General features: G+C 40.2%; 1 pseudogene; it reads left to right on the forward strand.

The window, feature by feature from the left end:
* Positions 1–37,667: 37,667 nt before the first annotated feature.
* LOC146638317 (uncharacterized) lies at positions 37,668–84,761 on the forward strand (annotated as a pseudogene).
* The last annotated feature ends 59,418 nt before the right edge of the window (positions 84,762–144,179 follow it).

A 144,179-nucleotide genomic window follows, 5' to 3' on the forward strand; every position in this document is an offset into this window, starting at 1 on the left:
ATTTTCATCTCACACACATGGCCATTTGATGAAAATACCGTATTGAACTCAAGCGAAGCGAACGTGCACATTTTAAAACAACAACACAAAAAACCCCCCAAAACACAAACTTTGATATGAACGTAAGAGCCGCATGAAACCAGGCAAAGAGCCGCATGCGGCTCGAGAGCCGCGGGTTGGCCACCCCTGGTTTAAGGGGATCATCGTCATCATCAGTAGGTGGAGCGTCTGCCCCGCCCGGGGTTGACCCTGAACAATCCCCCCTGCACTTTTCATGTAGCTAGGCTGTTAAAGTTTATCTACTGATGGGTTTACTGCAACTGACGACTCGTTAAATTAAGGTGAATATGAAATGAAATGAAAAAAGACACACAGCTTATCATTTTATAGTTCTACAACATCTAAAATCCTTCTGTTGTTATTTTTTTTTCTTTGCTTGATTAGCTGTTAGCATATGCACTGTGTTAGAGGCTTGTTGCTAGCTAGTTGATCATGCTAGACACCTGTTACTTTAATATTCTGTATATTTAAATGATTCGGCATTACTTCGTTTTTGTTATCCATTTTAGACCGAGATGAGATCAGCTGCACACCCCATAGAGGCCCAGAGTGACTGTTAATATCAAAAATATAATGCTGTCCTTTGAGATTTTAACATAAGACTGAGGATGATATAAAACTGAATATTTAAACAGTTTTAGAACCATTACACTCACAGAGCACTCCACAGCCTGCTAACATGGAAACTTTAAATAAAAACATCAGCAGCAGGTTTCACAGAAGTGTAATTTGTTATTTTCATTTAATATTAGAGTCCACATTATTATTAACAGCTACATCCACCCTGGGGAGAAACTATAGTGAGTGAGACCATCAGGGCCAAGCTGAGTTTCCTGGGTCCAGAGGTTTGGAGAAACTTTCTCCCTTTCTTTTACCGCAGCTGTCCTGGGCCAGATGTTCTGCTGACCCACAGAGAGAGGCATCATTTCAGAAACATCAGGAAGACCGGAGCTCATTGCAGGGATCGAGGATGACTCATGATCTTCACCACCAGGGAAATCTTCAGAACTCCACTGTTATATATTTAAGTATATATTATCCTCTCTGGCTACTCTGGTATGAATGACTTTATGCGTTGTATATTACTTGATATAAACAACACACTATTGGCAAAAAACAGTGTGAAAGTATTCCAGATTATTCCAAGTTTTTAGTTTGACATACAAGTGACAACCTTTGACCTTCATCAGGTTCTATTGTCCAATCACACACTCTGCCCCACCTTCTTATATCTGCAACCCATGAACCATGCAATCATCTTTATTGGTCACATATAATTTATATTTATCTGTCAGTCACATCTAGTTAGTTCTGGCTAATGTAGTAGCAGCCTAAACAATAAGTGTTTAGAAGAACACGTGTTTCTAGGCAACCAGACTGACTTTGCATTGATTTCTATGACGCCAAAATGACATAATTGGCAGTTTTAGGTAAAAGTGATCACATTTTTTTTTCATTTAAGCCCAGACATCTCAGAATTCATTATATGATGAATAAATCCTTTTAAGAACGGGACTGCATTATTAGATGATAGTTTTTTATTTTATTTTGTGTACCTGAGGTGATCACAAGGATGCAAGGATTCATTTTGAATGCATGGGGACAAAAAGAAGAAAAAAAACTCCTATCCTAGGTGTTATGGACTGAAAGACTGATTATGCCATACCAAGTATAGTCTTTCTCTTTATTTGGTGTCAGGTAATTAACAGTGTTGAAAGAGCATGAAAAGGCATTAAAATCTGTTGATGTGAGACACCAAATGTCACTGAATATGGCAATTAAAAAGTCAGTTGTGTTCCTAATTATTGTCCTTACAGAGGTGATAGACAAAAAAAACAGAAGCTTCTGGTCGGAACAAGGGAGCAGTCATTTGAACTCATGGGACATTAAAGTTGTTGAGATAATAGAAAGTAACAGTGTGCTCAACTGCTGCACCAAGTGCTCAGTTTGACAAATTTGAAAACAAAAACAATGTAATGTAAACACATCTGAGCTATGAGCAGTACGCTGCATAATAATAAATGTACAATATTAAAAATTCCTGCACTCCTTGAGCAGGTTGAAGAACCAGGGGATCTGGGTTTGGGAGGCTTGGTCAGTCTCGTCTGTCTCAAACGCTGCATCCTAATACAAAGGTTTACTGTGATTGGTTCTTCATGTCCATCCAAGGTCAAATCAAATCAAATCACTTTTATTGTCACATCACATGTGCAGTTACACTGGTACAGTACATGTGAGTGAAATTCTTGTGTGCGAGCTTCACAAGCAACAGAGTTGTGCAAAAATACAATAACGTAAAACAAGCAAAATACAAGAATGGCTAAATCTGAGACTAATAAATATATGTACAATATATAATAGTATATTCATTACTGGATGTGTATACTAAATATGTTTTTCTACGTGTGTGTGTGTGTGTGTGTGTGTGTTTATACACATATTTTACAAATTAAATAGAGTAAACAATAAAATAAAAAATATAAAAAATATACAGAGTTGGTTGAGACGTGCAAAACAGTGGCATTAATGTACAGTATGTAGTGCATAATGTTGAAGTTCCAGTAGTGAAGCTGAGGTGTCTATGACGTGTTCAGCAGTCTGATGGCCTGGTGGAAGAAGCTGTCTCTCAGTCTGCTGGTTCGGGACCGGATGCTGCAGAACCTCCTTCCTGATGCAAGTAGTCTGAACAGTTTATGGCTGGGGTGACTGGAGTCCTTGATGATCTTCCCCGCTTTCCTCAGGCACCGCTTCCTGTAGATGTCCTGGAGGGAGGGAAGCTCACCTCCAAGGGAAAAGGTGTCCAGTGAAGGCAGTGCCCCATGTCTCATTCCGCAGGAAGGCTAATGCACATCTGCCAGAGGTGGCAAAATTGAAGAATGCAGCACGCTGCAGAGCAAAAGGCTGCTCAGGGAGAACTCGAGTACAGTGTGTTACATGCAAGGTGTTCCTCTGCTTACAGGCAGATGGCAACTGTTACACAGCCTTTCACACATAGGTGTAAACATGGGGAAAAAATTTGAAGTAGCAGTTTTGAAGTGTTAGGTTTCCTGCTACATCCAATGTTCAGAATTCTATTACTTTTTGTACTTTGTTACAGACATCTGTCTTCCTGTAACTTCAAATGAGCCATATTGCACAAAGGGGAACAACTGTTGTTTCTAATTTTCTTTTTGTACTCAGGAAAATTGCTGCTGTGTTCAGACAAAAAATAAAGAGTTTTGCACATCATTACTTACTTGTGACTTTATAGTGGTCTATCGAAATTTAAAACGAATGTCCTAATATGTGGCCATCATTTTTCTACATCAGGTAAAAAGATCATTCTTTGTTTTTGCATTCATCAGGCCCCAATCAGCCCAAATAGCAAAAAGAAATTAAAAAAGCATGTCATGAAAGAGTTCGGGTCTTAGGAGGATAATTATTGTAGTTGTGTTTGTTCCTTGATTGTTGTGCATGCATAATGTGTTTTTGTGGATTCAGTTTACGTTTAGCAAATAATTCAATTATACGTGCACTGTGTAATTTTTACAATAATGGTAACCTCAAGGTACTTTATATTGTAATGTAAAGACCCTACAAAATTAGAAAGAAACTGCTGGGGTTTCACACACTCCCTATGAGTGTAAACGGAGCGGAAAGGCCGACTTTATTTCCAAGATGTTTTGTGTTTTTAAAAGGAAGGAAACCTTCCTAAAAACGGGCAGAGCAGTGGAGCCGCCAAGGGAAGCACACAATTTAAACTGTAAGATTAAAAATATAATTTATTATATTTAAATAGTTAAAAATGTAAAATGAATTAAAATAACCTTGGCCAAGGGATAACACAATAAAAATCAACTCATAAAAATAAACCAGTGTACAATATTAAAATATTAAAAAGGTAAAACACAGCAAAACATGCATAGTAGAAAAACTTAGATAACTTGTCCCTTTCCACCCTGTGACATCCCCCCACACTGAAAGATTAGCAGTCCCTGCTAAAAACCCAGCTTCCAGTCATGAAGCTTTCTTGGAGTCCGGTTCACGTCTTCTACCCCCAAGCAAAAATATAACAAAGTGCACCATTCAGTCCAAGGCCACAACGAGCAATCACTCTCACGTCCTCGTAGCATAGCTACCTGGAAGCCATAAGGTCCTACACTGCACCCGGCTGCTACCGTGGGGATACTTCCAGGCCTAACCTGGATCTCGTGCTTAATCCCAAGCACTGCTGCCCCACCTCCCGCAAGCCTGCAGCTGACCTCCCATGACAACCTCGGTTGGACGTTCTTCATTCATTCTTGGTGTGGCTAACACTTATACTTGTGCACACTGTCCATACTCATTTGCTCAGGGGACATACGACCTAAAACACACATTATTGGGGCACTAATATACACATACATCATATATTTGCATTTCCCCTGACTAACCCAACTGCTCTGGCTCCGTATCCTGTCGACAACGCCAATTATGTAACGGAGCGGAAAGGCTGATTTTATTTCCAAGATGTTTTGTGTTTTTAAAAGGAAGGAAACCTTCCTCAAAACGGGCAGAGCAGTGGAGCCGCCAAGGGAAAGCACACAATTTAAACTGTAAGATTAAAAATATAATTTATTATATTTAAATAGTTAAAAATGTAAAATGAATTAAAATAACCTTGGCCAAGGGATAACACAATAAAAATCAACTCATAAAAATAAACCAGTGTACAATATTAAAATATTAAAAAGGTAAAACACAGCAAAACATGCATAGTAGAAAAACTTAGATAACTTGTCCCTTTCCACCCTGTGACATGAGCAGTGTGTGAATGGGTGGATGACTGGATATGTAAAGCGCTTTGGGGTCCGTAGGGACTAGTAAAGCGCTATATAAATACAGGCCATTTACCATTTATCACTTGGCAACAGTAGGAGAAAAATGTTCAAGTTAGGGTTGAGGGGGAGAAGAAGAGAGCAGAGAGAGGCAGGACAAAAACAGCATCTGTGGAAGAATCAGTTTTTAATAATTACTATTAATTAAATACAGTAGTTAGTAAGTAATAGATAGTAGCATAACTAAAGGATGGTCCAAGGTCACCAACAATAATTATAAAGCTAAATCAATGAATTGTCTGTCTCTGATATCCAAAATGGGAGCAGGTTCTATAGTAGAAAGACCTGCAAGCTGAAGGCTCTGCCATCCATTCCCAAAATCCTGCACCTCACATCCAAAATGTTGAATAATCAGTGCCTATTTAATAATCAGTGTCATATTTTAAATTCCGTTTTGGATTTAACAGGGTGCCAGAGAAGCTAATATGTATGAAAAAAGAGCTCTCTTTCTAGTCTCTGTCAGTGTTCTCGCTGAAGCATAACTGAAGGCTTTTCAAGGAACTACACTAAAAAAAAGACCATGTTGGATTTACTTAATTCAATAGTGGACATTGGTTGCGCACAATTGTTTTGCTTTGGCAGAAACTTAAACAACTTAGTTAGATCAACACAACTTATTCATATTCAATAAACCTGTGCATTTTGTGTTGATTAAACATGATTGAAACATGTTTAGATGAAGTAAGTTGAACTCCTGGAATATTTTAATCATTCAGTAGGAAAGTTATGATAAACCACGATAATTAGCAATAGCATACACGTGGTGTGTGTAGTTCTCTTCCTCTCCAGTGATTTTCCCGAAGTTTGAAATCTCATGTGATCTTGTGAATTTAATGAGTCCAGCAACTAACCACTCTTACTAGATTGTATCATGTCATCTCAACAAGAATAAATTAAGTTGTTGAATTTCATACAAATCCTACATGATTTAATTATGTTCACCATAGAAACATGAAATTATTTTGTTCAAATTACAAGTTAGACTTTTTTAATGTAACAACCACCCAATTTCTGTTGCTTGACTTGACTGAGATGGATGCCTTCCTCAAACCACGATCCAAAGCCGTCGAGATGAAATCACATGCAGCGTTGCAAGATTTAACATTGCTATATTATTGACTTACTTCACAACATGATATGAACAATTTAATATACCCTCTGCATATCATGTAGTTTCTACACTATATAGTTACACTTCACTTTAAAGCATGAGACAATTGTGTTGAATACACGCAATATGCTCACATAAATCCAAGAGATGGCCAATCCCTTTTTTTCAGTGTAATAATAATAATATAATAAATAATTACTTCAACAGTTCAGCCTTAAAATAGTAAATGTATGAGCTAGCTCTTCAACACCACTCTGAGACAGGATGTTTCTAATTTTAGTGATATTACACAAATTAATAAAGTTCTACAGATTTGTTTAATGTGCATTCTAAAGGACATATACTAAAACTGGGTGCAAGTGAAAATTCAAGCATTGTGAGTGGGTGTGGCAAAAGTCTAACCACTGCACATTGTGGTGGATGTGAAATAAATGAATATATTATAAATGAGAAGAATATATTATGGAGCTGGGTCAGACTTCAGGAACGGGGGAAATCAGCACCTTTCGTGCTTATTTAATGGTATAATGAGGTACAGACTCCGGTCCAGTCTTCTCCAGAAGTCTCACAGTTGCAATTCCTAATAAACAAACCAATATGAATACACATGCAACCTTTCCAAGGAACCTTTTTTCTCTTTCCACCCACTGCATGCTGGTAAAGAAATTACATTAGGAACCACACTTTTAATTTGCTGTTTATTTTCCAGTCAGTGTTAATCCACTACTGTGAATATTAAGTGTGCAAATCATTGTGTGGCAGTTCAATTTAACTACACATCGATTTGAAATTAAATGTGCCGTATTGCCTGTTCACACTGTCATTTTTGAACGAGTGCAGAGTATTGTGGTGGGTTCCAAAGATTGTGGCAGATATTTTTTCTAATGAGAAATGAATGAAAACCATGACATCAGAAACTATACAGACTCTTTAAACTCATTCGTTCACTCATAAATGATCAGTCACATGTTAAGCATAAAAACATAATTTGCATTTCATCTGCTAATAGTTAAACAAACTCTACAAAAGCCAAAAAATGACTAGGGGAGGGGGCAAAGCTGGAATCACTTGCTTGGTGCTTCCATTCTTGACCTCAAGCTAGAGGTGTTTGCTCTAGAGTTATAATGAGCTTACTACTGAGTTCAACAAAGGGACAGACAGAAACGCTTTTCAAATTCTTGCTCTTAAAACGTCAATCTTGTCATTTCACTTTTCCCCGTTTAATTTTTACTTTACACCAGTTGCTGTGGTTTTAAATTTATCAAACATCATTCAAAAAGATATGATCAAATCCACCACTTTGCACATGAGCTAAATCATCACTGTTACACAATGAAAAGCAGAATGAATGATAACATCAATTTAGTAGTAATAATATATTAGAAAACAAGATATGTCACAAAGAAATAGCTCAAACACCACTGTCAAGCTTGTGTTTCGTGTATTTCATTTGTTTTTGGAAGGAAACTATCAAACTACACTAAAAACATCTTTATATCCAAAATGCTGAGTTTAAGTAATTTGATTCTGTGTATATTTTCATGTCAATTTGTTACATACGAACAGAGTAAACTGCTATATTGAATGGAAACTTAAAATAAAGTACACAATTTAATAGAATCTCGGTCAAATTTACTTGACTGGTGTAAATCTAGTTTATACCAAGCATATCTTCCCTAATTATCAATTGTTTCAATAAATAAGGCTTTGGTTTCAGTTACATTAACTGAAAGTTATTGCTGCATGGTTATGATTGCAAATAATCATTTTTTTAGAAGTAGAAGTAATAAAGAGGATCCCTCAGTACACACTCAGAGATCAATTGTAGTTAACTGTATTTGCCCTGAAAATGAAAAGCAATATCCAGTACCTTTATTATGAACAGTTGGGATATGTGTTTGATATGAGCTTGCACAGTTTTTTAGGGCTTTCTGTGAAAAGTAGGGCAGCTGGAATGAGCTGACTTCCACAACTAATTCAAAGTTCCATTGTCGTCTGTAGCTTGCTGGTCCAAAACCACAGCCAGCTGATTAATGCAATGTTTTCTTTTTCAATCTCCTGCCCCACTTTCTTGCTTTATTTTATTTCTCTGTGTTCCCCATAGGCAATCAGCATTTCATCTTCTGCCAGATGCCACGTTACTTTCTAGAAATATATTTAGAAAAAAAAAGAAAAGAAAACAGTTCTGGCCTAAAGCTACTATTTACTCTCAATAACCAAAATGCATCATCACCTTCACTGTACGCACCCCATAAGAGCAGTGTCTCATCTATATGACACATAAAGACTGTAATAATCTATGACTACCTAATGACAGCCAATGACTACCATCTTACACATCACAGTGTTTGACGTTTTTAAAACCTTCACTGTGTGTAAATATATATGTATGCTATAGTGATAAGAAACTGTGTATCCATTCTGAAAAAACAAACAAAAATGGACCCATGGTATTTTGGTTGTTGTCATCTGTATTTGTTGTTTGTTAAATCGAGCATGGTTCAAGAAATAGGCAATACTCAGACTTTATGTTGCTTTAATCATTTGATTTTTCCATTACTCTTCCACTTTTTTAGCAATCCCCTGCCCCAATTATTCTCTGTGGCAAGTTTTTTTTTCATGCTATCAAATTCAGCAGGGAAGAAAAGACACAATTCAGCCTTTATTGGTTAAGATTTATTTTCTCTGAGACAACAGGTCTCCTTAAAATAGAGTTTTCTGTTGGTTGTCTTACTTTTCTAGTTCATGCCCAAGAAGTGAAAACCAGTAGCTTTTATTATATATTATTAAATATATATATATATATAAATATATATATATATATATATATATATATATATTATTGTTATAAAAAAATCTTGAAAATGATTGCACTGTCTGAGAAAGATTAAAACTGTGTTTCAGCAATTTAAGCCAGATGTAACATGACTTATTTTATATTACCAAAGACAAAGCTCCCACTCATCTCTGCAGCTCAGAGCAGAAGGTTTTAGTATATTGTAATCTCTTATTGTAGCTACATTACCTGCTCCCGAAGTGCTTACATCCAATTTTACGAGCTCATTTTGTGCAGTACCCAGGTATTCTTAGCCAAAACAGCTTCTCATAAATCCACTGTTTGTTGTACAATGCAGAATGACACTGCCAGTGATTAGCTGGTGGAAATAGTGGGAGCAATATTTTCAAGTCAATTAAATTAATTTTATTTATATAGCACCAAATCACAACACTCGCCTCAAGGCACTTTGTTTCAGTAAGGTAAATGCACTAGAATAATTCAGAGAAAACCCCAACAATCGGGTGACCTCTGTGTGGGCCCCGTATCGGAAAGTGGGAATGAAAAACTCCCATTTAATAGGAAGATTTAATAGGAACTCCAGCAGAACCAGACTCAGCCATCTGCCACCGCTGATTAGTGGTGAGGGAAGGGTGACAGGACAAAAGACTGTGGAAGAGAGCCAAAGCTTAAAAATAATTAAATGCAGAGTGTTGTATAAACACATGAAATGAAACATGAATGAATAGAGGAGAGTGATAAAGAAACCCTCAGTGCATCATGGGAGGCCTCCAACAGTCTTGGCCTATTGTTGCATAACTAATAGGGGATTCAGGGTAAAGTAATCCAGCCCTAACTTTGAGCTTTATCAAAAGGGAAAACAGTCTGAGAACAAAGTGCTCTAACTGTCACGGTCGGATGGTCTTCCCGGACGACCTGCTTGTTTGTTTGTGTGTGTGTGTATGCCCTCCTCTCTTTCTCTCTCCCTCCCTACTCTGCGGGTCTGGCTGCCGAGGAACGGCGTCTCCGAGAGAGTGAGAAAGGCCGATCTCTGACCCGGAAGTGTAATCTTCGGCTCCAGCTGCCGCTAATCTTTCCTCACTAGACAGAGGTATTTAACGATGTGTCCAGACGGCAGTCGACGCTGGATTGTACTCGGAGCTCGGTAGCTAAGTGTGCGCGTGATCTTGTCACCCGCGTGGCCAGGCAAGCCTTCTCATCCATTGTTGTGTTTGCTCGACTTTCAGATTGGAGAAGTACGGGACGGAGGAGTGGAGTAAAGGATTCACTGGTGTCACACGGAAGGAGCGCACACAGACCTCACGGGAAAACTCACCTTCACCACTTCTGGGAACTGAAAAAGAAAGGACAATTATTGGATATATTGATGTTTAAGGACTATCTTTCACGCACTTTAAATAAACGCACTGTCTGCTTCAACCCAGAGCTCCGCGCTTGAGTCCATACCTTCCATCAGCCGTGACAGAACAATCCAGCCAGCAATGGACTCAGCGGACTCTACCCCCCTCCAGCGCGAAATCGCGCTTCAGGCTGAACGATTGGAGCGACACGAGACAATGCTGCAGCATGTCGCCAAAGAGCAGTCCGCATTACTACAGGTGGTATCGGAGCTAAAAGGTATGCTACTCGCTACACCCAGGGCACCCGTTCAGCCACAAGGGGGCCCTGCGCAACCACAACCACCTATAGCCTTGCTTGACGAAGCGGCGGCGTCTCCCCTTCCGCCGTCTCCACCCCCGCCACGACGTGAACACGCGTTGCCGGTGCCTGAGAAATTCGGCGGGGACCTGGATAAATGTCGGGGGTTTTTGATTCAATGCTCCTTGATGTTTAGGCAGCAGACTCAAGCGTATGCTTCTGACATTACCAAAATCACCTTTATGGTCGAGCTACTGACGGGAAGGGCTCTGCAGTGGGCTCAAGCGGTGCTGAGCGCTCAGCCCTCTATCTCATACAGTAACTTCTTAAGCAAGTTTCGATGTGTATTTGATAAGGGGTCTAACCCAGACAGTGCTGCTCATCGTTTGTTTGCATTGAAACAGGGTCGGCGGACCGTGGCTGACTTCTCCGTGGATTTTTGGATCCTGTCCGAAGAAGCCGGCTGGGAGGAGAAGGCACTCCGAGGGGCCTTCTTGAACGGCTTGAATGAGAACATCAAACGTGAGTTGGCATCCAAAGAGCTACCTAAATCATTGAGTGCCTTGGTGAATTTGTGTATCAGTCTGGATGACCATATGCGAGAGTTTGGGAGGCGATCTGGAGATGGGCGGAGGTCAGCAGGGGGCGTGGGAATTCCCTCGCTGGAATGGAGGGAGGAGGAACCCGACTCTCCAGCTGATGAGGAGCAACCCATGCAATTGGGGCGGACTAGATTCAACCGGAGAAGAAGACGACTGGTGGGTGAGTGCTTTGAGTGCGGGAAGAGGGGGCATTTCGCGGATGCCTGCCCCTCTCGGTCAAAAGAGTCTGCCCGTCAGTAAAGGTGGGGATACTGACGGGTGCACCTGCAAGTTCGGTTCTCCACCTTAGCTGTCCCGCGAAATTACAGTTTCTTTCCTGCATTCACCCATGTAACGTTCTGATCGACTCTGGGGCCGAGCAGAGTTTTGTGGATGAGGCTCTGGCCTTCAAGATAGGTTTGCCAGTCGTCCCTCTCCCTGAAACGCTCGAGGTTTCGGCGCTTAATGGCAGCACACTAGCTTCTGTCTCTCACCGCACCCAAGAAATTACTCTCACCCTGTCCGGCAATCATACAGAGAGGATTCGCCTGTTTCTCCTCAAGGCGCCCCACACCCCCTTAGTTTTGGGTTTTCCCTGGCTTCAGCAGCATAACCCACATATAGACTGGGCTAGGGGGTGTATTACTGGGTGGAGCACGTATTGCCACGAGCAGTGTTTACGCTCTGCAGTGCCTGTCTGCGTGACTACTGATCCGGCCGGGCTGCCCACTCCACCCGATTTGTCTTCTGTACCGGCGGATTACCACGACCTGAGTCAGGTGTTTAGCAAGGACAGAGCCCAATCGCTGCCGCCCCATCGCCCGTATGACTGCGGAATAGACCTGCTCCCTGGTGTTCCCTTGCCCTCAAGCCGTCTCTATAACATCGCTAAGCCCGAGCGTGAGTCTATGGAGCGCTACATAACTGACTCCTTGGCTGTGGGCATCATTCGCCCATCCACTTCTCCACTGGGCGCTGGGTTTTTCTTTGTTGAAAAGAAGGACAAGACCCTACGCCCTTGCATAGATTTCCGGGGCCTGAATAAGATCACGGTCAAGAACAAATACCCTCTTCCTCTTCTGGTGTCAGCTTTTGAGCTCCTCCAGGGAGCCACCGTTTTCACCAAACTCGACCTCCGCAATGCCTATCATCTGGTTCGTATCCGTGAGGGGGACGAGTGGAAGACTGCTTTCAAAACCCACCTGGGCCACTTTGAGTATCTGGTGATGCCTTTTGGGCTTACAAACGCTCCCGCTGTGTTCCAGGCGTTGGTGAATGATGTTTTGCGAGATTTTCTTAACCGCTTTGTGTTTGTCTATCTTGATGACATCTTGATTTTCTCCAGGACCCAAACAGAGCATGTCAAGCACGTCAGGCTGGTGTTGCGGCGTCTGCTGGAGAATCGCCTGTTTTGCAAAGCTGAGAAGTGTGAGTTCCACGTTTCCTCTGTCTCTTTTCTGGGCTTTATCGTTGAACAGGGCCGATTGCGAGCAGATCCCGCGAAGATCAAGGCCGTTCTGGAGTGGCCAGTGCCCACGACCCGGAAGAAGTTGCAGAGTTTTCTTGGTTTCGCCAACTTTTACCGGCGCTTCATCCGGGACTTCAGTAAGGTAGCCTTGCCTCTCACTCAACTCACCTCACCCAAACAGTTTTTTCTGTGGTCTCCAGCAGCTCAGCAGGCCTTCGACCGTCTCAAACGCCTGTTCGCGTCGGCTCCCATTCTCGCCCAAGCTGATCTCGCCTTACCGTTCGTGGTGGAAGTGGATGCTTCGGATTCAGGGGTTGGGGCCATCCTCTCACAGCGCTTCGACGGTAAACTGCACCCCTGTGCCTTTTTCTCCCGTCGTCTCACCCAGGCGGAAAGGAACTATGACGTGGGCGACCGGGAGCTGTTGGCCATCAAGCTGGCGCTGGAGGAATGGCGGCATTGGCTGGAAGGGAGCGAGCATCCAGTAGTGGTTTGGACCGACCACAAGAATCTCGCCTACCTCCAAGCGGCAAAGCGTCTGAACGCCCGACAGGCCAGGTGGGCGTTGTTTTTCACTCGGTTCACCCTGACCATTACCTACAGACCCGGGTCCAAGAACACGAAACCGGACGCCTTGTCACGCCAGTTCGCACCTGACGTCGACCCGGGGGAGAAAGAGAGGCCCATCCTGCCCGCCTCCTGCTTTGTGGGGGTTCTTACCTGGGAGATCGAAAGGGTGATCCGGGACGCCCAGCGACAGGAACCCGACCCCGGGACTGGTCCGGACGGCAGACTGTATGTTCCCTCGGCGGCCAGGTGTAAAGTTATCCAGTGGGGCCACGCCGCGAGGTTCGCCTGCCATCCGGGTAAGAACCGCACTGTCACTTTTTTGCAACGGTTGTTCTGGTGGCCATCTCTTTCTCAGGACGTCCGCGACTATGTGGCGGCATGCCCAGTGTGTGCTCGAAATAAGTCATCGAACTCCCCTCCATTGGGACTCCTCAGACCGCTGCCCGTCCCCGGCCGGCCATGGTCGCACATCGCTCTGGACTTCGTCACCGGCCTTCCGCCATCCTCTGGTAACACCGTAATACTCACGATCATTGACCGTTTCTCTAAGGCTGCCCATTTTGTTGCCCTTGCCAAACTCCCCACCGCACTGGAAACCGCCCGGCTCCTTACCCAGCACGTTTTTCGCCTTCACGGCATTCCGCAGGACATTGTCTCGGACCGTGGGCCCCAGTTCACCGCTCGGGTGTGGAGGCTGTTTTGTGCGGAGCTGGGAGCCCAGGTCAGTCTGTCTTCTGGTTTTCATCCGCAGACTAATGGACAGGCGGAGCGAGCTAACCAGGAGCTGGAGGCCTTGCTGCGCTGTGTCGTCTCCTCCAGCCAGTCCTCCTGGAGTGACCAGTTGGCATGGGTTGAATATGCCCATAACTCCAGCACGTCGGCTGCTACGGGGTTCTCTCCTTTCGAAGCCTCCTTGGGGTATCAGCCCCCGCTTCTCTCCATCTCCGAGGGTGAGGTGGCTGTGCCTTCCGTCCAACAACACATGAGGCGCTGTCGACGGATCTGGAGGGCGACCAAGGCAGCTCTTCTGCGGACGTGCGGACGTAATAAGGAGCTCGCTGACCGTCGTCGCGTTCCTGCACCGGCCTATCGGGTGGGCCAGCAGGTATGGCTTTCCTCTAGGACTATTCCCCTGCGGACCGAGTCCAAGAAGCTGAGTCCCCGGTTTCTGGGCCCGTTTTCGGTGCAAGCTGTCCTGAACCCGGTTACGGTCCGGCTGGCCCTCCCGCGCAACATGAAGGTGCATAATGTGTTTCATGTTTCTCAACTTAGGCCGGTCCGGACCAGCCCGTTGTGCCCGCCTCCTGAGCCCCCGCCGCCCGCCCGGATGGTCGCTGGCGCCCCGGCTTATGACATTACTCGCATTATGGATGCCAGGCGGCGCGGTAGGGGTTTTCAGTTTCTGGTGGATTGGGCTGGGTACGGTCCGGAAGAGCGTTCTTGGGTGCCGCGGTCTGCGATCCTCGACCATGGTATGGTGAGGGAATTCCGCCGCCGGCACCCGGATAAGTTTCGTGGGTCGCCCGGGGGCTCCCGTTAGAGGGGGGGTACTGTCACGGTCGGATGGTCTTCCCGGACGACCTGCTTGTTTGTTTGTGTGTGTGTGTATGCCCTCCTCTCTTTCTCTCTCCCTCCCTACTCTGCGGGTCTGGCTGCCGAGGAACGGCGTCTCCGAGAGAGTGAGAAAGGCCGATCTCTGACCCGGAAGTGTAATCTTCGGCTCCAGCTGCCGCTAATCTTTCCTCACTAGACGGAGGTATTTAACGATGTGTCCAGACGGCAGTCGACGCTGGATTGTACTCGGAGCTCGGTAGCTAAGTGTGCGCGTGATCTTGTCACCCGCGTGGCCAGGCAAGCCTTCTCATCCATTGTTGTGTTTGCTCGACTTTCAGATTGGAGAAGTACGGGACGGAGGAGTGGAGTAAAGGATTCACTGGTGTCACACGGAAGGAGCGCACACAGACCTCACGGGAAAACTCACCTTCACCACTTCTGGGAACTGAAAAAGAAAGGACAATTATTGGATATATTGATGTTTAAGGACTATCTTTCACGCACTTTAAATAAACGCACTGTCTGCTTCAACCCAGAGCTCCGCGCTTGAGTCCATACCTTCCATCAGCCGTGACACTAACGGGGTATTATTGTGTTATAAGTTTAATAAGAAGCTGTTCATCTCAGGAACTGGTGGAGACCAGAATATAACTTTAGAGGAGAATTATTATTAGCTTCATACGAGGTGGTCAGATCTGTGTTTCAGGCTGAATGTTAATGTTGCTCAAGGTATTTGTTACTGTGTGAAAAGGCAGAATAAATACACAGTTGGTGGATGTTCGCAACTAAAGAATGTGGTATTAGCACTTTCTCTCTTCAAGTAAAAGTGAAAGAGTGCCTTAAAGTGTGCTTACTATGTACAGTATGCTGTTCCGGAAATCAAGGGACAACTTTTTGACTTTGCTAAAGTCTTTGGCTTGTGACAAAGACTAATACACACATACAATGAACTTAAATAAATTGCTTTGAGGCAAATATGGGCAAATAGCACAATGTAGTGCTATTTGTCTAACTAGCGAAGCACATCAGTCACATGTTTGCTTATGCACATTTGAGTTATTTGTTACTAAAACGAAGCAAAAGAGATCAAATCTGTCTGAATGTCTTGTTCAGTTTTTACATATTGCTTACAGCGCTCTCCTCCTCTCCTCTGTCTCCTCTCATGCTCTCTCTTTCGTCTTCATTCTTTCCTGTGGGACAGCTCCCCTTTCTCTCTCTAACTTTGACACCAGTTCTTTCCCTCATGTATACTCTTATGAAATTTGACTCCACTGCTTTTCACAGAATTAACATTAGATTTATAGATATAACTGACAGCTCAGGTGGTGAGCAGGATTCATTCAGAGGAGGACTACTTTATTAAGTATTCCACTATGTAAACCAGTGTGCTGTGTTACAGCTTTTATATGCATGTGTGTGTGTGTGTGTGTGTGTGTGTGTGTGTGTGTGTGTGTGTGTGTGTGTGTAAAATGTAATGCTAGGTATTTATTAAAGGCAGTATTATATACTGTAATTCATACATTAATCTAAGAGACTGATGAGTCCAATTAGGCATGTTTTATTTTGTTTGTGGGATCTTTAATAGTTGGGGATGATGGAGGAAATTCTGTCAGAACAGCTGTATGAAGCTGTGAGTGCGGGGTTAAAACTTTGGTTCTGCCATGTAACTCTCATTCTGCGTGTATAGAGGTGAGTTTCTTTCTGCTGTTCAATAATAGTACTGATATTTCTAACAATATTCACATTTCTATATGGAGATCGGTGCATAATTAATAAATGTCTACATGTGTTTTTTCAGCAGTGTGCATACAGAGATTTTAATATAGTTTCTTTTTTTAAAACCTCCTTCAGTCAAACCCATACATGCCATACTGAAATGACTGTCATAATGCAGCAGTCAGTGTGACTGTATTACTGTTGTGTCAGGTTAATGTCTGAATCTTAAAATATGTATTATGTAGACTCTAAAAGCAGAAACACAAAACTAACCAGAAAATACAGAACTTTCTGAAGTGAATCTCAGGGACTAACTGTGTGTGTATTAGCATTGCAGTAGTAAGATCAATACATCTAATTCTCATTGTGCTGAAAAATACAAAGTCTAAGTTTAAGCCACTTTTTAAAAAACAGAATGATATCAACATTTACATCTCATTTGCTCCAACTGAATGTCTGTCTTTTACACATTTATCAGAAAGAAGAACATGCTAGAAAGTGGGTACATTGTATAATCATCCACAGACAGAAGATTTAACCAGAACAAATTGCTCTCAGAACTGTACTGGAATAATCTGCATTAGCACTCTGGCAGGGACTCTCAAAGGGTTGCTTGGTCTTTCAAAACAGAATTCTTAGATTTTTTTTTTTGAGTAATTCCAATAATACTGATATAATATAAATGCTACAGAGCAGGAAGGCTGCTCTATAACTGAAATTGAGGTCTGGTCTCCTGATTGGATAAGAACAGCATAATTCATCTTGACCTTAGGTATCCAGAAAGAGGAATAATAAATCATCCTACAGTGCCATTCCAAAGTCTGTATATACTCATTCAAATACAGTTACATTTTTGAAACAAAGGCCAGGTGTAATCAATCGTCTACTAAACTTTTAAAGAAAATTCATGTGATGTTTGCCCTGATCACAATTGAAGTTTAAGATAATAACAGAAAACAGGCCATTGGGTAAATCCAAGTCTTTAAAGAATGCTATTTACCTTTACATTTTAATCAGATTTAGACACACAGGGACATCTTTTCAAAGGCTATGGTTGACACATCAGATTAACATGGAAAATATCCACGGTGCTTGGTGATTCATTACTCAGTATGCAATTGCAGGTCAGTGAGTAGGTCATAGCAATATGATAAATTTTACAGCACTTTTCTGCCTTGACATACAAAGTGGTTTACAGTTTATTTTCATTCTCCAATTCAAACTCGTGTTGGAGAAAGATGTGTTTTCAAAGCTCACACTTGAGCTGAATTGTTCCTTTAAAGGATCGATCAAAGCAAAGTCAGGAAACTCTTAAACCAGGATCTTGGAATCAAACCACCAACCTTCAGATTAGTAGGTGACCTGCTCTACCACAGCCACCCAAACTGAGAGCTTAACCTTTTGAACATATTATAATATTAAATCGGTGCTCAAAATATATTGAATGGTGGCTGCCACATGTGTCAGCAATGAGAGAATTGGAGAGCCATTTCAGATAAGCACAGAGTGAAGTTAAATTTACTTTGATAAATATAAACATGAATCTTCCTTAGTGAACAGAAAACATTAAACAGAAGCAGAAAAATGTCTGAAAATTATGACACTTATAAAGATAACGTCACAGTTTTGCTTATCTCACCTTGTGAATGAGCTGATTTGCAATTTGAGCATACAAAGTTGACAAAGATATCTTTAAGTGTGCACACTAAGTGAAGGTGACATATCTGATGTGGTTATGGCACTGGAAACAGTTCAAACATATAAACTGAAAAGACCCAAATCAGAATCCAGAAATCAGGGCTAACAAGATTATTTTTATTTATTTATTTTTACTTGTCAAACTGGTCGTAGCTCAGCAGCAGCTTGTTGGGTACATATAATGAATTAAAATTTGTGATGGCAAAATATAGAGTTTGTCAGTAATTGAACAGTATATACATAGACTGGCTTGGCTCACCCACTCTCCGTGACCCTAAAATGGTACAAGTAAGAAATAGCCAGTACACAGTGACAGTACTCTTACATGGATATCTTTGGAGTAGCAAGAAAAACACCCTACAAGAAGCACACTAGGCTCGGGCAGAGTTCCATGAAAACCTTGAACTTTAGAGGCTATAAACCCAAATAGTATGACGTTGGTGAAGCTGCCCACTACACTGCTAACTTTGTACACAGAAATACTGAAATCTTAAATACAAGAGAAACATTCATAGTCTTACTCTGGAAGCTAGTAAAGACTTTATATTTATCTTGTTAACATATAACTGAGGTGCATTCACTGTTGATACAATTGCTCTAACCTCTAAAAACCTTTTATTTGCCCTGCAAAATGTTTTCATTTAGGTGTGTTCAGAAGAACTACTGGTTCTGCTGGAGACTAATAATGGGGATAACCACAACATCACTGGTTTTCAAAAATGTCATGAGCATTTAGATTAAGGCTTTACTGTCAGACTAACTCTCCATCTGTTCATAACAGATTTTGTCCTTCACTAGCTGGGCCCAGGTCCTCATTTTAGGTTTGACAGCGTTTTTTTAGTAGATAAAGGCAGATGGCTCAAATATGAATTGAGATGCGGTTTGGGGGAGGTCTCAGAGGGGACTCAGAGTGGCTCCTGGGCCAAGCAGATCCCCAAGTACTAATGAGAAGTGAAAGAATTGAAAAAGAGGAGGGAGGGCGGGGCATGAAAAAGAGAGCGAACACCTTGGGGATGTCATAAATAGATAAGAACCAGAAGTGACATGTTTGGAGGTGTGGTCACGCTGCTGAATTTCATTTATCTCCAAGAAGTCAAGTCTCTTCATTTGAAGGAAGAAAGAAGTCTGATGAAGTCAGCTGAAACAAGCTGAAATACATAATAAAAGACTGGACTGCTGAGGGCAATGGTATGGTATATGTTACGGTTTTGAGGTACAGTTCAGATGTGCTGAAGGACTCATTATCAGTGTCAACTCCAACCCAGTCTCTAACAGTAATATTAACTCTAAACCTTTATTTCAGAGAAAGCTAAATGTTTTTTGTTTTTTCATGAAACAAAAAAAAAAACAATTAGGGGCATGACCAGTTCGATTTCAATTCAACTTTATTTGTACAGCGCCAAATCACAACGACAGTCGCCTCAAGGTGCTTTAGATTGTAAGGTAGACCCTACAATAATAAATCCAGACAAAAACCCAACAATCATATGACCTCCTATGAGCAAGCACTTTGGAAGGAAAAACTCCCTTTTAACAGGAGGAAACCTCAGGGCCTGAAAACTGAAGGCTCTCCCTCTCTTTCTATTTTTAAATACTCTAGGAACCACAAGTAAGCCTGCAGTGTGAGAGTGAAGTCACCCCATATCACCCCAGATCACTTCGCTTTGGGGTGATATGGGGTTATGGTACTATAAGTTCATTAAGAAAAGATGGGGCCTGATTATTTAAGACCTTTTATATGAGGAGCAGGATTTTGAATTCAACTCTGGATTTAACAAGGAGCCAATGAAGGGAAGCCAGGAGAAATATGCTCTCTCCTTCTAACGTACAGGAGGTTATTTAATGGCATGGCTGCTTTGATTGGCTAATTTGCTGACACAGGCATCTGCAGCTAGGCCCCTACCCTGCTAATTTCAGTCACCAAACTGGACCTTCCAACTGGGTTTGCACTTTTAGTGCCTTTTACAGCAGTCCTCCCTTATGGCGTGTCCTCATTTGCAGTTTTTTCCTCATATAAGATTTGTAGATTTGTTTTCCTTGTGTCTGTTACTGCATTATTTTACATTACATTTAAGTTCAGCAATAAAGCTGCTTTTATTTCTCACATCCTGAGTCCTGTGTCTGGGCCCGACTATCCGTCACGCAGCCACCTTGACAGTTACAAACTAAAAAGCTTTCATAATAACATTTAATGTATTTTTCAATTAGATTTAATTAATTTTGTTAATTACTTTTGGTAATTTGCCATAAAGGAGCTCCTCAGGGGACTGTGTACTCCTCATCTACGGCACAGTGAGCACGAGTGGGGTAAACGGAGTCCTAATGGATGACTTCATCAAGTAGTCTGGGAGGAATAATCTACTTCTGAATTTGAATAAGACCAGAGAGGTGGTTACTGATTTCAGAAGGAACATGGTGACTATATGACTTGTGTCTATCCTGAGGCAGGATGTGAATGTGGTGGAAGAGTATAGCTACTGAAACTGATGTGAGCAGCCAAATTTACAACAAGCTGAACTGAAAGAGCCACAGAGGCTGTATAAAAAAGGGGGATGAACAGGTTTCTATTTCCTATTTCTCCAAAATATAATTATATTTTTATTGCAATTGATTTCTTATTTGAAAAAGTAAATAACTGTGTACTTGCATTCCAAAGCTTGTCACCATAAAAAGTAATCTGAGTACTCTGCAGCCAACAGTGGTCTTGATTATAAGTTTTACTGGTTTTACTCAGATTCCTGAGTAATCTGTGGAAATGATTTTCTCCTCTCTGTGACATTTTCACATACAAAAAGCAAAGGCAGTCGTGCTCATTCATACTGGCTTCACACATTTCACACCCTCGCCTCGTCATACTGCAAGAACTCAACCTCTGCGCCCACTGACACACACACACACACACACACACACACACACACACACACACACACACACACACACACACACACACAAATCATCCACAAGGACTCGCAGAGTTTGATATATTCGCCTAAGTGGCTTGTATAAAGACAGTTCTGCCTGGCTTTCCGACATGACTCACAGTTACTAGGGGCTACAATGAGGCCAGACCAAAGCCAACTGTGTTGCAAGTGTGTGTTTACATATGTGTATATGCAAGCAGCTCCTTTGAAGCAACTTAAAGAAGTCCAGACGCTTTTCTTTGCAAGCTCCTTTGAAATAAACTTTCAACAATGAAGACAAGCTCTCTTGCCATCTTGCAAGATGCTGTCTCTGTCCAATAGGTTTTTTGAGTGCAACAGTTTTGATTTTTTTTCCTTCTTTTACCCGTTAGTTAAAAATTATTTCAGTTACTTACACTTTAATTGTCACATGTATTGGCTCACCCTACAAATCAATGAACTCAGTCCACAAAGCAAGATCAGGGTTCAGTTCCTTCACACCACACACCCTCATCCGTGTCCTTGTGGACCCTGTGTTGTGCATTGATTTGGTGGTGTGAGCCAGTATTTTGGACAAAGTGTATATAAAGGCAGACGTGTGGGGCTTGATATTATATTCCTTACAATTCAGTTTATTTATATGGTGCCAACAAAATGAATGCCAAGGCACTTCACACTGTAGGTTTAGGACCCTACAAAATATAACTAAGAAAACCCAACACTTGAGCATATGTTGTCTGCCATGATATGGATATGACATAATATCATTATTGTTTGTACAACCATCTGAGAAAATAATGGATTACATGGTTTAGTAAAAACAAGTGCTTCCTCAATGAAAATATGTTTTCAGTTCTTTTCAGTTTTTGATTTTGGAAATGTGTATTTCAGCAGGGAAAAATCAGAACTGAAATAAAGTGGTGTCAAGCACATGAATTATATTTTGTGTGTGTGTGTCTATCTATCCATCCATCCATGCATCCATCTAGCCATCCAACTTTTTTGGAACCCTCCAGTCTCTTACAGTATGTTACTGTTAACTGAAATTACGGTCAATTACGACCTGTTAAACAGTAAATGACCGCCTGTTGGGACACGGTATCCTCTAGCAGAGATGAATATTTTTGGTACTGATGATGCGTGATAACGGTAAGTTACTGGTTAATATATTGCAGTATACCAATTTCTTAATCACAGTATGATGTTACTTTGTTGACGTAATTTACGATATAACGACATAACGGTATCTTACTGGCGTCATTGTCGCCAGTGAGATACCGTAAAAAAGGCTACGGTGCGTTACCATAATTTGTCCAAGAGTATTATACCATACCAGCAAAAACGGTATCATCCTGCAGAACAGTAAGCTACCGTAACACGGCGTCACAGTATGACGCTGGCAACAGTGTTACCGTAAAGTGGCGATGAAAAGTCTAACAGTGTAGCCTTTTCTTCAAGTTCCAGTGCACAGCTGGGATTACCTCTTGCCGGAATAACATACGAATACATCTCTAGATGACATACATGGGTTTAATAGTGCTATATCTCATATATATGCAGTAATGAGATGAAACACATATTACTTCTACAGTCTAATTATTCATGTCAATTGATTGTTTTAAAACAAATGTAAGCAGTACCACAGCCTGGCATACAACCAGGCTAACACACAAAATTATGACTCATTCAATAAATGCATTAGTAAAGACATAAGCGATCTATCAATATACTCTGCACCAAAACTCAACAGTTGATCAGTTCAACTGTTGCTTTTGGTGGTTTCATGTGTCTCAAATATGCCTTCAGAGAATAGTCATGCAATATAAATACATAGTACATGTACTATAAGTACAAATGTATAAATAAAAACCCCTCAACAGGGATTTCAACAGGGACCTACTGTCTATTAAACGTGAACTCTAACTGTACAAGACATTTCAAGGCTCCGCTGTATTTGTAGCAAATGCGTCAAGTCCACAGATGCTTGAATATACTCAACAGATGCAAAACTCCTAGAAAAGACAAAACATGTTCATGTATTCAAAGAGTAGTCATTTTACTTCTCTGTGCAACAAGCAATCTGTCCATATTTGCTATCTAGAATGCCCAATGGGCAAAACTATATAAATGACTGACTGAATTCAAGTTGAAGAAGCGAGTGCCTATTTAAAATCAGTATTTAGTTATTATCTTAGATTCTTTTTGCCTTGCTAGATGTTTGCTTAATCCTTAGCCTACAGTCACATGAATCCTCTCAGAGTTTTCAAGGACTGTAAACACAGATTGTGCCCTAGCTGGGTAAGTGATATGCTAAATATTAAGGTTGAAAGTTAGCTTTTTAATGATAACACTGGGTTTTTACATCTCTGTCCACCTGGGCAATTGCTTAAACACACAAGACCTTAAAGGCAAATAGCTGCTTTATCAGTTTTAGTTGACTTTTGGTATTTTTAAAAGGCCAGTACATACAGACCACCTGGATGACCTGACTGGCGTGTAACTGACAAGCATGTCAGAATTATATTAAGGTGCCAGACTGCTTAGGGCTTTGTAAACAAGAAGACGGTTTCTGCAATTAATTCTAAAGTTCACTGGAAGTCAGTTTGCAGGATATAAACGTATTTTACTGTGCATTTTACAGTTTTGTTACAGTTTTGTTCTGTTCTTCTAGAATATCATTAAAGTTACGTAAATAGACTGTGATTTCACATTTCAAATGTAAATTAACATTAAATCACTGTAATGCAATAAAACGTAATTTTCATGATTATTAAATGTATCTGTCTGTACATATGCATATGTAGATTGTTAAAATACATTCACAAATGTATCATGATTTCACAAATATCTGTCCGTTATTTGAAAGATTGAACTGTTGAATTCAAATGTAATGCTATGGATTTGATTTGATTTGATATACCTTTATTAGTCCCACAAGAGGAAATTTCATAAGGCTGCCGACCTATTGCACGCAATGGCGGCGCCATCTTACCCTCCGACCATATATACATTACACAAAACATCACATGGGGAAGACAGGTCAGAGAGGTATAACAATGGAAAAATGAGGAATAAGGAATCCCATATATAATTAGCACAACAAACTCAATTTTCATTACTGAAAATAGCTGTATTTTCATGAGACAGTTATTTTCTGTTATTTTACGGTAGTATTTTGGCGCCCCAGCTGCCGGAATCTTACTGTTTTTTTAGAATGTTTTTTTTTCTATTTATATATAATTTCATTGTTTAATCACATTAACATGTTCCTAATTTAATGTTTAAAATCACTTGAAAAGGCAAGATCCCATGTAAAATTAGTGCAACAAACTGTATTGTCATTACTGGAAATAACCGTATTTTTATGAGGAAGTTATTTTCTGTTATTTTACAGTAGTATTTTGGCGCCCCAGCTGCCAGAATCTTACCATTTTTTTAAGATGGAGAGCAGATTGGTATCTTTAAGGTTTGGAATTTCAATCTTAATTATGAAACTAAAAAAAGAAGAAATACAAGAACTTGACTGATGATACACATCTAGGGATGGGGCAGTCAAGACCTTTGTGATGTCCCACAAAAATCACAAAAAAACCCCAACAAAATAAAACAGTTAATCATTCTCTGATGAGGAATGTTTGGTGGGCTCTGTCGTGTTAATATGCTCTAAGAAAAAAAATTATCATTTGAGAATGTGACCCACTATCTAACAAGATGTTTTGAGAATATTATTATGAAATATTATTGGGAATTTGGATCTTCAGTTAAAAACAAAGTGGAATAATGACTTTTTCTCCTTGGCTCTGGATGAGAGCTATAATGGCTGCCACACAGTCCAGCTACTCATTTTTTTACATGTACAAAAGAGTTTAAGATTATAGAGGAGCTGGCAATAATGTGTTTAATGAAAGGGACTACATTAAGGTGCGTTTACAGAGCTACCTGAGTATGGAACTTGAGAGCAGAAATTTCACTGTTTTGTGAGAGGAAAGGCAAGGATATTCCAAAGGTAGTGATGTGCAGATCGATCCTGAAATATCGATTCCTCCGATACCAGTCATTTATGTTCTAGAATCGATTCTCACATTAAAATATAGATATTTTTAGTAATTTAGGGTTAATTTGTAGTTTATCATTAACAGCAACACAGTGGAAAGAAACTATAACATTCGGATTGTCTACATTCAAAGGAACTACTTCCTCTTCCGCCTTTCATAGTCATGTGCAAAATATGGCTGTATAAATGGCTCGCAGCCCCTTGGCGCGCGCACTCACAACAATGGCTGAGCCTAATTGTGCGGACATATTTTACCTCCACAAACAGCTGAGACATGGTTTGCAATACATGTAGCAAAAAAGTGCTCCAAGAGTGAGGTGTTGTGGCTATACTTTCCCAACCTTGAGACCTCAGAATTAGGGAGACAATCAAAAGGGCACATTTTACAGGGTTTATTTATCGGATAAAATACGTTAAATGTCACCGAAACAGCGGGGGTGTCCAAATTCAGAGGCTGCTTCCACCTGAGGACCCGCCCTTCGCGGTCTAAAGAAAGCCGGTAGTACTACTAGTAAAGTAGTACGTCATGAGTTCCCTCGGTGGAGTGAAACTCAGCCGTCTGCTCCTTGCTATCTAAAATATAACCGGGCGCTGGCGTAAACTCTCGACCGTCTCACACTTTCTTTAATTAGTTTTCTGTTTGAACCCACCCGAGGGATTAATAAAGTTAAATTTAATTTAATCTAATCTAATAACTTTAATCTCAGCCAAACCAATTTACTCACGAACAAACAAAACACTGAAAAAGCCAAACAATAACATTTTTAAGTTATCAAAGTGACTTATATATCATGTTTAACCCGAGTAGTGAAAGCCTGCGGGGGTTTGAAGACGATGTGTCGATCGGCTCAGATAATTGAAGTTTACACAGCTACATTCTCACCTGAAAACATGTTAAAAGTTGGGGGTTTTTTGGACCCAGAAAGAGAAATAAGAGTAATATTAAAACTAAGTAGCTGCCGCCATTGTTGGAAACTGGAATTGGCTCGGCCGCGCTATGAATTCTGCAATATGGTTTTTCAATTTTGTTGTCCAGGTGGAAATTCGGGAGAATGGTGGCTCCGGGATTCTCCCAGAAAAATCGGGAGGGTTGGCATGTTTGGTTGTGGCAACATCACTAACCTTGTCAAACACCTCAGAGTAAATCATATCACAGAATATGAGGCGCGTATGTTGAGATGAACTGAAGAGGAGGAGAGGGACAGGTGAAATGACACACTGATGTTGGTAGCATTATGTAAATGCTTCATGTTAAAACTGATGCCACCAATTGATTTTTAACTTTAAACACAAGTATGTTGTTTTGAATTTAATTAACAACATAATATTTCAATACAACAAAATGCAGTAAATTAAATCCAACGTAAAAAGTTCATTTAAAATGAAGAGCACTTTAATTTAAAGAGGATTGTCCTAATAGGCTCTCCGTACTTCTGAGTTTGCACATGTGCAGTGTGGAAGTTTGATCATCCGCCATTTTCAACTGAGACTTGTGTAACACTTCTGGAGTCGTTACAGTATACTAGGACCAGTTAGGTTCGACTACTAGAGCAGTAATGAGCGTAGCATGTAATAAAGACCACAGACCAGTAAATACGTTTAAATTGCCGGCTTATTATTTTGTGAAGACAGAGAATAGACAGTTATAGACACATTACATAAAACATTCAACATCACACATTTAAGGAAAACAAGATGTTTTCTTTCCCCTTCTTAGTTCAGTATGTTCTGTTAGTTCATCCTATTTATCTCAAAACCTTTTATTTGGCTTTAGAAGGATGTTATTCTCAACCTAGGTTATTGTTTTATTTATTTCAAGTTCTAAGTTCAAGTTTATCCTTTGATCTATTTGCATTAACACTGTGTTATTTTAAATCAAGTTCAGTTCTTTAGGCCCAAGATTTAATTTAATCTTGGTCTAGGTTCACCTTTAAATTCTCAACCAGTTCTTATTTTGTTTTAACCCAACAAAATTATTTACATTTCCATTAACACCATTACAGCATTAAAATGTAAGGTTGACCAAAATAAATTACAAAAATAAATAAATAAATGTAAAACTGAAAACAATTCAGCAAAAGGCTGAATAAATCCCTTAAACAAACAAAAGAAAGTTTTCTTTGTGTCCTTTAACTATTAATCCTGGAATTGCTCCGAATGATTATCCAGTGCTTTGAAAAGTCCGCTGTTCTTTTGCAGAGGTGTATGGATTAATCCTACCAGTTTTATCAGCGAAAGAGCTCAACGTCCAGCAGGGGGCGTTTTCCTTTTTCCTGCTCGGTACAGTTCAATGGGTCCGTGGGTGGCTCGCCATCTTGTTTCTCGCTCAGCGGATCAAACTCCGATTCTAGCTCAGCATTTCCCGATCCAAACCTTAATGGCCTACCATAACAACAAAATAAAGTGCATAAACATTCGAAAATAACACACGGGTAGCCCTCAAATAACAGTAAAAGTCCGTTTTTTCCAGCTTATTTAGCCGTAAATGAGGTGACGCCAATATGGCGCGCTGAAACACCGTCAAAGGCCTTTGAACTGCAGCCTGTGTGTCGTTTAAGCACGAATCCACCGTTTTTAACATAAAACAACATAAATCTGCTACCTTGGCTCTCCATTTGCATGAAATGAGCAATATAATACAACAAAAATTTCTTGCATGAAATAAAAGACAATTTCTGAACTCACCAAGTCCCGTTCGGTTATGTTCACAACGTCACCAAGGCAAGGACAGGTCGGAAAACAAAAATACATTCTCCAGAGTACAAAAATGGCTTTAAGTAGATTTTTGGCTTATTTTTACTATTTTTTCACTCATTTAAGCAGCAGCTCTGCAAGGACTGTCTGCATTTCTCCCTCTCGAGCATCAAAAAGAAGGAACAACCCGATTGGGTGTGGCTAATCACAGGAGTCACGCTGCAGCGTGCCCTTTCACAATAAGAGTCTCAACACATATTTTAGCCATTTTACCTGAATTAACATAAAACACCATGAATTAGCAAGTTCTGTACCATTTTAACATGTTTTTAAACACAAATGAAATCCTATACCATGAATTATATCATTGCTGATGTTTTTAATGAATTTTCTAACCATTATGATCTATTTATTGACTATTTATCACCTGTAATATATTTCTTATGACTGTTTTTACTAACAGGCTTTTATTTGTTGTTAGCTATGTTAACCAGGGTTACACCCTCCCCTCTTAAATGTATGCAAGTCCCTTTGCATAATGCATACTCAGACTACCTGGATATCATGGATTTCAATAGAGCCTGTGACAGCTTCACTTAAGCTTTGGAACAAAGACTGAACTATGCCAACAAGAGGGTTGCCTAATTGAGGGTATGTTAAGTGCTTGGGCTTTGTTCTCTCTCGGGATGATCTTCTGACTGATTGCTCTGCTTCGGGGTCATTTCTTTCAGTTTCATTGTTTACAGGTTCAGTTTCATTCACGTGAGTTTGAGTTGCTTCCTCATCATTAGTTTTCGTTGAATCCGATGCATTGTCCTTTTCATTTGGTGGAGTTATTTGAGCTCCTTCCTTTGCAGGTTCAGGCAAGTTTTCCATTTCAGGTGGTTTCTCCATTTCAGGTATTTTGTCATTTTCAGGTAAGTTTTCCATATCCGGTAGGTTTCCACAATCAGGTAAATTTACAGTTTCCGTCATGTCCATGTGCTCTTGAGCAATATCAGGCACTGTCACATCTTCTGAGACTTGAGAATTGTCTGATTTGGGTTGCTCATTAGCATGGTTTGACTTAGCCTTGGGAGGAAAAACTACCTCGTATTCCTCAATCGACCTTGAGATCTCCTTGGGAGGAAGTGGAGGGTAATACAGAGGGTAGTTATCCTCCTCAGAGTGGTATTCAAGTTCAGGTTCATCAGGATCAGTTGTTGGGTGTTGACGTGTTCTTGGCCGATGAGGCTTTACTTGGACTGCTGGAGGATTTTCAGGGGCAGTTGGCAAAAACCCACAAGGTAACAAAAGGTCTCTGTGGAGAGTTCTAGTGGAACCTTGGTGATGCTCGGGTTTGACTGTGTATACTGGGAGGTTGTCTTTTTGGCTTACAACCACGTGGACGACGGACTCCCACTTATCAGCCAATTTGTTTTTTCCCCTAATCCGAACATTCCTTACAAGCACGCGATCTCCGACACCTAAGACAGATTCGGTTACATGTTTGTCATATCTAGTTTTGTTACGTTCAGCAACTTTGCTTACATTTTTGGTAGCCAGTTGGTAGCTCTCCTGAAGGTGAGATTTGAGGGCTTTAACATACTGTGAGTGAGATTGCTGCTGGCGATGGTTCAGGGGGACATTGAAGGCAAGATCAATGGGTAACCTAGGCTGTCTGCCAAACATTAACTCGTACGGCGTAAACCCTGTACTTTCATGTTTGGTGCAGTTATACGCGTGAACGAGTGGCTTAACAAAGTCACGCCAATGTTTCTTGTCTTCGTCTTTGAGTGTACCCAACATGTTTAGCAGGGTTCTATTAAACCTCTCCACAGGGTTTCCCCTGGGATGGTAGGGTGAAGTTCTGACCTTCTGAATCCCAGCTAGGTCGCATAACTCTTTGATAGTTTTTGACTCAAAGTCTGCTCCCTGATCGCTATGCAACTTCTCGGGAAAACCGTAGTGGATTATAAAGTTTTCCCACAGGGCCTTGGCTACAGTTTTAGCCTTTTGGTTGGGAGTTGTCATTGCTACAGCATACTTCGTAAAGAAATCTGTAATAACTAAGACATCTTTAGTGTTGCTGCGATCTGGTTCAATTGTCAAGAAATCAATACACACCAACTCTAGAGGTCTGGTGACTTGAATGTTTACTAGGGGCGCCGCCCTCTCTGGCAGGGTCTTTCTGCAAACACACCTGCTACAGCTTTTGATCTTTTGCTCTATGTCTGAGGCCATTTTTGGCCAGAAAAATCTGGTTCTGGTTAAATCAAGGGTCCGGTCAAGACCAAAATGACCCATGTCATCGTGAAGGCTTTTGAAAACCATAGATCTTAGACTTTCAGGAAGAACCAGCTGGTACTGTGTCTCTTCACCTACTTGTCTTTTTCTGTACAAAATCCCGTTCTGCAACTCAAGTTTGTTTAACTCACGCAGAAGGATGCTAAGTTGTGGGATCTCGTTGCGTACAGTAGGAGGAGATGTTTCACCTGTTTCAAGCTGGTGTATGATTTCACTGATAGCAGGATCGTTTGTTTGACTTTGTCTTATCTCTTCTTCTGACAAGCTTGGAATGACAGGAAAAGCATCACACTGGTCGAAACTGTCGGGAACAGCATCAACGGACGTAGACAGTGAAGTTACGAGTGGGCAGGCGAGAGCATGGTCTGTGTCAAGAGACTGGACTAGATGTTTCTCACATATTGCACTGACAGCTTGAGTGGGAACGTGAGTGAAAGGATCGGTGCCAGGCAAGTGGTGTTGCACAAACTGACGGATCCGCTCCTGTTCCTTCAGGGAGACAAGGTCATTTAATGGCTCGAGATGCGGACGACGAGATAGGCCATCTGCGTCCATGTTTTGTTTGCCTGCTCTGTACCTAAGCTGGAACTCGAAAGAGGACAGGGCGGACAACCAGCGATAGCTCGTCGCGTCTAACTTAGCGGTGGTCAAAATGTAAGTTAGGGGGTTGCTGTCAGTTATTACTGTGAAAGGACTGCCATACAAGTAATCACAAAACTTTTCCGTTACAGCCCATTTGAGGGCAAGAAACTCAAGCTTATGAGCAGGATAACGGCTTTCGCTTTTTGATAGTCCTCTGCTTGCGTATGCAATTACTCGCAACTCTCCCTCCTGCTCTTGATAAAGAGCTGCCCCTAACCCGATTGTGCTTGCATCTGTGTGCAATACGTAAGGCAACTTGGGATCGGCAAAGCCTAAAATTGGGGCAGAAGTCAGTTTGTCTATAATAGTCTCAAACGCTTTCTGACAACTCTCTGTCCATCTCTCCCCGAAAGGAGCTTTTGGCTGAAAGTATTGGACGTAGTTGGACTTAGAGCTATTGTTTTTTCGCAGTGGGGGGTATCCAGCAGTTAGGTTGGTAAGGGGTTTTACGATCTTAGAAAAGTCCTTAATAAACCGCCTATAATACCCTGCAAACCCTAAGAAGGAGCGGAGTTCTTTCAAGTTCTTGGGACTTGGCCATGTTTTTAACGCTGCTACTTTCTCGGGGTCTGTTTCTACACCGTTTTGGGAGACAATGTGCCCCAAGTACCGAACTGACGTCTGAAAAAACATACATTTTTCAGGCGATAGCTTCAGACCGTATTCTTTGAGACGATTAAGCACATGGAGAAGGCGGGTCTCGTGTTGTTCGAGGGTTTCGGAGTAAACTATAAGGTCGTCTAGATAGACCAGGACTTCCTTAAGGTTGATGTCGCCCATACATTTCTCCATCAGCCTTTGAAATGTGCTGGGAGCGTTTGTTATGCCTTGAGGCATCCGGTTGAACTCAAAGAACCCCATCGGACATACGAAGGCTGTTTTGTGCTTATCTGCCTCATCGACCTCAATCTGGTAGTACCCACTTTTGAGGTCAAGGACCGAGAACCACTTCGATCCTGTCAAGGCGGAGAACGCTTCTTCCAAGTTAGGAAGCGCGTAGGCGTCTTTGATGGTGTTCAGATTCAACTTACGGTAATCTACACAGAGTCTTACGTCTCCATTCTTCTTCCTTACCACCACTATCGGTGAGGAAAATGGCGACTCGGATTCGCGAATGACACCTGCATCGCTTAGCTCCTGTAAATGCCTCCGTACGGCGTCAAGATCTTGTGGTCGTACGGGACGGGGTCTGTGCTTAAAAGGGGTTTCATCGCTCAGTTTGATTTGGTGTTTTACTTTGTTAGTGCAACCAAAGTCTGTATCGTGTAGTGCAAAAACCTCCGACATAGCACTTAACTTTTGTGTGATTCGTTCTTTCCATTCAGCAGGGACTGGAGAATCAGCAAAGTTAAGATTAAGCTCAGCAGGGTTTGAGCTGGGAGTCTGTTTGGACTGCTCTGTGATCTGACTGTTTGGTATGATCTCTTGAATAGCATGCATTTCAGCAATGACACTTTTCGCAGGGATAACTATGTCATGCTTACTTTCATTTCGCAGGACCACTGGAAGCTTTTGTGAGGGTTTCTCAGCAAGGGTAAGTAGACAGTTGGTGACCAAGACTCCACCTGGCAAGGAGGATGTAGAGGGGGTCTCGACTACTACCCACCCGCCTGAGTGTTCAGTTTTTGCGTGGACTAAACCCTCTAAGACTCGACTTTGGCCTGCAGGAATGACTTCAGGCTCTTTCCCTGACAAAGTGACAAGACCAAGGCTGTCGTCCTCTTTTTGCTTGTGTCTTTGTTGTAACACGCTCAGCACTACTCTATAACCATAAGGCAGGATACTGAGGTCTGTATTAGCCAAGGAGAGGCTTTCAAAGACAAGGTCAAGAGTGTTAGTGCCAATTAAGAGAGAAGACTGAACACTAGAGCGTGTGTCTGGAACAATTAATGCAAGAGAAGACACAGTAAGTTCAGTACCAAAACAGTTCTTTGGAAAGGTAATGTCGACACAAATATAGCCTGAATATGGAACATTCTGACCATTTGCAGCTTCGACTTCTAGCAGGTCCTGTATTGGATGGATTTCAAGGTCTGCAAGATTGTTTTCATAGAACGATCGGGACACTGTGGTCACTTGCGATCCGGTATCAAGAAGGCAGTTGCAAGCTTGATCATTGATTTTCACTTGAGCAGTGTACTTAGCTCCAATTAGACCCTTGGGTAGTTTCACAGTGGCTGATTTATTGTTTGAGAATCGTTTTTTGGGTTTATGTGAAGGTTCGGTGGGACTAGTTTTGTCCGTAGCACCCATTTGTCCCGCAATGAGGGCTCCCTTTAGTTTAAAGGCTGTGTTTGCTTGTTTTGTCTATCCCACAGCAACTGTTTTTCTTTCAACTGTTTCCTTTTGTCAGTGACTAAAGACGGGTTTGGGTCATTTGGGCACACAGAGGCAATATGGCCGTCTTCGCCACACTGGTAGCAGTAACCAGGCCTGGGCCTATTCTTCGCAGCTTGGGATGTCAAAAGGGTTCGTTCGGGTACTTGAGAGTTGGTCTTAGCAGTAGCTTTTGGAGGGTTAGACTTTTTCCTAGGAGGGTTCGGGGTTAATGTTGCGAGATGGCTTTGAAGCTGACTGATTTGTGCCTTTAATTCTGTGACCAAATCCTTTTGAGCATCTACTGGTGGGTCTACTTTCTGGGGTTTCAATCTTGTCAGTTCACTCTGCAGCGCAGTTATTTGTGTTCGCATTTCAGTGAGATCGTCTTGCATGGTGAGCGCAGGAAAGTCAGCATTTGCAGCAATAGAGTGAGAGGCTACTTTTGGCCTGGTGGCAGCAAAATGTTTTTTCATTCGGCTTTCTTTTGCAGTATGCTTGTCCTCTTCCACTCTCAACTGTAGCAGCAGCTCGGTGAATGAGGGGGGTTTATCTTTTTTCTTTTCGAGCTGAAGATCTGTTAACAAGGCATTATCCCAACACCCCCGACAGAATTGACGCAGAAGGTGTCGGTCTGCTTCACTAGCTACGACACCGCCTCTTTTCAGAGCTTTTGAGAGAGCTGTTTGCAAGCGATGGAGGTAGTGTGAAGGCTTTTCACCTGCATCTTGTAATGTGTTGAGGAATTTGGCGAAAAGCTCGTCGCCATCCTCCACAGTGCCAAAAGCTGAATGGAGTAGTTCAAGATAAGCTGAGGGCAAGGCTTCAGGGCCCAGAGGTTTCACCACGTTGGCAGCAGGCGGTACAAGACTGTGTACGATTTTCCGTGAGCGTTGCAAGTCAGACAGATTGGGATCTTGAAGTATGAGCTCTACACTGTGGCGCCATGTATCAAAGTCCACCTCATGACTAGGACAGGGCAGTTTGCCTGAAAAATTTCTGAGGCGGAAGGAGGCGCTCACTGGTGAGACAAGAGCTTCACTTCGCACTATGTGCTCTACTACAACCTTTTGCACATCAGGGTGTGTTATAAAGCTCTGTGGAATGGTAGTTTGTAGATCTGGCTGTGTCTGGTTGTCTGACTCAGAATCGCTGATGCATATGTTAGCTTTGATCAGTTCTGCAGTTTCACTTTGGATAGGTTGGTCATTTGCTTGTACTTGGGTTGTTAGTTCACTATGTGCATCTGGGGTAGGAGCTTCTGTGCTGTGTGTGACTGACTGAGCACATTGGGAAAGGTGTTCATGCAGAACAGCTTCAAAAGATTTGCCACTAAGTCTAGCAATGTTTTGCAGTTCATTGAAAAAACTGTTGGTGGCGACGTTGGTAACAGCTGCGATGTACTCAGGTGACAGGGCTCGTATCTGATAAGTGACTTCATTCGGACATTCAAGTGTGTAGGGTAGTAAGGGTTCAAGTGTCGACAGAGCAGATCCACTCTCATACTCTACAATAGCATTTTTGTGGTAAGAAGACTTAGGGTCATCTATCTTAAGGGTTCTTGCTGTTCGACCATATCTGCTTAAAAAGTCTTTTAAAGCTTCATCAGCGTCTGTGCCTGTAATCCCACTAACAATAACTGAGTTTGGGATTTTAACATTTTCTCTGTCAACTATTTCCATTTTGCCGGACTTGGCCTATTTTTGAGGCCTGGGTCAGAAAAAAAACTTGAGGGATCAATTACTGCTCCTGGCTGGCTCGCCACTTCTGTAACACTTCTGGAGTCGTTACAGTATACTAGGACCAGTTAGGTTCGACTACTAGAGCAGTAATGAGCGTAGCATGTAATAAAGACCACAGACCAGTAAATACGTTTAAATTGCCGGCTTATTATTTTGTGAAGACAGAGAATAGACAGTTATAGACACATTACATAAAACATTCAACATCACACATTTAAGGAAAACAAGATGTTTTCTTTCCCCTTCTTAGTTCAGTATGTTCTGTTAGTTCATCCTATTTATCTCAAAACCTTTTATTTGGCTTTAGAAGGATGTTATTCTCAACCTAGGTTATTGTTTTATTTATTTCAAGTTCTAAGTTCAAGTTTATCCTTTGATCTATTTGCATTAACACTGTGTTATTTTAAATCAAGTTCAGTTCTTTAGGCCCAAGATTTAATTTAATCTTGGTCTAGGTTCACCTTTAAATTCTCAACCAGTTCTTATTTTGTTTTAACCCAACAAAATTATTTACATTTCCATTAACACCATTACAGCATTAAAATGTAAGGTTGACCAAAATAAATTACAAAAATAAATAAATAAATGTAAAACTGAAAACAATTCAGCAAAAGGCTGAATAAATCCCTTAAACAAACAAAAGAAAGTTTTCTTTGTGTCCTTTAACTATTAATCCTGGAATTGCTCCGAATGATTATCCAGTGCTTTGAAAAGTCCGCTGTTCTTTTGCAGAGGTGTATGGATTAATCCTACCAGTTTTATCAGCGAAAGAGCTCAACGTCCAGCAGGGGGCGTTTTCCTTTTTCCTGCTCGGTACAGTTCAATGGGTCCGTGGGTGGCTCGCCATCTTGTTTCTCGCTCAGCGGATCAAACTCCGATTCTAGCTCAGCATTTCCCGATCCAAACCTTAATGGCCTACCATAACAACAAAATAAAGTGCATAAACATTCGAAAATAACACACGGGTAGCCCTCAAATAACAGTAAAAGTCCGTTTTTTCCAGCTTATTTAGCCGTAAATGAGGTGACGCCAATATGGCGCGCTGAAACACCGTCAAAGGCCTTTGAACTGCAGCCTGTGTGTCGTTTAAGCACGAATCCACCGTTTTTAACATAAAACAACATAAATCTGCTACCTTGGCTCTCCATTTGCATGAAATGAGCAATATAATACAACAAAAATTTCTTGCATGAAATAAAAGACAATTTCTGAACTCACCAAGTCCCGTTCGGTTATGTTCACAACGTCACCAAGGCAAGGACAGGTCGGAAAACAAAAATACATTCTCCAGAGTACAAAAATGGCTTTAAGTAGATTTTTGGCTTATTTTTACTATTTTTTCACTCATTTAAGCAGCAGCTCTGCAAGGACTGTCTGCATTTCTCCCTCTCGAGCATCAAAAAGAAGGAACAACCCGATTGGGTGTGGCTAATCACAGGAGTCACGCTGCAGCGTGCCCTTTCACAATAAGAGTCTCAACACATATTTTAGCCATTTTACCTGAATTAACATAAAACACCATGAATTAGCAAGTTCTGTACCATTTTAACATGTTTTTAAACACAAATGAAATCCTATACCATGAATTATATCATTGCTGATGTTTTTAATGAATTTTCTAACCATTATGATCTATTTATTGACTATTTATCACCTGTAATATATTTCTTATGACTGTTTTTACTAACAGGCTTTTATTTGTTGTTAGCTATGTTAACCAGGGTTACACTTGCATATGCTTAGCATCCTGGATAGAATCCATCGCCATCTGAGGATTATTTGGTAAGTACAACAATTTAAGGATGACAAATTTGATTAATGTATACTAACTGATACACATCTGACACTTTCGGGAATACTTTTGCATTTTCTTTAAACAAATGATGCCTGGCAAATTTTTTAACACTCTAGCTTGTATACCTCTCTCACATGTTAGAAGTATGAAAACATTTAACAAATATTGTTGAACCTGCTTCGGTGTAATTTTCCAAAATCTTTTGCGATTCTTGTTAAGATGAGACTTGCCTACTAAGACCGACAGTTTTAAAATTACTCCCAACATCTACCGCATCTGCTCCCTGACATCAGTAATGACCACTGGGAGCGCCAGCGATCCTGTAGTTTGAAGAATGAAATGAATGTATAGTGTATTTTAGAAATGTGCATCAATTAAGTTGCTACATTGTTTGAAAGAATTCGACTCCATGTTGATTTCTGGTTTAGTGTCAGAAATCTTCACTGAAGAAGCTTCACTTTTCTTTCCAAGCTCCTTAGACTACGATGACCTGGATGACTGTGAACCTTCACAGACTTATTGTTATCCACAAAATGTCATGATAGGATTTTAAGTCCATATTGCCCAGTTCTAATCTTCTATTTAATTTTAATATTTTTAGGGGCACAATTATTAAATATATTGTTGAACAATCTACAATTGATTAAAGCAAAAATGAAAGCTTTCACGTAATGTCAAAATTGAAAAGCTTCGATTTTTGGGTTCATATATTTGTTAATCTGACACAGAGGAGTCAGTGCCTTACCAATCATGAACCTCACTGCACATCACTGATGTGAGTTATGAAACATTGCTTAATCACATATCTGCTATGTGTTAATATTTTTGACTTTGTTTTGTAAAGAGGTTGAAAGGAACCAAAATAGGAAACTTCTCTCATATTGAGTTCTTATCTCCACCAGAATCCCAGCGTTGATGTTCGACGGGAATGCATTCTGAAAGCTGTCTGTGTCTACTTAAATGAAAAGCCAGATGACCTGTTCAAGGAATTCTTGGTAAGTTAAAAAAGGAAAACGATCAGTTATTTTCCTTTTTTAAATTTGGGATTGGAAATGGAAGGTGGACTTACTTGTCCATATGTATATGTACGCAATTAACTTATCTTTTTTTAATTTTTATTTAAAGGATGTGGATCTTGGTGCAAGCAGAGAAACGGAGCAGCTGACTTTGGGAGTCTATGTTGTCAGACATGAGAGCAAACTCTGCAGATACACCTGAGGACATTGGTGTCATCATAGAAGGATGCACTGTGCTGCAAGCTCTTAGTGATGTGGCAAAGGGTTGTGCCCTCCTGCTTGGACTAATCTATAGTCTAAATCTGAGCTACCCAAAGCACCTGAAATACACATTTGAATTTCTTCAGAAGGTGCTGATGGAGTTGGATGGGAACAACCTATCCATGAAGGTGCAGGTTCTGAAAAACAAACTGCTTGAGTGAAACAGCCTGCAGTGAACTATAGAGGACACTGAACTTTAAGGTTCTCGAACCCTTCTCCTTGCACTTCATAAACTGTTCAGTTTGAATTGCCACAAGAACTTCTGCAAGGCCTTTCACTTTTCTGCGTTCTTTGTTCTTGAACCTTTACCAACATCCAACTACACTGAAAAAGACTGCTCCTAACTTTGGACTTCAGTTTAAGTTTTGAAGCAAAGGTTATTTTTCTAAATATGGACAAAAATGACACAAAAGTAATTTCTACCTGCTGTTTGCAGGGCTGTATTGTAGGCTTTTCATTGTAGCCCAATCAAGTTTAAATTCCATCCATCCATCCATCTTCATCCGCTTTGTCCGGGGCCGGGTCGCGGGGGCAGCAGCCTAAGCAAAGAGGCCCAGACCTCCCTCTCCCCAGCCACCTCCTCCAGCTTGTCCGGGGGAATACCAAGGCGTTCCCAGGCCAGCCGAGAGATATAATCTCTCCAGCGTGTCCTGGGTCTGCCCCGGGGCCTCCTCCTGGTGGGACATGCCTGGAACACCTCACCCAGGAGGCGCCCAGGGGGCATCCTTGTCAGATGCCCGAACCACCTCAACTGGCTCCTTTCGATGTGGAGCAGCAGCTGCTCTACTCTGAGCCCCTCCTGGATGGCCGAACTTCTCACCCTATCTCTAAGGGAGAGGCCAGCCACCCTTCGGAGGAAGCTCATTTCTGCCGCTTGTATCCGCGATCTCGTTCTTTCGGTCACTACCCACAGCTCGTGGCCATAGGTGAGGGTAGGGACGTAGATCGACCGGTAAATTGAGAGCTTCGCTTTTACACTCAGCTCCCTCTTCACCACGACGGACCGGTGCAGCGTCCGCATTACTGCAGCTGCAGCCCCAATCCGTCTGTCGATCTCCGGCTCCCTTCTCCCATCACTCGCGAACAAGACCCCGAGATACTTGAACTCCTCCACTTGGGGCAGGAACTCATCCTCGACCCGGAGTGGGCACTCCACCCTTTTCCGGCTGAGAACCATGGCCTCAGATTTGGAGGTGCTGATCCTCATTCCCGCTGCTTCACACTCGGCTGCGAACCGTTCCAGTGCGAGCTGGAGGCCTTCACTCGATGAAGCCAACAGAACCACATCATCTGCAAAAATGCGGGAGGATGGGCCCATGTCTCCTCTTCGGGCTGTGCCCGGCCGGACCCCATGGACTAAGGCCCGGCCACCAGACGCTCGCCCTCGGGCACCCTCCCCAGGCCTGGCTCCAGGGCGGGGCCCCGGTAACCCTATCCCGGGCAGGGTAAACTGTTCCCTCGGTGTCCTTTTCATAAGGGTCTTATGAATTGCTCTTTGTCTGGTCCCTCAAGTTTAAATTAAGTCATGTTAATGTTAAAAATGTTGGAATCACAACACTTTCCAGTTTTAATCATTTCAGTTTAACATGACATTCTGTATCTTGTCTTCCTGCACCTAAAATGCACTTGAATATATGTAAAGATTGTTTGGGGAAAAAGATCTAGAAGCATTTGAATTGCTCAAAGTGTGCTTCAACAAGTTTTACACAAAGTGTTATTAAAGTTAGGTTAACTGAATAAACTTGTGTTCGATTTATTTAATTTACAAACTTAAATAGAGTAAGTTGCAATTCTGTTAAAGTGATTTAATCCTATAGTTTCAGTAGCGCGTGTTTTGGGTGAGTAGATTTATCAGATTTACTTAAAATTTGTTGTTCAAATTAAATATATCATACATTTTATATTTCACTAACCCAGTTGTGTGGAACCGGTTGACATAACTGGGTGGAGTAAATACAACATGTTATTTCTCAAAGTAAGTACAGCTTGTTTTGGTTGAGTAGGTTTTATTTAGTCTTCTCAATTTAAATCAACAAGGTTAGTTATATAAACATTATGATATTCAGCTAATACAACATGATTCTTTTGATTTGCATTTAATTATCCAAATCTTATCAGATGTACTTAAAATTTATCATACATTTTATATTTCACTAACCCAGTTGTGTGGAACCGGTTGACATAACTGGGTGAAGTAAATACAACATTTTATTTCTTAGAGTGCGAGACACACGTCTCTCACAGAGTCCTTTAGTGCTACAGGCAGGCAACGTGTTCAAATAGCACAACTTCAGTTTTTTTAAATTTCCATATGATGAACTCTGCATTATTAAGTGATAAGAACAAGTAATCTGATGTCCTGTAATCATTATGACGCTATAATTTGAAATACAATAAATAAAATACGTTTTTTTGTATAAAGTATCGGTATCGGATCAGTATCGTCGATACCACCCTGAAAAGTACTTAGTATCGGATCGGAAACGAAATCAGTGGTATCGCACATCACTGTGACTGAGTGAACTAATGCTATAACTGATGCCAAACTGCAAGGCCTGGTTCCATGAGAAGGTTGCACTTTCTTTTATTAAGAAAAGCAAATCAGCCATAATAAAGGCTCACTTTTTGTTTAAATCTCAGTTTATCTCTCCTGTGTCTGTAAATGAGTGTGCTCCATAAAAACACCGGCTACTCTGCCGTGACAGTTAGTGTTGTATCATTTAAAAAGAAAACCTGCCTTGTTTGGGTTTTTACAAAATCATTTACCACATCACAAATAATTTGAGGATAGATAAACTGTAGACATGATTTACTGAGGACCATAAGTACAACTAAGTTTGAGTTAGCTTGTTCAAGAATGCACAATCACTTAGAGACACTTAAATAAACACATAAATAAATAGGAATTGTTGCAACATACCGAAGGCCGTTATACTTGTAGAATTTATAGAAAAACAATTCCTGCAAACAGACTTTAGTGCAGTGTGTTAGAGCAACAACCTTTCCAAATAAGCAGTTTCTTTATCACTTAATGGATTGATTTTGGGGCAGTAAGCAGCAACATTTTAATTGTCCTATTTGAATTCCTCTTATTACTTTGGACTTTTTTTTTCTTCTTACAGTTTTCACACTGAGGCACAACAAAAGCACAATGCCAGTAGTCTAATTAGTCTTTACTTCACTTCTTTTTCAACTGTTGTTTTTGACATTTTGAAATAGTTTAGGGACCATGTTGGCTAGTGCGGCGAGAATGAAATGGCTTGCCATATCTACAGGGGCCCTCTATTCAATCACATGAGACAGGAATACATTATGGCTGATGACGTGGAGAGGGTCAGATTACCTTGATTAAATTTCGATTTTAGCTGTTGCTACCTGGAGCTACTGGGATTTTTTTTTCTCTTTTCCCTCAGCACAGAGGGAATGAAACCAGGTATTATTACTGAAGGCTTCTGAAGCCAAACGTTCAGGTAGAACGCTTTAATGTGGTGTCAGGAACCTTGGGGAATAAACATGGAAGTTATCAAGAATGACATATCGTTAGCTTCATAGCATAATTGCCTAAGTCATTTGACTAAGTCAATGACTTAGGCACTTATGCTATGAAGCTAACGATATGTATCATGTCCATACTGTATCAGTCAGAAGCTAGGTTATCAGCTATCACCTCTGGTGCTGTTGACAACATGTTGCTGGTGAAAACTCTACTACTGTTGACCAAAAAAAAAAAAAAAATAGGGAAGAGGAGGAGGAAAGACATGTTTAGAGACAAGGCAGCATTGGATGATAGTTAGTAGGGTGGTTTTGGAAATCAAAAAGTGGTTTGTAGCAAAGTTAGAGAGGCGAGGCTGCAATTGTTTGAACATGTGCAGAGTGTGGGTATATTGGACAAAGGTTGTTCTCTATGCTGGTGCCATACAGGTGGAAAAGAGAAAGACCAAAGAGAATTCACTGCAGAGACAAGGTTCAAATATTGTTCATGTTTAAACCTGTACAGTATTAATGTCACAATCTACCCCTGATATTGCATAAATAATCTACATGAAAATGTATAATAAAATAATTGCCATATCAGTTTGATATAATACAATACAGAAAGCAAATTACACTTGATTCCATAATTCATTGCATTATTACACAGTTAAATTGCTCGGGAAGTAATTTTCAGTATCGATTAATCAGAAGAACTGGTGATGCATAACATTGGTGCAGATGTCAGTCTTATCCTCAAAATTTTTCTTTTTTATTGCTCAGGGCTTTTAGAACCACACTCCCCAGTCGTTGAATAGCTAGGGCACCTTGTAGCGCTGGTGGGTCATGCTTTTAGCACATTGTAGTGGTCTATTTGAGTCACACGTTCTGTGCATGAGAGTTGTTGTTCTTGTTAACGTACAATTACACAATAAATATGCTTCACTTGATGCTCAGATTTTTTTTAATATTATTGCTGATTATTTCTATATGATGTTTCTGGACTTTTGTTATAAGTGTGCTTATTAAGTGAAGTGGCACTGCACTTCTCCCTCCCAGGATGGAGAAGTGTAGATGTCAGTGCAGCAGTGTTGAAAGGGGTGCTGGTGTTGGAAAAACAGGAGAGAAAAAGGTCACAATAATAACAGACAGCAACTACTGCACACAGGCACTCAAAGAAGATCTCACCATTTGTGAGCCACTATTTGGCTTTTAGCTCCTTCAAATCAATTTTCCTTCCAAAGATTTGTGAAAGAAAATTGCTGAGATGTGACTAAGCATGAAGCTGAAAGTTCTACAAGTCCTACAACAGAGAGCCAATGTCAAGGAAGGGGCCACTGGGACAGAAATGACAAAGTGGATTGTTTTGTACAACAAAGAAAGACAGTCTTTTTCAGGATTGAGAAGTAAGATGAGATACCCAAAGGAAGTCGGTGATACCTCCAAGAAGAATGGAAGGCATATGGTCTATACAATAGAGAATAAGGAGGATAGTGAGTTTATGACTTCACAATAAAAAGCACTATTCCTTGGGTATGTATAGATGTGGCTGAACTCATAGGATCAAGGGGAAAAAATGGGAAAAGTACCTCCTAGTGCTTATGGCTTCCATGTTGGGCTTTGTAGTCACCAAGCCGGTCAGGAGAGCTAATGGCAGGAGAGATTTGAAAGAGGAGTGAAAGAAGCCATCTATGTCCACCACAATCTTTGAACAGAGGCGATGGCTTACAAAATCAACTGCCTGCCATTTATAATCTAGTTTTGAGATCCCTTCCCATTTGACCTCAATGAATCACATGATAGGGTGGGGCTAGGTTTCACAGTGTTTTCGAAACCTTGGCTGATTGTGACCCACACCCATTTTCACACCTTGGCTCCTTGGCTTCAAAGTTTGTCCATATGATAAATTTTAAGAACTGTTGGTTTTGCCACAACACTGGAATGACTGCAAGTGTCAGTAATTTCGATTGCGGTACTTCAGTCCTCATGTTTTTAAATCCAATTTTGGGTCTGTTTATGTGACATTATGTTTTTTTCATATTGTGAAACATGCTGCAAATCAAACTGAAATAGACTGAGTGTTATTTAAAGGCCGCATGAAAATCCTCTGCAGGTTAGTGCAGGATGAACAGGGTAGCTTGCTGTACCGAGATGGATTAAAAGCGTGTGTGACTGGTGCACAGTGGCTGTGGTGTTCGTGGTCAGAGTTAGGTTAGATCAGGTGTAGCAGATATTCATATGACTTTTAGCTGACGATGCTTAGATTCATTGACTAAATTCTACCTTCATACCACCTTTATACCATCGAGAAAAGAGACAGCATTGACAGTGTACTGTCACTGTAAAAGATGGAAATCAGCCAGGTGAACTCAAGAAATCTCTGTTGAAATCTTGTTGAATTCAGTTGTGTAAATCCACAAACAGAAAGGTGGGTCATTGCTTTCTGACCTCTGACTTCTCAACTTGGACCCCTTTTAACTTCTTAATGACTTCCTGGTAATGTGCATTTGGTGTGCTGCGTTCACAGAATCCTTTTTCTCTTATGTAAGCTGAACAACAGCACTGTTTTTCATTTGTAGATGCTAGCTGTTTCACATAAGAAGATGCTTTCAGTCCTACTATTGGGGTTTGAAAAAATTATTTGCTGTTAGAAAATTGCATGACAATGAATTGAATATTACATTGTATTATGTTTACAGTCTAGCATCTTGGTTGTCCATTACATATCAATTTCTCAATTAGTTACTATATTTTAGTTTTCTAGTTTATTTATCATAGTTTTTTATAGTATAGTTAATTATTATACTTGATCTACCTGAAGCCAGTAAGTCATATTCTTGTTTGCACTACTTGACATTTGTCTCAGTAACAGACTTGAAGGTGCCCAATGCTAGCACCAGTTCTAGTCATCAAACAAAGTGGAGCTAACGAGTAGGTTGCTTAAAGATTATTGACAACGTCATATTATATTTGCATATACTGCACTGTCACTGACATGAACGGCTAGTCAAACTCTCAGTCTAACATATCAATAAAACTGTTGTGAAGAAAAGAGTCACAGCAATTGCTAATCAGATTAGCACAGAAACCAGGAGAGAAGACTTTCTGATTTTCATTTTAAGGTCAGCAATTTCCCCATAGTGGATCCAAAGTTAAAAAATCACAGTAAACCGTGCAATGTAGGGCCGCATCTAAGAACTGCTACCACTTTAATTAACTGGCAGTCAAGGACATGTCCATTATTCAGTTTGTCACTGTTGTGCTTGCGTGCAAATCAGCCAACAGTGTGCAGCAATCAAACTCGCCCAAACAGTATGCATTCTTTGGTAATACTATTTACAGTTAGAGTCACAACTTTGTCTTCTATTCTTACATGTAAATATCCTATTTTCACTAAATCCATATATATCTTTAGATTTAGATTTTTTAATAATTTATACTGTACAATCCAATGGCAAGGAGAGTGGAAATCTGGTTCTGATGTGCACTAACTGGTGTATGTTCTGAATGACAATAAAGTGGCTAGTGTATTCTAATCTAAAAATATAAATTGACCTTTCCAGATGTAAAACTGGAAATTATTAGATTCCCCAGGGGAATAGCCCAATTATATAAGAGCTGATTCTCCAACAAAGAGACTAAATTGAAAATGCTGGGATACAAAGTCAAATCAAACAGCCCAAAGTTTCTGAAGCATCATTACTTTGCTGGAGATGGTTTGAACACAGTAAAAACCAGAACATACCAAATAGATAATGAATAAATAGGTGCTGTTAGAGTATATTCCCATTTATTAGACCAAGACAATAATCTGTTGATGACTGACTTCTGCCCTCTTTTCCCTGAGTAGGAATAGTTGTAGGAATTGTTATGAGAGTCCCGGAAAATAGGTTGCTGCTCTGAATCTTTGTTTTGAATCTCTGAATGCTCTGAATCTGTTTTTCCATGGAACAAAAACTTTTTTGTTTTGTTTTTTCATTTCATTTTAAGTTTTTTTTTAGATGGAAAAGCAGTGTGCACTGTTAGCCTTTGCAGTAATTTCCATAGCTTAGTACTGCAAAATCAACAGTAAATGTTGTGGCTTCAGTGCCACAAAATTTAGAACGGAAATTTATATTGTTCAGCTTGCATGTTAAAAACCACAAACATGTAGCTAACTATAGGCTTTCTTGTGGAACTGAGAACTGCCCTGCCACTTTCAGAACATTTTCTGCCTTCATTCACATATGCCAAGGAATCACAGAACAAGAAGGGAGACCACCGAGGAGGAGTTTTATAAGTTCACTGGTGACCTCAGCTGTCAAGTTCCTGGATGTGGGTATGCTCTACAAAACTTCACAGCTCTTTGTGCCCCTATCAGATTTCATATCAAAGATGGGGGGGGGGTCCATTTGAAGGTTGCTCTAAATACTTCAGTGTCCGAACATCATTTTCCAGCCATATTTCTCAAAAACATAAGTAGACAGTTCAGCAGTCAAGGCAACAAGAAATTGGGGGATTTGCCATAATACAAGGACAGGACACAGTTAATCTATTAGAAGAGAGTTGACTTTGTGTCATTTAAAAATGCAGGCTAAAATGCTCTTGCCAGCCAGCACTATACAGAGCATCATAGAGGAATTTCAGGATCTTTGCAGCTGTGCAATGCACGAAGCAAAAGTAGACACTGAATCTAACACCATTAACCTTTCATTGGTAATGGTAGGACTAAGGGTGGAAATTATGACAAACTGTAAAATATACTGTATTTTACTATGTATTTTTCAACTTTTCAATGCAAGACCTTGAGTTTGTAGTTCTTTTGCAGTCCTGGGATTGATTTTCAGCTTCAGACAAGGTCCCCAAAACTGCCTTTCTGTTAGTACTCAATCCTAATCGCAGTGTTCATCTTTTAGTGAGGACATATTTGTTGAAATAGCCATATGAAGTTGCTTTTCCATTGATCTCTCTCTCTCTCTCTCTCTCTCTCTCTCTCTTTTTTTAGATGGCAGACCAAAGAATTTGAATGACGCCATTACTCTGGAGCTTGTGAAAGATTTCCACTCCAACTGTCGCATGCAATCACAAGAGGAGACAGAGGTCATCCAGAGGAAAGGAGAAGTATGGTTAGAATTGTTGTGGAGGCCATGCAAGTTAACTGCAGAAACCCTAAACGTGCGTCCAGTGAAGAGGTTGCTAAGATCATTGTAAACAGATACCCTCAAACATTTGCAGATTTTACTGAAAAGGGAGAAAGACTGGGTTGTGGACATTATTCACTACTAAGAAGCATCAAATCTAGAGTTGAACATGTTAATCAAGATAATACAACACATAGACTTCGTCAAACAAAGAGAACCAGGAATGAGGAAGACTGTAATCCCAGCAGTAATGCAACCTCACCTAAAAAAGTTAGATGCCTTGTTGATAGCTATGGTTGTATAAATTGGCAGCCAGTTGAACTTCCTTAGGGGGAAACACAAGCTTCTTTGGAGGAAAAGAAACACATCCTGTTAACAATATTTAATTTAGAAGGACCTGGAGCTGTGGAGAGACCTGATGTGGATGACTTCATGTGCCTCACATATATTTCTCAGCGGCAGCTTATCAACAGTTGTCTCTCACTTTCAGTAGCTGAAATTCAGGAGCAGTGGCCATTCTTGTTTACTTGGAAAGGTCTTTCGAACCACTTTTACAAACTCACAGGCATCGATATCAGTGAGCGCTTAGGTCAGGCCCTCATAACCAAAGGCAGAAGGATTATTAACTATTTCTCTAGCCAGAAGCTCAAATGGAACCTTGGTATAAGGACACTCATCCAGTAGATAGAAAGTGAGGGAGTTTTGACCAACAACAAGGTTGGCACAGCAGCCATACTTCTCATGATGAAGTATTACAAGGAAGACGAAGACTCCCTCTTTGTCTTAGCAGATGTAAGCTTTTTTCATACAGCTCTATGTTTAATGCTGTTGCTTGCTGTCCTGTTTTGTTTTTTGTATTTTTTGTTACATAAAATGTCTTGGTCCTCTTTCTGGCAGGAAACATCTACCAGGATGTCCCTTGAAGCAGAGATCAACCTGCCAAGCACCCCAAGGCTGATTATGCTTGGTAAGAAGTCATTCGTGAAATAGAGCTGATTAGACCATATTAAAATTTCTGTTTGGCACAGGAGCTTTTTGTGGACACGGGTATCCAGTCTCTGTTTTGTTAGCTCAAATTTCTGTAATTTCCTTTATAAACCAAGGTTGTTGGACATGTGTCTCAGTGAATCCAGCAAAGTAAAAATATCAAATTTCACATTACATATTACTGATCAAAATGGTAGTCTAGCAACACCAACAGCAAAAATACTGAAGTCAATACTGTAAAGTTTAACAGCAGCACAAACTATAAACTCCAAAATAACCATACAGTTGATTCATCTCCGGTAATTTAATTGGGCTGATTCTTTGTTAGGTGTGTTTAATGTGCACAATAATTCCCAATTATGTACAATTATAATATGTTAAAACGGACTTATTTACATAAGGCCATTAATATGTCTTGATGCATTCTCAATCATCCAGGAAAATAAATCTCCAAAAGTTGATTCTGTTCATCTGGACGTAGCGTTTTCTGGGAGAAACGTTTCGTCACTCATCCAAGTGACTTCTTCAGTCTCAGCTGACTGCAGGTTTCCCCAATCTTATAAACAGTACATTTGCATAATGAATGAAACCAGCCCACTGAAGGAACAATGGGCTGTGAGGTCAGTTCCTTAATCATAATTATGCAAATTCTCATGACCATTGATCAACAACCACTGACCAAAACCCACTGATCAAAGACCACTGATCAATGGCCATGAGTACCATTCACAGAAAGTTGGGGAATGGCTGCAATCACAGCATTGTAAGATGGCGAAAGATGTACCCTTAGGCCCCCTCCTCGATTCAGAGATGGTCTTTCCCTTTTCACGTAAATGGCCTTCTTGACTCCACGCTCAAACCAGCGTTCTTCCCTGTCCAGGATGTGTACTTTCTCATCCTTGAAAGAGTGTCCACTAGCCTGTAGGTGTAAATAGACTGCAGAGTCCTGGCCTGACGAGGTAGCTCTTCTGGTAGTTTGGTTTCCCCGATGTATAAATCCTGGCAATCCTCCTGGCACTTAACAGTGTACACTATGTTACTCTGTTTGTGTCGGGGGACCCGATCCTTGGGGTGGACCAATTTTTGGCGCAGCGTGTTTTGGGGTTTAAAAGCCACAGAGACCCAGTGTTTAGAAAAAATCTGTCTCAACTGTTCCGATACTCCTGAAACATTGGAACTAATTCAGAGGTATGTTTGAACAGTTAGCTAATAGTGATAGATGATGAATAAATTATCCCTAAGTAACTCATTATTTCAAATCACAACTCAATGTTACTGTATGTTACTATTTATTATGGCATGTTTTAAGGTTTTCTTTAAGGATAAACCCTGAAGAGGGAACAAAATGTACCTCCAAGGTTGGGACAAGCAGAAAGACTGGGACCACTGTCAGTGTTGGGGAGTAACGGAATACATGTACCGCCATTACGTATTTAAAATACAAAATATGAGTAACTGTATTCCGTTACAGTTACCGTTTAAAAAGGTGGTATTCAGAATACAGTTACTTTGTTGAAATAAATGGATTACACTGCGGTACTTTCCTGTTTCGTTTTGTCGCGGGTCAGGACTGTGTTGCAGGGAGAATGGACGTTATGGGTCTGTGAGCGCGAGGAGGGAGAAAAGGGGGAGTGGAAAGGTACAAGTTGTCATCGAGCAAAAACGGGAGCTGGAAGCATGTAAATATAATAATAACCACTTCAGCCAAGAAGAGTGCCTGACGAGCCCAGTTGTAAGTAAGCTATTAGGACTCGACTGTACACCGTGTTCGTGTTTTCCTCCGAAAACAATAGTTCCGTTGGAGCAGTCTTTCAACGCCTCTCTCTGTCTCTCGCAAGAAAAGTTGACCCACACAACAAGCCGACAGGGACCCCGCCGTATTAGCCAGAGGTCCCTTTACTACAGTTCGGAGTCGCGGACCTTCAGTAATAGTAATAATAATATATTAAGTAATCCAAAGTATTCAGAATACGTTACTGTCATTGAGTAACGTAACGGAATACGTTACAGAATACATTTTGGGGCATGTATTCTGTTTTCTGTAATGGAATACATTTTAAAAGTAACCTTCCCAACACTGGCCACTGTGAAGCGAAAGGTTGTTCACATTAACCCTCATGTCACAACTTTCCTCCAGCGGCTTACTGAATTTGAGTGGAGAACTTCAAATTAGGTAACTGTTTTTGCCATTTTTAGTGAATTTAAGTGACCAATGTGTTGTTACTTGTGTCTCCACAGATGATCCATGGCCCATGCTTTCTGGACATTTACAGAAGACGAACAACAATGAAGACAAGCTCTCTTGCCATCTTTTTTGAGTGCAACAGTTTTGATTTTTTTTTTTTTTTTTTTTTTTTTTTTTTAGCCTGTCCCGTTTGGCTCTTTTGCCATCAGAATTGTTGTCTAAAGGCAAAGAAAGATGCCCAACGGATTTACTTTACCAAATTGACCATCTCATTGATTTTTTTTCCTTCTTTTACCCGTTTGTTAAAAATTATTTCAGCTACTTACACTTTAATTGTCACATGTATTGGCTCACCCTACAAATCAATGAACTCAGTCCACAAAGCAAGATCAGGGTTCAGTGCAGGACAGTCAAGTTACTTCACACCACACACCCTCATCCATGTCCTTGTGGACCCTGTTTTGTGCATTGATTTGGTGGTGTGAGCCAGTATTTTGGACAAAGTGTATATAAAGGCAGACGTGTGGGGCTTGATATTATATTCATTACAAATCAGTTAATTTGTATGGTGCCAACAAAATGAATGCCAAGACACTTCACATTGTAGGTTTAAGACCCTACAAAATATGAATAAGAAAACCCAACACCTTGAGCATATGTTGTCTGCCATGATATGGATATGACATAATATCGTTATTGTTTGTACAACCATCAGAGAAAATAATGGATTACATGGTTTAGTAAAAACAAGTGCTTCCTCGATGAAAATATGTTTTCAGTTCTTTTCAGTTTTTGATTTTGGAAATGTGTATTTCAGCAGGGAAAAATCAGAACTGAAATAAAGTGGTGTCAACCACATGAATTATATTTTGTGTGTGTCTATCTAGCTATCCATCCAATTTTTTTTGGAACCCTCGAGTATCTTACAGTATGTTACTGTTAACTGAAATTACGGTCAATTACGACCTGTTAAACAGTAAATGACCGCCTGTTGGGACACGGTGTCCTCTAGCAGAGATGAATATTTTTGGTACTGATGATGCGTGATAATGGTAAGTTACTGGTTAATATATTGCAGTTTATTATCTTGCAGCGGGCTTACAGTGACATACCGTGAATAAACGGTAGTATACCAATTTCTTAATCACAGTATGATGTTACTTTGTTGACGTAATTTACGACATAACGACATAACGGTATCTCACTGGCGTCACTGTCGCCAGTGAGATACCATAAAAAAGGCCACGGTACATTACCATAATTTGTCCAAGAGTATTATACCACACCAGCAAAACACGGTATCATCCTGCAGAACGGTAAGCTACCGTAACACGGCGTCACGGTATGACGCTGGCAACAGTGACGCCAGTATGTTACCACAAAGTGGCGATGAAAAGTCTAACAGTGTGGGTTGCAGGTAGACAACAGAGTGGACAGGTTGGCAGTAAAAGGTCTAACAGAGGGAGACAGAAAACCACACACTCTGTATTGTAAACTGGGTATAGGTGTCGATATCAAATAACATGAGAAGTCTTTTTGTTGTGGGTGAAAGCTCACACAGAACTGCCAAATGTCCAGGGGGTTTAAACCAGACATCTCCTTGCTGTGAGGCAGTAGTCCTAACCACTGTGCCACCGTGCAAATCATTCTTGACAGGCCATGATGTTTTGCCTCATTAGTGTATAATATCGAGCATCTCATGCTTAATAGTGCAGTCCAGCGGTTCCCAAACTTTTTTCGCTAGGCCCCCTTTGTTTTACAAGAAAAATGTTCGTTAACGTCTCTGCTTTAAGATTTTTTTTCTCTTGTCACTGTAAGCGCATTGGGTATTCCAACACAATCTCACGGCAGCTATTGAAATAGTCATAACTTCTAATCAGTTAAATTTGTGTTCAGTCCTGAAAATCTCTACTTCTGATTCATGTTTGTGTAAACAGAATTGATGTTTTCCTTTTTTAAAAACAAGTCGTCACACCAGAGACTTGGTTAAGTTTAGGGATAACAGCTTGGTTAGGGGTCCTTTATACCTTGTATAACTCTGGTAAAACAATCTAGATGATATAAAATATGATGTGGAATGTTTTGGGTATCACTCGCAGATAGTTGTTACTGCAACACTTTTCTGTTGCCATTAATGTCTGTAATTGTGATCTCTTTATTGTGTTGACTGACACTCACCACAGGCACACATGGAACACACACTTTCTTAGCACTAGATACTTGCAGCAGACACAAAATATAGTAAAATCCATTGTATTTTACTGTCATAAAAACATGACAATTTATGTCCATGAAAGCACAAAAATAGAACTTGAATTTACATTTTGACACTTTGCTGGCAATTCTCTTGCACTTTTGAGAGTTGGACAAACTCCATGGAATAGGGTTAGCGGGGCCGTGTACGCATACAAAAAGGCACATTCAGGTTTCTGCTGTTTTTCTTCTCATGCCACAGGATAATACACCAAAACTCTGTGGCGATAATCTGATCTTGAGAGAAAAACTGAATTTTAAAAAACTCCCAGCCTGCTTTACCATCTTTGAACTTAAACTAAACTTGACTCTTAAACTAAAAACTACAGATCCTCCACACAAAATTCAACTTTGGAAAAGTTGGTGCTTACTTTCCTGCATAACTTTGAATCTATGATGAAATCAAAATAGGACTTCCAAGTAATAATCAAAAAACAGTAGCTGTGCTGAAAGGGGTTAACCGATCGATAGGATGACTTTGACAAGTTAAGCTTTATTCTAGTATGGATTTACAGTAAGTCTCGAAAGTTTTTCATGGCACTTCATATCAAGGAAGGCAGTAAGCCTTTACAAACACATAATGGATATATCTTGGCTTTGAGTTACACTTGTAGAATCCTTCTGCCAAACAACAGAGCTGAAAGGTAGAATAAAAACCCTGTTCTGAAGTTTCCAAAAATCAATCTTTCCTTTCAACAGACATACATTATGAGGTTGGCACACTTCCATTGCAGCAGTATATCCCAGCTACACATTCGACACAGGCTCTGATGGAATAAAACCACTTGAGCAGGTTCCTCTCACTTCACTCTCAGCATTCAAGATCAATTTCTCAAATTCTTTCTTCTTCCCAGTTGGATTAATCATATCAGCAAGAAAACTACTACAACCATAAATGTTAAAACGTTAACAAGCTGTGCAGAACACAGGAGACTGATGTGTTATTCTCTTATTGTCTGCCATACTCAGGAGGTGGCCTCCAGGTGAATCCTGAGAGAGCAGGTGGTGGGTGATTAAAGGGAAGGACAAATACAGATGGAGTGTATTTTTGCTAGTGTATTTCATGTAGATATCATGTGGAGAAAAAATTTAACTGAGTCTCTCCCTGTAAAGCTAGCACTTCCTTTGCCAAAAACCATTATTCCAACAAGTAATTGTTAAGTTCAGCCAGATCACATGCTGAGAAGAATAGGAAAGCATACAACATTATTTCCCCTGTATTGGCTTCTCTTCATTGGCTTCTCACATACAATCCCGCTCCTCACATAAAAGGTCTTAAATAATCAGGCCCCATCTTATCTTAATGACCTTGTAGTACCATATCACCCTATTAGAGCACTTCACTCTTGCACTGCAGGCTTACTTGTTGTTCCTAGAGTATTTAAAAGTAGAATGGGAGGCAGAGCCTTCAGTTTTCAGGCGCCTCTTCTGTGGAACCAGCTTCCAGTTTGGATTCGGGAGACAGACACTATCTCTACTTTTAAGATTAAGCTTCAAACTTTCCTTTTTGCTAAAGCATATAGTTAGGGCTGGACCAGGTGACCCTGAATCCTCCCTTAGTTATGCTGCAGTAGGTGTAGGCTGCCAGGGGATTCCCATGATGCATTGAGTATTTCTTCTTCAGTCACCTTTCTCAGTCACTATGTGTTAATAGAACTCTCTCCATTGAATCATACTTGTTATGAATTTCTCTTCCACAGCATGTCTTTATCCTGTCTTCCTTGTCTCTCCCCATCCGGTCACGACAGATGGGGGGAGACAAGAGACCCTGAGCCTGGTTCTGCTGGAGGTTTCTTCCTGTTAAAAGGGAATTTGTCCTTCCCACTGTTGCCAAAGTGCTTGTTCATAGGGGGTCAGATGATGGTTGGGGTTTTCTCTGTATGTATTATTATAGAGTCTGCTTTACAATAAAAAGCGCTTTGAGGCGGCTGTGGTTGTGATTTGGCGCTATATAAATACTGTAAAACTGAATTGAACTGAACTGAATATTTGATATGACTGTTTGGCCCATACTGTATATTGGTTACGTACAGGTTGAGCACTTCAGAAACTAACTATTTTTCATTCAAATACTGACTGTTTTATTTGATTTTGATTTTATTGATTAGCATTCAAATATCTCAGTGAAGACAGAACAAAGATCTACCACAAAGCAAGAAAGCATGAGACAAGGCTAATCAAAAAGTATTGGCTGAAGCATTTGCTTATTACGCCAACCCAAGAGATTTATATACTGCTATTAAAGGGACAGCTGCCGTAACACTATCGGCACAGCTCCTTTGATCGGCTCCATCACCTAGCGGGGGTGGGGGTCATGGTTTGGTCCCGCCTTCGCCATTGTGGTTGATGTGGAGGTTGGGACAGGCTTAGGGAGAGAAGCATACACTTTGTGTGTGTGTAGTTGTCTGCCTCTTATAACTCTAGTGATTTTCTCCAAAAGTTGATTCTGTTCATCTGGACGTAGCGTTTTGTGGGAGAAACGTTTCGTCACTCATCCCACAAAATGCTACGCCCAGATGAACAGAATCAACTTTTGGAGATTTACTTTCCTGGATGACTGAGAATGCATCAAGACGTTCTAGTGATTTTCCTGCAGTTTGAAATTTCATGTGATCTTGTTAATTTCATGAGTCCAGCAACTAACCACTCTTACTAGATTGTATCAGGTCATCTCAACAAGAACAAATTAAGTTGTTGAATTTCGTACAGATCCTACATGATTACGTTCAAGATAGAAACATGAAAATGTTGTGTTCAAATTACAAGGTAGACTTTTTTAACCCTTTAAGACCTACCATAGAACCAAGTCCGCCAGAGCTTATATTATATTTTTACATGCTGTGGAGCCATTTTTGGGAGCATTTCAAGTTGCTATACATCAATACAACCATTATAGCCCAGATTTTAATAATATGTATTCATTAAGTGCATAGTAATTACATAAATTGCAAAAAAGTGCAATAAACTACAAAAAAATTGAAAATCGTTTTTGCTTTTTTAACATATATTTGTAATTAGAGAAATTTAAGAGGCTTATCCCTCAAACCTGTAAATACAAAAAAGTTGCACAAAATAGTTTCCCACCACAGGAAATTTATTTTGAGTGTCTTCATAGTTTTATTTTTGAAATACACCAATTTTTATACACTGCAGGAAAAACGAAAATAAATATTATACTGCAAATTTGCAAAAAAGCAGCATATGCATCAAAATGAACTATTTCCAGCAGTGCAATATGGCTACGTTCACACTGCAGGTCTTAATGCTCAATTCCGATTTTTTGATCAAATCCGATTTTTTTGTCTGCTCGTTCACACTACAAATAAAATGCGACAGCAAACGCGCTCTAGTGTGAACGCTCAAAGCGGCCCGCATGCGCAAAAGAAGCTGTCACACACAACGCGCTCTGTTTAGACCCAGAGCAACAGTATTGTTTGACTGATGGCCCTTAATATGCAGACTTCGGACTTCGTTTCCCAATTTTTGCTTTAAGTTATTTTGTTATTTACATAATAATGTAAATAACCTAATAATGATCCTTATTGCTGTTTAAGAGAGGAGCGGTGCTTCAAATGATAGCTGCAGATTTCTGTCAGAATCTGCAGATTATACAGTACAAATAAAATGTTCACATTGTCTTCCCAACAGTTTCACTAACATCTACACTGGATGGCCAGGAAGCGTTCGCGATGTCTTCTCGGGCGCTTCTCTGGCGCTGATAATTGGCTTCAGTCTTGTGTCGGTGACGTAAAAGGCGGATTTAATGCGACTTGACCGTTCAAACAGCAGTCGCTTTCTAAAACATCGGATATGTATCGGATTCAGTACCACATACGAAAGTGACCCAGATCGGATTTGAAAATATCGGATTTGCGCCGTTCACACTGTCATAGCATGATCGGATATGGGTCGCATAGGGTCAAAAAAATCGGATTTGATGCGCTTTCGCCTGCAGTGTGAACGTAGCCTATGAGTCCTAAGCATCCCAGAAACGACACAGAAAGTCATAAAGTCAAAGATAACTTTTAAAAAGACCGGTACAGGCCCTGAGGCCCTCATGGTAAAAAAGACTACATTTCCGCGAAAATGACATCACTTCCGGTTTCAGGCAGGTAATGGCGGAAATGCAAAAGTTCGCGCTGATGTCTATTCCAACGTAGGAAGTGTTATGAACAGCTGATTGGATCGGCAAAGCGTGTTTCTGGAATATTATGTTTTTGTTCCTGCAAGCGCTTTTTATGCAGTTTTTGCAAAGCTTTATGTGGAAGGAAACCGTGACCTAGGACAAGCTGATGGCATAAGATGTAAGTACAACTCCTCTGGTTTCATATGCAAAAAAATTTTTTGCGCTAGCTTACGTGGTTGCAGTGCTACCGGGATTTAAAAATAGTTACGCAAAACAGAGCGTGTCCGCTCCGATCGGCTCTAAAGGGTTAATGTAACAACCACCCAATTTACTTCTTTCAGTTTACCAAAAAAAGCAGAGGTGGCTGTTTGACTTGACTGAAATGGATGCCTTCCTCAAACCACGATCCAAAGCGTGTAAGACTGAAATCCCGTGCAGTGTCACAAGATTTAACATTGCTATATTATTGACTTACTTCACTCGAACATGATATGAACAATTTAATCTACCCACTCTGCATATTATGCGGTTTCTACACTATATAGTTACACTTAACTTTAAACCATGAGGCAATTGTGTTAAATACACACAAGATGCTTACATAAATCCAAGAGCTGGCCAATCCCTTTTTTTCAGTGTGTGTGCTTAGACTTGAGCCAGAAAGTGCAGCCAGAGCAAGATTCATTATGTTCACATTTTGTAACCTTGAGAAATCCTAAAAGTGATTTTACAGAGGAAAATGTTTCAATTCAATTCAATTTCATTTATATAGCGCCAAATCACTACAACAGTCACCTCAAGGTGCTTTATATTGTAAGGTAGACCCTACAAATCAAATTCAAATTTGAATTATAATACAATAATATAGGAATCTGGTCTATACTTTTATAAAGATTGTTTTCCTTTTAGTTCATGCAAATGTCTTCTGATTACACAGCATTTGGGGGTCTTAACAGAACCTCAGTGCATTATTTTATAACATGTCAATCCCAATAAGGTGTTCATTGTGCAGTCAAACTACAACATTTCAGTGCACAAAGTGTGCTGCTTGCCTTCATTAGACAAATAGAAAAAATACATTAGCATACTTGACACCTTGCAGAAATGCAGACAGTGGAGGAACATGTGGCTGTGGAGTGCTTATTAACCCCATGCTGTTTAACAGGCCTGGAAGCTCTGCTGCTACTGCTGAAGTAGCAACCTTCAGTTACCTTGTGGTTTGGATTTGGGCTGTTACCTACATTACAAAGGCACACATACAAAAAAAAAAACAAAAAAAAAACAACAACAATCTGTCAAGTGCTTGAGGCTCAGCTTACACTTATGTATTATTGATGAGAAATTTAAATTTCAGTGATCTGTTTTTGTGCATGAGAACCAAGTTCTCTGTGCCTTTTGCATAATGTCCCTTTTTTATTTAAAAAAAAAAAGGCATTAAATCAGAAATAGAACTAGTGACCAGATTTATTTTAAATGGCAATCAGATAGCTATTTAGGAACAGCTCTGGATAAAAAAAAATTATGGGGTGTAACATTTTCCAGCATCACGAGCATAAACTCTTTTCCCAGATTTCAGAAATATCTAAATTAGACCCTCTGAGGTCATTACTGTTGGCAATCAGGGTTAGTGTTAGGAGTAATGTTTTAGGTCCTCTTTATGCAAAAAAATAGAAATATCTCAAAGATTCACAAACTATGATGAGCCAATGTATTTGACTCCCAGCTTTTACAATGCAACCATTTTAAATGTGATGAATTTTAAATATATTTATTCAAATGCTGTCACACATCACATTAGTCAGTGTATTGCAGAAATTACTAAAAAGAACATTTTAACCTATTTTGGCTGGAAAAACCCCACTGCAGCAGCTTCACACTAGGAGATGAGGTAAAATCAAACCTCTTTCTCTGATTCTCTCTTAACCCAAAACAGACACACACACATTCGCTCCCTCGCCCTCACATTGGCAAACCTATTAATTTTAATATGATTGGGAATTTCCCCTAAAAAACTCCAGGGACCTTTGCAGCCAGACCAGGCTAAGAACAAGATATGAAACTTCAACTAGTTTCAACACTCCAGGCACTTCAACATCAACACTGCTGTCATTGCTCATAAGGCTTGACGTATCTAACTAAAGCACCACCCCATCTTTTTCCAAATCAGGATCAAAAGCAATCAAGTCGTCCTCCTCCCCAACCCCCATCAAACCCTCCCTTTTTAAATTGTATTTCAAGTGAGTTAAATTACTGTCAAAATAAGAGGGAAACACTGATGAAACATTAGGTAAGACCTGGCAGAATATGTAAGAGACATGATTATTTTTCAGCCTCACCAGACACTTTGAAAAAGCCTCCAAATGAGAAACATTACAGTACTTTTCATTAATTTTAATGCAAAATAAGGTGAACAGTGGACTGACAACTAAATAAAGCACTTGAAATCCCAAACAGAAAGAGATATCCTGCACTGAGAAACCTAACACGGGTATAAAAATTCACTCGCTAACAAATGAGACAAAGCTGGGCACCCGTGTAAAAGAATTAGGAGAGTTGTTAGTTTCAGCCTCTTTCCTTCACCCTTTGATGGCCTACAAATGTGAGCTTGTGAGTGCAACTTTTATACGCTTCTCATTGCAATAAGTATATTTTCACAAGTCTTTAAGTTACAAAAATCTCTCCTACTAAAGTATATTTACAGATATTTATGTTTAGGACAGGAAACAATAGTATTTAGGTTGGTTCTCATTGTGAGACACAACTATCTTCCTGCAGTGCTACTACAGTTGATGTCACACATGAATCATTTTATGTCACTCTTTAAAAAACAGCTAGTCCCACCAGGAATTGACGGTCTGAAAATCCCGAGATCAAAATGGGAGACGCCCCCTGAGCTAAGATCCTGTGGGACTTCCAGACACAGACTGGTGATGGGTAACAACTGGACATAGTGGACAAGCAGAGGGAAACAGCTGTAGTGATAGACGTAGTGGTACCGAATGACAGCAACATGAGGAAGAAGGAACACAAGAAGTTGGAGTAGTACCAAGGGCTCAGAGAAGAGCTCGAGAAGATGTGGATGGGTGAAGGTAACAGTGACCCCAGTGGTAATCGGAACACTCAGTGCAGTGACCCCCAAGCTAGGTGAGTGACTCCAGCAGATTCAGGAACAACATCCGAGATCTCTCTCTCTCGAAGATCTCAGTCCTAGGAACAGCAAAGATACTGCGCAGGACCCGCATGCTCTCTTTGAAAGAAACTAATTTCTGCCACTCGTATCTGGTGTTATTCAGTCATTCACTAGCCCCAGCATATGGCCCTATAGGTTAGAATGGGAATATTGATTACATTAAATCCACATTTTCACCTTTATGGTTATCCGTTCTGCTCACTTAAAACCAAATTTGTTTTCACAGTTCTTCTGCTCAAAATAAGCAAAGACATTTAATTTATATGTTATTTATGAAAACCTGTTGAGTTATACATTAGTAATGAAGCATTTCCATTGATTCTAATATCGAGAAGCCCGAGGGCCTCCTGAACGACTAAGGCTAGAACTAGAGCTGGGCGATATGAGATTTTTTCATATCACGATATGTTTTTTTTCATTTCAGGCGATAACGATATCTATCACGATATAAGCCAAATAACTATATTTGTAAGATTTAAATGTGCCGTTGCTCACAAGTAAAATGTGAAATAATCAGCAGCTTGTTTTTATTTAAATATTTATTTCCCATAATAAGTTCAACAGGGTAGATGTACTTAAGGAACATGAGACTTTTTCAGATAAATAAAGGCAAATATTGCAAACTACACAAAAGGCAGCCGCTAAAGCATTTAAGTTTCAAAATAGAACAAACGAAACAGACTAAATTGTCAATTCCACTTAGAAACAAAATATTAATTCTAAAAATAAATCTTAGTTTGTTTTACAGAAGAACAGACAAAACTGACTAACTTTTGTCAATATCAAATAAACTGAGAACTAAAAGGAAATTCTCAATCTCTCCTTGTTGTATAGCTGAGCTTTTCAAACAGTTTTAACAGTTACTTTAGTCTGACAAAAGCCGAATGACGAATTAGCGCTTCCAGTCAGAGACTGAGGCTACGTCCACACGTACACGGGTATTTTTGAAAACTGAGATTTTCCGTTTTCGTTTTAAAAAATAATCCCGTCCACACATAAAGGCAGAAATGAAGGAAAACGCTGCTATGAACATGCCAAAGCAGCAGGTGGCGCTAGATTCCTAACCGTGCAGAAATGTTGGCCAATCAGAAGTCTAGAAGCCTCGGTGGGAAAAAGTAAACAAAGCTGGGGCATAGAAGCAGAACCGAGTCGTATGTGTGGACGGACAGTAACTGTGTGTATGTGTAAGCATTTAAACACTGCAGAGAGTAGAATTAACAGTAACAGTATTGTAGAAATTCATTTCACCGAAACAATAACGTGGCGCACAGTGTGACGCATGCACCAGTTTATTGTATTTCCAGACTTGCTTTCGGCACAATTTACAGTGCACGCTACTCTGTTTTTTGTCAGACTTGAAATAGCCGAAATACCGTCACACTACGGAACTTCTATGGCTCTTCCGTTTGACAATCTCTCCGGCATTGGAACCATCATCTGTTTTCTCTTCGGTCACGCTCGGTTGATTTTTCTAGTCGGCACACTCATTTCCTCCATTACGAGCTGGCTCCATTACCCGCTGGCTGCTTCCCAAACAAACACACGTGCGGCTTGGCACTTGTGCTGTACGTAACAAGTCACGCGACGTGACGCTGCGGCTGTGATTGGTTCGGCTCTGCGCTACTTAATTTGGATTGGCTGACCTTTTTTTTTTTTTTTTTTGAGGACAAGAGCTGCGAGGTCTATCGCGATAGCTTAATTTCTCTATCGAGTAAAAGTTATATCGCGATACATATCGTTATCGTTCTATCGCCCAGCTCTAGCTAGAACATAGATGAGATTGCTTCTCTCTCTCTGAACACGAGCCCAATACATAGTCAGTGTCTACAGGACTGCAGACAGTATGCCAATCACCCTATTAATCTCACACTTCACTGTACCCTCACTCATGAACAAGACCCTAACATACTTGAACTCCTCCACTTCACAGACACTTATTGGCATTCACACCTTTTTTTTTTTTTAACTGAGAATCATCAACATTTATCCTAAAAGATTTGCATATGACTGTTCTTGCTGCCATCAGTTTCAGATGTCACTGAAAAGAATGGGGAGGGGGGGGGCATTTTTTTCATTTGTTTTAAAGTCACTGCACATGGACATTTCAGAAAGCCACAGTGTGCTCTGTGTACAGAGTTGCCTCTAAATGCACCAGGCTTATGAAAGATTTTCCTGCAGAAAATCCAATATTAGTTTTGTAATAGACTGCATGCATGTTCACACTTAGGCACCCCTGAGAGAAAGTGGAAATACTTGAACAGAAAAAGCTACATGTCATGCTTGCAAAGTATGTGATGGCAGACATGGATCAATTATCAATGCATCTATCCTAAAATCCCTGATATCCCTGGTGTGTACCTGCCCATGCCATAGCAAACTGATACTTTAGTAACATTGTAAACCACACAACTTGAAAAACAATTTAAGAAATTTTTGAGGTGCTAAAGATATATTTGGACTAGGTGGGCCTAAGGCAAAAACTGCAGTTTTGTATTGCACAGTATACCAGAAACATAAGGGTGTGCTTTGCAGCTTGGGTTAGCTTCAACACTATACTGCAACTGCACAGACTTCCATCTGATTTCATATGGTGACTTGTCTGTCTACAGCATATAGAACTGGTATAGTTTTTGAAGGTTTGGTGATAAAACCAAAGAATCTGATTATTTATATCACATTTCAATCTCTCCAACAACACTGTCAGCATTGTTATTCAATGTCATCCTTTAGTGCTACGGAAGGCCAGGGTCAAATTCAGTTCATTTTCAGGATTCATCATCTGAAACCTTTGTCTGCTGTAAAGTTTGTGCAAATCAAGAATAGAAGAGTCACTATTCAAAATATACTTCTGTTTAAAGTATACTTCTGTAGAAGGAACAAGTATTATTACTATTGTTACTAGTATTATATAAGGTTAAAAGCAGTGATGGGAATAACAGTGTTACAAGTAACGGCGTTACTAACGGCGTTACTTTTTTCAGTAACGAGTAATCTAACTAATTACTATTCCTATCGTTACAACGCCGTTACAGTTACTAACAACAAAATGCAGTGTTGTCGCGTTACTATTTTTCAACAAACAGACGGTTGAAGCTGTGTTTAGCTTATCACACCTTATATCAGTTGCACGGAAGTAGCTGTCTATGTAAGTAATCTGCTCGCTACAGCTTTAAGCAGCTGCGCGCGCTCCCGCGGACGGCAATCACTTTCTGGCAGACAACCACTTTATGGCACAACAATCACATGAATGCTGCTGTTTGACTGAAGAAGAATAAAGTAGTCACAGTAAGCCTATCACATGACCACTTCAAGATTACAAAGCAACAAGGTGATATATACCAGTTTTTAAATTGTGTTGATAGGCCACTTAAAACCAGAGTCATGATAAACAATATATATGAGGTGTTTTTTCCTCAATAGTTTCATCACGTTTAACGACTAAGGACAGCGCTAGCAAGCACTCTCTGCTTATGACCAAAAAATAAAAAACAAAAACAAAAAACAGCCTTTCGTGTTGGTGGAAAACTGTACCATGTCGACCAATCAAAAAATGATATGGCAACATGACATTTGGTTGTTTAGGAAGAGGGGGGAGTTTTAGGAGTGACGGCGAGATAGAGAGAGAGCGAGTCTTGAGATGTGAGAGATTTGTGATGTTTAGCGTGTTTGGAGTGTGTAGTTAATGTGTTGTCTTGTGTAGTTAGTGTGTGGTGTTGTGGATAGTTTTGTGTTGTGTGTAGGGATGGGTATTGATAAGATTTTCACAATTCCGATTCCATTTTCGATTCTGTTTAACGATTCGATTCTTTATCGATTCTCATATTTATTCTTTTTAAAAAAGGAGAACACTTAGGTCAAATAGCTTAGAACTTTGTTTTATATCTTCTCTTTGAACAAGGTAGAAATTTAGGAGTAACATGGCCTTACAAACCCAACAGTGAGATCTTAAGAGATCCACAGCCTACGGCTCTTCAATGGGGTGTCACAGGGTCCCCAGGAAAAAAAATTGTAAATGTAAAATAATAAAATAAATATTCTTCTGTAGCAATAACAAAGTATAACATAAATTATTCTGTATCAATTATACAAGAATATCCAAAATGTCCCTGCCTACAATTAAACACATTCACTTACCGAAAATTTGAGGGCATCTGCTGTGGCAAATGGGTGCAAGCCTTTGACCACAAACTTAGTCACTGCTCGGTGACATTCGTCTATCCTGGCCTGAAAGGAGACACTACCGGTAGACTGCAGCGAGAACTGCCAGCGAGCACCAGCCAGACCCTGTCTCTCATCATGGTCACCTAAATGCACAGTAATAGCAGGTTTTGTAATAAGGCAGATCGCGCTAACATAATATGCACTGTTAGTTGATTATTTACCTGCCTCATTAACGGGAGAGGACGTGCAAACGTTACCGCTGCTGCTGGGTTAAGATTCACAAGCCCGGAGCAGAATTAAAAACACGGCATTCATTTAAGGTCATCGCGTGTTTTGTGAGCAAATGCTTTTGCATATTCGTAGTGTTTCCTCCCTTAAAATGAAATATCTACTTTGCAAGTATTGCAAGTTGCCCTGTTGTCATCCGTTCTCGTAAAGTATAACCAAACTTTTTAGCGTTTGAGCCGCCGTGTTTCCTGCCAGGTAAATGACGCTCCGCAACGTGGTGACATCATTCGGGGCGACTGGAATCGATAAGGGAATCGTTTGCAAAAATGACAAACAATTCCAAGGAATTGAAACAGTGGGAACCGGTTCTCAACAAGAACCGGTTTTCAATACCCATCCCTAGTTGTGTGTCAGAACAATGAGGTGACTGCTGTCTCCAGGTAAAAAACAGGATGAGTGATACACCTGCTGCTGTCAGACCTGCAGGTATCAGGCTGTGATGTTCTCCTTTATTTTTTTTGGAGTGGCACAAATAATTTGTGTGGCATAACAGCTGACTGTTATGTTAATAGTTTGAAATGGTTATTTTAAAAAAGGGTAAAAGGTAAATGGCTGCAAATAACTTGCAATAGTTACTTTTCAAGTAATTAATTACTTTTAGAATATTGTAACTCAGTTACTAACTCAGTTACTTTTTTGAAGAAGTAACTAGTAACTATAATTAATTACCTTTTCAAAGTAACTTGCCCAACACTAGTTAAAACTAAACAGAGTTTGGTAAATTATATAAATTACAGAGTTACAAGATTTAAATTTACAGCGACATTTCTTAAACAACAGTCTTATTTCCTGTGTCTCAGTGTTTAATTAACAAAAAGACCACAAGAGAAAACAACTGCCCCTCATTCAAAAGTCTTGACGACAAAAAATCTTGTTTTCAATAATTTGTTATTCATATAAAGGTTCTCTGTGCCAAATGTCCACAATGACTCTTAGAAACAAAACAGAGAAAAAATCTAGCAATTAAATAAAGGGAACCCTGAATACAGTTACACTGCTGAAAACACCTAAAGATGACCGGATAGTTGAACATGTGAAAGTTATGCTTCCATGTGCAGCTGACAGATACAGTTTAAGTCCACTGTTTAACAAAAGAAAAACAGTCAAAGACCATTGCTCTCTGCTTAATGCATGACAAATTTTTTCTTGTAGATTTTGATTCTCCTAGTGACTTTATCAGTACTGGTTGGAGGAGATGATATAAGCAGTGCATTCAGGTTGTACAGGTAGTCCAGCTTCAACAAGATGCCACATCATGGTATTTCATGTTCATCCTGTACCAGAGTAGTCTCAACAACACTATTTAATAACACATGAAAAAAGCATACTTCATTAAACCTATAGGAAATTGTTCAGTCTTGTGCATTTAATTCACTCAGTGAAGCAGCTACTAATCCAGCGCCTGGGTAGCAGCGTGGAAGGACAGTACTGTGGATTCGAACCCCCGACCTATATCCTATCACACTCTACCTACTGAGTTAACCTACCCCTCTATATGTGTCATCATATGAGCCTATGACAGTAATGACCAATTTTAGAACTGAAGAAGCCTTCAAGGAGAAGTGAGATGTGATCACAAACCTAAAGAAATTCCCATAATACAATCATCACAATACACACACACACACACACACGCACACACCTGTTTGTCATAGTACCTCTGAAGTCTTTTACTTATTAATTCAAACTTCGCTTTTGTGGCCTACTTTTTATGCCACCTTACGTAACTTTATTGGAGCCTTACAGTTTTTACCGAATGCCTAAACACTAACTGTGAATCCTGTAGCACAATTTCTAAAACTATTCAGACTTATAGCAAAACCACTCACTGAGTTTGCAAAACTAAAAGCACAAAAACTGCTTTGCACTCAGTTTGCAATTTTGTAACACACACTTTGCAAGACTGTAGGCACAATTCACTGCACAACACTCAATTTCCAAATTTCCAACACACTCCTAGCAAAAGTATACACATGTATGGCTATCATTAACACTAATTTGCCAACTGTCTGGCACACTTTCACATGTGAAAACTTTCTTAGATAATTCGTTCACTTTGCAATCAGCCTAAGCACTATAATACAGGTAAGCTGTGTGTGCGGAGTACAATGGTGGGAGCAGAAAGAGTGAGAAGTAGAGGAGGCCGAGGAAGAGGACGTGGAGGTGAAGAAGTAGGATGAAGAGGACGACAAGGACAAGGAGGAGCAAGAGGAAGACGAGGAGGGGGCAGAGGAAGCATGTTCACTGCAGACCACGTAACCCATATAGTCATTATGGCGATTGCAAATAATCCTATACTTGGAAATAAACACTTGTGTTTGTTTTGATGTGTTTGAATAAACACCAGTACTTGAAGTTTGGATCCCTCTATGCTTATGGATCTATGACAGAAGTATGAGCTCAAACTGACATAGCCTACCTTGTGCACAGGGAAGGCAAACGCCAGATGTGTTTTGTATTCATACCATCGGTGTGCAGTTGGCGCATTGTGTGCTTAGTAGATGATGGCTTGTGTGTACTGTTTGATACGGAAACACCATTTTTACGAAGGTGTGAAGAGTTAATCTAGCTGTGTTTGCTTTTGCAAGAGAACTACAATGTTTTGATGATTGGGTGACAGGTTTTCTTATTTGTGTGAAGAGTTTTGCAAAATTAGCCAATAGTTACAAAAAATGTGCTTAAGCAATCAGAAAAAACTGTAATTCAAAAAGTCCACCCTCACAGATTTATACTGTATTTTACATCCTAATTCAGAGGAGGAAATGGCATTGCAAGCTTTATTACTATTACTTTTTTAATTTAAAAACCAAAGCCCCCATCAGCTCCCTGCAGTGGTGCTTATTATGTGAGAGCTGCAACAGAATACATAAGCAGCATCTGTCTTTTTTCACTTGCTGCCACTACCATGTCTGTTTCTCCTGCCAAATGCAAAAACCTTTAATCTCACAGTTCGATTCACATCTTGCAACTCTGGGTAGAAACTTTGTACTTGCTGGGGAAGCTGGACAGGGCACTTCACATCATCATTTAGAGCCCGAGGTTGCTGACCCATGCAGTTCAGCCTGCATGCATAAACAACTCAGTGCTTCCAAATGTTTAATTCACTATCAGGATCTATTAAAGCAATGAACCCTGTTGTTCAGTGCACACAGATACACACTTCCCAGTGTCTCTGTTTTTCTTGACAGCTCTTACTGCACCCTCCACTCTTATTACCTTCCCTTACACACACACTCCTTCCTTCTCATTCACACACGAGGACACACACATACTTTTCTCCTCTGCTCTCTGCAACCAAGCATGGCTGGGCTTAGATAGGACTTAATTTGTCCTGCCTCTAGATGAAAACATATGCTATACATTCTCTTTGTAAACAGACTGGGCAATAGTAGTAGAAAGTAGAACTTAAGCTCTCAGAGAGACAGACTACAGAGACAAGTGTAGAATACCAACTCAGATCACAGAGCTGAATGTAAAAGGTTACTGTATACAACAACTCAGAAACAAAGCAGCTATTTAGGGAAAAGAGGCATAGGTAATCAAGAAAGAGTAAAGTTTCAGACAAAATATGAGATAGTTGGGTAATGGGGATTGCAGAATTTGCATTTATTATTCCAGAGACTGGGAAGGAGGCTGTGCCTTGTTTATCTCAAGGTTTTGTTAAAATACTGAGAGAAAATAGGATAAGGTGGAAGGAAAAACTAATAATAAAGTCACTCACTGTAAAATTAACAGTGAAAGAAATAAACATCCTGGTCTGTCCATAATAGTGTTAACACAGAACGACACAAAAACGTATCTATCTAGTGTGTGGATATGTCACTGGCCAAAGCAACTTATAGGTCTTCCATTTCTCTACATTTTGAGCCGATCATTGTGCGAAAAAAGTTTCTAATGTAATCAGATTATCGCATTAATGTGAAACGAAGAAAAACACTGGCATTCACATGTTTGGTATTATAATTTGGATATATCATACTGATCAAACAGCTTTGATTTGTGAATACGTTTTTTACCAAGATGGAGGCACAGAGAGTCTAATTGTTGGTAACATTGTAGTTGTTATCATGTGCTTTGTGTTTGTGCGAACTGTCGCATAAATAAAACCAAAAAATAAATAGATATGTCCTAGATAGTTACTTTTGAATGTTTTTTGTTGTATTCTAACTGGGAATGTAGTTTCAGTGTTTCTCCACATTTTTTTGAGAGGAAAGGACCAGGAACAACAGCTAAAGCATTGTAGTTTTCACTTGCCTCAATAGAGGTTAGTGTTCATGATTCAACAACAAGAAAGAGACAGGGCAAAAACGGCATCCATGAGAGAGCTCCAAGCAGAAAACCAATGCTGACCAAAAACAACACAAATGCTCATCTCACATTTGTTAAAAAAATATGTAAATGATTCCCAAGGAAATATTCTGTGGCCCGACAAACATGGTCTTGGTCTACTATTATGAAAAGATGTGTCATCAATCATCCCCTTCCTGATTTCTTATTTTCATTTTTTTTTCATGAAAAAAATGAAAATAGGAAATCAGGAAGGGGACAAAAACTAGTTTCACAGCAGTCCTTATTAGCACATACCCAAGTATATTTGGTGAGTCATTTAATTTTTTACAATTTTTATTTTGAAAGCTAATTGATTGTTATTCATATGTCCCCCGACCTTCTGGTAGCCTCACTGTTTCATTACTAACAGACTTACTGGCCAGGTTGCTTTTATAATGGTGCTTGGAGCAGAATTGATCTATTTATCTATTATTGAAAAAAAAACATGCTGTATTTGATCATGAGATATATACAGTATATACATTTTTTACACACACACACACACACATACATATATATATATATATATGTATGTGTGTGTGTGTGTGTATATTAATAAAGTGCCAAATCACAAGAACAGTCACCTCAAGGTGATTTCTTAGCAACAACAATGTGTCTGACATGTTAAAGAAAATTATCAGCATACAAATAGTCAAGAGATAATGATACATGAACCTATGCTGACTTTCAATGCAGTCATCCTACGTGTTTTGAAGGCATTCGTTAGGGAGCAGCAGTTTTCAAATACACACAATACGAAAGAAGAAGGCTTGAGCTGTCTATTTGGCCAAAGATCACAGTGTAAGCTTGTCTTTCTATCTGTTTGTTACAATGTGTGGGTGTGTGTAAGCTTAGGAAACAGAGAAAAGTCCTTAAAGTGTCCCATAAAAACGGATTCAAACTTAGACCACCATTAAAGTCGTTAGGTTTTACTGTGTGTATCCAGCCTGCTACTCTTCTCAGTAGGTGTAATGGGATTGTATAACCTACTCCTGGATTAAGTAAAACTCTTTCCTAAACCTATAAATTTGAGCTGCAAAGCCAAAACATTTTATATTTATGCTGTTCCTAGTGAAAAACAGTCTTCCAATAGCTACTTTAGTATTTAGAATTTTATTAGTTTTGTGTAAATTAATTCATGAAATCTTGAGTTGTGCTCAGACAGCATTCAAAGCGTATTTATACAAATTTGAAAGTTGTAATAAGAATTTTTAACCCAGATGAATGTGGAGTGTTGCACCTGGAAGAATGTCCAGTGCAAAATCTTAGCAAAATCACAAGATGGTAAGGGTCTGGCTAACGATGATCGACTCTGGTGCTGTTGAGGAAACAGCACTACTGCAGGCCGAAGACAAAGGAAAAGTAGAGGCCTACAGTATGAATGCAGTCTTCCAAGGATACAGACCTTGAATTTGGAAAAAGCTCTTCTCTCAGCAGTGTATGCCAACTTCCTGTTGCCGTATGGCTCTTGTTTTTTTCTTTCTTCTGGGTGGAAAACAGTCTCCACTGGTTGTACATCACCTGCTTTCCAGTCTGTCAGTTTGTTCATCTTCTTCTAGATCCTCACATCTTTTTAACCCAGTTTGACTTGACAACTGTATTGAGACCTGCTATGATGTATGGTTTAAACACCGTGGCGCTGACAAAAATACAGCAGGTGGAGTTGGAGGGGGATGGGATAAGAAATGAGTACATCAGCGGAACAGCTCAGGCTGAGCAATTGGAGACAAAGTTAGAGAGGAAAAAGTGAAATGGTTTGGACATGTTCAGAGGAGTAAGAGTGGATGGAGCTGCCAGGCAGTTAGAAAAGAAGAAGACCTCAGAAGAGGTTCATCGATGTAGTGAAGGAGGGAACGCTTAGGGTTGATGCAATTAGATTAGATTAGATTAGTTAGAGCTCTGTAGCTATGCTTTTCTGCTCTCTGAATAAATCTGCATAAAGTTACATGAAAAGACTCAGTTGTTGAAAGTGAATCTGATTTTATGTCTCTTTATAACCATTTGAAATTTTGACTGAATATGGAGAAGAAACATTTAAGCGCTTGTTGAAGTCTTGTCAGTAATTTAAAAAAAAAAGAAAAGAAATATAATACATTTTTTAACCCTCACCTCTGAAGCCCTGCGGGTCTGTAGTACTGAGAGTTAGAGCATTTTCAAAATACCTCAGGGGTCTATCCTTAAAGCCTGGAGGGGGTGATTACCAAAGAATCACATGAGACTACATAAGAGAGAATAGCTCTGGCAGTAATCAGCAGGAGAAAGAGCTGTAACAGCACTGATAGCATAATGCAAGAAATAAACACCAGCACACTGGTTGTGGTGGGCAAAACAGCTCTCTGTAAGAATTTCTGAAATGCAAGAGTCAGTGCAACATGCTGACATCCATGATTTTAACCTAGTCTGTATTATCATTATTATTATTATTATTATTGTATTACTGTCTCACATTAATGCATATCTAAGAAGTTGTAACAAGATTGCCATTATTAAAATGTTGCACTTACTATCTTTCCTTAAATTCTTGCTCCATAATGGCACTAAGAGTATTTTGTGATTGTTAACAAATCTAAAGGAGGGAGCGGTGTTCTAGGAAGGTTCTTTTCTTGTAGTCTGTGATTATGTTGGCTGTTAGCCATCCATGCTGAGCCTGAGTCACTGTTGGTAAACTGGCTCTTCACCCTGACAGCTTTGTTGAGAGCTGGGTTCTGACCAGGGGCCCGTTCTTCGTACGTCGCTTACTACATCCAAGATCAAATGACACATCCAAGACCAAATCATCGTGCTAACCGTGAGCTCGCTAATCCGGTTCTCCAAACACACCTGCTGTTGACGATTATTACAGCTGGATGAAGTAATGTGAGATCACTGGGTGTCGTAAAAGGGGCTACGCATCGATAGTAGAAACATTGATCGGCAACCCTCTGATTGGTCGGCGAAAATGTCGAAGGAGCGCGCTCGGTATTTTTCGGCAGCAGAGCAAGAACTCTTGATTGAGGGATTTCAGGAGTTTCAGAGTTTAATTATAACGCAAGGGAATACTGCAAAGGCTGCAAAAGCAAGGAGAGAGGGCTGGCAGAAAGTTGCTGACAAATTAAACTCGTAAGTAATTTAATAATAACAATAATAATGGAGTGGATTGATATAGCGCTCTTCAAGGCACCCGAAGCGCATGACAATGCCACTATTCAGTCACTCTCACATTCACACACTGGTGGAGGCAGCTACGGTTGTAGCCACAGCTGCCCTGGGGCAGACTGACAGAAGCCAGGCTGCCATATTGCGCCATCGGCCCCTCTGGCCAACACCAGTAGGCGGTAGGGTAGATTTATCATATCACACTATATTATCCAATATTATATTACATTATATTATATTATAATATGTTATATTATATTCCCTTTCACATTAGAGCCACAACAGGACCCACTAGAACATGGGAACAAGTAAAAGTGAAATATAAGAATATTCTACAGAATGGTAATATTTATCACTTATATTGCTTTTAGTCTCTTGGAAGGAGACCCTGAAATAATCTGTTTGTTTGTTCATAACAGGAACTAAGAAAAGGGCAGAGCAAAAAAAGACAGGTGGTGGTCCTGCATCCCCTCGTCAACAAGTTGGTTAGGTAAATAATACCCTCACGGGAATATTGATATCTCTCTATGAGCACAATGTCGCGCTGAGCTAAAAGATCCTGTCTGTCCCGCAATATACGCTGAATTCTGGGGATTCTCCTCATCAATCTTGCACCTTCCGCAATGGGTGGCTCGCGTAAATGGACAGGACATGGCTGCGACAGGCTTCCCAAATCCACCTTCGCTTTTATAGCCGTGGTCTCCCATCTTGATTACACGAAGTAGTCAAAGGAGCTTGCAAAGAAAAGCGTTTGAACTTCTTTAAGTTGCTTGAAGACGTTTCACCTCTCATCCGAGAAGCTTCTTCAGTTCTAAGGTCAAATGGTGGAGAGTCCCAGATATAAAGCTAGTGGGAGTAACCCCCCACAGAGGGACAAAAGGACCTCCTGATGATCCTCTAATCGCCTGAGCCAAGGTGTGAAACTGGGCGTGGGTCCCAATCAGCCAGAGTTTCGGGTGTGTTCATTGTGAAACCTGGCCCCACCTTATCATGCGAATTCCTGAGGTCAGATGTCCCAGGATGTGAGTGGGCGTTAAGGCGTCTGGGAAGGGATCTCAAAACTGGATTATAGATGGCAGAGAGTTGGTGTCGTAAACCCCCGCCTCTGTTCAAAGATGGTCGCTCACAGTGGACATAGATGGCTTCTTTCACTCCTCTTTCAAACCATCTGTCCTCTCTGTCCAAAATGTGAACATTGGCATCCTCGAAGGCATCCATAAAGGACACTCTTTCGAGGATGCCAATGTTCACATTTTGGACAGAGAGGACAGATGGTTTGAAAGAGGAGTGAAAGAAGCCATCTATGTCCACTGTGAGCGACCATCTTTGAACAGAGGCGGGGGTTTACGACACCAACTCTCTGCCATCTATAATCCAGTTTTGAGATCCCTTCCCAGACGCCTTAACGCCCACTCACATCCTGGGCCATCTGACCTCAGGAATTCGCATGATAAGGTGGGGCCAGGTTTCACAATGAACACACCCAAAACTCTGGCTGATTGGGACCCATGCCCAGTTTCACACCTTGGCTCAGGCGATTAGAGGATCATCAGGGGGTCCTTTTGTCCCTCTGTGGGGGGTTACTCCCACTAGCTTTATATCCGGGACTCTCCACCATTTGACCTTAGAACTGAAGAAGCTTCTCGGATGAGAGGTGAAACGTCAATTTAAAGAAGTCCAGACGCTTTTCTTTGCAAGCTCCTTTGACTACGATGACCTGGATGACTGAGAACCTTCACAGACATTACACGAAGTAATTTGCAATTACTACTCTGAAATATGAATTACCGTATTTCCCGGACTACAAAGCGCACCTGAATATTAGCCGCACAAGCTAAAATCAGGGGAAAATCCTGTTTTGTACATACATTAGCCGCACCTGACCAAAAGCCGCAGGTGTTTCAATGTTGACTTATCATATGTAAGAGAATATGCACAAAGCGAATTGTCAGGAAAGAGATGGCTGTTTGGAGACACACCCCTTTTATTAATATTTTGAAAAACAAGTTATGGGTACATATTTGCACATGTGCTGTGCTTCATAAATGAGTAACAAATGTAGTACATAACAGTAACCTACAGCACACCAGAAAAATAGATTCGGACTACCTTTTAGGCTCAGGTGCAGTGACACGGCTTTAACAAGAAGAAAAGTCAGTCATTCACCACCATCTTCCTGCGCACTAAAACCACCAAAGTCCTCTTCTCCAGTGTCGGAAACGAACAGGCTCAGGATGGCTTCGTCATCCACTCTCAGCTTCTTTCCTTCGTTGTCACTTTCAAAACCAAAGAAATCCTCATTGTCATTGTCAGTGTCGGAGTCGAACACCCTCTGAAGGGCCGTGGCGGTGTCCTCCTCTTCATCATGCAGCAGTCCAGCCCTTCGAAATCCGTTGGTGATCGTGGATGTTTGCACACTTTTCCACGCTGTCAGAATCCACCGGTAGAGTTGAGCACAACTTGCTTTTCGCAAGTTTATCGCCGCTCGTCATCCACGACTCCCGCTGAACGCGTAGCGCTACTTTGAAGTTTGATTTTCGCGCTACTTGTACGGCACTATGTTGCCTGGCGGATGGACATGTGACCAACATACCACTCTTGAACCCCGATCCTTCCGCCAGGCAACGTAGTGCCGTACAACAGCGGAACAAACAAAACAAATCGTCTTACGATATCACAAAAATCATGGACAATCTATAGAAAAGCCGCACCTGACTAAAAGCCGCAGGGTTCAAAGCTTGTGCAAAAAGTAGTGGCTTATAGCCCGACAATTACGGTACATCTGTAATAATCACCTACATGTAATAGAATGTTAATAGTACATTTCCCTTTTTTAGGAAATGACCTGTATGTATCTGTGTGACATCAATAAAAGGATCAAGTGCTGCATTATCTTTAGTTACACTGATGTTATTTATTTATGGTGAAACAGTGGTGGAATATCGCTGTTGCTTTCGTATGAATGAAGCGGACATACCTGCGTGGCCGCGATCTAATCCTGTTTACATAAAGTAAACCTGCTCCCGAGCAGGTTTATGCTTACGGCTCTGTTGCTATGACAGCAAGTCCCGGATGAGCTTCGGGGAACCGAACGATCCAAGATCACGCGAAATCGTCAACAATCAAATCCAGCTAACTTACTTAGCGAGGTACGAAGAACGGGCCCCTGGTAGTGGTAATCTTCATTTACCTTCCTGTGTGCCTGAGTCTTGAATTTCCACAGGGTCTTACCCTCCAGCCTGGCTTAAAGCTCTGCGAGTTAGCTTTGCAAGGCAGGTAACACAGACAGACTGGTATCACAGGAAGAGTAATGGAAGATCACACGTGAAAGCTGTAAAAGAAAAAAGAAAGATGGGATAGCCACATAGTTGTTTATAATACAGGTTGGCTGCATCGCAAATGACGGCTCACTTTATCATGGCTCTGAGCGGGGGGACTCAGCTTTAACATCAATCTGGGTTCTTAGCTAGCTTAGTGTTAGCATGCTGTCTGTGCTTGCAAAGAGCCCCTTTGTGTTACAGTTTTTTCTGATTGCTTAAGCCCTTTTTTTGCAACTATTGGCTAATTTTGCAAAACTCTTCACACAAATAAGAAAACCTGTCACCCAATAATCAAAACATTGTAGTTCTCTTGCAAAAGCAAACACAGCTAGATTAACTCTTCACACCTTCGTAAAAATGGTGTTTCCGTATCAAACAGTACACACAAGCCATCATCTACTAAGCACACAATGCGCCAACTGCACACCGATGGTATGAATACAAAACACATCTGGCGTTTGCCTTCCCTGTGCACAAGGTAGGCTATGTCAGTTTGAGCTCATACTTCTGTCATAGATCCATAAGCATAGAGGGATCCAAACTTCAAGTACTGGTGTTTATTCAAACACATCAAAACAAACACAAGTGTTTATTTCCAAGTATAGGATTATTTGCAATCGCCATAATGACTATATGGGTTACGTGGTCTGCAGTGAACATGCTTCCTCTGCCCCCTCCTCATCTTCCTCTTGCTCCTCCTTGTCCTTGTCGTCCTCTTCATCCTACTTCTTCACCTCCACGTCCTCTTCCTCGGCCTCCTCTACTTCTCACTCTTTCTGCTCCCTCCATTGTACTCCGCACACACAGCTTACCTGTATTATAGTGCTTAGGCTGATTGCAAAGTGAACGAATTATCTAAAAAAGTTTTGACATGTGAAAGTGTGCCAGACAGTTGGCAAATTAGTGTTAATGATAGCCATACATGTGTATACTTTTGCTAGGAGTGTGTTGGAAATTTGGAAATTGAGTGTTGTGCAGTGAATTGTGCCTACAGTTTTGCAAAGTGTGTGTTACGAAATTGCAAACTGAGTGCAAAGCAGTTTTTGTGCTTTTGGTTTTGCAAACTCAGTGAGTGGTTTTGCTATAAGTCTGAATAGTTTTAGGAATTGTGCTACAGGAATCACAGTTAGAGTTTAAGCATTCAGAAAAAACTGTAACAGTATAATGCAGTTGTTTCTAAACTGGAGCAGTCTCCACTTTTCTTTTATTTTTATTGAATAAAGGAATGAGAGTGCAATAGTAATGATCATATCCATGCTGGAAACACCACTATTTTCTTCCTCCAACACGCGAACTGAAATCATCTAATTGTAGCGAAAGTGCAAGAACCGTTAAGCGGGATTATTGGCAGGCAGACTAAGAATTCCAAGGAATAGGACTACTGGGATCCAGTTCTCTAGAAGAACAGGTTCTTCATCCCCATCCCTTTTTATCTGAGTATGAATGTGTGTGGTAGATAAAACGGTACTTACATAGAAAGAGCATAGAAAAAAAGTGCTGGTATGAATGGGTGTGAACGATTGCGGAAAGTTCTGTAAAAACATTTTGAAAGTGCTCAGAGTAGAAAAAGTGCTATATAAGAACGAGTCCATTTACCAAGGACACAAGGAAATAATTCAGCCAAAATACCTGCAAAATAAAGCTTAACAGACTCAATTTGATATATTTGATGAGAGTCTAAATTTAAGTCCAAGCTGTTAACAAAGACATTTGGAGAATTACAGGCCAATACTCTAGTCCTAGAAATTTTGTTTTATCTCTACTTCTGATAATCTGGTTGGCTTTAAACATGAAAATGGCACTAATGCATTTTGGTCTTTTGCCTTATAACACATTTTATATTAATTATAATGAGAAAGAGTTCATGATTTGATGAGGATTCATATATCCCACCAACCCTTTGAAAGTCTTGATTTGCATGAATTAAAAAAAGTTTCAAAGAGCACATCTTGGATTTCTTATGAGAATCTCAGTTTTCTGGTATTTACACGAGATAATGTGAGTAAAATGAAAAGATTCACTTTGCCTGTTTTTTGTGTGAGTAATGGAGTTTGACAGTGTGATATTTTATCTCCTTTTCACATTATATACAGAATGATTTAAGCAAGGAAGACAGAAAACTTGATTTTTTTCTGCCGTATTTGTTTTTGTTCTTTTCAGTGTATGGTTCCACTCATATTTACAGTGTGTAATGAGACTGAGACTATGGGACTATTACATAACCGATGATCTTTCAGATAGAGAGGATCTTTGTAGCAAGTGCTATGAGTTACAGAGACAAGTGTCTATGTTGGCCTGTGGCTATTTTGGGTATTGTACTGTGACTGTCCCTCTATGCTACTCATCTGTAGCGCTGTTGCAAAAAAAGGCAACTTTCAGAGACCTACACTGGTTTAAACTGACAGCATGAGGCTAATGAGAGGTTTTAGAAGCAGTAGGTCATGCTTGCAAGTGCTGAACTAACACCTGCTCTAAATGCATCATTGTGGAAGTATATTTCTGATTTAGGAAAGTGCTAATATAAGTGGAGATTAAGTTTAAACTTACAGGAAGTATTAGTCTGGATGTTGTCCCTCATACAGTCTGAAGGCTTCTTATTTTTGTACCACTTATTCTTCCCTTAACTTTAGAAATAAAATGCCCTCCCTATTAATATTTCTCCATTACTGTCTTTTTAATTTTCTTTTGTTGCATCTGTTTTGGTGTTTATAGTGTTTTTGGAGCTCTATTTTTTTTCCTTTTTTATCCACTTCTTTCCACAATATGGAGTTATTTCAGAGCCAGTCATTCAGTCTGAGGGGCAACAAAAGAGCCAGAAGCCTGAAATCGATTACTTTCTCAAGGCAAAGTGTACAGATACCTTCTTTGCTGGTATCACTCTTTTCCATTACTGACAATCCTCTTTCCCTCTTTTTCTGTCTCTAAACCTGTTAATCTAGCCACATCACCGTCCTTTTTTTTCTCTCTTCCCAAAATGTTCTCTGACCTCCTTCTATTACTCTTTCTTTAAGGGAATACTTCAGCTTTTTGGAATATGTGGCCATTTCTTTTTCCAGCAAGAGCTGTTGAAAATCAATATTAATTTTATGCCTTCAGTCCAGTGGTATCTTTAGGACCTCTTTTAGCCTAGCCCAAACACTGGTGTGTGTAAAAGGTGCACACCAATGACATCTTGACTCTCTCAACTAGACCAAGCAGAACAGTATAAAGAAACCTCTTTTGGAAGTTCTCTAATGCATGAAAAAGTTATATTGCAGGCTTACGATGGCTAATGTTAGCAACCCTAAATTTGGCAAACAACACTTTACTTCAACTATGTTACAGTTTACCTCTGAATTGACTTGAACCCAAAGGTAAGTCTAGGTGAGTCCAGCTAGACTGGTCTAATATATGAGATATGGACGCATCAGTAGAGTGTTACACCCCGGCCTAGGCAACCGGCGTGCAACAAGAGCTATATATGGCCTGTATTTGTATAGCGCTTTTAGTCCCTAAGGACTCCAAAGCGCTTTACATGTTCAGTCATCCACCCATACATTCACACACTGGTGATGGCAAGCTACATTGTAGCCACAGCCGCCCGGGGCGCACTGACAGAGGCGAGGCTGCTGGACACTGGCGCCACCGGGCCCTCTGACCACCACCACAGTAGGCAACGGTTGAAGTGTCTTGCCCAAGGACACAACGACCGAGACTGTCCGAGCCGGGGCTCGAACCGGCAACCTTCCGATTAGACGAACTACCAACTCTTGAGCCATGATATATGGTGCTGCTAACTTTGCCCAGGGGTCATCCCCAAAACTGCCATTTTGATAAACCAATAAATAAAAACATTAGTAAAATGTTGACTTTCATGTTACTTTCATGTTTTTACTCTATGAAAATGTTATGTATTTATAGGAGTAAACTCTAAAAAATTGTTTATATGATAGTGTTTTAATGTTAAATCTGACAAATAAAAAACAAAGAAGAACATGTTCTTTATTTTATGGGGATAGGAAATTTATGAAAGGACCTCTTGAGGACCTTAAATGCCCCAAAAGGCACCAGCATCAGATCCAATATAGTGACACAAATTGACAGAATGGAGGTCTAGCAGCGAGCCATTGGTGTTACTGAATGGACATGCCTTTAACTTGAAGCTCTAGCAAACTCCAAAAATCTTTCTTTGTGTTTTGGGCGGTTTTTTGCACTTTTTTACTGTATGTACTGTAAATAACATGATCTGTATTTTTTGAAAGCTTGGCAACTTGTTGGCAGCTTTTGCAGTTGATTTTAGATGGCCACACTGGGGTTTTTTTAACCACTTCTGCATACATTTTCCAACCCTTGAGGCTGCTGCTTGTGCAAAGAATATGAGTGAGAGAGGAATATGAGAGTAGTGAGACTAGTGAGAGTAAGACTAGTGCATGCCAGTGGGCCATTCAACATGCAGGCAAACCAAGAAGAGTTGTGTGTGCAGCCTCAGTCTGATCCAGCTTAGTTCCTGTTAATAGTCTTAGCCATTAGCCATTACTCCACTGTTCCACGTATGATGCATTTTTTTAAAAATTCTTTCATCTGTATTACTCCAACCTGTCCTTAAAAATAACTCTTAAAACAGAAGCAAAAGACACTACTTAGTGTTTGCATAAGCAAATAGTACTAGCAGTTGCACAGTGTAAAAAGGGCTAAGCAAGACTAAAAGATTACTTCTGTCAAGCTCACATACATTATTTACACACTTCACAAACACAGCAGACCCACTTGGAGAAAAGGTCTCAGTACACAGTTAGTATCCATCAGCTGTACACAGCTATAAGTTGTGTTTGGCTGTCAGACGCTATTTGTCAGCCTGCCACCTGTCTTTGGTCTACAGGTGTGAAATTACAGCCGGCACCTTCCTTCCTCACATGCCTGACATATTGCACACAACAGCACAAAGTCCTTGCTTCACTACACACGCTTGTTTTGTCTCTATACTCCAGACCATATAACCATGAGAGAAACATCTTGTTTACAGAACATTTAACATAGAGTACAGTAGACCATCGGTCTATTGCACATGCAACAAATGGCACACTTCTGCGACACTTTGAGTTTGTGGGGCCAAGCTTACAGTAGGCTTTCTTAAGTTACAGTTAAATGAAGAGAATGAAGAAAAGACAACAAAACCAAAAAAGGTTCTCTCAGACAAAAACTCGCTCATGAAATTTGTGTCTGCTTGAATCGAACTAAATTCAATTCCTATTAAAAGAATGTAATACCATAAAAGTTTAATTAAACAGCATGGCCAACACAACTGGATACACAGTAGAGATAGAATAGTTTTATTTTGAATATGTAAATGTAACTATAACAAGAGAAAAGAAAAAGTTAAAAACATCACATTTTCAGTAATATCCCTATGTCTACACAAAGTTTATGCTCAAAAGGGAGTAAGATGAGACACAGTAGAGCTCATTTATTTTAGTCACATTTTATTATTATGATGTAGTTATTAATCAATAATTTATTTAATCAGTTAGTCCTCAAAGACGGAGCTTCGGTTATTTGCCTGTTGCCAATTACTACCTTTCTTTAGAAAAAATGTTAAAAACTGCCCTGACTTTCATCATTGTCTGTAGAAGTATTACTAACTACTGTTATAGCAGAAAAAAATCAAATAAGAACATCCAATATTACTCCAACTTTGTACTTCTATTTACTGTGCACTAAGTAGCACAGAATCATCTCTCTCTGGTTTATGAGTGAGACCAGGAGCATATTGTAGCATGAGTGAGCTGTTTCAAATTTGTTTTGTATGTTCATAGTGTTTTTTTCTGGTGTTTCTAGGTTTATCGTTTGGCTCTGTTCTGTCTGGTGAAGGGTTTTTTGGTGGTTTTGAGAGGGACTACTGCCAATTTTGCTGGTCAGAACGGTGCTGGTACAGGACTCTGGTCTGACTATGGTCTCCAGTCAACCGACTTGCAAGTTTACATGCAGTAAACAGACATGAATGTTCAGGGTGGAATTGTTATAGAGCATAAATAAGAAACAGAATTGAGTACAGAACTTTGACGTTTTGCAGATTAGAGAAAATCAAAAATAAGTTCAAAGGTATACATGGGGGCTCAAATGTATGGCATATTGGAGTGTATGTAACTTCTGACCCTGTGTGGATTAGAGAAAATCCAAATAAATCCAAAGTTTTGCACCCAATTCTTATTTTTCAACCTCACTGAAGAAACAGTTAAAAAAATCATTAAAAGCCAAACTTATCATGACATTCGTGTGGATGATCTAAACTTTTGGGACGCTAAAGGTGGAGGAAAAACACAGACTATACAAAGTGTTGTTAATGTATTTTGTATCATGGAACCAGTCTGGCTGTAGGTATTCTGAATAAAGAAAGCAAAGAACTGAATATGTGTGATGAAAACTCAGAGAAACACAAAGAAAGGTAAGAACACTAACTGCACACTTCATCAGTTATTCAGTATCCAAAATGAATTGAAAGGGACATTATTGGATGTTAACAATCTTCTGAGATACACAGCCGTCTAATCTGTCCATGGCACTTTGTGCTGCTCAGTTAATTTACTATAATGATTTCCCACAGCTAGCCAAGGGCCTGCAGTTGAGAATGAACTGGGAATTTAATCTGCCTCTGGTCCCTGTTGCACTACTCAAAGACCTGTGATTCTATCAAATCACTTGGTCCACATGTTCTGTTTTCTGTCTGTCCAAGCCAAGCAAAGACTTAATAATTTGATGCAGTTCAACTTTAGGCTTTGAAATGGAAAGTTATTTTCAAAATACACCACACGGGAATGAAGGAAAAGTATAAACTCAGTGTTTAGAGAATTAACACTGAGTGTTTTTTGGGGGGGTTTTTTTGGTTTTTTTGCCTGTCCCGTTTGGCTCTTTTGCCATCAGAATTATTGTCTAAAGGCGAAGAAAGATGCCCAACGGATTTACTTTACCAAATTGACCATCCCAGCCTTGCCGTAATGGTCTATTTGATTCACCTTTTATTGTTTTTATTTTTTTTATTTTCACTTGCTAGATACGGGACAGACTTGAATGAGAAAAGGGAGAAAGGAAGAGGGGGAAAAACAGCGGAGAAGAGGGACGGGGATAAAGGGCAAAAAAACAAAAACCAACTAAATAAGCAGACAAAAAAATACATATCAATTACCTGGATCACCTGTTGAGAAAAGAAAAATAAATTAACACTGAGTGTTACAGAAAACCTGTAGCTTTCAACGAAGATGTTTGCTGGGGTCAACAACTAGCATGTCATTTCAGCTGTGTTACAGAGCATTTAGCAAAGTTTGTAAAAGACACCAGTGCTATTAAGTGATGAAAATGATTCCAAAACACAGATTAATTCCTAATAAAAGTTTTGACCTTCATGTATAAAGGGAGTATTATTCCAACATCATAAGCACAATATAAAATCACCAGCCAATCATTTCAGCTCATTGTCAATACAAATGCAACCAGTAAGTCACATGAACAACAACTCAGTACATTTAGGCAAGCAGACATGGTCAAAGGGATATTTTCTTGGTACACTTCGGGCACCTTAGTACCAATTAACAAAACACAAGGAGCACCAAAGTCCAAAAACCAGTTGTGGGGGTCTGCCAGGCCATAGGGCAAGACTCTGGGACTAAGGCCAGCGGCAGAAACAATAATTGTCTGGAGGCCAGAAACCAGCAAGATATCTAAAAAAAAAAGCTGGAACTGGAGCAAGAAAAGACTTGAAAAGAAACAACAATAACAACAAAACTACTGGAAGAACATTGTGTAGCTAATTAGTATAACTGGCAACAGGGCAGTAACATGATTGGGTATAGAAAGAGCATCCTGTTTCTCCCCATATGGAAAAGAAATAGAAAAAACTTATAAAAGACTTGCATAAGATTTGGCCTACTTCATATAGTGAATCATATAAGGCTTATATGATTTACACATGAAAGTGGCCACTTTCTCATTACTTTCATATATTGTTTTAGTAAGTATCCAAAACATACAGGTTTCATTTATATAATTTTTCAAGGGATCTTATATCTGTTTTCACTCTTGTATGCTTTTCATACAAGTTTCACACAAGGCGGATACAAACTATCTTTTCCATACGGGTCAGAAGAAAACCTAGGCGGCTACAACAGACTATCATCCTTGGAAGCAGGATTGACTTTGCTTCACTATGGCTCCATTGAAATCTGTATGAGGACAGTGTTTTGAGGGCATGCCTGTGTCCCATGAACAGTTATTGGAGTTGCTCAAGTTGATTGCCCAGCAGCTTTTTCTGGTTGTTTGTGTATCTCCTGATGGTAGCCCAGCATGCTAGACAAACTGCTGTAGGCTCTGGTTCCACTGCTTCAACATCAGTTACTATCTGCACATCACGTGGAAACAGAGCTAGCACTGTAAATGAGCCCTCTGTGACTTATCATCATAACACACGAGCTTCCTCTTACTAAGCAACTTGGCCAACATGTGATTTACAGGAATTAAAGTGCAGTGTCTAAAGTTTTTTATAACTTCTTTAGCATGTCAGTGAATAAAAACTTGATGATAGATGGAGGTGTCAGCTTACCAGAGTTATTATTGTTTTGGTATTTGTTTTTATTTTTAGATTACCTATTTTTTTTTTTTAGTTTTTGTTTTTAATATACTTTAGTTTCAGTTTCCAGTGCTAGTCTTGCATGTTTCAGTTTACTTTTCATTGCTTGAAAGTATCTTGCTTTAGTTTATTTCTTAATAGTTTACTAATTAGTTAGTTTTAGTATTTTATTGTCAGGAGAACATATGCCAGAGGTAAGATTTAGGAAAGTCACTACAGGTTTTAACATAAAAAACAGACTCTTTTGAAAGTTGTTCACTCTCAGTCTTCTTGGCATCCAAAGTCTTGATAAACACATCCATTAAAACCTCATCAGGTGCGTTATCACAATTCTTACCAGACTGTCCTAAAACCATTTCAGTTACTTAAAACTTTTCTGAAAAGTCTTTTCATTTTTTATTTAGTTAACTAAAAAAAATTCCACATGCAACTTTAATTTAGTTTGGGTGGCACCGTGGTTAGCAATTGTGTCTCACACCTAAGATCCTGAGTTCAATTCCACCATCAGGTGGGGTCTTTCTGTGTGGTGTTTGCGTTGGTTCTCCCTGGGTACTCTGGGTTCGTCCCACAATCCAGGTTAAATGGAAACTCTAATTTGCCCATAGGTGTGAAGGTGAGTGCGAATGGCTGTCTGTGTCTATGTGTTAGCCCTGTGACAGACTGGTGACCTGTGCAGGGTGTAACCTGCCTCTCACCCTAAGATAGCTGAGATAGGCTTCTGCCCCCTGAAAAGGATAGGTGGAAGAGAATGGATAGTAGGTTTAGTATATTGTGTAGTTTTGGCTTACGTATACCATTGGCTCCAGACGCATACTCCATTAGTGTTTTGAAATGAAAAACTCTAAGATATTGCATGTTGACTATACTAAGTTTATTGAGAAGTTTTGCTGAAATAACACCAGAATTTTCCGTGAATGTTTTTAACCCTCCTGCAAATATTGACAGTTGAGTATGTTACATTGTGATGGAGTCTTATAACTCATCTGTGATTTTGTTACTTATTTTAATATACTTAAAAAATAAAGATGTAAGCCTATGTTTTTGAGCTCATAGAGACATGTGGTCCATATAAGATAGCCACTAGAAATTTTATATGAATATGATACATTACTATAGATAAAACAAAATATAAGCTCAGCCTTAAATATGTGCAATGGTTACATTCATTTATACAACAGAAAAATTACTTTTATTTTTGGTAATTTATATACAATTTACCAACAATGAAGTTTTATGTGGTAAGGAGATTTCTGTCATGGTCTGGGTGAGTGGTGTTTATTCACAGTGCCATGGACTCCACCTCTGGGGGGAGCCCTTATCATTGCACCTGCTGTCCACACCTGGTGATAATCTAATGGCTGATCAAACTTTAAGACCAATGCACACAACTAGTCTTCACCATGTCATCTGCTAACCCATGTTAGTGCTTCGCCATCAAGTTTAGAGAATACATCAAGTTTGTGTTTTGCTTATCTTGTGTCACCTTGTGTTCTAGTTTCTCACAGATCTCCATTCCTCCAACCTGGCAGCAACCTTGCTTACCTGGACGCCAGTCAGTGCTGGGACACTAACACCACTGGTGCATGCTGTGTTTCCACTGCTGTATCTACCTGCTCTCCTGCCATAACCACACTGGATCACCAGATCACTCTGGCTGGATTCACATTCCAGGCTCACCCCTTCTGGATCCTCACCCTCACATCACACTCTACCTGCAAGCAAGTAAGCCACTGGAAAGCTTGTCATTTGCCTTACCTCCTGTCACCTCACTCAGCATTCCACTGACATTTCTCTCACTGTGTTTCAGTGACCACGAGCTATGACTGCTTCCAACTCATGTTTTGATTCTCGTCTCATGTTTCCTGAACTAAAGCGTTTTGTCTTGTGTTCTGTAAATAAAGTCTTGTTGAAAACCTATACCAGCATCTGAATTTGGGTCCATTTCCATGCCCTGGCCTTTGCCACTGTAACAGTTTTCATCTTGTTTTATTTTACTTTTTAAAAAAAAGATAGTTCTCCACTGCTTCTCATTGTCAGCTAATGGTAAAGTATTTAATATTTAGGTGATCACTAAAGAAGTAATAATTAAAACTTATTAGGTGCAGAAAGGTGAAAGCAGTGCATCAGTACATAATAAAAGACAAGTATTAATTTTTTAGTATGTTTCAATTTGTCCTCACAAACTGAAACATACATTTGTGCTCCTGCTTGCTTTTCTTATTGGCCATTGAACTGATGCATCATGTCTAACAGCTACTGTAGTCAGTTCCCAGAACCTTATGGACTGTTGTTAGATGATTGGGTGCCGCATAGTGGCAAACGTGGCCCTGTCCCAACTTTTCTGAGAGGTGTTACTGCAATTAAATTAAAAAATGTGCTGTTTCTTAAAATTGTATGTTTTCTCACTTCAAATATTTGGTGTGCTTTCTGTGTACTACGGTGATTAAAATTTGGATTTGTAGATTTTTGCTAATCACTGTATTCTGTTTTTACATTTTGCATTTCACATAGTGTCTCAACTTTGAGATTGTGTGTATTTTTTTTTCATTTATCCTGTATAATGTGTAGGCTTCTAGGCCCAACTGTGCAGTTCAAACACAGCTCTGGACGGAAGCTCCACAGTTTCATATTACTTGAAATCTAATGCTAGTCTTGTCTGGGAAGTCTGTTCCATGATTCAATTTAGTCACACTGGTATAACCATTAACATCACTATTATTGGTACATTTTCAAAAACAAGCCATGACAGAATGGGCAGGCTGGAACAAAATGTTATTTCCATGTAACATACCTCCCTGTTTGATACTAGGCAGCGGGAGGCTGTAGTGATGCCGCTAGCACCCTGGGGAGAAAGATGAATTTAATATAAAATCAAACTCATACTGCTGCACTGTGTACTGGTGCCAGCTGATGTTCCCGATGACTTAAAACACAACATCCAAGCTGCAGAGCTGCAAGGTACTCAACGCTTGGTATAATAGCTTCCCTCTACTGCAGTTCTTTAAACATCATGTAATCAAACATGGAAAGCTGTAGTAAAGAGTATGATCATCATCATCTGACTTTAAATGCCCATCTAAAAAAAAACAAGTAATTCCAGGAGTCACACTGTGGAGGTTACTGTGTGTTCAGTAACAGCTGATCAGGGATTGTTATTCTAACTTTATCAAACGTTCACATCCACATGGGAGGGTGAGTAATCTAGCTTAGAGGCACATGCTCCAACAGTACTTTAAATGAACGCTAAAATTTCTTATACTTAAACTTGCTGCAAATTTACGTATTTACTATGTGACTAAAACAAAACCCTTAAAGGGTTGCCAATCTGGTGGATAATAACCCTCCGAGGTCACATGATAAAAATAATCAGTCTAATTGTGATGCATCAAAAACTGCTTACTTACACAATTTATTTAATTCAATTCAATTCAATTTCTATTTTCTGTAAGAATAATAGAACCTGAATGTTAGTGTAAGTATAGATGTATAGGTTATAGAATTGTTTCTTCTTGCTTATCCATCTTTTTTAATGATGATTGTGGACAGTGTTTTTTAGCAATGCAAATGAAAATGTCAAAAAAATTTTTCTATAGCATATTTAAAGACAAAAATGTTGACCGACTTGCCTTAGAAATTAGGTTACAACAAACAAGATGAACCCATAGATGGGGTAAATACATAGAATAAAGTATTCAATTCAATTCAATTTTATTTACAGTGGGGCAAAAAAGTATTTAGTCAGCCACCGATTGTGCAAGTTCCCCCACTTAAAATGGTGACAGAGGTCAGTAATTTGCACCAGAGGTACACTTCAACTGTGAGAGACAGAATGTGAAAAAAAAATCCATGAATCCACATGGTAGGATTTGTAAAGAATTTATTCGTAAATTAGGGTGGAAAATAAGTATTTGGTCACCTCAAACAAGGAAAATCTCTGGCTCTCACAGACCTGTAACGTCTTCTGTAAGAAGCTTTTCTGTCCCCCACTCGTTACCTGTATGAATGGCACCTGTTTGAACTCATCATCTGTATAAAAGACACCTGTCCACAGCCTCAAACAGTCAGACTCCAAACTCCGACATGGCCAAGACCAAAGAGCTTTCGAAGGACACCAGGAAAAGTATTGTAGACCTGCACCAGACTGGGAAGAGTGAATCTACAATAGGCAAGCAGCTTGGTGTGAAAAAATCAACTGTGGGAGCAATCATCAGAAAATGGAAGACATACAAGACCACTGATAATCTCCCTCGATCTGGGGCTCCACACAAGATCTCATCCCGTGGGGTCAAAATGATCATGAGAACGGTGAGCAAAGATCCCAGAACCACACGGGGGGACCTGGTGAATGACCTGCAGAGAGCTGGGACCAAAGTAACAAAGGTCACCATCAGTAACACACTACAACGGCAGGGAATCAAATCCCGCAGTGCCAGACGTGTTCCGCTGCTGAAGCCAGTGCATGTCCAGGCCCGTCTGAAGTTTGCCAGAGAGCACATGGATGATACAGCAGAGGATTGGGAGAATGTCATGTGGTCAGATGAAACCAAAGTAGAACTTTTTGATATAAACTCAACTCGTCGTGTTTGGAGGAAGAAGAATACTGAGTTGCATCCCAAGAACACCATACCTACTGTGAAGCATGGGGGTGGAAACATCATGCTATGGGGCTGTTTTTCTGCCAAGGGGACAGGACGACTGATTCGTGTTAAGGACAGAATGAATGGGGCCATGTATCGTGAGATTTTGAGCCAAAACCTCCTTCCATCAGTGAGAACTTTGAAGATGAAATGAGGCTGGGTCTTCCAACATGATAATGATCCAAAACACACCGCCCGGGCAACAAAGGAGTGGCTCCGTAAGAAGCATTTGAAAGTCCTGGAGTGGCCTAGCCAGTCTCCAGACCTCAACCCCATAGAAAATCTGTGGCGGGAGTTGAAAGTCCGTGTTGCTCGGCGACAGCCCCAAAACATCACTGCTCTCGAGAAGATCTGCATGGAGGAATGGGCCAAAATACCAGCTACTGTGTGTGCAAACCTGGTAAAGACCTATAGTAAACGTTTGACCTCTGTTATTGCCAACAAAGGTTATGTTACAAAGTATTGAGTTGTATTTTTGTTATTGACCAAATACTTATTTTCCACCCTGATTTACGAATAAATTCTTTACAAATCCTACCATGTGGATTCATGGATTTTTTTTTTCACATTCTGTCTCTCACAGTTGAAGTGTACCTCTGGCGCAAATTACTGACCTCTGTCATCATTTTAGGTGGGGGAACTTGCACAATCGGTGGCTGACTAAATACTTTTTTGCCCCACTGTATATAGCGCCAAATCACAACAAAAGTCACCACAAGGCGCTTTATATTGTACAGTAGATACAGAGAAAAGCCCAACAACCCTATGAGCAAGCACTTTGGTGACAGTGGGAAGGAAAAACTCCCTTTTAACAGGAAGAAACCTCCGGCAGAACCAGGCTCAGGGAGGGGCGGCCATCTGCTGCAACCGGTTGGGGTGAGAGAAGGAAAACAGGTCAAAGACATGCTGTGGAAGAGAGACAGAGGTTAATAACAGATATGATTCAATGCAGAGAGGTCTATCAACAAATAGTGAGTGAGAAAGGTGACTGGAAAGGAAAAACTCAATTCATCATGGGAATCCCCCAGCAGCCTATGTCTATTGCAGCATAACTAAGGGAGGATTCAGGGTCACCTGGTCCAGCTGGTTCCACAGAAGAGTGGCCTGAAAACTGAAGGCTCTCCCTCCCATTCTACTTTTAAATACTCTAGGAACAACAACTAAGCCTGCAGTGCGAGAGCGAAGTGCTCTAATAGGGTGATATGGTACTACAAGGTCATTAAGATAAGATGGGGCCTGATTATTTAAGACCTTGTATGTGAGGAGCAGGATTTTGAATTCAATTCTGGATTTTACAGGAAGCCAATGAAGGGAAGCCAAAACAGGAGAAATATGCTATCTCTTTCTAGTCCCTGACAGTACTCTTGCTGCAGCATTTTGAATTAACTGAAGGCTTTTTTTTGGGACATCCTGATAATAATGAATTGCTGTAGTCCAGCCTGGAAGTAATAAATGCATGAACTAGTATTTCAGCGTCACTCTGAGACAGGATATTTCTAACTTTAGAGATGTTGTGCAAATGGAAGAATGCAGTCTTACATATTTGTTTAATACGTGCATTGAAGGACATATCCTGGTCAAAACTCACACCAAGGTTCCTCACAGCATTACTGGAGGCCAAGGTAATCCCATCCAGAGTAAGAATCTGGTTAGATACCATATTTCTAAGCTTTTCAGGGCCGAGTACAATAACCTCAGTTTTATCTGAATTAAGAAGCAGAAAGTTAGCGGCCATTCAGGTCTTTATGTCTTTAAGACATTCCTGCAGTTTAACTAATTGGTTTATGTTATCTGGCTTCATGGATAGATAGAGCTGGGTGTCATCTGCATAGCAGTTAAAATGTATGCTATGTCTTCTAATGATGCTACCTAGGGGGAGCATGTATAGTGTAAACAGAATTGGTCCTGGCACCGAACCCTGTGGAACACCATAATATTTACAGTGGGGCAAAAAAGTATTTAGTCAGCCACCGATTGTGTAAGTGCCCCCACTTAAAATGATGACAGAGGTCAGTAATTTGCACCAGAGGTACACTTCAACTGTGAGAGACAGAATGTGAAAAAAAAATCCATGAATCCACATGGTAGGATTTGTAAAGAATTTATTCGTAAATTAGGGTGGAAAATAAGTATTTGGTCAATAACAAAAATACAACTCAATACTTTGTAACATAACCCTTGTTGGCAATAACAGAGGTCAAACGTTTACTATAGGTCTTTACCAGGTTTGCACACACAGTAGCTGGTATCTTGGCCCATTCCTCCATGCAGATCTTCTCGAGAGCAGTGATGTTTTGGGGCTGTCGCCGAGCAACACGGACTTTCAACTCCCGCCACAGATTTTCTATGGGGTTGAGGTCTGGAGACTGGCTAGGCCACTCCAGGACTTTCAAATGCTTCTTACGGAGCCACTCCTTTGTTGCCCGGGCGGTGTGTTTTGGATCATTGTCATATTGGAAGACCCAACCTCGTTTCATCTTCAAAGTTCTCACTGATGGAAGGAGGTTTTGGCTCAAAATCTCACGATACATGGCCCCATTCATTCTGTCCTTAACACGGATCAGTCGTCCTGTCCCCTTGGCAGAAAAACAGCCCCATAGCATGATGTTTCCACCCCCATGCTTCACAGTAGGTATGGTGTTCTTGGGATGCAACTCAGTATTCTTCTTCCTCCAAACACGACGAGTTGAGTTTATACCAAAAAGTTCTACTTTGGTTTCATCTGGCCACATGACATTCTCCCAATCCTCTGCTGTATCATTCATGTGCTCTCTGGCAAACTTCAGACGGGCCTGGACATGCACTGGCTTCAGCAGCGGAACACATCTGGCACTGCGGGATTTGATTCCCTGCCGTTGTAGTGTGTTACTGATGGTGACCTTTGTTACTTTGGTCCCAGCTCTCTGCAGGTCATTCACCAGGTCTCCCCGTGTGGTTCTGGGATCTTTGCTCACCGTTCTCATGATCATTTTGACCCCACGGGATGAGATCTTGCGTGGAGCCCCAGATCGAGGGAGATTATCAGTGGTCTTGTATGTCTTCCATTTTCTGATTGCTCCCACAGTTGATTTTTTCACACCAAGCTGCTTGCCTATTGTAGATTCACTCTTCCCAGTCTGGTGCAGGTCTACAATACTTTTCCTGGTGTCCTTCGAAAGCTCTTTGGTCTTGGCCATGGCGGCGTTTGGAGTCTGACTGTTTGAGGCTGTGGACAGGTGTCTTTTATACAGATGATGAGTTCAAACAGGTGCCATTCATACAGGTAACGAGTGGGGGACAGAAAAGCTTCTTACAGAAGACGTTACAGGTCTGTGAGAGCCAGAGATTTTCCTTGTTTGAGGTGACCAAATACTTATTTTCCACCCTAATTTACGAATAAATTCTTTACAAATCCTACCATGTGAATTCATGGATTTTTTTTTCACATTCTGTCTCTCACAGTTGAAGTGTACCTCTGGTGCAAATTACTGACCTCTGTCATCATTTTAAGTGGGGGAACTTGCACAATCGGTGGCTGACTAAATACTTTTTTGCCCCACTGTACATTAGAAAAATAGGCTGGGGTCCTTACCAACGATGATTTATACCTCAAAAGATGAAAATACTTTTTTGATGACCCCTGTCTTATCCTTGTAAAATCTCCCAAATTGTGCTCAAGGTATGCAATAGAAATGTCAGAAAAATAAGCTTAAACATAGACCTCAAACTGTTATGCTATTGTAGATAATTTTATATCAAAACATAATTTTACTGCTGTTGTTGTTTACAGATGTGCAATTTTACACTAATATTGAATCTATCTTTCATCACATCCACTGAAGGTAAATTATTGATCTATAAAAAAAGAACTTACCGTACTTTTAGGACCATAAAGCGCACCGAATTATACGGTGCATTAAGCAAAAAAAAAAAAAACAGTCAAATAAGTCAAACTTTACTCAACTCATTCTTCTTGCTTCCTCCACTTCTGTACCATTGATTCATTAATGTTGAATTCTCTGGCAGCTGCTCTATTCCCATGTTGTTGCAGTATATTAATGACTAACCTCGTATTATGGATGGATTATCTCAGTTGTTCTCCTGACTTAAGTTTGGTCCATTTACAACATCCTGCCATGTGATTGCATTTGCCCCTAACCATCTGGAACCCCCACGTTAACTTTTATCGAGTAGAAAAAAGTTAGCATTCATCCTCCAGCTTCACTATATTTATGTTATGCTAACATAGCTGTGTCGCTAGCGATCACGTAGCACATCATTATATACCAGCTAGTCCAACTTCAGTAACCCTACAAAAGTCACTGCTTTTTAGTTTTCTGTCTTCATTTATGTAGAGAGTGATAGCAGAGCTGTACCTTTTAATTTTTCAGAAATCTCTCAGTCAGAACATGCTATATCATGTTTAGGTGGAAACTAGCAAGCTAACTTCCTGCTAACTTCTAACTCTGTTAAATTGAATAAATTCTGTTTTCATGGATGCCTGGATGTTAAACTTAATTGTTACACCTGCTGCTTTACCAGATAAAGCTTTATTAAAGATGAAAGAATTTAGACAGTTTTTAACTCTCAGTGATGTTGCCGGGTTCGTTTGACTTTGAGACCTGAAGCGGACGGGATTTTGGACCCAGATTACGCCACAAGGCTCCTGATTACGGTAGCCGTAATGCTCCAACAATCCATCAAGCGGTGTGGCTTTGTATCTTACCAAAGTCATACTAAAACATTTTTTGACAGATTTTTGAGCGCTGCGTACCACATAAAATCGGTTCGAGTTCAGTAAGCACTACCAGAATTCATACATAAGGTGCACCAGTTTATAAGTTGCACTGTCGATTTTTAAGAAAATTAAAGGATTTTAAGTGCACCTTATAATGCGAAAAATACAGTACTCATTAAAGTTGTTTTTCTGTTCTTTTTTTGTTTTGTTTTTAATGTTAGCAAGATTTTAATGCTGAAATACTCTCCAGTGTTGGGTTTGTATACCTGTCAAAAGCTGCTTCTCCTGAGAAAATCAGAATACACTCAACCCAAAACCGTGATCACAATTATCCAATGAATTTACCTTTTATCAGTTTCTCAGTGGCTATGCCTGTGTAACTCTCTCATATTTCAACCCTCAGTCTTTTGCTCTCCTTTCCCTTTTTCAGATCTTTGTTTACACCATACACCATCTCACATTAAATCCCTTTTACAGGCTTATAGCCTCTTTGTAAAAGCTTGATAAGTGCAAAACGGTTAAAAAAAGGAATTGAAGGTGTAAATGAATAAACATGTATCGTTCTGAGTGCCATTTCCATAAACTCTGCATATTAGTGATGTTTATCCATAAAAACTTACCCCTGTCAAAAGAAAAATATAATCTTGTGATGAAGAAAATGTGCATGTAATTTTCTCATTTATACACTGCAGGGAAGCCAATAAACAAGAAAGTAATCACAAAAAGATTAATTTTATAGGGAATAAGGGGCAAATAAATAATTTGTGTGCAGGGCATTCGGAAATCTTTTTTGCTCTTTTTTAAATAAAACTTGAATCTCTTGATTGAAACTGTATTCAAATATTCAGAGAGAAAGGGAAATATAAATGAAACTAGTTCCTTCTAATCACTCATGATTTCCCACGTATGGGTGTGTTTATTAATCAGCTTAAGATTACTTTGAGTTGCAGTGCTTTGTCAGCTTGAACACGGAGGAAAGAAAAACCTGCACTGCTCTTCATTTTAATGCTGAGTGTGAAAAATTGCAGAAACAGGGATGGGTTTCTTCAGGCAACCTGATGGCTGTTGGAATGTAAAAGGCACCACTGGGTTTACACAAAGGCTTATTACCTCATATAACCTTCCAAGCTCAACAGAACCAGAAATACACAATAATACTTTTCCTAACTGGTGTTATGCATGTGTGTGTGTGTGTGTGTGTGTGTGTGTGTGAGTGCATGTGTGTGTGTGTGTGTGTGTGTGTGTGTGTGTGTGTGTGTGTGTGTGTGTGTGTGTGTGTGTGTGGTTATTATGTTTATTTTTGCTAACTAGTGACTGAACCAATAACTCAGGGAGAAATAAGGATACTAAAACTAAAAATCACTTTAAGGGGGTCCCTTTTGTGTTGCCCCTGACTGCAACAATGAGTTTTATGTTAAAGCCAAGGATATCCACTTTCACTGCCTGTCTCTTTAGCAGTAATTGGTTCTTTGTTGTTTGGCTAGCTGCACTCAAATGGGATAATCCTCTGTTAACTGTAATGTTCAGGTCTGTAAAAGTACTTTATAAATGAGAACAGTGTGTAGGAGAGTCTGGTTTTTGGGAAAGAACATGAAAGTGATGCTGAAGAACAGTTGTTTTCCTTAAAATATATACTCTAGATACTGTATTAGATATGTTATGCTAGTTGGACCCCCCTTGTCTTCTCTTGCCCCTCAGCCAGGTACTGCAAATTAATTTAAGCTATGAATTCTGTTGTGTGCTTTTTGCAACCCAACACCTTAGACCTCATTTAATAGAAGGAGTTGGATCAGTATCTACCTACTGTAATTGTGTAAACTATTTTTTGCATTCTTTGTCCTTTTCCCGTACTTGATACTTTCATTATGTCGGATTTAGTTGCTCTCACGGCAGAGGTTGTGACTGAATATATTATTTGCTGATTCCTCATTAAATTTCTTTTGTTTCCTGTTGACTCTGCCTCACGCTGGGTGTAACATCTCGATCTCTCAGCTGGAGCAAGTGATGTTGAAGGATTATCTGTAGCTTTAGCAGCACTGGATATTGCTTTAGCAGTGCTCTGTCTGCTGTCAACACTTGTAGAGCTTGCGTCTGTATAACTTGCTCAGGGTGTACAGATGGAAGCGAACAGCTGGGCTGACCAGAGGTGTCTTTGAAGGCTGAAGGTGTTTGTTAGACAATGTCTGCAAATAGGGTATTTCACAGTGCCTGATGAGGTATGTGCGCAAGTTCACCAAATTTCAAATTAATTACATTGATATACATGTAATTTGTACATATGGTGTATCATTTAAAAGAGTTTGTACATTAATATAACAACACAAAAGATATGAAAAAAAGAAAGATCTAGATATTGTTTAATGCTTACCATCAATGTCTAATAAGTTATTGATGTGATGACTCATTTCATGTAAAGTAAGATTTTCTTACCCACACGGTGTGCTTTAGTTAAATTGCTACATTTTTTAAACCATAAATGTTTATTTTTGCCTGTCATACCCCTGGTAATGTGAGCAGTGTGGCTTTATATAATTTAACAGGACATGGATGACACATCTAGAGTTTCAGCTGCCTCAGTGTCTTATGTCTCTTCATATTATTACAGATCGACTCCATGATCTTGAGTTTAGGGAACAGTGCTGGCCATAGGGTACTATCTATTACAGGACTCCATGTTCCTCTTGTCGCAGTTGTTTTTCTCATTATGTGAATCTGGGACTTGATGAGATGCATCTAAAATAATTTCAGATGGGAAAATAAGTTCAAATATCTGATAGCTCAAACAAATCAGCTTAGTATGAGATTTATAAAATCCATGAGAATTTCACTTTCTTAAATATTAGAGCATTTTCTTCCTTGTTATCTTTGTTGTTGCTTTTTTCCTGCTTCTGGATAATTTCTGGATAATATTAGTTTTACAGTTTATGTCATTGTTTACTCACATTAGTCATTTTATTTGTGCATCTAGAACCAATCCAGCCTTGTTAATTAGAGAACCAGAGAACTTGTAAATTAATGAGTGCAGATATAGAGGGAAATATATATTTCCTTTTGATTAAGACTTTTTGTAAATTCACAGCAGTTTCAAGAGGCATCAAACAAATTATAGGGATTCACAAAGTTATGGCAATAACCCAAAACTGTATTGGTGAACTCTTCTAAAGGACCCTTTATCACATTTAAGCTAGTTTATGGCCATGTAGTGTAGTTAATGCAATAAAGGTTTGTATTTTAATTAAAACTCAATCTTCTCCTGAACCTAACCAGGTAGGTTTTGGTTATTAATTCTAACTAAGCAGTAAATGAATTAAAAAACAGAAGAAAAAAAAACTTACGTTAGTGTTTGTCTTCAGCCCATCAAACTTGTGACTGCCATGACTCCTACACTTTTATGTGGACTTTACTGGGTTTTTGTGTCTTGCTGTCCAATATCAAGCCAGCAGTACCAAAAGACGACTTGTACCTACCTCTGTAAACCCAGCAGTAGCTGACAGGGTTGCAATATTTGATACACTGGGACAAGAATGGACTCCCTATCTTCATGAAGGTAATGATGCTCAGTGTTTGTTAAAATGTCTTTAGTAAGGTTTTGATTAAAGTTATAGTCTGTTTACATTAATAGACTAAACTTACCAGTTCCCTCTGTCTCTATCCATTCTGGGAACATAAACTCTAAATTTGTTGTGTATATTGGTAATAATGATCATTTAAATATAACAAATTGATGAGATGTTAAAAATATGTAAATGATAACGTCCAACACCAGTACTGTCATGGTTAGTTTTTACTTTCCAGTCTGTTTTCTTCTTGCCTGTTTCAGTAAGAGACTCTCTGTAGCTTCTATACGGCAGCCTGATGATACTTTCACACACTAGTAACACACACAGATGATGTTACGTCATTTTTCAAAAACATTTATAATGTTAGGAATACAATATCATTAAGTTATTATATTGTGTTATCAAAGTCTTGTGAAAAAATAGGGTTAAGATGGGTTGGACTGATCCTATTATATTTTTTCAGTAGATATAACCTAATATTTTGGTGCATTGATAACTATCTTAGACCTCAGTTACACAATAGAGACCAGTTGGCTCTAGGCCTAGCAACCTTCAGTCAATATGAGAAAAACATATTGACTGGAAACCAATTTCACCATCAATGTCCAGCAACCGCTTCCCAACCAAAGAGGGTACTAAACCAAGAAACCCAAACTGGAAACAGAAAAACTTCACCTTCAGCCTTAGCACTGAAGCCACAATGTTTCAAAAGGCACTGTTTTGCTTTGAAGGCAAATGATCTACATTTCTGGGTTGCGTTGTACTTTCTGCAGTTTTGCCACAACTGCACAAGTAAATGACGAATCTTTGCAAGTGGTATCTTCTTTTCAAAGTGCAGGCGACCTACACAATCGTCCAGTGACCACGCAGGAAAGATTTTGCTGTAACACCCTCTTTGCAAGCAATTTCACTCTGTCAGAGCCAGCATTCACTATTTACCACTATTCCCCAAATAAACAGAAAGTAACTGGACAATGCACTAGTTATAACCGAAACAAAATGGATGTATCGCCCTGAAGAATAAAGCTTTAGTATTTTCAGTCTACTCTGTTCCCTCTGGTACTTAAGGGCTCTGTGTTCCCTCTGCTCCTGTCCTCATGCCCTGTTTAGTTCAAGAGCCCAACATGAGAAAAGGAGAGGCTGAGAGTGTATTGAGAGGCCAGGAACTGCTTATCCCATGTGTGTTGCAGCAAGAGAAGAGAAGAGAATCTGGAAGTAACAGATGTAAGACAGAGCCTCTCTATGTGTGTGTGTGTGTGCGAGCACATGCACAAGTGGTGGTGGAGGGGGGTTGCGAGTAAGTAAAGCAGATTGATGTAACCAAGGGTTTCTGTCCATCACTCATGGTGACTGCTCCCTACTGGGATATTGCTCTTTCAAATGCTCACATACAGACATTGTGAACCTCAGCACTTTTCCTATTGGCCACCCCCTACAGACTATATATCAACTCACTATGGAAGTATCCCCAAGACCCCACAAGTTATAGACCCAAGACACATACACATTCACATACTGGTCGAAATTTATCACTATAGCTATAGAACAATCCTAGAGATCCCCCCTACAGCTGAGGATATAGATGACAGAAAGACACACAGACATATACCATCGTACTCAAAGCTGTTATTTGATAACTGAGCTGCCACAAGCCTCAGACTCCACTACAACTACCACTGAAGATATAGTGTAGTTAACATATACGTGTGTGAGCATGTCTCACAATTTCTTACTGATACCAGCCAGCATAATCACAAGAGCCCACAAATTACTTTCTGCTGGGAAAAAGCATTGTGGCTGCAAAAAGAACTGGCGCATAAACCTCAAATGGAAAGTTAGTCCTAAACACACAGACTTTTTCAGAGGCTAATAAAGGGTAAGTTCACTAACCCTGCCCCATCCCCTCACCCTCATCTCTCTGCAATGTTGGAATTGAATTTTTCCCTCAAGGCAACACACAGACACACACATACACACTTCTGTCAAGCCCTATTTCACACAGATTGCCATGGGATGTGAGAGTTATTACAGTGAAGCAGCTCAAGAGAGGCTTGACAGTAAATGTAATGAGAGGCCCAGCAGATGCTACAGATGCTGCAGGTTGGCTTTACCCTCAGAGAGAAGTGTCACTGAAGTTCTGTGTTTAAATGTGTCGTTCTTATACAGCTTTTCTTGATGTATTTGGGAACATGACTATTTTGTCTATGTCAGGGACCAAGCAGTAAAGCATAAAGGACACAGGTGGTTTTAATTCAAAAAAGGGGTTTTATTGACCCAAAAATATGAAAAACATATTTAACAAAGCCAAAACTTAAACAGGCAGACCAATAAAAGAAGTCAACTCAATAGACTACACTCAAGATAATAATTAACGAAACCTCAAACAAACATATGATAAACTGACCTCCTGAAATGACACACAGGGGGACTTAAATACTGGTTTAGCTAAACCAAATGATACACACGGGGGAAACAAGATGGCTGCCATATAAGCAACTAATACAAAACAATTAAACAAACATGAAACACCCCGCAGGCAATGAAGCATGTGGTGCAATCCAATTAGGCTGTCAGTGGTACTTCAGGTCTCCCAGCCCTTTGCCACACCTTTTGCCACACAGGAGGAGACACCAACCCCCAGGTAACTCAAACAAAGAAAGATGTATTAATATAACATAAAACAGAACTTTGACCTTGCAAGGTTAATATGCCCTTTCACAGTACGGAGACAGCTCTTGTTAAAGTTATGAATGACATTCTTGTTGCTACTGATCGTGGTAAATATGCTGTGCTTGTCTTATTGGATATGACAGCTGCATTTGACACAGTGGACCACGACCTGCTGATCTCCCGCTTACATCACTGTGTGGGAATTTCTGATCTGGCATTGTCATGGATAAAATCATATCTTTCCGAAAGGAGTTTTTGTGTCAAGCTGGGGTTGGCCGCTTCCTCTGTGGCCCCTCTGCTTTGGGGTGTGCCCCAGGGATCTATCCTTGGGCCATTACTTTTCTCGCTGTATTTACTCCCCCTTGGTGCGATTTTTCGTAAACACGGAGTGTCATTTCATTTGTATGCCGATGACTGTCAGCTTTACTTACCTTTTAGTCATTTGGATACCTCCCCATGTCAATCACTGCTTGACTGTCTTAGCGATATTAAATTATGGATGGCAAATAATTTTTTGAATTTTAATGGTCGCAAAACGGAAGCAATTTTATATGGCCCGCATCGTTCTACTGATTCTCCAGATGTTGATTTTGGTGATTTGACCTCTCATCTGAAAAGTTCAGTCACTAATCTTGGTGTTAAACTTGATTCTGCGCTTACTTTTGAAGGTCATGTAAGTGGGGTGGTAAAATCAGCTTTTTATCACCCCAGACGCCTGTCGAAGGTTAAGCCTTTCCTTTCCAAACCCAATTTGGAAACTCTTATTCATGCTTTTATCACCTCACGTCTGGACTATTGTAATTCCCTTTTAATAGGGGTTGGGTCGGGCACCTTGTCACGCCTGCAGTTAGTGCAAAACGCGGCAGCGCGATTTTTAACCGGTAGTAGGAAATTCGATCACATCACTCCGGTTCTGGCTTCCTTGCATTGGCTTCCCATTGATTTTAGGGTTCGTTTTAAGGTCCTTTTATTGGTTTTTAAATCTTTAAATGGTCTGGCTCCTGTGTACTTAACTGACTTGCTGAAGTCACATGTTCCTCCTCGCTCGCTCCGTTCAGCTGAGCAGCTGCTGCTGTCGGTCCCTAAGTCGCGGCTGAAATGCAGAGGAGACCGTGCCTTTTCAATTGCGGCTCCGATGCTCTGGAATAACCTTCCCCTCCAAATTAGACAAGCGTCATCAGTGCAGGTCTTTAAGTCCAGATTGAAAACCTATTTTTATTCCCTGGCTTTTAACTCTGTAGGAAACTGACACCTTCTTATTTATTTTATTGTTTGTAATGATTTTATGGTATTTTTAATTTGGTTGTTGTTTTGATCTGTGTTGTTCAGCACTTTGGTCTGCCTGGTGTGTTCTTAAAGTGCTATACAAATAAACGATGATGATGATGATGATGATGATATGTGTGCACGCCATATAAACATTGGAAGGTGTGATGGAAAAATAAATACATTTAATAAAGAAACAATATTGAACAATAAGTAGAAAATTTTAAAGTAGTGACTGTAAATTAAACTAAAGTGAATCAGCGGGTAGTGAGGTGTGGAGCTTACCATGTGTGGCATGCCATCACAATCTTATACATTTGGCCCAGTATGGCGCATGTGCCATCTGGCTAGTTTCAGCTTGTTGTAAACCACAGTCATTTTCAGTGTCTGAGAAAGACAAAGTACAACATGATATCCTAACACAGGAAAGTTCTAATGTCTGGTATTGAGTGTGCCCAAGGTTTTCCAATGATTTGATTACCCATAAATAGAGGTATAACGAAAAAACGATCACATAACTACATTTGTAAATAAATTAGTGGTACTAAGTTAAGGTGCAGATATGAAATCGACTCAGCATGGATACCAAGGATACTAAATACTATTCTAAAATAATAATAATAATAACAATAGTTTTTCACTTTATTGCAATACTCCAATTATTGACGCCTTAACAAAAAAGGTGCCAAAGTGTCACCAGCTGTGTAAAACTGGTTTCTGTAAGGAAGAAACCGAAAAGGTATAAATAGGCACCTATGTCAAGGGTGCAATGGCAGTAACCACAGTGACAAGCCATCATACCTCTTAAGATACAATAATGTGCTTATTTTCTGAAAGTCCAGCTTACCCCAAGGAATCAATGTTTTGGTTGAGAGAGAGTGACCTATGCAATATTAGGAAGGTAAACATATATTTCAAATGACTGAAAAGAAAAATCCTTATAAGATGAGACACATACCAAAGTTTACTTGGTAAGAACCACTTTGTTTGAGACACAGCTGTCCAAAAAGTATTAAATACACAACAGAGAGCCATTGTAGATGTATGTATGACTCATATACATTTCCTTCCTGCTGGAAATACTCGCTAGACACTAATGTCCATTAATCTCCAGCTGGGGAGAATTTCTGCCCTTATTAGATAGTGAAAATGCAAAACAGTGAGGAAATGAGGGGAGATGAGTGAGGGAATGATGTGAAAAACAATACCCCCAGCCAACTGGAACTAGAACTTAACCCTTTACAGCCGATCGGAGCGGGCACGCTCCATTTTGCGTAACTATTTTTAAATCCCGGTAGCTCTGCAACCACGTAAGCTAGCGCAATAATTTTTTTTGCATATGAAACCGGAGGAGTTGTACTTACATCTGATGCCATCAGCTTGTCCTAGGTCACAGTTTCCTTCCACATATAGCTTTGCAAAAACTGCATAAAAATCACTTGCAGCAACAAAAACATGATATTCCAGAAACACGCTTCGCCGATCCGATCAGCTGTTTGTAACACTTCCTACGTCCATCAGCGCGAACTATCACATGACCGCATGACCTGCCCGAAACCGGAAGTGACGTCATTTTGCGGAAATGTAGTTTTTTTACGATCGGGGCCTTATGAGCCTATACTTGTGTTTTAAAAAGTTATGTTTGAGTTTATGACTTTCTGTGTCGTTTCTGGGATGCTTAGGACTCATATTGCACTGCTGGAAATAGTTTATTTTGATGCATATGCTGTTATTTTGCAAATTTGCACTATAATATTTATTTTCGTTTTTCCTGCAGTGTATAAAAATTGGTGTATTTCAAAAATAAAACTATGAAGACACTCAAAATAAATTTCCTGTGGTGGGAAACTAGTTTGTGCAACTTTTTTGTATTTACAGTTTTGAGGGATAAGCCTCTTAAATTTCTCTAACTAGAAATATATGTTAAAAAAACAAAAACGATTTTCAATTTTTTTGTAGTTTATTGCACTTTTTTGCAATTTATGTAATTACTATGCACCTAATGCAGACATATTATTAAAATTTAGGCTGTAATGGTTGTATTGATGTATAGCAACTTGAAATGCTCCCAAAAATGGCTCCACAGCATGTAAAAATATAATATAAGCTCTGGCGGACTTGGTTCTATGGTAGGTCTTAAAGGGTTAAACCCCTGGGCCACCAGTATGACTCAACTGTAATGTTAATTTGAGTGGCCTTTGAACTTGACCTTTGCATTGAGAGGTAGCTATTATAACCACTGAGTCACACAAGCAGAAGAAATGTGTCGTCTGTAAGAATAATAGAACCTGAACGTTAGTGTAAGTATAGATGTATAGGTTATAGAATTGTTTCTTCTTGCTAATCCATCTTTTTTAATGATGATTGTAGACAGTATTTTTTAGCAATGCAAATGAAAATGTCAAAAATTTTATTTCTATAGCATATTTAAAGACAAAAATGTCCACCGACTTGCCTTAGAAATTAGGTTACAACAAACAAGATGAACCCATAGATGGGGTAAATACATAGAATAAAGTATTCAATTCAATTTTATTTATATAGCGCCAAATCACAACAAAAGTCGCCTCAAGGCGCTTCATAGATACAGAGAAAAACCCAACAATCACCCCCTATGACCAAGCACTTTGGCAACAGTGGGAAGGAAAAACTCCCTTTTAACAGGAAGAAACCTCCGGCAGAACCAGGCTCAGGGAGGGGCGGCCATCTGCTGCGACCGGTGAACTGTAGTAAAACTGCAAACTTTTGGCAAACAAAGAATGTTTTTTGGGGTGATATGGGGTTAGATAAGTTGAAGTTCTTGGTTAACTTATTTCTTTATATCCAATGGCATTTTTGTGTTAAATTGGAGTGAATGTATTTGAGGATTTGGAGTGTCCAGTATGCTGGTTGGATTTCCACCAGCTGCCAGAGTTATTCCTATGAGTTCATGTAAACATATTTATGTTTTCAAATTAAGTAATGGAAATTTTGATACTGATAACTCTTCATAGTCATATTCTTCTGTACTGAGAATGTGGTTATTGTTGTTGTGTTTTCTGCACCCGCATGTACAAATATTGCAGATGATTACACAGTTGCAGGACAGGAAGGATTGATGATTCATTGTCTGTAGGATAGATAATTACATTCATAGTGTTTTATGTTTCCAGTTTTTAAACCAAGAAAATAAAGTTTAAACCAGAGTTACTTATTTTGGTGACTGATGATTAACTTATTCAAGTCACTAAATAGCTGGGTGACATACCATTTAAAACTTCAAAAGCAGGTAAAATAATCTTCAGATCAATTCAAAAATGGACAAGGGGGCATTCTGATCATGCTCTGATATTCAACAGAGCCGTCCAAAGGATGATCATGCTACAAACATGATTCATGCCAGCTCTGTAGGACTGCATCCCGTGCCAAACAGGTTACAGGGCCCGGCCAGCAGGTACAAAATAACAGGAGGGCCAGCAGGTGGGACCCAGTGATGACGTCCAAATGGTGGAGAGTAGAGAAAGATGGCAAGATGGTAGTGGTATGACAATCAGTCAGGCCAACAGATTAAAGGTAAGTCTTGATGCATATCAGGATTCCATCTTATTTTCCTCGTCTTTTTGAGTGTCTCCTACAGAGAATGGTACCAAGCTTAATCTGGGCATTCACTCTGCGATTTTTTCAGTCGCGTTATTCAGCTCCTGCTCAAACTGAACGACTGAATCACAGGAGTTAGAAGTTCATAGGTCAAGATGCGGGGTCTCACACTATGGCCTGATGCTCTGATGTGACCTGAGTGCTCACAATGTGAGTCCATAACATGAAGGTTATAACACAAAATCTGTCTCTCGCTCTCCCTCTCTGTCTTTCACTCACACAGACACACACACCACCATCAACTTTGCTAAATTGCTCTGAGACAGAAGGCTTGTTGTCCACACTGCTGCCATCTTAAATGGAAATGGAAACGTCAAAGAGGACCAAAATCTTTTCCTTCCTGAACTCTCTAGAAGCCAGCAAATTGACCTCTGAATACTACAAGGGTAAAAAATAAGATGCTGCACACTTATTGATGGTTTAAACCACTTTGCGCTTCAGTAAAACGTCAACAGCAGGCTGCTGCCAGTTTCTCACAAACAAGAATACTACAGCAAAATAGTCTGTGTGGCCTGAAAGAGACTTGGTTTTCTAATCAATACAGCAGCCTTCTTAAAATGCAGGACTCAGCCTTTAATGTGAACCACAAAGTCAATATATGATGGATGGGACAAATTTATTTGGACACTGGTATTTCACCTGCAGTGCTGGCATGTCAGGGGAGGTCCAAAGCCTCCAAACCTAAAGGGAAAATTGCATTAACTTTAGACTGATGAATAAAGGACAATTACTCTTTCACAGAAGAATGATTAATGCAAATGTTTTCAGCAAATCAAGAATCTACCATAACACCAGTGTGCCTTCAAAGTACACAATCAGTTATACTGTATGAGTTTTACTGTCCTTTTACAGCATTGCTTCTGTTCGTTTAAGTTTGCAGACATTCTTAAGGTCTGGACTTTAAGTGAGTGATTGCGACACCTCGATTCTTTTCTTTTTCAGCCATTCTCTCTGTGAGGTTAAACGCACAGCAACTGAAAAACAAACAAACAAACAGATGGCCTTACATTTACTTCAATTTAGTTGTATTTATCTAGCGCCAAATCACAATAACAGTTGCCTCATGGCCTCGTCACCCTGGAATACTTTGGTACAGAGAGAAATTTATGGTCAACTCAATGGCTGTGAGGTTAGAAAAATCAGACCAAGTCGTAGTCTCTCTATCACTGTGCCTGAAGTTGGTATGAGATGTTTCATGAAATGTGACACTGTGTATTATAGCCAAACATCTTCACTTTAGTCTAATCTGTCCCCCTAAAATTGTGCTATTTTCCAGGTGAAGGAAGTTCTGAAAAAGAAGAAAACACACTGGGTCGAAACCAAGTTTTCATCAGGAATATAAAATCTCACTCTGAAGAGGGAAAAAAGTAATTTAAGACACGTGCTGCTGTGTTCTTTGTAGAGAGAAGACCCTTTCTCCTGACAGCACATCAACAAGTTGTGCTTGTTCTGTCTTTTCCTAATTTTACTGTCATGAATTTAACATGCTACTTAACATGGTATAGCTAAACAAGGCCCGTAGAGCATTGTGTAGTCGGGCTGTAGGGTGAATATGCTGTGACATCCACTCCTGGAAAGATTGTGGCATTGTGTTAACACTAGAGATGGACCGATCCGATATTACGTATCGGTATCGGTCCGATACTGACCTAAATTACTGCATCGGATATCGGAGAAAAATAAAAAATGTAATCCGATCCATTAAATATCACGAAAGCACCTCACAAAACTTGCAACACACCATAACTCACCTCAGAACGTTAGCACGTCGGAGCAGTATGCATCACGTGATAGAGCGGCTGTGGCATGCGGGACCTGTCGGTGGTCTGGATAGCATGTGGAGCTACGCTAGCAACCCGGCATTTCATCTCCGACAAAGTTATCCCGAGAGAAGTAATACAAGTGTGTAAGTCCATCTCTGAATGTTTGTAAAGCATTCCCACGTTAAGCTTAACAAGCGACTGCCTCTTCTTGCTGCTACTTCAATCATGAAACTGCTTAATGATCAGCTGATTGGCTTTTCTGTCGCGAGTCCATCTCTCTGGTTTGTTTTTGGCCCACTTTGCACCAGAAAGAGGAAACCAGTGGCTGAACAACAGCAGCACGTTTAAGCTTGATAAGCTGTTGTTAGAATTTATTTAATATTACTTTCTACTCGAGGATCTTTTTCTACGTAGCTGACAGCTGGTAACTGTGCAGGGGCGGATCTAGCAAAGTTTAGCCAGGGGGGCCGATAGGGCATTAACAGGGAAAAGGGGGCACAAAGACATACTTTTCTTTCTTATTCTCATTTAAAATGTCTAGCTTTTAATAAATAATTATCCGAATCTTACACCCAAAGTTTTAATTTGATGTAAAATGAATAGAAGTCATTTTTACTGTATATAGTGACTATTAAGTCTAATATATATACCCTAGTAAGCTATAGTACTTTTTCCTTTGGGAAGGTACCATCTGTGCAGTCTGCAATTTTGTTGAAGAAAGATGTTGAATCTATTTAATATTTCTTGAAAAATAATTGATTTCTGTGCATTTTTTTTTCACACTGCATCAAATTAAGGTTGATTACGTCGATTAAGCATCATGAGGTGGAGCATGAGGGGTGGTTCCCTATTTTTTATTTATTTATTTTTGTTGTTGCTGGGAATTGGAACTCTATTAGTTAGGTTGCTTAATATTTACGCTAAGTACTCTTTAAAATACCAGAATAGGGAGGATGGTGTAGGTTTAAGTTTATTAGATTGATCAGTATTGCTGAACTATGAAATTTTTTTTTTTTGCATACAGGTATAACAGAATAGCTTTAGTGTAGTTGTTGTTTTAAACTTGAGTATGAACTTATACAAAATGCAGCAAGATATTTAAAAAAAACTGTTTTGTTGATTAAAAAACACACTATATCTGATTCATATCGGTATCGGCAGATATCCAAATTTATGATATCGGAATCGGTATCGGACATAAAAAAGTGGTATTGTGCCATCTCTAGTTAACACACGTATAAATGCTCCAGCAAACTGCCAAAACCTCTTTTCTGGAGATGGTCACACTTGCCGATGATCAGTTAATCAAGTGCATAGCACCTGGCAGCTACTTTCCATCTTTATTTCTATGGATGTACATAGTGTTTCATATGACTGCATCTACTGCCTCTGAAATTGTTTTTCACATGACTGTAGATGCACTCTAGGGTCCAAATATGTGAAGCACGGAGTTTACACATTTTAACTGGGTCAGGCACTGCCACAGGCCTGTTTGACAGTGTGGCTAAAGCCCATGTGGATCCAAGTGGAATCAAACAATAGCCGTAATATGTTATATATTTTGTTTGAATGAGATTCTTTATTATGTTAATTGTGTTACAGTTTTACTGACTGTAAAATGTTGTTGATCTATTGCCTAGTTTGACACAGAATGTTTTTTTCTTACTCTCATTTTCACCTCCTAAAATCTTTATTTGTTCTATTTTTTGTACGTATAAATGAATTATTTTTAACTTCAGTTTGTATTATTACATTCACTTTAGTACATCATTATATTTCTGCTTGACTGCAGCTGCTTGTTGATGGATGGGCACAACATACTGCTTGCTGCTGGCTCACTTAGTCTATTTAGTCATGCCTGGCTGTGTCAGGGCCTTTTTTAATAAACTCAATTTACAAATCGTGGCATTGGGTAGGTTTTTCCATGGCTTCATCTCAGATCAGGTCCAATAGTTTAGAGCTGAATAGAACTACTAGTTTTGCAGGTCGTGATTTACAGGTTAAAGGGATGCAAACACCAGAGTACAACTTCTAAGTAATTGTAGACTAAGTTCTTCATAGTGTTCTCACACTTATGGGCTCATAATAGCAAGTGCAAGTATGGAAATACACAGTTTGAGACACAGCATGAGTTTGGAAGGAACGTAGCCATCAGTATTAGACAAAAGGTCAGGTGAAAATTTATTAATAGCCACTGTTATTCTTTCACAATTTCGTATTGGGCCAGTATCCCAGTTATTTTGTTCCAAGGTATGATTGCACTAACAGTCCCAGCTAATAAATCCATAGTCTCCACCTTTATTATTTTAAATGTTTTTTTTTGTTTCCTGTTTATATTTTAATGACAAGTAAAATAAAATCAACAGTGTTCTTTTGGAGCTTCATTGTTTTTATCTGATCGTGCATTTCGGTGATGGGTCAATGCAAGTTAAACATGTTACAGCTTTCATTACTTGTCATCACTCTTTCCATAGAATTTCCATTTGTACAGTTGGCAAGAGTGTGTCCATACCTGCTTCATGCCCTGGAGGACGGGGCTGTGGCCCCCCCACACCCTCTAGCAGATCATTACATGAAGGAACCTTTTAAAAAACAAAAAACAAACGCGTCCATGCTCACAGGTGTACACACGGGTGATCACACCCACAAACTACACCCTTTTTGGCTCCTACCTCAAAGCACACTGTGTTCTGTTGATCTTATGTGCTGCACAATAATGTTTAATATTTAGTATTTACTGTCATATTCCCATATATCATTGTGATGTTGTTTATTCTATTACTCTTGTTCTCTTCTGCTTGTTTTCTTTTTTCTTTCTCAGCAGGTGACCCAGGTGATTGATATATGCATTTTTTTTCTTTTTTTCTTCTTTTTTTTCTTTTTCTGCTCATTCTGTTGGTTTTTGGTTTTTGCCCTTCTCCCCCGTCCCTCTTCTCAGCTGTTTCTCTTTCCCTCTTTCTTTCTCCCCTTCTTTCCCCCAGTCAAGTCTGTCCCATATTCAGTAAGTGAAAATAAAATAAACAATAAAAGGTGAATCAAATGGACCATTATGGCAAGGCTGGGATGGTCAATTTGGTAAAGTAAATCCGTTGGGCATCTTTCTTTGCCTTTAGACAACAATTCTGATGGCAAAAGAGCCAAACGGGACAGGCAAAAAAAAAAAAAAAAAGAATGTGTCTAAAAGACTTAACGAAAAGTGTGTCTCCTCATATATTTTCTCATTTTAACTTTTACTCTAAAAGCATGCAGGTGTGAACAAAATATGTTGTGACAGAATGTTTCTCAGAGCAATGCAAAGATCAGAGCTGTGATATTAAGGGTTGAGGGGGAATGCTGTAAAATGTTTGGCCAACAAATTTAGCACTGTCACCCCACATGCAGCAGTTAATCAAAGTATGCCTGTATTTGGCAAAGGGTGGTAATACATAACAAGATTATCAGAATTAGCATATACATTAAACAAGTATTTGTTGGTGTCTGGAGAGCATTCACCATATAATTTTATTAACACCCTCACTCATCATCTACATGTATACAACCATCTTTTCTCTTCCACTCATGCCATGAGTAGAGTCAGAAAACTATTAAAAATGTATTTTATTTTTTTTTGTTTTAGAGATCTTACAACATGACATGACATACATGGACATACACTTATATCAAATCTGGGGTGGGATCTGGTACAAAGGCCTTGGCTGGAAAGAAATAACAGTAATATAAAATCTCCCTTGTACAATATTTCTGTGGAAAAAACATCTTTGTCATTCTATTCAAATGTGTTAATTACATCACAAAATTTCACTCTTTGGGGGGTGGATGGCTTGGTTAGGAAAATGAGCTACATAGATGCTGTAATTTTGGGTGTCAGTGGGAAACATTTTAGCTCAGCTGATTGGAAGAAACTTTTTTTTTTGCTGAAGGTGCTTGTAATCAACGGAGCCCTGGATTAATAAACTGGAGCTCTTTTTGTACAGAAAAAAAGAATTCGCTACTGCCAAGGCTGAAATTTCTCTCCACATCATATATGATTTGGGACAATGAAGATGCAGAAGGTTATCTGGATTAGTTGTGATATTTTTTTGAGAACATCATGAAGATTTTTGACATTTTTCTTATTTCATATCCATGAAATAACCTGGGAAAGTACTAGCCTAAAGCTCTGTACAACAAAATGAATGAAAGGTACAAATAATCACAAGAAAAAAAACAATAGAAATGTATAATACCATTAATAATGATATGATGCCAAGTAAAAGGAAGGCTGGTCTTCATTCTTGGATGGAGAAGAAACTTACGAAACTATGAGCCTACAATCAGAGAATGCAAACAGCAGTGCGTTTAGTAAGAAGCTGAGTCTGGAGCTCATTTACTGCTCTATATGTACAGTGAGGGAAATGATTATTTCATCCCCTGCTGAATTTGTATGTTTTGTTCAGTTTTTACTCTCATGGTAGTTTCACTTTAATGGATGGAGAATCCAGACAAATCATATATTTATATATTTTATATATTATTTTATATAAAACTTGCATGACACTGAGTGAAGTAAGTCGCCTACAACCCACCCAGAATTCTAGCTCCCGCTGACTGGCTGTGTGCCTGTGGCACATAGAATCAATCAATCAGTCAATTACAATACATCATGCACTGTCTATAACCTTTTAACCAAAGCTGCTAACAAAAAAAAAAATGATGTGTTTGTTTCTCAGAGCTCACCATCAGTTCAGAAATATTTCGCTTGTGTTTTCGGTTATTGTTGAAATTCTTTGGATGCTGCACAGCTGGGGCTAGAACTCTCAAACTCTCCAAGATAAAGATGATTCATGACTGCAGATTTCAATAAGAAATATTCAGTGAAGGATGTCCTCCTGCAGGTGCTGTCTTACAGATTAAATCATCTACAAACAGCTCCGATGCCAGACAGCCTTTTGTGTGAGTAGGTGGTTCACATTATATTCACTTTTGCACATCCTTCATGTATCGCGTATCCTTCTGATCTGAGCAAACATATGAAACCAGACATGAATAAAGGTCATTTATTGCCAGCTGTGCCTCACCTACCACACATAATCACACGTCCCCTCCCTGCTGCACCTCTTCAGCCTAACGTGACACAGCACAGAAGGAAAAACACACATTTGACCTTGTGTTTGCTGGATGTGGGCTGGTGGGGACACTGATGCATCAACACATTGTGCCACAATAGTGTAGACTGATAAATTGACACTGAAAAGCCAGTAAGCATAGCCACCCATCTACAATGACTCTCAAGGATTAGATTTGCAGTCTGCTCAGTCTGGGCATTAAAGCATTCTTTAATGCCCAGACTGAGAAGAGATGCCATTAGTCTGGACTAACACAGACAGAACTATATGTCTTCCTATATATTTTTAAATAAAGTTCTCTGTCAGTACTTTTATGTGTACTTCACCGACTTGCAGGCTGAAATTATCTTATTGAGTCAAGCTTCAATAAAACTGAAATGCATTCCATTCAAATAGCTCTCCTCTGTAAACACATTTTTCTACCTATTTTATCTGCAATCATTCAGACACATCTGAAAAGGCTGATCTCATATGAACCAGTCAGCAATGTGGAAAAAAAAACAGCACCAAGATTTCTGCCACTATGAACAGTAGTTTTCTTTTGTTGTTGTTGTTTAGTGGAATAAAAAACACTTCAATACAACTATTCATCTTCAAAAATATTTCCATATTTCTTTAATGAAAATGAAAAATATCCGTTGCAAGCTGCTGCAGCTCTAGTGTCAGTGCCAGGTGATAATCACTTCAGTGACACAAATACTTTATATCCCTTGCTATCAACTTAAGTGAAGCATTAAAAACCATTTAAACTTTTTAGCGACAGAGTCAGATGATGAGGCAAATTTCCCTTTGTTCCAGATCATTTAAGACAGGGATGTCAAACTCATTTTACATACTGGACCACATCCAGCCAACTTTGATCTAAATTTGGCCAGACCAGTGAAACTGGTTTCTTCTGAACAGAAACCCACAATGCACAATGAAAAATGTTGTGTTGACAGTTTAGCATCAGTCACACAGGCCTAGAGAGCAGTTGGAGATATGTGCGTAGGTTCTGGTCATAAGGGAGAAATGTGCGCTTGCAGACCACTTGGTGAGCAGTTCCTGGACGTTGTGTGTGAAACTAATGACAATGAGCCTGCTGCACCAAAACCCTCTTATAAGTCTTCGTCTTGCAACATCTCTAGCTTATTGGTAAGAATGCCTGTTTTTTTGCATGTAAGATGCTGACTTGTCTGCACTCAATAACCACATAGTGACTTCATAGTGACATAGTGACTGCAACACGAACCAGAAATGGAGACCATTCAAATTAAAAGCTGTACCTTGTCACTGAAATCAAAACATTTCAAAATGTGCACGTTTCACTCTGAAGCTGGTTTGCATCTCACTCTTTACAGTTTCTCAACCATTCCACTCAACCGGTTACACATTTTTCCCTAGTGACTAGTGATTGCATGGGGTCTCTAACCTGTCTATACTTCTCATCTAGGACAGCTCAAAATAAGACACTGTAGTTTTCACCAGGTTTTACATATGTGAGGTGATAAATGTGAGGTGATCTTGTGGTTCCCTGGAACAGACTCCATTATATTTCTTTCTCACTCATACATTTGTGAAGCCCAGTATAGTCTTTTCAAAATTAAAGGATTTAGGAAATTGACTTTTTTTTTGCAATGGTTAACTAACCAAATTAAGTATTTTAAACCATCCAAATAATGACATGGATCATTAGGATTATAAGTGTGGGTACGGTTTTAAAGGAACCATTTAACGATCCCTTGAGAATATCTCCTCTGGGGGGGATTAAATGACTCCCAGAGCTTTACATTTCAGCAGTTACTTATATAACGACATAAGTTTACGATATATAAATAATATTAATGAGAATCACTTTAGAGTTTCTCTATTGTACACCCGTGTGATGTTTAATCGTGGCTCAAGAGTTGGGAGCTCGCCTTGTAATCGGAAGGTTGCCGGTTCGAGCCCCGGCTTGGACAGTCTCGGTCGTTGTGTCTTTGGGCAAGACACTTCACCCGTTGCCTACTGGTAGTGGTCAGAGGGCCCGGTGGCGCCAGTGTCCGGCAGCCTTGCCTCTGTCAGTGCGCCCCAGGGTGGCTGTGGCTACAATGTAGCTTGCCATCACCAGTGTGTGAATGTGTGTGTGAATGGGTGGATGACTGGATATGTAAAGCGCTTTGGGGTCCTTAGGGACTAGTAAAGCGCTATATAAATACAGGCCATTTAATTAGAAAAGGAGCTGTTGTAGCTATTTATTATTCAACGTTTTATTACAAAAGATCTGCTTTCACGTCGACTTCTTTCTCTGTCCTCACCATTTCTATCTCCACTCTTTATTTCCTTTGTTTTTTGGATTTGGACATTTCATTTTCCCACCTGTGTGAAAACACTACAAATTGTATTAGCTTTGTGCTTGTCTGTTTTCTAAGCACACATTGCGGCTGCTCTGCCACACGGAGCGTGCCGCTGCTCTCATCTTGAACATTTTCCGGCAATAATGAATTAAGCTTAAGAACCAAAGTGCAGTTTTACAGCTAGATGGTCCAACATGTCCTTTCACAAATGTGTTATAAAAGTCAGAAAAAAATCACTCAAAATTTTATCAAGCTAAAGTATCACTCAACACAAGGGCTCTTAAACTGCTTCTAGCCAGGGATCCAAATGAAATTCAGCCTGGGACCAAAAGAAAAATATGATTCTGTCGCCACAGCACTCTGTCTCGTTACAATTTATTAGCTCTCGCATCATGCGGGAGCACTGCTGAAACTACAGCTTAGGCAGACAATTACAAGCTTTTTCAATGGGTGAGCAGGAGTAGCAGTTTCAATTTAAATGCATTTAATTGTACAACAAATTCAAAACACAATATATCTCTTCAATAATTAAATTATGGATTTAAAAAACAGAAGAAGAAAAACACAAGGTGTTTTTTATGATTATGGATATGTTCAGTTTTTTACTGGTGCTTCAGTTTTTATTACTGGAGAGACAGTACATCACAAGTATCTCATATGTTTTCAGTTTAACGGAACAGGTGACTTTGAAACCCACAGCATATGATTCACATCATTTCCATTAAACCATTCAGTGAGTCACGGTGGTTTTCTCTGACCCTAACCCCCAGATCAGATGACAGCTGGCTGTCTGAGTGGGAGTTTTGCCCTGTGTGATATCACTGAATGTTTTTCCTTAACTCATCTCATTTCAAGATTACTGTATTTATTACTGTGATTACTGTGGCTCCTATATCCTTTCTCTGCTCTCTTTCCTTTCACCCTCAACTTGTTGCGGTGGATGACTGCCCCTCCCTGTGCCAGATTTGGCTTCTACAGTTTCTTCCTGTTAAAAGAGAAATTTTCCTTCCCACTGTTGCCAAATGTTTGCTCACACGGGGTCATATTATTGTTGGTGTTTCCTTCTAATATTCTAGGGTCTTTACCTTACAATACACACCACCTTGAGGTGACTGCTGTTGTGAATTGGTGCTACATAAATATAACTGAATTGAATTGAGCCCTTGTGTACAGCGTAAGGAGGTTTTGTCAGTCTGAAAGAGGACATCCCCTTCAAACTGGATTTGATAATAATATAAAATGATTCCTAACAAAAACCTGGTCTTGATTTTCTTACCCTTCCCCTCCCTGTAAATGTCATGGTTTCAAGAGTTTTGGGGGATTTGTGAAAAAAAGAAACAAGCAAATGTGGTGACGATGCATTTTTTTGTTTGCTCATATTAAATTTATCTTTGTGTGTGATCATCTGGTTCATTTAACCAGTGTGCTCGAGTACAGTTAAACATATCATGCACTGGACCACTTGAAACGATGAACCCAGGTGCAGTTCACCTGGCCTCTATGCCCAGAAACACAAGTTCAAAGCTACCTTGAGGACAGTTGCATCTGTGAAACTGAACTGCAAACTGGAAATATGTAAGGCTTGTGAGGCAACCATGTTTAGTGACTAAAAGCAACCCCAATTAAACTAGAAAACACATAAATCCAAAAACCTCATCCTCTGTGAGAACGCCTTTCAAATCTGTGTGTGCATGAGAGGAGATGCTCAGGATAAAGGACACTTGAGCTGTGTCCCAAAACGTCGGCTGCATCCTCCAGAGGCCGCATTTGAAGGCCGATTACGTCACAGCCAGGCGACGAAGGCTGTCCCAATTCGTCGACTCCTTCAAATGCGGCCGACAAATGCGTCCTTCATTTCCCCGACCAGGAAGGATGGGTCGGGTTTGTCCTTCGTGGCCCACCATATCCCAGAATTCATAGCGCGGCCCAGCCAAATTTCAGCTGCCAACAATGGCGGCCGCTACTAAGTTTTAAAATTACTCTTATTAATCTTTCTGGGCCACAAAATAAACTTTTAACATATTTTAAGGCGAGAAAGTAGCTGTGTAAATTACAAATTTCTGCTTGGTTGTGCCAACGTTTTCGGAGACATCTGTTACCCATCAGCTCGATAGCAAGCCGGGGGTCAATGGTCAATGGTCACTCCAGCCGGCGAGAGCAGCGGACTCCCGGCTTCATCGTTTTCAGACCCCCCGCTCTTTTGCTACTCAGGTTAAACATGATATAAGTCACTCGGATAACTTAAAAATGTAATTGTTTGCCTTTTTTCTGTGTTTTATTTGTTCTGGAGTAAATTGGTTTGGCTGTGATCAAAGTTATTAGATTATTAGATTAAATAAAACTTTATTAATCCATCGGGTGGGTTCCTCCGGGATTTTCACACAGCTGAATAAACATTAAACAGAAAACTGATTAAACAGAAGTGTGAGACGGTCGAGAATTTACGCCAGTGTCCTGTTATATTTTAGATAGCAAGGAGCAGACGGCCGAGTTTATTAAACTCCCCCGACACAGCGGTGACGCAAATCTGAAGGCTAGACCGTCCCATTTCACAGCCTCGCACTTCTGGCCTTCTTGGTCTTAGAAGGACCCAGCCCACGTAGACCGCGAAGGCCGGGTCCTCCGAAGGATGCAGCAGACATTTTGGGACACAGCTTTGGTGTCACTTGGTGTGGTAGAGTATCACTTCCTGTTCCTGCTCAAACACAGTGGTGCTTCTGAGTAGCTTATCTACTTAACAATTTAATTAAAAACTTTTTAATTCTTTCTTTTTTCATAGTATAATCTTCACGTGCTTCATCCGAAGCACACTTTCTGTGTACTCACTGCCTAATTTATAGCCAAAGTATTCACTCATTGTCTCTGTACAGTTTCACTAGCTTAGCTTAAATCGTAGCCGACTCGTTAGCACCATGGCTACTTCACCTGTCCCTCCTGCACTTTCTTGCTCATTGTGTCAGATGTTTAGTTACTCCTCAGCCTCCTTTAGCAGTAATGATATCTATAACAAATGTAGCATATTTGCAGCTCTGGAGGCCAGGATTACTGAATTGGAGACTTGGCTTCGCACCCTTCATTCACCCGTAGCTAGCCAGGCCCCTGTAGCTGGTGCAGCTGAAGATAGCGTAGGCCTCGCTAGCTGTTCCCCGGCAGACCCCAAGCAGCTGGGGAAAGAGGGCGGCTGGGTCACGGTGAGGAGGAAGCATAGTCCTAAACAGAAGGCCCAGGTACACCACCAACCTGTTCATGTGTCTAATCGTTTTTCCCCACTCGGCGACACACCTGCCGGGGGTCAAACTCTGGTAATTGGTGATTCTGTTCTCGGACATGTGAAGCTAGAGACACCGGCAACCATAGTCAATTGTCTTCCAGGGGCCAGAGCAGGCGACATTGAAGGAAATTTAAAACTGCTTGCTAAGGGTAAACGTAAATTCAGTAAAATCATAATTCACGTCGGCAGTAATGACACCCGGTTACGCCAATCAGAGGTCACTAAAATCAATATTGAATCAGTGAGCAACTTTGCCAAAACAATGTCGGACTCTGTAGTTTTCTCTGGTCCCCTCCCCAATCACACTAGGAGTGACATGTTTAGCCGCATGTTCTCCTTAAATTGATGGCTGTCTGAGTGGTGTCCCAGAAACGATATGGGCTTCATAGATAATTGGCAAACCTTCTGGAGGAAACCTGGTCTTGTTAGGAGAGACGGCATCCATCCCACTTTGGATGGAGCAGCTCTCATTTCTAAAAATATGGACAAATGTATTAAACCTCCCAAAATATGACTATCCAGAGTTGGGACCAGGAAGTAGAGTTGCAGTCTTACACGCCTCTCTGCAGCTTCTCTCCTCCTGCTACCCCCCCCCCCCCCCCCCCCCCAATCTCCATAGAGGCTGTGTCAGCTCCCAAAAAGACAAAAAACAAACTAAAAACCAGCAATAAACAACTTAAACATAAACAATCACAAAGAAAGAACAATACAGTATCCACATCTGAACCAAAGAGTAGAACAGTGAAATGTGGATTATTAAATATTAGGTCGCTCTCCTCCAAGTCTCTACATGACTTAATAATTGATCAACAAATCGATTTACTCTGCCTTACAGAAACCTGGTTGCAGCAGGATGATTATGTTACTTTAAATGAATCAACACCCCGAGTCATTCTAACTACCAGAAATCTCGAAGCACAGGCCGAGGGGGCGGTGTGGCAGCAATTTTTCACACCAGCTTATTAATTAACGAAAGACCAAGACAGACTTTTAATTCATTTGAAAGCCTGATGCTTAACATTGTCCACGCCAGCTGTGAAACTCAGAAACCAGTCTTACTTGTTATCATCTATCGTCCACCTCGGCCTTACACAGAGTTTCTGTCTGATTTCTCAGACTTTTTATCTGATTTAGTTCTCAGCTCAGATAAAATAATTATTGTGGGTGATTTTAACATCCATGTAGATGCTAAAAATGACAGCCTCAACATGGCATTTAATCTGTTATTAGACTCAATTGGCTTCTCTCAAAATGTAAAAGAACCCACCCACCACTTTAATCACACTCTAGATCTTGTTTTAACATATGACATAGAAACTGAACATTTAACAGTGTTTCCTGAAAACCCTCTCCTGTCTGACCATTTCCTGATAACATTTACATTTACAATAATTGATTACACAGCAGTGGAGAGTAGACTTTATCAAAGTAGATGTCTTTCTGAAAGCGCTGTAGCTAAGTTTAAGAATATAATCCACCCTCTGTTATCATCTTCAATGCCCTGTACCAACATAGAGCAGAGCAGCTATCTGAACGCTACTCCAACAGAGGTCGATTATCTTGTTAATAATTTCACCTCCACTACGTACGACTCTGGATACTGTAGCTCCTGTGAAAACTAACGTCTCAAATCAGAAGTACCTGACTCCATGGTATAATTCTCAAACACGTACCCTAAAGCAGATGACTCGTAAACTGGAGAGGAAATGGCGTGTCACAAATTTAAAAGATCATCATTTAGCCTGGAGAAATAGTTTGTTGCTTTATAAGAAAGCCCTCCGCAAAGCCAGAACATCTTACTATTCATCACTGATTGAAGAAAATAAGAACAACCTCAGGTTTCTCTTCAGCACTATAGCCAGGCGGACAAAAAGTCAGAGCTCTTTTGAGCCAACCATCCCTTTAACGTTAACTAGTAATGACTTCATGAACTTCTTCACAAATAAAATTTTTATCATTAGAGAAAAAATTACCAATAATCATCTCACAAATGTAATATTATCTACAGCTACTCTTAGTACCATTGATGTTAAGTTAGACTATTTTTCTCCAATTGATCTTTCTGAGTTAACTTCAATAATTACTTCCTCCAAACCATCAACGTGTCTTTTAGACCCCATTGCTACAAAACTACTCAAAGAAGTCCTGCCATTAATTAATTCTTCGATCTTAAATATGATCAACCTATCTCTAATAATCGGCTATGTACCACAGGCCTTCAAGTTGGCCGTAGTTAAACCTTTACTCAAAAAGCCATCTCTAGACCCAGCAGTCTTAGCTAATTATAGGCCAATCTCCAACCTTCCTTTCATATCAAAACTCCTTGAAAGGGTAGTTGTCAAACAGCTAACTGATCATCTGCAGAGGAATGGCTTATTTGAAGAGTTTCAGTCAGGTTTCAGAGCTCATCACAGCACAGAAACAGCTTTAGTGAAGGTTACAAATGATCTTCTTATGGCCTCTGACAGTGGACTCATCTCTGTGCTTGTCCTGCTAGACCTCAGTGCAGCATTCGATACTGTTGACCATAATATCCTATTAGAGCGATTAGAACATGCTGTAGGTATTACAGGTACTGTGCTGCAGTGGTTTGTATCATATCTATCTAATAGACTCCAATTTGTCCATGTAAATGGAGAGTCCTTTTCACACACTGAGGTTAATTACGGAGTTCCACAGGGTTCAGTGCTAGGACCAATTCTGTTTACATTATACATGCTTCCCCCAGGCAGCATCATTAGAAGACATAGCATACATTTTCACTGCTATGCAGATGACACCCAGCTCTATCTGTCCATGAAGCCAGATAACACACACCAATTAGTTAAACTGCAGGAATGTCTTAAAGACATAAAGACCTGGATGGCCGCTAACCTTCTGCTTCTTAATTCAGATAAAACTGAGGTTATTGTACTCGGCCCTGAAAAGCGTAGAAATATGGTATCTAACCAGATTCTTACTCTGGATGGCATTACCTTGGCCTCCAGTAACGCTGTGAGGAACCTTGGTGTGATTTTTGACCAGGATATGTCCTTCAACGCACATATTAAACAAATATGTAAGACTGCGTTCTTCCATTTGCGCAACATCTCTAAAGTTAGAAATATCCTGTCTCAGAGTGACACTGATGCTAGTTCATGCATTTATTACTTCCAGGCTGGACTACTGCAATTCATTATTATCAGGATGTCCAAAAAAACTCGCTGAAAAGCCTTCCGCTAATCCAAAATGCTGCAGCAAGAGTCCTGACAGGGACTAGAAAGAGAGAGCATATTTCTCCTGTTTTGGCTTCCCTTCATTGGCTTCCTGTAAAATCCAGAATTGAATTCAAAATCCTGCTCCTCACATACAAGGTCGTAAATAATCAGGCCCCATCTTATCTTAATGACCTTGTAGTACCATATCACCCTATTAGAGCACTTCGCTCTCGCACTGCAGGCTTAGTTGTTGTTCCTAGAGTATTTAAAAGTAGAATGGGAGGGAGAGCCTTCAGTTTTCATGCCCCTCTTCTGTGGAACCAGCTTCCAGTTTGGATTCAGGATACTATCTCTACTTTCAAGATTAGGCATAAAACTTTCCTTTTTGCTAAAGCATATAGTAAGAGCTGGACCAGGTGACCCTGAATCCTCCCTTAGTTATGCTGCAATAGACGTAGGCTAGTGGGGATTCCCATGATGCATTGAGTTTTTCCTTTCCAGTCACCTTTCTCACTCACTATGTGTTAATAGACATCTCTGCATTGAATCATATCTGTTATTAACCTCTGTCTCTCTTCCACAGCATGTCTTTTATCCTGTCTTCCTTGTCTCACCCCAACCGGTCGCAGCAGATGGCCGCACCTCCCTGAGCCTGGTTCTGCCAGATGTTTCTTCCTGTTAAAAGGGAGTTTTTCCTTCCCACTGTCGCCAAAGTGCTTGCTCATAGGGTCATATGCACAGTGTTGGGAAGGTTACTTTTAAAATGTATTCCATTACAGAATACAGAATACATGCCCCAAAATGTATTCTGTAACGTATTCCGTTACGTTACTCAATGACAGTAACGTATTCTGAATACTTTGGATTACTTAATATATTATCATGCTTTTTACAACAACGTGAATGTACTATTGCTGTGATTTATTACTGTTACTGAAGGTCCGCGACTCCGAACTGTAGTAAAGGGACCTCTGACTAATACGGCGGGGTCCCTGTCGGCTCATAGCCGAAAAATAGCTTTACTTTGTTGTCTGGGTCAACTTTTCTTGCGAGACACAGACAGAGGCGTTGAAAGACTGCTCCAACGGAACTTATTGTTTTCGGAGGAAAACACGAACACGGTGTACAGTCGAGTCTTAATAGCTTACTTACAACTGGGCTCTCAGGCACTCTTCTTGGCTGAAGTGGTTATTATTATATTTACATGCTTCCAGCTCCCGTTTTTCCTCGATGACAACTCGTACCTTTCCACTCCCCTTTTTCTCCCTCCTCGCGCTCACAGACCCATAACGTGTATGGCAGTCCATTCTCCCTGCAGCACGAACTACACTGCCCATGATGCTACATTCTTTAGAGCTATGCTTGTAGCATTCTGCCTGTTAGCTTAGCACAACAACAACAACAACGAAAAGCCGCTCTCTCACCCAGGAAACACACAGTCGCAGAGAGAGAGAGCGAGCGTCGCCCTGTAACCATGGCAACCGTAACGCTGCCGCCTGGAACAACAGAACATAGCTGTCAAACAAAACCCAAACAGTCCTGACCCACGACAAAATGAAACAGGAAAGTACCGCAGTGTAATCCATTTATTTCAACAAAGTAACTGTATTCTGAATACCACCTTTTTAAACGGTAACTGTAACGGAATACAGTTACTCATATTTTGTATTTTAAATACGTAACGGCAGTACATGTATTCCGTTACTCCCCAACACTGCATATGCATAGCTGGACTGGCCATCGGGCATACTGGGCATTTTCCCGGTGGGCTGATGGTGATTTTTTGTTTTTATGGGCCGATGGGTTTTTCTTTTTTTTTTCTTTTTTATCCCATAACGGTATAAACACTGAGAGGTGGTGGATTGGCCAGATGCTGGGAGATGTGTAAAAATAACTCAGTTGTTTGGTGGTGGCTATTGCGGAGCTTCCACAGATTCAGTAACATTAGCAAGTGGTGGAGGCCAGCAGATGCAACACGCTGGCAGGTGGATGACGGAAAGGCAGGAGGAGCAGAGACCTGAGGCGGTGAGCTGAACTTCAGGTAAGAAGTTATGACCTGCAGTCTATCTGGGTCAGATATAAACCAAGTTTAGGTGGAGTTTATTTTCGTTGTGCTGACTTTTTACAGTCAGTTACAATAACTCGTACTGCGTACTAGCTAGCATGACGGAGTTTATATACTGCTGGGTGGGTGTAGGGTTGCCAACCGTCCCTTAAAATACGGAATCGTCCAGTATTTCGAAACAAAAGTACACGTCCCGTATTGAGCTAATAAGGGACGCACTTTGTCCCGTAATACAGTGAGAATCAAAAGTAGTCTATAAATGTTAATGGATTTAATGCTTTGTTTGAAAACATAATTCCCAGCCCCTCTCCTGCTTTGTGACCAATGAGCTGACAGCACCTTATGACAATTCGAGTATGACAATTCAGATTACCGCTCATCTCATTGGTCGAGGAAAGGTCGCTTGCGGAGAAAATACCGGAAGACAACAGATGACCACAACAAGAAGTATGGCCAACAGGGAAACAAACGCCGACACTGCGGTGCAAGTCTCGGATGACAGTAAACCTAATGCTGGGCAGACACTGTGCGATTTTTTCAGTCAGGTTATTCAGCTCCTGCTCAAACTGCACGATTGACTCACAGGGGTTAGAAGTTCGTAGGTCACGATGCAGGGTCTCACACTATACCGCCCCAAGGCTCTGATGCGACCTGAGTGCTCACACTGTGCCTCCATAAAATGAAGGTTATAACAGAAATTCTGTCGCTTGCTCTCTCTGTCTTTCACTCACACAGACACACCACCACCATCAACTTTGCTAAATTGCTAATGAAAAACACTGATCAGGCAGCTGTGATTGAGCAGCAATGTAAATCCAACTATTTTCACGGTTGTTGTGGTCATGATAATTTTGTGATGCCACATGGAAAAGGCTCGGATGAGCTTTCCAAAGTTCTACAAGTTGTGCCTCCATCGCTTGTGTCCAGATCACACGCTGCTCCGTCTTTTTCACCGACGTTTACGTGTTTGCGCGTGAGCAGTGTGAGCGCCTGTGGTGACACCCTCACGAGCGATTGATGATCGGGAGCTGGTCATGAGGTGTTAATCACTTCTCGTTACCCCACGTATACTACACGACGCACGATGAAGACCAAAATCGGTCTGATCACTCAAAAATCGGCTCAAAATGGGCCTAAAACCACACAGTGTAAGCCCAGCATTAGAGCAGCAATGTTTGTTCCCCTCAGAGAAAGGGAAGAATGGGAAAAGGAAAACACCTGGCTGGAAAAAGTTAATATGGGCATGTGCAGTGAATATCAGCGCTATGTGGCCAGAAGTGTGATAATATAACTTATTTTGTGTAATAAACAACTGCAAGGATAGATGATTACAACAAATTGATGACTAATACATAAAAGTAATACATAGATGAATAATGATGATGAGTTATGATGCGTAATCATGGGAACAAGCGGGTTTTCAAACAGGAGCAGCTGATTAGCATTAGAAAAGCTGAAATAATACCTCAACTGAAGCCAATTGTACTAAATGCACTAAATGTGCACTGTTACAAGAATATTTTTCTTTCTATTGTTTTCTATTATTTTAAGTTAAGCAGGACAGAGTTCTTTTAAAGAAAGATTTACTTATATTCTCAAAAGTTAAGCATGACAGGCTTCTGTTTAAGAAAGAGACCTGTTTTACTGTGTTAATGTTGTCATTTTGAGCTAAAAATAAATGGCTAAATGATCATTTTTTTCACATGTGTTCATATCACAAAGAATAGAATATGCATCTACTTAAATCAACTTCAAGTCAAATGGTTAAAAAAATAATTTCACACACAAAAAAAGAGCTAGAAAATTCACCACACTGGGAAGGGTGAAGACAACTGGGTCGCTCGGCCCTGGCCACGAGGTGTCCCTTATTTATTTTTCAGGGAGTTGGCAACCCTAGGTGGGTGCCATGATATTATTGATGTTGAACTTGTTTTATCTTATTTTATTTGTGAGGTTAGTTATTAGAGTTTCCAACCGTCCCGTAAAAAAAGGAATCGTCTGGTATTCAGAGAAAATATTGCGCGTTTCGTATTGAAGTGAAAAGGAACACAGTTTGTCCCGTACTTCAGCTAGAATGAAAAAGACACAAAGCTGGAGTTATTCTGTGTCTTTGCTGCACAGCTGCCTCTTCTTCTCTCATTCTCCCCCCTCCCTCTCCTGTTTCTTACTTCAATCATGAAACTGATCAATGATCAGCTGATTGGCTTTTCTCTATTGTTTGTTTATCGCCCACTTTGCGCCAGAAAGAAGAAACCGCCGGATGTCGCGTTAAACAACAGCAGCACGTTTAAGCTTGATCAGCTCTTGTTAGAAGATTATTTAATATTAATTTCTAGTATCAGCTGATGTTTGCTGGAGCCACAGCTGTAAAGCTGCTGGTCATGATATCGGTTTGGTTATCTGGTGAGAGGGAAACATGAAGATGAAATCAGGAGATGTCCTTACTGAATCATCAGAGCTGAACAGGTGATGGAGATACAGGTTTACCTTTTAGGTGACATGAATGAGGTGAAGGGAAGTTATGAACTGTTTCTGAGAGACAAATAACACCAGGATCCTTTTCTAAATAGCTGACAGCTGGTAACTGTGCAAAGTTTTGCCAGGGGGCCAGGTTGGGCATTAACACGGAAAGGGGGGCACAAAGAAATACTTTTCTTTCTTATTCTCATTTAAAATGTCTAGCTTTTAACAAATAATTATCTGAATCTTACAACAAATGTTTTCATCTGATGTAAAATGTATAGAAATCCATTATTGTACATAGTAATTTTTTCGAGGGTCCCAACATAATTTCTTCAGAAGTAAGTACTGTATAAGATGCCAGTATTTTCCCACATTTTCTAGATAATTGACTTTTTGATGGCATTTTACACACAGTACTGGTACAGTGTGTAAAATGCCATCAAAAAGTCAATTAAGTTTTATTCTTTCTCACCTTTCTTTCTCTCCTTTCACTTTTTAAAGGTTGCCATGTTAGAAAAAAATATTTTGCCCTGCCGTGCTGTTTATTGATGTGGCAAATGAATGGTTTATGAAAATATATCTAAATCTGTCATCAGTAATCAGTAATGATCATGTCTCACCTCTAGTCTTCTCCGTCTTAATTTCAGGTTTTCACCATGTGTTCTAGATAGTTCAGGAGGTTAACTCGACCAAGCAGTCTACTTTCGGGTACTGTTTAGAATACCAGAATAGGGAGGATGGTGTAGGTTTAAGTTTATTAGATTGATACATATATACCAACAAGACAGTGTACATCACTGTGACAACAGCGTTTGTTTTCATTCAAAGGCTTTATGGTTTTTCCTATAATACCTGGTGGGCTGATCTCTAGTCAAAATGCCCAGGCTGATTTTTTGTCCCAGTCCAGCCCCGGTCATCTGATTGTTGGGTTTTTCTCTGTATCTATGAAGCGCTTTGAGGCGACTTTTGTTGTGATTTGGCGCTATATAAATAAAATTGAATTGAATTGAAAGAGAAAAAAGAGCAATTGATTCAAATATAGGACAAAAAAGAGGAAGTGAAATCCACTCAGACCCAGAATGCGCAGTGTGAGTGCAGGCTTTTACAGCATTGATGTAAAGTATTATTTGGTGCTCAGACTCTGACCTCATCTCTCCAACCTCACTACAGCAGGGAATGGTGGATGGGGCCTCTTCCTACCCACTGTTTATGTCACGGTTCTGGGTCCGTTGGACCCAGTATTTTGAGTTCATTATGTTTTGGTACTTTTGCATCATGGATTTTCCTTTATGTTTCTCTGGTACTTGGTGTTTCAGTTATCTTGGTGTTTTTCTATATTATGATTTATGATCTGATACTGTTGTGATTATGATTATCATTTAGTAGCCTTTGGTCAGTGTCAAGTCTGTCTCTGTCTAGTCTGTGTCTTAGTAAAGTGTGTTTTGTTTCCTGTTTTACTTTGAAGGTTCTTGTTCCTGTCTGATGTTAGTATGTGCAGCTTTGTTCCCCCTGTCTCGTTAGCCCTGATCTCTCCCAGCTGTATCTCCCTCCTGTTGCCGATTTCCCCGTTACTACCCTGTGTATATAAGCCCTGTGTTTTCCCATGCTCAGTGTCGCGTCGTACCATCAGTTTATGCCTGTGTGTTCTTGGTCTCAGTGTTCCGTCCTCACTTTATGTTTGTTTTCCTGCCAGCAATAAAGCTGAGGTTTTTTGAGTTACATTCCATTTTCCGAGTCCTGCATTTGGATTCTCATCTCTGCCTGCCTGCACACAGAGCCTTGACAGTTTATAATGTACATTTTCAAGTGCTCACCAACAGCATGTTCACCTGGGGTCATTGCATGCTATTTTACATTTTTTTCAGTTTTCCATAGCATTCATTTTTCAATCGCATTGTGTTTCAATTTAAAGTGTATGTCTATATATATTAAGTCAAAAATGAGAATAAGTTGAAAATGAACCTATTATTCCGTCCTATATACGTTTGAGTACATATTTTAATATGGCCAAAGTTTCTAATAATCAGGTCAGCATTTGTGCAAGCAATGTATGTGAGCCAAAAGCTCAGGCATCTCATTTCCACATTTTGCTCTGTATGTAATAGTGGGTATCATTAAGATCAGCTAAAGATACAGGAGAGGTGGAGGAAGATCTCAGCCTGGGCGTTTACTGTCTTATGTAGTCTGGAAGATGAGTGGATGGTGGGGTGGGTGCAGTTTTCTCTGTGGTGGGGTTGGGTGGACTGTCCCGGGCTGTGTGGGGCCGGTAGGCGCTGCTGCACTGGGCCCCGGTCTGGATGGGCCTGGGCCCCCTTTCCCTGGCGGGTCGCGGAGTGTGGGAGTGCCTACTGGGGTCAGCGGGGGAGCTGGCCCCAGGGAGGGGTTACCTGCCCCTCCCTTCCTTCCCTCCCCATCTCCAGCTGCCTCTCTCTTCCCGCTCCACCACAACCACCCACACATGCAGGGCCTTGGAGTAGGGGTATGTCACCAGGGTGCAGAGGAGGCTACCCCCCCCTCTGTCCCCTTCTGGCTGCCTCTGCCTCAATTTTATCCCACAACTTAGACATTCACATTATTCACACTCTCATTACACATACATATAGGATCTTGGGGGTGGGCACAATCACGGAGTCCAAATTACCATCAGGGTGTACACCTCACCCCTGGCGTCGTTGCCCACCTCTCAATTTTAAATACACTTAGACATTGAGGGCTATCAGGAGGGACTATGCGCTTACCTGCTGCTCCTTGGCAGGTAGCTCCATGCCCTCCTGGGTTTTAATTGCACCTTAGAACACACATGCATCAACACTACAATGAGCGGGTGGAGGGAGGTTTGGAGTCTTCTCCCACCCCCATTCTCTGCGGCCTGCTGGAGCGGGAGGGCTAGGTGAAGTTGGCTGTCCGACTGCGGTCTGGAGTGTGGGGCCTCCCTGCTGCTACGGAGTCGGGGTGGTCTGCCTCTCCCCACCGCAGGGAAAAGGGTAACACCACCTGGGTCTGGGTGCAGTTCCCCCCTCCAGGGGCAAGGATACCTAGACCCGGTTTGTAGAGTACGCTTGGGGAGTGTGATCGTGTGTACAGCGTCTCTTTATGTCTGTCTCCACGTTGGTTGAGTGTGGAGTGAGTGCATATGAGAGCATGAGGGGGGGAATGGATGTTTGTGTCTGTGTGTGCCTGTATGTCTGTGTCTATATGTCAGGTTGGGTATCAGACGCCACCTCTCTGGGGACACCTCAGGCCCTCCCTCAGGTGTCGGTGCGTTGGTGGTTCTTTGTGTCTGGGGGTGGGCGTCCAGGTACACACCGGCTCACTCCTTGGCGGCCGCTTATCGGGGCCTGGAGCCTGGGGCTCGCTCGGGCCCCTTCGGGGGTGGGGTGCCCCCGGCCTCTCGGCCTGGGGCTCGGTCACTCAGGCACAGCTGGCGGCCGGCGGAGCTCACGGGCGCGTCACTGCAACTCCCCCTGGCTTCTGCTCCGCGGCTGCTGAGTGAACCCTCATCTGGGACTCTCCTCAGCTCTTACTGGAACAGTGGCGCGGCTGCCCCTCTGTTGGTCTTCCATGGTTTCTTGTGTTCTGGGGGCCTCTGGATGTCTGGAGTTTTGATCTCCTCCATACCTGCTTCACACCCTGGAGGACGGGGCTGTGGCCCCCCCACACTCCCTAGCAGATCGTTACATTTAGAAACCTTTGGAATACAAGTGCGCTGATCCACACAGGTATGCACACGGGTGTTCACTGCTCGTAGACCCAAATTACACCTTTCTTGGCTGCTACTTCGAAGGACATCTGTCCTGCGTGCTGCACAACAACATTGAATATTTAGTATTTACTGCTGTTTACACTTAGCTAGATTAATGCGATGGTGTTGTGTTTAGTATGTTGCTTTGTTTCTTTTTTTTTTTGTCTTTTTTTGCTTGTTTTCTATTCTTCTCTCAACAGGTGATCCAGGAGATTTTTATTTTTTTTCTCCCCCCCCCTTTCTCACTGTCCCTCTCCCCTTCTGTTTTTCCTTTCCTTCCTCTTTCTTTCTCCCTTTCCTATCTCTCACTCATGTCTGTCCCGTCTGTAACATCTGGAAATAAAATATAATAAATAATAAAAACAAAGATCGACCAAATGGACCAATACGGCAATGCCACGATGATCCATTTGGCAAAGTAAATCCATCGGGTATCCTTGTTGGTCTTCAGACAACAATTCTGATGGCTAAAGAACCAAATGGGACAGGCGCAAAAAAAAAAAAAAAAAGATCAGCTAAACCATTTTGGCTCGTTGCGCAGAAGTCCCATCCACCTGCTGACCAAAGCTTCTGTTTTTAGAGACCAGCCAATGATAAGAGAGTGGAAAAGGGAGAAGGGGCCTAAAGCAGCTTATTTTAAACTCTAGCTACTCTAGAGTCCAGGAACAAAAATACAGAGCTGAAAATTAACATAACAGGTCCACTTTATAACTAGGGCTGGGTATCGATTTTGATTTCTGTAACCGATTCAGTTATGATTGACAAGGTCCCGATTCGATTCAATTGTGACTCCAACAATCAAAAATATCATATTCTGATCATTTATCAGTACGTATCCATATTTCTATATATCTATGTATAACAACAAAGCTGACACTCGTGAGACTTCATCAGAGGTGTAAGTATTACAGCAGATGCCTTTGTGTCAAAGTAACTATGGATAAAATCTCTGGCCTGGCGTTTTATAGCAGATAACTGCCTTAAAAATATTCTGCAGTATCAAACCATGAACCAACATATGAACATTACCTGATGCTGCTGAAGTGAAGCAGAGCAAAGTTACAGAGGTTTGATTAGAGACACGGTGTTTTGCAATTTGGCGTCATTTAAAAAGTTTAAAATTTCTTGAAGAATGAGACTTTCTCATCGGAGGTCATTAAAAAGAGATGGGAAACTCTTCTTGAAGTACACTGAGAGTGAGAGCTGCGCAGGAAGTGTGATTTTATCGTGGTGGAAGCAAAATGGCAAACCTGTCCATGTACGTGCCGACGAGTGAACGATTTGCGCTTTGTGTTTACATCTTTGCGCAGAATCCATTTACCTGCTCTCATTTACTGTTTTAACTGTTTGGTGGTTGTTGAAATAGCTTTGTGAGCTTTAACCTGACACTCTGACTTTTCGGGCAAAATATATTGTATCAGGATATAATGAATCGATATCGCTTTATTCAAGCTAAAATCCATTTTAATTGGAAAATTGATTTTTTAAGTTGACCCCATTTATTTATTTACCCCTATTTATTTACCCCTATTTATTTATTACCAATATTCTGCATCAGCGGTCCATCAAAACTAAAATTTCCCAAGTAAAGTCAAGAATGTGTAACTATTTCAATTGGACAACGTTCTTAACGCTTTAGACGTTAGTTGCATGTTGTCTTACTTTATAGCTTTATAGGCTCGACAGCCTACTACCAATTAAGCATATTAGGTGATGTGCATCTCTGTAATGAGAAGGGGTGTGGTCTAATGACATCAACACCCTATATCAGGTGTGCATAATTATTAGGCAACGTTCTTTCCTTTGGCAAAATGGGTCAAAAGAAGGACTTGACAGGCTCAGAAAAGTCAAAAATAGTGAGATATCTTGCAGAGGGATGCAGCAGTCTCAAAATTGCAAAGCTTCTGAAGCGTGATCATCGAACAATCAAGCGTTTCATTGAAAATAGTCAACAGGGTCGCAAGAAGCATGTGGAAAAACCAAGGCACCAAATAACTGCCAATGAACTGAGAAAAGTCAAGCGTTCAGACCACCACTGAACAAGACACACAAGCTGAAACGTCAAGACTGGGCCAAGAAATATCTCAAGACTGGCTTTTCTAAGGTTTTATGGACTGATGAAATGAGTGTGAGTCTTGATGGGCCAGATGGATGGGCCCGTGGCTGGATTGGTAAAGGGCAGAGAGCTCCAGTCCGACTCAGAAGCCAGCAAGGTGGAGGTGGAGTACTGGTTTGGGCTGGTATCATCAAAGATGAGCTTGTGGGGCCTTTTCGGGTTGAGGATGGAGTCAAGCTCAACTCCCAGTCCTACTGCCAGTTTCTGGAAGACACCTTCAAGCAGTGGTACAGGAAGAAGTCTGCATCCTTCAAGAAAAACATGATTTTCATGCAGGACAATGCTCCATCACATGCGTCCAAGTACTCCACAGCGTGGCTGGCAAGAAAGGGTATAAAAGAAGAAAAACTAATGACATGGCCACATTGTTCACCTGATCTGAACCCCATTGAGAACCTGTGGTCCATCATCAAATGTGAGATTTACAAGGAGGGAAAATAGTACACCTCTCTGAACAGTGTCTGGGAGGCTGTGGTTGCTGCTGCACGCAATGTTGATGGTGAACAGATCAAAACACTGACAGAATCCATGGATGGCAGGCTTTTGAGTGTCCTTGCAAAGAAAGGTGGCTATATTGGTCGCTGATTTGTTTTTGTTTTGTTTTTGAATGTCAGAAATATATATTTGTGAATGTGGAGATGTTATATTGGTGTCACTGGTAAAAATAAATAATTGAAATGGGTATATATTTGTTTCTTGTTAAGTTGCCTAATAATTATGCACAGTAATAGTCACCTGCACACACAGATATCCCCCTAAAATAGCTAAAACTAAAAACTACTTCCAAAAACATTCAGCTTTGATATTAATGAGTTTTTTGGGTTCATTGAGAACATGGTTGTTGTTCAATAATAAAATTATTCCTCAAAAATACAACTTGCCTAATAATTCTGCACTCCCTGTAGGTATGTTTACTCATAGGCAAACAGCAAAAACATGAAAACTCTCTACCTAGACTAAGGCAATGACGATTTAGGTATTTTTGTAGCCCTGTTGCACATAATCTGCATTAATCTTAAGGCCTGGCAGCAACACAAACTGTTCATGTTCATCTACGCAATCTATTTGGAACAGCAGCTATACAGACCGTGAATTAGCTCTGGTTTGAGTATCTCAGTGACCAGAAATCTGTTTTTGCCAGGTATGGAGAGAAATACGAGTGCATTCACTTAACCTGTGCTCAGATTTTATGAATTTAAAGTACAACACACTGCCTGGTTGAGAAAACTAAAATGAAACTATTGCTGCACAGTAGTTGCAGAAAAATAGACAGACAGGCATTGTGAGGTTGTTTATTTATTACCATTATGGAGGTACTTTATTTTCTCTGAAATGAGTGTAAATGTTATTTCAATAAAGAGAGACTGATAAATATGTAGTGTTATAGAGCTTAAGTAATATATTATTTCGTTTGTTAGTTTCCCCAATAATGGTCAGAGATTGGACCATTCTGGAGTAGATGGTAAACAAAGACTGTGAAAAGACTTTATGTGGATGAAATGGTCCTGGAAAGGTTATAAGAATTAGATACTAAAGGGGAGAAAGCCAAAAAAGCATTAAGTATTGAGGAACTAGTATCAGAGAGTATCAGATAAGGTGGCCAAGAAGAGAACTGAATCAAAATGATGATGGCAGAATGAGTGGCATCATGGGAAAGTAGAAGTGACAAAAAGATTGGAACAGAAGGAATAGCCTAAACATCCAGAACTGCAGGTCGATGAACACTGGTTCTCCTTACAAGTGCAAAGGGTCATTTTAATATCCTTTTGACCACCCACATACATGCAAGCAAAGCAGATTAGACCATCTTAGATATATGTCTGGAACCATGACTGCAATGTGCCTTAGAACGTTACAAAGCTTGCAGTCTGTTGAGTATGATCAGATGAATCTAAATGTTTCAGAAGTGGCAATTCAGCCTGATAAAACACCACTGATTGAAAGAATCCTGGAAAGCGTTCCCTTCCAATTACAGTGTGGTATAGAACATTTAATATTAGGGTTCAGTTGGAAATGGTCACTGTATACAGGATAATCCTTTAATTATAGTCTGCCTACCCCTCAGTTTTGACAGTCTCAGCTTTAAAGCAGCTATCTTGAGATGCTGACAGCTGTCATTCCTCAATCAGACAGTTGCTTTGTTAATAGTCCATTAAATGGGTATTGTCAGATGACATCAATCAAGTATGCTTCAGATTATGAAAAGTGACCCTACCAGTAGGGTCCTAATTGATAATGGGCAATAAGTAACCCGCATAGGTGTAGGTGTGTTTTGCAGTTTTTTAAATAAATTTATGTAGTATTACAAAAAAATAACATGATCCTTTTATAAGTATAGTAATAAAGTGCCTATAACTACGGTGGCTGGGCAGTGCAAATCGCAACAAATTAAAAAACCGCAACAAATTACAAAAACCCCACAACAAAATACAAAAACCCCACAACAAAATATAAAACCCCACAACAAATTACAAAAACCCCACAACAAAATACAAAAAGCCCACAACAAATTACAAAAAAAACACAACAAAATACAAAGACCCCACAACAAAATACAAAACCCCCACAACAAATTACAAAAACCCCACAACAAATTACAAAAACCCCACAACAAAATACAAAAACCCCACAACAAATTAAAAATCCTTGAAGGAAAGGGATTGTCTGAAATACCGGAAGTGACACAACGATTAGCCTAATAGGGCTTTGGAGTGTGATGTCACGAGAGGGGGCGTGGCCAGGATTTTTGGTTGAGGCACCATGTTTCTGGGCCGAACAAAGCGCTAGCGAAAGAGGGAAAGTACACGGATAACACCAGCTATGGTTCGTACTTGCTGTGCGGTCGGTTGTAAAGTTAGATCGCACGACCGGCAAGGGAATAAGGTTAAAAAGGGTTTATCTTTTCATTCTTTCCCCACCTGGAAGCAACATGAGGAAGCTCATGTATCGGATGTTACCAAAAGAATGCGTCTAGTCTGGATAGCAGCTGTGAGACGAGCTGATATCCAGTTCTCTTCCATCTCCAAATATCTGTTGGTGTGCTCCAGACATTTTCATTCCCGTAAGTTATAGATATGTTCATATCAATCTTTATCCGGTCTTTAAGTCTGACGTCACTAGCCGTGTCTGGGCTCAAATTCCGCTGCACGTCCATAAATCACAGGATCACTGTGGCATCACTGAGAGTTGAAAAAACTATCTAAAGTCTTTCATCTGTAATAAAATGATCAGCGTTCTGCTCTACCATGTGTAACAATTGAGTTTATCATTCAGGCAACCATGAAAACGAAACGGAATACATGACATTTAATAGAGTTAGAAAGCAGGAAGTTAGCTCGCTAGCTTCCATCTAAATGAGGGATTTTGGAAACAAATTCAAACCTACAGCTCTGCTATCACTTCCAACATAAATGAAGACAGAAAACTAAACAGCAGTGACGTTTGTAGGGTACTGTGAGTAAAATGCGTTTGATTTTCTCCCGAACATTCAAATTAGTGCAATCATAAATTCATTCATGAGGTGCAAATTAGAGTGAGAACATGTGGAGGCTCTGGCTACGTTCACACTGCACGCGAAAGCGCATCAAATCCGACTTTTTTGACCGTATGCGACCCATATCCAATCATGGTATGACGGTGTAAAAACAGCACAAATCCGATATTTTCAAATCCGATCTGGGTCACTTTCGTATGTGGTACTTAATCCGATACATATCTGATGTTTTAGAAAGCGACTGCTGTTTGAACGGTCATGTCGCATTAAATCCGTCTTTTATTTCACTGACACAAAACATACGCCAATTATCAAGGTTCAAGGTTCAAGGTTCTTTATTTGTCACATGCATAGTTATACAAGTATAACATACAGTGAAATGTAGCCTGACACGCTCCTCGACATGTGCAAAAATGGGGGGGGGGGGCTGTAGAGGAAGAACATTATACATACATATATATATATATATATATATATATATATATATATATATATATATATATATATATATATATACACACACACACACATTGGGTGAATGTGCAGTAGTAGCAGCAAGCAGGTGAATTCTGTACATTAATAAGAATAGACATTTGACTATTTTACAGGATGGACAATATAAACATATTTAAAATTAAAGGAATTTGAAATGTACATTGTTCCTTGGTTTAGTGTCTCCCAAACCACGATGTCATGTGGTGTGAGGATGCTCTCCACAGCGCCTGTATAGAAAATCCTGAGGATCTTTGGCGAGACCCTGAACTTCCTCAGTTGTCGTAGGTGATACAGGCACTGCCTAGCCTTTTTGGTCTGGGCCTGAATGTGGGCAGCCCATGTCAGGTCTGAGGACATGTGAACACCAAGATACTTGAAGCACTGCACCCTCTCCACTGGAGCTCCATTGATGATAATGGGCTTGTAGTCTCTGTGCTGACTCCTTCTGAAGTCCACCACCAGCTCCTTGGTCTTGCCGACATTCAGCTGGAGATGGTTGTCCTGACACCATGATGCCAGATTCTTCACTTCATCCATGTAGGCCGCCTCATCGTTGTTGGAGATGGCACTCAACACCACTGTGTCGTCAGCACACTTCACAATGGTGTTGGAGCCATGGGTGGCCACACAGTCTGAAGTGTAGAGGGAGTAGAGCAGTGGCGAGAGGACACATCCCTGAGGTGCTCCTGTGTTGATGGTGATGCTGTTGGAGAAGCACCTGCCCACCCTCACCACCTGAGTTCTGCCAATGAGGAAGTCCAACACCCATGCACACAGACGGCTGTTAAGTCCCAGATCCCTGAGCTTTGTGAACAGTCTGCAGGGCACTATTGTGTTAAACGCTGAACTGTAATCAACAAACAGCATTCGCACATAGTTACCCTGTTTCTTGTCCACGTGGCTGAGAGTGGTGTGTTTGACTTGGGCGATGGCATCCTCTGTGGATCTGTAGGCTAGAGAAGACATTGAGAACACGAGTGCTTCGTGTGCATCCCGTGCAGATGTTAGTGAAACTGTTGGGAAGACAACGTGAACATTTTATTTATACTGTATAATAGGGCTGCTCGATCACGATTATTTTCACTGAAATTGAGATCGCGATTATTTGACGATATTTATTTAACCCTTTAAGACCTACTATAGAACCAAGTCCGCCAGAGCTTATATTATTTTTTTACATGTTGTAGTGCCATTTGTGGGAGCATTTCAAGTTGCTAAATAACTGTTATAGCCCATATTTTAATAATATGTATGCATTAAGTCCATAGTAACTACATTAATTGCAAAAAGTGCAATAAACTACAAAAGAATTTATATCGTTTTTGTTTTGTTTTTTTACATATATTTCTACTTGGAGAAATTTAAGAAGTTTATCCCTCAAAACTTTAAATACAAAAAAGTTGCAAAAAATAGTTTACAACAACAGGAAATTTATTTTGAGTGTCTTCATAGTTTTATTTTGGAGATACACCAATTTTTATATACTGCAGGAAAAACAAAAAAACAATCCTATGATGCAAATTTGCAAAGAAAACAGCAGGTGCATCAAAATAAACTATTTCCAGCAGTGCAATTTGAGTTCTAAGCATCCCAGAAACTATTCAGAAAAGTCAAACATGACCAGTAGAGGTTTTTAAGGCCTACAAGTAAAAAACTACATTTCCGCGAAAATGATGTCACTTCCGGTTTCGGCCAGGAAATGGCGGACATGCGACAGTTCGCGCTGACATCTGTTTCACTGTGGGAAGTGTTACGAACAGCTGATCGGATCGGCAAAGCGTGTTTCTGGAATATTATGTTTTTGTTCCTGCAAGCGCTTTTTATGCAATTTTTGCAAAGCTATATGTGGAAGGAAACCGTGACCGAGGACAAGCTGACGGCATAAGATGTAAGTACAACTCCTCCGGTTTCATATGCAAAACAAATTATTGCGCTAGCTTACGTGGTTCAGGTTCTACAGGGATTTAAAAATAGTTACACAAAACGGAGCATGCTGCTCTGACCGGATTTAAAGGGTTAACAATGACTTTAAAAAATAATATAAAATAGTGTGCAACACCACTGAAGTTTTTTTTTTTTTTTTTTACCTCTCTTTTCAACCAACAGCAGTCACTCTCCTCTCCAAATAACTTCTGCTTAGCTTTCCGAGCTTCCCTCGGGTCCTCTTAATCAGCAGTCTCCAACCTTTTTTGCGCCACGGACCGGTTTATGCCCGACAATATTTTCACGGACCGGCCTTTAAGGTGTCGCGGATAAATGAGGGAGGGGCTAATAATTGGCTCAGTCATTTTTAATGATCGTTGAAAGCCCAGATCGTAATCGTGATTAAAATTATATATCTTGCTTCCATGTTTGTGTTCTGTGTCACAAAAAATTTTTTTTTTACTATAATACATTGATTAATGACCTGCAGAATCTCCTTATCATATTACGTGTCCATAATTGTCACCTAAAGTCAAACTTTATGCTTTCTCCATCTTGAAAGTGATCACATCCTTGCATTACATACTTTAGGTTCATTTTCTGAAGGCAGGTTTCTGAAAGAGAACAGGCAGATTTGGAATATAACATGCAGCGTTCTATAGATGGATACATAAAAAAATGAAAAATTACATGTATGTGCTAACTTTCTAAATACTTTGTTACATTTATGATAAAATGGATTTGAAAGTAGATAAAACACATTTATGTCGGCCTTGGCTCATTAGAGTCCTTGTCTTTAAATTAACTTTGTATGTTTCAGGTACTGCACTCTCAAAGACTGAATGAAGCAGCATTGCAGCCATGGGTCATTGTGAGCATCACAGGGAAGGTTGAAGCCGCCCACTGCACCTGTATGGCCGGAGTCGCAGAGACCTGCACCCATGTCGCTGCTCTTCTGTTTAATGTAGAAGCAACAGTGCAGATCTGTGGCACAAGGACTGTTACAGATGCATACTGGGTTTTGCTGGGTAATATGACCAAGCTACAGCCAGAGGTTGGCCATAAGATAGACTTCTCCTCTTCAGCTGCCCAAAAACGGCTCTGGATCAAAACATAAACAGACCATCCGTATTGAAAGGTAAAAGGAGCCGTCCCCAAAAACGAAAAATCCCAGCTGCTAATGTGGAGGAGTTGTCACTGCTATTGGAATCTTTGCTGGAGCACAGTAAAGCTGTGGGTTGTGGGAATGACCCATAATGTTTTATCTAGGGGTCTAGATTTATGCCTGAAGTGCACTGCCATGTAAATAATTTGCATTTACTGAATATGTACTGACTGAGTACCACTGTTCAAAAGTTGAATAAAGAAACAAACTAATTTTTGCTCTTTTTTAATTTTTTTATTAAAACCACTTTATAGACAAAATGTTTACACAAAATCATGACAGCATTTACACGATATCACCCACTACTAACGTTACTTTATTTACTATCAATTACTTCAATTTATCTTTTGAAAAATTACCACTATTTATACAGCACAAGACTTAAGAATATTTAACAGGAGCAGGTTTCATTTTTCCCTGGTTTTATTATCACACTGTTCACCAAAACGGCAGCAAACCTTCACCATCTTATCCAGAAGGGTCACCTCTTCACCCTCACATGGAAGAAGTAATCTGATTGGCATGGTGGTATGTTTGAAGCAGGTCCCTTGTGTAGCGCTGGAACCCAGTCACGATGTCATCCTTGTCATAGGCTGGTTTGCCAGCAATAATGCCAAATAATTAGCAAGTCTATAAATAGAAGGTAGTTCTGCAAAATCACTCAGTAGGATGTTTTTTTCTAATTTGCTATGACCTCAGAGTGCATCGAAAATAAAACTAATAGGCTATAAAGAGTGATATGAACATATTTAGAACTTACCGGAATGAAAATGTCTGGAGCACCAACAGATATTTGGAGATGGAAGAGAACAGGATATCAGCTCGTCTCACAGCTGTTATCCAGGCTAGACGCCTTCATTTGGTAACATCGATACACGAGCTGCCTCATGTCGCTTCCAGGTTGGGAAAGAATGAAAAGACAAACCCTTTTCAAGCTTATTCTCTTGCCGGTCGTGCGATCGAACATTGCAGCGGACCACACAGCAAGAACGAACTATGACTATGCTTTCGCTCCTTTTTAACTTAGACCCCCAAAATGGTGGATCGGGCCAAAATCCTTTCCACGCCCACCCCCGTGACATCACACTCCAAAGCCCTATTAGGCTAATCGTTGTGTCACTTCCAGGATTTCAGACAATCCCTTTCCGTCAAGGATTTTTAATTTGTTGTGGGGTTTTTGTATTTTGTTGTGGGGGTTTTGTAATTTGTTGTGGGCTTTTTGTATTTTGTTGTGGGCTTTTTGTATTTTGTTGTGGGCTTTTTGTAATTTGTTGTGGGGTTTTGTTATTTGTTGTGGGTTTTTTTTTAATTTGTTGCGATTTGCACTTCCCAGCCACCGTATATAACTAACCACACACCAACTGAAAATAAAACTCAAAAAAACTCCAAAGTTCCACACCGTGCATCAGCCCTAGACTCCTGGGTAAATGTTCAGAAGATGATTTATGGAACCAGTCATCCCAATGTCCAGTGCTAACTATTGTTTCTCTTTTTTTTATGGAGAGCACACAAATATGAATGCTTTTTTTCACAACCACTATTTAATAAAGTGATTGTTGTCTACTGAGTTGCTACTGGAGGAGTCCCCTATTTTACATGTGGGGTTCCTGACCCCCTATTGACAACATTTTGGGTGGTGCATCACATCCATGCAACCTTACTGAACTTCATTCACCTTCAGCTTCATTGTGACCAATGTGCAAGGGGATACAAGTATACCCAATGCCTTTCCTCCAGGTCAGCTCCAGTTTTTGCCCCTCACCAGAAGATTGGTTTCAGATCTCAAGCTCTGCATTGCGATTTCGACTATATTTAGCCAGGATCTCTCAAACTCGCACCCTAAAGGCAACCTTGACAGTTAGCAATTGGATCACCAGGGTCTGTGTCTACTGGCACCCAACCCCTATAGCACTGGGTGGTGGGCCCAAGTTATTAATTCAAGCTGCTGGGGCCCATGTACTAATGTCTGGCCGCCTGGTTTTCCCCTTGAGTCCCCCTCTCAGCAGGATAACTTTATCCCTTGTTTGCTTTCTGTTCATGGGTGCTTTCCAAAATGCTATCTGTCTGACATCTCAAACAGGTCAGACAAATAGCAGGGAGACCCTATCAAGTCCAAATTGCCCCTGATAATACAGCTCCTTGGATCATAAGGGCACACAAACCCCGCCATCATGGTAAGGTGGCGATTAAGGCAGAAGAAATTACATCCTGATGTAAGAACTGCTTTGATATTGTTTAGCTTTTTATTGATGGGCATACTGGGTTAAAAACAATTTAATTGCTCTTTAAGTCTCACCTGATTAAATTAATTGCAGTGATTTCATCAAATTAATTCTACAATTTGAAATGCTGATGAAATTAGACCCATAATATTCCTATTTAGGTTTATTATTTGCCCATTCACAAAGATTTCTGCAGGCTCTCTAGTGTTACCATAGTTTACCCTGCTTTGCCCTTTGCTTTCGTTTTCTCTCTCCAACACACCCACACATTCACGCTTCGGGTACAGTTGTCTTCAGTGGCCTGTGATTGAGTTGACAAATGTGCTGTGGAGAAGCACTGACAATATATACCCACCTGGTCTCATGGTGAAACCTGCAGGCTTTTCTACCCAGCACTCCCTTCACCCCATCAATCATAGCCAAAATGTGAGGTGGCTATCATTCTCAGTAAAAAAATAAACAAAGAAAAGGCTGGCTCACAGTCATCATTATGTGCATCACTCTCTATCATCATTTTCCTCACTGATGCTATTAGGTGATATATTTAGATTGCAGGTGGGTCTCAGTGAGGATTAACTTTAAAAATATACTTGTGAAATAGCCTACCGCTTCTACAGCAGCTGTCTTTACAGCCGATGCTCTTTTTTTTTCCAATTCATGGAACATAACCAGAGCTGGACCAGTCCTGTCAGACTCAGACATGGAGAAAATCATCCTCACCTTTGTGTCTTCACGCCTGGCCTGCTGTCACAGTCCTCAGGCAGGCTGCAGTAAGGCCACTGCACCAGCTGAGAATGCTGCCTGCAGGCTTCACCACAGCTCCCACATCACTCCCTTCCTGACTCTACTTTCACAGGAATGAGTTAGATAACCCTTCACAAATCGCATATCAGTCATGCCATGGTGTTGCTCCAAGTTCTATACAGGAGTACCAATTATGCACCTTTAACCTGAGGTCATCTAAAGATGGCCTTCTCTATTTAGGTTCAAATCAAAAGAAGATTTAATTTCTTTGTGTGAAAGAAAGAAAATTTTAAGCAAAAAAAAAAAAAAACTGACTGGGTTTGATCTAATGTTAACTATCCTGTCCACCTAATATTTTCAATCTTTCAGATGAACTGCATATGAAAGATGGACATAGCTTCAAAGTCTACCTTGTGACTGACATATTGCTATTCTATGATGGTGACATGTTTGTCGGGTTCTTAGACAGATCCACCCTTTGGTTTCAAAACACAAAGACAATGACATCAAAAGCCATCAGCTCGAGCTGCTTGGACCTCAGGTTGACTACTGCTAAAAAAGTATATTTGCATAAAATCCATAACTTGTACCTAATTTTGCATCTTTCTTTAAAAGGCAAATTATTTTCTCAGTGGTGGACTGTTGCCCGATAGCAAAAATCTCAGCTGGGCCTTTGTGTGTAGAGTTTGCATGTTCTTCTTGTGCGTGCCAAACATATGCATGTTAGCTTAACTGATCATTCTACTTTAACCACAGATGTGAAGTAAATAAAGTGCTCTATGAATGTATGCTAAGAATATGTCTTGTAGTCTGAAGCGCTGTATAAATGAAAGTACATAACACTGAAGTAAAGATTTCTCACCAGAAGTTCCAGACTGATCTCCATTAAGGAACAAACCACAGGAGTACAAATAAGTACACTCTGCAAACGGTACAATGCTGGTACGTCAGAGCGTAAAGCTCCAGTGAAAAGCCATTTTAGCCTGAAAGGCATAAGCTAGTTTTTCTAACATGAAAGTGCTTGAAGGATTTGGGGAAGCAAGTTTTATGTTACTGTACTTCACAACTACTTGATGAATGAAAAGAATAGAGCAACATATGGGTGCATATAATGTACTATTACACTGTTTAGCATAATTAAAGGAACACTTTGAAAACACATCAGATCTCAATGGGGAAAAATCCTACTGGAATCTATACTGATGTGACTTTGTAATGTGTTAGGAACAAAAGGATGTCACATCATTATGTAGAAATAAAACTAAGTAGTTTGTATGGCCCCAACATGCTTCTGTGCATGCCTGACAACAGTGCATGATCCGAATAAGCCAACAGATGGTGAGATTTCCTTCCAGATCTGGAACAAGGCATCACAGTCTGGACAGTCTGAGGTACAACCTGGCGACATTGGATAGACGGAAACATAATGTCCCAGGGGTGTTCTGATGGATTTAAGTCAGTTGAGCATGGGTGCCAATTAGTGCTATCAACTCCTACATCCTCCAGGAATTGTCTGAATACTCTTGTCACATGAATCCCGAAATTGGTGCGCGTCAGCAAGAACCCAGAACTCACTGCACCAGCAATGGTCTGACAGTGAGTCCAAGGATTTCATCCTGATACCTATTAACAATCAGGATGCTGTTACCTACACTGTCCCAAAAAATAGTAATGTCAAATGATTTTACTGTGTATTTTACAGATGTGTACTGTTTTTCTGGAATAGCATTACATTTACATAAGTAGACTGTGATCTGACACGTCAAATGTAAAATAACATAACATCACTGTAAATGTAATAAAACACAATTTACTTGTTTGTTAAATATATTTTGTTGTACATATGCATATTTAGATCGTAAAAATACATCCAGAAATGTCTCCCATCATGCCTTGGGGCATGTGTTGCTGTTTAGATGTTCTTGTTTTATTGTTTATGGTTACGTTACGTTTAACTGTTATCTTGAATGTTGTGTTTACGCCGTGGTGCAGCGTCACTGACAGTTGTTGTTTTGTAGAGAGAGTGCTGTACCATGAGTGACTTCTGTTGTGCTGTTGTTGAACCTTGAGGCATATTGTAGCACCACAAGTGTTTTAATAAAGAGCTCCCCCTACCAGCTTGGGGTTAAATAACAAGCTCAATCTCTCTCTGTGAGCTTCTTTGTTAAGATTTCTCTGCATGCCACAATGTAAAACATTGCTCGGACACGCTGTGCTAATTACATAATTTGAAAAAGAAATGTAGAGGTAGGAATTGCAATTAATATAAATAACATGACGCTATGCATCGGCCAATGAATGTGAACTAACAACAAGGTCGCGGGTATGGCTGCGACCGTAGGAAAAAACCCTAATATGAAGGTATTTTACTGTGCATTTCACAGTAATGTTCTGTTCTTCTAGAATATCATTAAAGTTACGTAAATAGACTTTGACTTCACATTTTGAATGTAAATTAACGTTAAATCACTGTAATGTAATCAATGTAATACAACATAATTGTCATGATTATTAAATGTATCTGTCTGTACATATGCATATTTAGATTGTTAAAATACATTCACAAATGTATCATGATTTCACAAATATCTGTCCGTTATTTGAAAGATTGAACTGTTGAATTCAAATGTAATGCTATGGAAAAGTATATAACATGATCCCTATAAGCTTGTGTTACATCACATAAGTATTATTGTCGCTGCTAGTTAGGCCGTTCGTGGCTCATGAGTTGGCATTTTGCCTTGTGATCAGAAGATTGCCGGTTCGCGCCCTGGCTCCGACACTCTCCGTCGTTGTGTCCATGGTCAAGACTCTTCACCTACCGCCTACTAGTGATAGCCAAAGGGGCCGATGGTGCGATATGGCAGCCTCGTCTCTGTCAGTCTGTCCCAGGGCATGCAATCAATTATTACGTAAACCAACTGTTAACTGTATATTCTGTACATTTACGTATTATGATTCATATTTCCACATTCAGTGACCTTGTTTATAGGTAATTTCATTGTTTGATCGCGTAAAAATGTTCCTAATTTAATGTCTAAAAGCACTTGGAAAAGGCAGAATCCCATGTCAAATTAGCGCAACAAACTCTGTTTTCATTACTGAAAATACCGTATTTTTATGGGACAGTTATTTTCTGTTATTTTACAGTCGTATTTTTGGCGCCCCAGCTGCCGGAATATTACCGTTTTTTTAAGATGTTTTTTTTTCCTATTTATAGGTGGTTTCATTGTTTAATCACATTAACATGTTCCCGATTTAATGTTTAGCGGCACTTGAAAAAGGCGAGATCCCATGTCAAATTAGTGCAACTAATTGTATTTTCATTACTGGAAATAACCGTATTTTTATGGGACAGTTATTTTCTGTTATTTCACGGTCGTATTTTGGCGCCCCAGTTGCCGGAATATTACCGTTGTTTTAAGATGTTTTTTTTTAACAGTGTACAGAGGTCTGTGCATCCCTTCATGGATATGCCTCCCCAGACCATCCCTGACCAACCACGAAACCAGACATGGTGCATGATATTAAAGGCAGCATAACCTTCTCCATGGCTTTTCGAAAACATTTCACATCTATCACATGTGCTCAGGGTAAACCTGCTCTCATGTATGAAAAGCACAGGACTCCAGTGGTGGACTTGCCAATTCAGGTATTCTATGGCAAATGCCAGTCAGACTCCACAATGCCAGGCAGTGAGTACAGGGCCCACTGGGAGACCTAGGGCTCTCGGGAAGTCTGTGCCAACAGGAACAGGATGAATAAAAATGAAACAAAGGAGCAGACAAAGGTCCTGCTGATGGGTTAAGGACATTCTATGGCCATGTTCAGCACTCCCAGAGTTTAAAAAAAACTGTCAGAAAAGAAGGGGAATAAAGAACGGCAGTGGTCCCCACCTGTAAAAGCATTCCTGTTTTGGCAGTTGTTCGTTAAGTTTATTTTATGTTAATTGGTGTTAATTTCATTAACACCAAAGCAACTGAAACTGATTAATAGTCCCTCTATGATATAACTGAACAGATCAATATCCCAGAAGTTTCACTTGCTTGACGCTGTACTCTGATTAAAAATTGTTCCTTTAAATGTTTTATATTAATCTCTAATGGGCTCTGTTAATTTGAATAATTTCAATTTTTATCTGAGTTTACTTCTTCCTGACATTAATAGCATCTCTGTACAGTAAAGGGGTGTGTGAACATGAAAGCGACATACGACAAAAGAAAAGTAACAGTGAGAAAATCATGAGACACATGGAGATTGTAAAGAGGCCTTTCCTGCCTCCTAGTGGTGTCATGGGTAACATATACATATCTTCAAAAAAGAAAGCTACAAACGAATCTTCTCGCGATAGACAAAATGATTTCTGTAATTCAGTTTCTGTATTACTCCATTTACACTTTTTGCACGTTTGCAAAACGTTTGCAAAACGTGCAAAAAGTGTACACCGTATTACACCGTGTATTACAAATGCAATACACCATCATTGCATTTGTATTTTCTGCAGTATGGGTAAGAATGTGCTGAATGCACTTTAAATTGTTACAATTGTGGCTTTTAAGTGATATTGTGTAACAGCTTCCAGTTTGAACTTACTTTGAAAAGTAATCTTAAGCTTTAGAGAGCAGACCCCCCCAACTTCCATTTCTAAAACCACACACACACTGATAAACTTATAGCATCCCTTATTTCTAGCTAAAA

Source organism: Diplotaxodon limnothrissa, linkage group LG2 (genome assembly GCF_057381915.1).
Source record: "Diplotaxodon limnothrissa isolate DT_005_m linkage group LG2, D_limnothrissa_male_GT1.1, whole genome shotgun sequence".
In the NCBI taxonomy this organism is placed as follows: Eukaryota; Metazoa; Chordata; class Actinopteri; order Cichliformes; family Cichlidae; genus Diplotaxodon; species Diplotaxodon limnothrissa.